General features: G+C 44.6%; 6 protein-coding genes across 18 annotated transcripts; 1 reads left to right on the top strand and 5 right to left on the bottom strand.

Annotated features, from left to right (window-relative positions):
- Positions 1–5,182: 5,182 nt before the first annotated feature.
- On the bottom strand, positions 5,183–26,378 carry Ces4a (carboxylesterase 4A). Of its 11 annotated transcripts, none has more exons than XM_039097596.2 (15): positions 23,455–23,510; positions 23,156–23,219; positions 19,925–20,126; positions 15,703–15,844; positions 15,490–15,623; positions 15,064–15,217; positions 13,223–13,327; positions 13,037–13,141; positions 12,862–12,900; positions 12,192–12,332; positions 11,709–11,789; positions 11,191–11,347; positions 10,480–10,608; positions 10,202–10,274; positions 8,559–9,304 (listed from the first exon to the last, which is right to left on the bottom strand). In XM_039097596.2, the coding sequence occupies exons 4-15, from the start codon at positions 15,808–15,810 to the stop codon at positions 9,154–9,156; spliced, it is 1,377 nt and encodes a 458-aa protein (XP_038953524.1). In that variant the 5' UTR covers positions 15,811–15,844; positions 19,925–20,126; positions 23,156–23,219; positions 23,455–23,510; the 3' UTR covers positions 8,559–9,153. The 11 variants fall into 11 exon arrangements, with proteins under 11 accessions (XP_063133971.1, XP_063133972.1, XP_038953524.1 ...); XM_039097593.2 differs by having other exon boundaries at positions 23,404–23,493; XM_039097598.2 differs by lacking the exon at positions 23,455–23,510 and adding an exon at positions 23,351–23,427.
- Positions 26,379–37,536: 11,158 nt separating this feature from the next.
- On the bottom strand, positions 37,537–45,709 carry Ces3a (carboxylesterase 3a). Its single transcript, XM_039098134.2, is given in 17 exon segments — positions 37,537–37,729; positions 37,805–37,880; positions 38,001–38,150; positions 39,141–39,288; positions 40,018–40,098; positions 41,862–41,999; positions 42,095–42,184; positions 42,595–42,697; positions 42,803–42,958; positions 43,593–43,726; positions 43,884–43,911; positions 43,913–44,008; positions 44,116–44,161; positions 44,164–44,187; positions 44,190–44,282; positions 44,285–44,317; positions 45,467–45,709. Coding segments are annotated over 17 exon segments (1,680 nt in total). The 5' UTR covers positions 45,558–45,709.
- Positions 45,710–49,256: 3,547 nt separating this feature from the next.
- Ces2h (carboxylesterase 2H) lies at positions 49,257–63,857 on the bottom strand. Of its 2 annotated transcripts, none has more exons than NM_001044258.2 (12): positions 63,745–63,857; positions 55,205–55,409; positions 53,688–53,829; positions 53,079–53,212; positions 52,739–52,997; positions 52,269–52,367; positions 51,864–52,004; positions 51,689–51,769; positions 51,315–51,459; positions 50,763–50,900; positions 49,942–50,014; positions 49,257–49,726 (listed from the first exon to the last, which is right to left on the bottom strand). In NM_001044258.2, the coding sequence occupies exons 1-12, from the start codon at positions 63,815–63,817 to the stop codon at positions 49,540–49,542; spliced, it is 1,677 nt and encodes a 558-aa protein (NP_001037723.1). In that variant the 5' UTR covers positions 63,818–63,857; the 3' UTR covers positions 49,257–49,539. The 2 variants fall into 2 exon arrangements, with proteins under 2 accessions (NP_001037723.1, NP_001177275.1); NM_001190346.1 differs by having other exon boundaries at positions 49,942–49,955; positions 50,865–50,900.
- Positions 63,858–67,908: 4,051 nt separating this feature from the next.
- LOC102548129 (acylcarnitine hydrolase-like) lies at positions 67,909–72,974 on the bottom strand. Its single transcript, XM_008772554.3, has 9 exons — positions 72,844–72,974; positions 72,496–72,754; positions 71,550–71,648; positions 71,137–71,277; positions 70,949–71,029; positions 70,583–70,727; positions 69,952–70,089; positions 68,506–68,578; positions 67,909–68,095 (listed from the first exon to the last, which is right to left on the bottom strand). The coding sequence occupies exons 1-9, from the start codon at positions 72,972–72,974 to the stop codon at positions 67,909–67,911; spliced, it is 1,254 nt and encodes a 417-aa protein (XP_008770776.1).
- A 10,012-nt stretch (positions 72,975–82,986) lies between these two features.
- Positions 82,987–91,351, bottom strand: Ces2g (carboxylesterase 2G). Of its 2 annotated transcripts, NM_001106175.1 has the most exons (12): positions 91,229–91,351; positions 90,495–90,705; positions 89,223–89,361; positions 88,480–88,613; positions 88,133–88,391; positions 87,097–87,195; positions 86,688–86,828; positions 86,486–86,566; positions 86,100–86,244; positions 85,570–85,707; positions 85,092–85,164; positions 83,760–84,696 (listed from the first exon to the last, which is right to left on the bottom strand). In NM_001106175.1, the coding sequence occupies exons 1-12, from the start codon at positions 91,302–91,304 to the stop codon at positions 84,510–84,512; spliced, it is 1,683 nt and encodes a 560-aa protein (NP_001099645.1). In that variant the 5' UTR covers positions 91,305–91,351; the 3' UTR covers positions 83,760–84,509. The 2 variants fall into 2 exon arrangements, with proteins under 2 accessions (XP_006255510.1, NP_001099645.1); XM_006255448.4 differs by lacking the exon at positions 90,495–90,705 and having other exon boundaries at positions 82,987–84,696.
- Positions 91,352–94,732: 3,381 nt separating this feature from the next.
- Positions 94,733–96,824, top strand: Slc25a36l1 (solute carrier family 25 (pyrimidine nucleotide carrier), member 36-like 1). The gene is made up of 2 exons (XM_039098089.2): positions 94,733–95,261; positions 95,422–96,824. The coding sequence occupies exons 1-2, from the start codon at positions 94,862–94,864 to the stop codon at positions 95,970–95,972; spliced, it is 951 nt and encodes a 316-aa protein (XP_038954017.1). The 5' UTR covers positions 94,733–94,861; the 3' UTR covers positions 95,973–96,824.
- Positions 96,825–105,309: the final 8,485 nt, after the last annotated feature.

The following is a 105,309-nucleotide window of genomic DNA, read 5'->3' as shown; positions in this document are numbered from 1 at the left end:
AGCCAGTGATGCCACCTAGGACCATGGTGGGGTCCTGGCCTGTGCTGTCACCAAGGGACACATCTGGGTCTGTGGTTGGTCCTGTGGCCCTGGCCTGCTGCTGCCTGAGGACATGTTGATGTTTGAGGTCTCACCCCTCACCTGCAAATTGTGGGGGAGCTGGCCCTGGGGGAACGAGAACAGAAGAGATGACACTCCCCCAACAGTCCCCCCCCCCCCGCTCCTAGCCAGCTGCAGTACTCAGGAAAACAGGCCCCCACAAATTGCTAGAGTTGCAAATAAACCAGGCCCAAGGATATGAATGTGGGAGAGCTGGCCCTTGTCTGCTTTGTGGTGACATGAGTGAGGGAGAGATGCCCCCTCTTGCCCATATGGCAGGCAGGAGAGCTGGCCCTGAGGTAAGTGAACTGCCCTGCCCCTCACCTGCTGCAGCACTTGGGAAAGCGGGCACTGTACCTTGCCTGGGCAGCAGGGTATCGCTGGCTCCAGAGAATAGGAGAGCCTGAGAGCTGACCAGCTAAGATACCTCTCAGGCCCAGATCCAGGACTTTGAATTGACCTATCCCAACATGTACACCACGGATGAACTGCCGGTGTTCATGAAGGGGCCAGTCCTACAAATCCAAAGCTACAGGATCTCCATGACAAAGGGCAACAGCAGGATATCCCAGCAAGGTTCCGGTATTGATAGAGTAGCAGAAGCCAGAGGCCTGGTACCAGGCCGAGTCATTATAATGAACATTTGCAAGCAAAGAAGTGTGGACAAAAGGGTACACTGTGGGACACAGTGAGACACACTACGGCTTCCACAACAAGATGTTTGTCCTTGGGAGGAGGTTGCAAGGGTAGAGGGTGGGTACAAAGGGAGGGGATGATGAGTGAGATTGGGGTGCATGATGTGAAATTCACAAAGAACCAATGAAAGTAAAAAAATAAAATAAGTGGTAGCAGGGTATGTGGTACATGTCTTTTCATCCCAGCACTTAGGAGGCAGAGGCAGGATTTCTGTGAGTTTGAGTCTAGTGTGGTTTACATAATTTTACACACATGGGTGTTTTGCCTTCATGTATGTCTGTGTGCCTCATGTGTGCAGTGCCTGGTGGGGGCAGAAGGGTGTCCGTCTCCAGGAACTGGAGGGATGAGAACTGAACCTGATCCTCGGCAAGAGCAACAAGCGCTCCTTCCCAAGCCATCTCTTAGCAGTGGGAATTTTTAGAAGTTCTAACTGTTAAAGAAGGTCTAGGGAAAATCTTATAAAGTGAGATCATCAGGGACAAGCAGAGCAAACCTGGGGAGTTCGTGCTTTCCTGTGACAGAGGGATGTGCCAGTGACCTCCCTTCTTCTGTAGGTAAGTTAAGAACAGCAGAAGTGTTAAAACCAGACCTTGGCCCTGGAAGGTGCTGCTTGAGGCCCTGCTGCCCCCCTCGGAAGACCTTCCTGCATCTTTCAGTGTTAAATGACCCAGTTGACCAGAGATTAACCCAGTGTGGGCTCTGGGAGGGGTGATTGCCTAATCAGAGCTTTCTCTGCAGGTTGTACATAAGGTGAGTATGCATTTGTGTTGGAAGCCCTGCTGAGGTTAGAGATAAAGGGCAGCATACGCCCAAGGTCCTGGGATGTACACAGCGAGAACAGTGCCTCCTGGAGGTGCGTACTGGAGTAGCACCTCTGTCACCCATACCTGAGGTTGGTGAGAAGAATGGATGGAACTCAGAACCGCCAGTTCTCCATGGCGACTGCCTCCTGGCTTCTCACATTAGACCCACTCACTACACATGTTTTTTTTGTGGTTTTGTTTTTCGGTACAGTTGCATGATTACTCTTCCTGATGTGCTTGGGATAGTATATTGGTCACATAAAATCCAAGTGGGTCAGGATTTTTCCAGACTGAGAGGATTGGAGAAGATCACACAGTGGGGCTTGAGATACGACTCATCAGTTAAGAGTGCATATTGCTCTATTAGAGGACCCAAGTTTGGTTCCTAGAACTCACATCATGCAACTCATGATCACCTGTGACTCTAGCCCCAGGAAATCACTATACCCTCCTATCCTACTCAGAGTCCCATGTGTGTGCTTGTACACACATACACACATGCACCCGCACCTGCACAGGCTCTCTCTCACACACATACACACAGAATTGAAAAAAAATCAGGGTAGAGGCAACAGCAATGTTACTGGGATCCTGCCCCTACCCCTTTCTGAGCAGTGTGATTTGCCATGACTTGGGAGGGGCAAATCCATATTTTTGAAAGATCCAGCAACAGAGTGTTGGAGTCCTGGGCCTGACGTCCTTGGGAAGCTCTGGAGACAGCACTAACCTTTTCCCCCAGGCCAGCAGAGCTGCTCCCTAGGCAGGAGCCATGAATCAACCATAGGCACTTCTGCCACATTGATAGATTTTCCTGCCACTAGTGCTAATTTCCTGAAAGCCCTTCTTTCCCACCTTCAGCCTCCTCATCACAAGGAACAAGATCTGTAACACATAGTAGCTACTTGGCGAGGTCACAGGCATGGTTATCTACCAGGTCTTATGACTTGAAGAGCTGGAAATGAAAACACTCTGTAATAATAGCTGGAGGGAGCTTAGGCCAGAGTCGTGTTTCACCACTGAGACGGTTCCAGTGTACAGATGAGGAGAAGCAGGCTATGGGAGGCAAGAGGCCTACCTGATGATGGAACCAAGGTCAGACCCAGACAAGGACACAGTGTTCCCAGATTTTGCTTAGGAACCACGGGGAATCCTGCTCTACAGAGTCATCTAGACTTAGCCTTAGGTTTTTTTTTTCTTTCTGAGCTCAAGTAGACCCATATCCCTTCCCTCCCACTTCTGCTCCCAACCTAATGGCTCTCCAAACAACCTTGAGTTCAAGCCTCTTGACCACAAAGCTGGTGATAAGAGATTAGTTCTCCCCAGGATAGTATGTGGCTCTGGTTGAACTCCCTTTTGGGGCTTTTTCTGAGCCTAGTGGATAGCGGATGAGGTCTCCAATCCAGTGGAAGATCATAAGAGTTTCTAAGAGACCTCTGGGCAGAGTGCCTCAGGGCTTACCCTGTACAGAGAGCTGGGGTTGGTCAGAGCTGGCCCCCTGCCCTTACCCATAACTCTTTAGGAAAATAGTGTATCTGAAAGCCTTTTTCAACCTGTTTCTCTCAAATGTTCCCAAGTTCTAGACATGAGAATGCAAGAGAAGGGGAAAGGAGAAAAGGAGAAGGGACAGGGATATTTGTCCCAGAGGACAAAGGACTGCCTCTGGTTAGAGAGAAGACAGATGTGGCACACAGGGAAGTGGTAGTTTACAAAGGTAAAAGAGGAAACCCTGTGTTAGAATGAGATGTTTAATTTTAATTGAGCATGTTAACTAGGTGAGCCACAAGGGACTTTGGATTGCTGGGTTTCAATACTTTGATAGCTGGACCTTGGAAGTTGGCCTCAGAAGGAAGAAGTAGCTAAGAAAGGGAGCAGACCTTGGGGGCTGGCTTTAGGAATGTAATCTGACAGTGTTTAGTAAGGCAGAGAGACAGAGGGAGAAGGGCAAGGCCTGACAGAGCCATGTTTGCCAGGCTGGGCTGGCCAGATGGAGTCCCTGTGCCAGTTCCAGTCTATGAAGAATAAACTCACTGTCCAATTCTGCACCACAATCTCCTTTAGTCAGCTCTCTCCTATTCCAGTTCTCCTACATACGTATGCAACCTCTAAGATCTTTCTGGAAAGTAACTATGCCTTGAACATGTATGTTTCTGTTGTAGTGCCCAGGGCTTCAGAGCAGGGTCTATGCTTCCTGCAGACTTATGGACCTGGTATACCAGCTGAGCCACACTTCTGGAAATAAACAAGCCTGACTCAAGTCCTCTGATTCCCTGCTCCCCTTGATTGACCAAGCCTCCCTCCTCTCTTGTTTGGTTTCTCTACCTTTTTTTACTAGTTCTTTTAAATGCTCCTTCTGAAAGTCCTTCTAGGCTCCCTAGCCCCACTTAAGTTAGGTGGTTTCCTCTGTGGTCCCACAACCTTCAGCCTATCCATTCTAGCATCCTCCACACCCAGACTCTTGTCAGTGGCCATCCAGGATAAGAGTCTGGTCGGCTGCTTGCTTCCTAGTGCCTTCTCTCCCAGGTTAGGTTTTCTTATTCTCTGTGCCTGTGTGTTTACCAACTTCAGTCTCTTTCCTTTACTCGACGGCTTCCTTGGTCAATCATTCTGTTGTCCTTTTATCTGCCTCTGTTTCTTTCTTCAATTCCCACCCTTTAATTTGCTCTTGCTCTGTTAAGTACCCTAGGTAGTTTCATTGCCTCTGTGTGCCTTCATTGATCAGTCTTCATTCCCAGTTTCTCACAGTCATGGATTCCTTTCAACACAGTTTATGGCACTGATACAGAGAAAGAGGTGCCTCAACTCTTTAAGTGATCCTCTTCTCCCCAAAAGTCTGTACCTGTCAGGCTTGAGAGAGATCACTTGCTGAAAGAGCAAGGTAGGTACTCACTCCTTCCCCCACTGTAGCCAATCTGAGAGGAGTGTGGGCATAGAAAAGGCTATCACAACCAGGCCTCAACCCCTACAGCCCAGGTCCTTGTAGAACATATAGTATTGGACTGCAGTCTCCCCAGCTAACCCACCTGTGACCCTTCCTCCATAATCATTTCCCACTGCTTCTTAGAGAACTTTAAGCTCCTACCATTATATGTCCTGGGCATTGGGTCTATCACTCTAGGGCTCTGGTGTGTCCAATGCAGCTGCAAAAGTCATGTTAGAAGGATCCTGATGTGTTTGGCACTCCACATCAGCTCCAGCTGCTCCTTTTCCCAGTTCCTCTTTACCTGATGCTTCCTTGGATCTCAGGACTTTTTACTAGGTTGGGGTCTAAGCTAAAACTCCTGGAACCTCTGCCCTTGCAACCTGCAAAACCCCTGATCCTTTTTGGTTTACCTAAAGGGGCATGTGTGTGTGTGTGTGTGTGTGTGTGTGTGTGTGTGTGTGTGTGTGTGTGTGCCAGTACGCGTGCCTGTGCATGTATAAATGAATTGTGTTGTTTAGGGCAAGGACCTAGGGAAGGAAGTCCATACATTTATTTATAAGTGTTGAGGACCTTGATTGAGCTCCATACTGCCTACTTTACTGCAGCAAGAGCAAGGACAAGCATGCACTGTGGGTTTCCAAAGCCTGGTCCTGCCACAGTCACCATGAGGGAACTAGTTTACTCACTGCTAACCCAGACCCAGAGAAAATGATGAGGGCCCTGGAAAAGCTAGAATTCACCAGGCACTTCAGTGGCAGTCCTAAGATTGTGTTGTATTGTCCCAACATTCTCGCTGCTGTAGAATGAATTGATGACTGGCTCCAAGGCACAAACGGTGGGAGGCTCAGGAGTCCTCCCAGCGGCGCGTCTAAATCATTTTGTTCAGCCACCAGCCTGTCGCTGCAAGTTCCAGGCCCAGGCGCCCAGATGTCCGCTCGGGCTCTGGACAGGAGCCAGCAACGGGATCCATCACTGCAGTTGGCGAGAGGCCAGATGGCTCGTCCCCGGAGCAACCAGGCAGCTGGCGCTGTGGGTGTGCGGAGAAGGCTGAGACCCGCTCTGGGTAGTCGGAGACAGCCTGGTGCTCGAGGAGTCAGTTGTGTTGCAGGGCCAGCAGTCAGCAGGAACCTTGGAAGCTCCCTGTTCCCAACACTGATTGGTCCTTTCCCAGCCTGCTTGGCTGTTAATTGCTCCTTTTCAGTGTAGAGGTGTCAGAGAAAAGGAGGGCCCTGACTTCAGAAGCCAGAAGCCAGGCTCCAGTTCCAAGTTGGGCTTCGGTGGCTTTGTACCTGTAGAGTTCGCCATCCCTGCAGGGTTGGCAAGCAAAGATAAAGAGACAGGGTCAAGAGATCGTAGGCAGGGTCTGCAGTCTGGGAAGGGACTGGTGGAAGAAGGTACCTTCTTGGATGGATGAGGAGGGTATGGAGCCAGCAGTCCACCTGGCTCCCTTCCAGGTTGCCCCTTGGTATTCTAGGCTGGAACCCCAGGGGAGGTCGAAGGTCCTAGGGTTTCCCGGAGCCATTTATTATTCTATCAGCCACAGAATAAGAGTCTGAGCTCTTTTATGTTCAGCGGTACTTCCTCTAATTTGGAGAATTAAACACTCTTCCTTAGGTCTGGGTGAACAGACCTAAAGAGGGATGTTGAAGGAGAAAATCAAAATGGGCGTGGAGACTCATGTGTGTAATCTCGCGCCTTGGAGGTAGGAGGATTGTTAAGAGTTCAAGGCCAGACCCAGGTACTTCGTCTACTACAATATGAGACCCTCCCTGAAGAACAGGACAGATAATAGGTGCTGGAGAGATGGCTCAATGATTAAGAGCACATTTTTCTCTTGCAGAGGACACAGATTCAATTCCTAGCACCCACATGGTGGCTCCAAACATCTGTAATTCCAGTTTCAGCCTTCCAATGCCCTCTTCTGAAGTCACACATGGTTGGTGCACATACATGCAGGCAAACCACTCATATACATAAAAAATTAAATACATAAACCTTTAATAATAGAATAAATAAAAAATTAAAGCTGGGAGAAGGCAGGAAGGTGTCATTTAAGGGCACTGAAATAAACATAGGACCTTTGCAATGGGATTTTGCAGTGGGGAAAGAGAAAAATTTGGCTCAAGTCCCAATATAACATAAGTAAGTGGGAATTTATACTTAACAGCAATTTGGTCAGCAGGTGGAAAAAAAATCACTAACAGGAAGTATTAAAGGTTCTGGCTGGGGCTGGGGATTTAGCTCAGTGGTAGAGCGCTTACCTAGGAAGCGCAAGGCCCTGGGTTCGGTCCCCAGCTCCGAAAAAAAGAACCAAAAAAAAAAAAAAAGGTTCTGGCTAAAAATTATAAATTTATTTTATGTGTATGAGTGTCTTGCACTGTTTGGTGTTTGCAGAGGCCAGAAGAGGATGTCAGTCAGATCCCCTAGAACTGGAGGCAAAGATGGGTGGACTAGGAAACAAACTTGGGTCCTCTGGCCGAGCAGCTAGTGCTTTTAAATGCTGAGTCATCTCTCCAGCCTGCTTATCTAACATGTTTGACCGAGGACAGGCCCAGGTGCTCAGACATCTCCCAGAGGATGTGTAGGATGGGGACCTCCATTCATTATGGAGGGTGATCAGCTATTGAGTTGGGGGTAGATCCTCTGGTTAAATTGGCTTGGCAGGGCTCTTGTTAAAATTGGACCTAGTTGAGTGTTTTTGTTTTTTGTTTTTTTGTTTGTTTTTGTTTTTTCTTTTCTTTTTTTTTCGGAGCTGGGACCGAACCCAGGGCCTTGCTCTTGCTAGAAAAGTGCTCTACCACTGAGCTAAATCCCCAACCTCAAAATCGGACCTAGTTGAAACAAACATAGAACCTTCAAAAGTCTGGCCTCCTTGAAAAAGTGCAGGGGAGTCTGAATTGACTCAATGAAAGTACTTTCTTAGAGGATGTGTCAGTCTCTTTTCTGTAACAGTGGGACTGTTGCATTAGTTACAGTAACCAAGAGGAATTCAATTCCTTTTTCCCTCTTTCTAACAACTCAAATATATAATGGATTGATATATACTATGTACACACATGGTTTTCAGCTTTGAAATGGAACAAAATTACTACATTCAACAATCAGGATGGACCTTATAGACATTGTGCTAGACATGAAAGGACAAGGATATGAGTCTCTTCTAACTATAAGGTGCCTAAAAGAGTCAAATCACAAAGACAGAAAGTAGAAGTTTGGGGAGCAGAGACATGAGCACTGACTGCTCTTCCAGAGGATTTGAGTTCAGTTCCCAACACCCCAGTCAAGTCACAACCACTTGTAACTTTAGCTCTAGGAGATCTGACATATCCTCTGGCTTCCATGGGCAGCCACACATATGTGGAACATACATAAATACAGCCACAAGGATTAAAAAAAATAAAAAAAATTAAACCAATCTTCTTCTTCTTCTTTTTTTTTTTTTAAAGAAAGTAGGTGACTGCAGAGGTAGCTCAGATAAAGGGGGCTTGTTTCTAGGACTTATGACTTTTGTTTGATTCCTGGAACCCACATGGTGGAAGGAGAGAATACTTGAAAGTTGTATTCTGACATTGACATGGGCACAGTAACACACACACACACACACACACACACACACGGGGGTGGGGATGGAAGGGTAAGACCTAATGGCTGTGAGCATGGGGTGGGTGTGGTGTTCTGATATCCGAGGGGAGAAGGATGATACACTTGAGATAGAGAAGAGACGAGTCATGCTTTTCTTTCTGTTTGTTGTTGTTTTTGAGAAGGGGTCCTATATCATCTGGGCTGGACTCAAACTCCCTATGGCTGAAGATAATCTTGAACCTGGGTTCTCCTTTCTCATGTTGCAAATGCTGAGATTACAGCATTCACTACTGCCTCTGGCACTGGCGGAATGCTTTGCAGTCCAAATTCCTTCGCTCCAGCCCCTCTAGCAAGCACAGCTCAGGTAGCAGCAAGCAGCAATGGCCCATCACTCTGAGGGCTCGAACTGAGATCATAGCCATTTCGCCCAACTATTTTACAGAGGGAGAAATCGAGGATCAAATCAACACATTGTTTTATTGAGCACAATCCCTAGGAACAGGCTTTGGGAGCACCAAGGGGGAGATGAGTGTGAGAAGGGAATACAGATTCTGAGCCATCGAAGCTTTTCTCCTTATCATAAATGGATTGTCTGGGGCCTCAAGGCCAGTGTAAGCAAGCAGGTTGAACAGAGCAGATGATCAATGACTGCAGGGTACAATGACAGGAAGTGGCACCCGTGAGAACATTCCACAAGAGAGGGCTGCAGATACATCATGAAGGATAAGAGGTCTTATAAAACAGAAAAAAGAGATTGCCTTGAGATGGGGGTGGGGCTAAGGAGGGAGCAGGTAGAGCACAGTGCGATGAAAGGCCCTGCCTGACCTGGTTTAAACAGTGAGATATAAAGTGTCATGGGACATCAGGCTAGACTGGTGGTGCTAAGCCCCAAAGATGGACAAGGGCTCCAGCTATGGCCTGAAGGCAGTCAGGAGCACCTACCGGTCCTAGATTGAGTGGGGAGGACTCTTGTCCTCAGATGTATCTAGGGCCAGTCTCCTTGAGGCAGAATAGCTTCCACTTGCTTGGTCACTCTCAGTATGGCCGGTGCTTCTAAGGTTTTTGAGGCTGGCGCAGCCGTCTCCAGAAAGTCATTTGTTTCTCCCTGAGCTTCACACCCACTCTTGTATCGAAGTCCAACTGCAGGTACTTTTCTTCCTTGTCAAAGCGAGGCCAGTAGGGCAGCTCTCTGTCATTGGGGTCCCTGATCCCCCAAGTGGAAAGAGATTCTTGTCACTCATTCGGCTCGTCCCTCTTGTCTCCCTCTCTCACTTACCTTCTCTCGAGGAGCTGAGAGCCAAGAGGGCTTTGTGGCAACGATACTTAGATCTTTATGAAAGCATAGGAGAGCTGGGTATGATGGTGAACACTCGAGAGTGCCAGCACTCAAGAGTGAAGGCAGGACAAGGCAGGAGAATTGTGAGTATGAAGCCAGCACAGGCTACATAGCAAGGCCCAGGGAAGGAGGTGGGAGAAGTGAGCTTCCAGGCATTACAAGGCTAGGTAAGATCTGGGTGATCATAAGGAGGATGGTGTGCACAAAGAATGACACTGCAAGGAATATTTTGCAGTGTTTCTCCTGACAGGGTAAGGGGATAGAACTTTACTCTGGGGGCATGATCAAGAGTTTTGAGCAAGAGAATGACTCAGCTAGATGATATTTCAGAACGGCTCCTCTAGTGTCACAGGGCGATAGAGGAGAGAAGGTGGAGCTAGGAAAATACACATGGGGTACCCAAAGCTCAGATCAAGTCCACTTCCACTTGAGGCTATCTCTGCCACTCAAATAGGACCAGACACCTCCTTGAGGCTCCCCACGGGACAGCACCCATGGTGCTTGTTTGGAATCTTGCTTTCATAGGGTGGATAGGAGGATGTAGCACATGCCTAGGGCATCCTTGAAGCCCCAGCTTCCAGACTAGGGTTGGATACGAAGGAGAACCTTGGCGAGAAGCCATTGGATGCTTGAGTGAATGAAGAATGTGCATTATGAGACAGAAGGGAGACATTTTAGGGGCAGTTAGGATCCTATGACCTAAAAAAAGACTGTGTGGTTCCTGCAGGCCTAATATTGTCTCTATGTGTAAGGGGTTAGACTCACCCAGTGTGAGCAAAGTTGGCCCAGTATTTCATCATCTGGAGGCTGAATTCCTTTTCCTCACCTCTGGATGAGCCTAGGGGCAGGAGAGGATGTGGTATTTTGGAAAGAGTAGGTGTGTGTGTGTGTGTGTGTGTGTGTGTGTGTGTGCGCGCGCGCCAACCTCCCACTCTGCATCTGGGTCTGGGAGTACACGCCACACTAGGGACTGAATCATTCCCTGTGGTCAGCCAATGGAGGTATGGATCTTCATACATGGTGGGGAGATTAGGGGTCAGGACCTTTGGAGAAAGGGCTCCCGAAGAGATAGGAAAGCTCGTCTCCGTGGTCTGCTCCATCACTTCGAGGTTTGACAATGATGCCTGGAGCATGGTGCTTGAATTCATACAGATAGACAGGCGAGCCAGCATCTGTGAGTAGGTGGAACAGGTGAGGACTGCAGAGAGTCTCTGCCTGAGTTCCCTGTCTACCCTAAGCACCGCATCCATGGACAGGCAGGGATTCAGATTTAGAATCACAGAGCAAATTAGAACCCTGCCTGCACCAGTCGTCACCAAATGACAGTGGGCAAGCCACTCAAACTCTCTGAGATGCAGTTCCTCACCTACAGAGCTAGGGACACTAAAACCTAATCGGTAAGATTGTGGTAAGGGTCATGGAAGCTGTCATCTTCCCTCTTCTGAGCGTCCTATTCGGGACATGGTATTTAAGGGCCTCCAATGGCTGTCCTCTCCAGTCTCACCTTTGACCTCTCAGACTCATTTTCCCAAGCCCAGTCACCCTGGCTTTTAAGTTGCTCTTAACCTAGGTACTGCCACCCCAGCTTTCTCCCCTAAGGGACAGCTCTTCCTCTGGTTTTTACTGACTTTTCTGTGGAGTCCTGTACTAGCTCCAAGTGTGGAGAAAGTGGGGAAAGAGCTGGTGACCCTAGTTGGAGGACCTCAGCTGAAGAGTGCAGGGGAGCTGTGTGGTTGCTCTTAGGGACCCCATACCTCGGTGATATCGCGCAGCTTGGAGTGTGGCATAGACAAAGGTGGCATCTCCGACTAGGTCTATCAGGTGGTTTCGGAACATCTTCCAGTCGTGGTGACTGATAGCATCACTCAAGTACTCTCTTGCCACCAGTGGGATTTGCTCCTCAGTGATATTCTGAGCCAGGATGCAAGACTCACCCTGAGGCCTGCTGCACCAGCTGGGCCAGGGAGGGCACCATTGGCTTGCACCCAACCCCAGCTCCCCAGGACTTTTGGGAATGGAATTTGTAGGAAGGTCTCTATCATGATTTATTCTTATCCCCACTTTTGCTAAAGGATGCCTCAGAGACCTTTCCTGTCAGCAACCATCTCATGGGTGTCAACCTCCTTTAGGATTCTCTAAGAATGATCCCATCTGTCTCAGGACGCCCTGCACAGAGCAGGTCCTACATTTTAAAGGAAGTGAGTGTATGTGTTGGGGGTGGGAGAGTATAGTTCTGTTCACACTGAACAACCCTACCCATGGGACCCCTCACCAGCAAAATGCTGCAACTCCAGAGTAGTTTGGTGATGTAGTTTTTGTTCATTATGCGCTGATTTAGCTGGAGCTTCATGAGCTGCTCAGAAGAGAAGGACCCAGGGGTCCTGGATCAGGTCTGAGGTCTTGCCTTTTTACATGCAGAATTCTCAGACAAGACACTTCCCAAGAAAGGCCCACAACCTGTTCTGCTCACTGCCTGTCATTGCTACCTGGTTCTGAACTGAACCAGACTTGGGAGGGCCCATTCTGAGCTAGAGCATTTGCCCTGACCCAAAGAGTAAAGGAGGCCACAAGGATGTATAGTTGTTTGGAGGTTCAGGGGTTCATTACCCCTCTCCTATCTCCCCTCCATCATTCTTGGACAGTTCTCCCCAACAGGGAATACAGGTGACTTTTGCATCCTCAGTGGGGCCAACACGATCTAACTCAGTACCCAAACATTGCCCAGGGGCATCCTCAGCAAACCCTATCCACTCACAAAAGGCAAGGACCACTCGAACTCCGCGCTGTTGACACCTAGAAGGTAGGGTACAGGTTTAACCTGCCCACGGGTCAGGAGCACCACAGGGTCTTCTGGGAACACCAAACCATCCACCACTGGGCTCAGGAACCACACGATCTGCAAGGCCAGAGGCGTTTTTCCAGCTACTCATCCCACATATCCTCTGAGGGTCTTTGTGACTTGGGTGCTCAGCTCAGCAGGTCTGTGTCAGGAGCTGTTTTAGCTTAAGCCTTTTTGGCAAAAGTCGAGATTGCTCATAATGATACGTAGGAAGGTGAGCATGGAGAGGGACAAGGACAGACGGGACCTGGCTACTTAGACTTCAGGTGCTTGCTCCAGCCATCCCCATAGTTAATTCTTTATCTCTTGAAAATCTTTATGATGTATCATTTCAATGAGGCACGTAAAATCCATTGCATTTAAAATTACACTCCCTTCACCATACCTGGTCCCTTCCCTTGTTGCTGTTACCTCCTAGGAAGCTGAATTATTAATTTATTTAAAGGTCTTATTGTCTCTCTCTGGTGGGGCATCAGTTTCGCCAGGGAAGAAAATTCGGCCTGAATAGTTCCTCAAGTATTCCGAGGACCTGGTACTCAGTAGGTATTTAAATAAACACTCAAATTGAAGACCAGTGCTTACTCACGTCTTTTGGATCTTTATGGGAGTTAGCACGGAAGAATGTCTGTAAAGGAGGGAAAAAGATAGGAATCAAGGGAAACTCCCCCAGTGTGCACCAGAGACGGGTTCCCCGGGGAAGCATGGATGGGTAGCTATAGCATGCAGGCTGACAGGGAAGGCAACTGGAATGTTATACCTACCATCTTCTTGGAAACAAGCATCACCTTCTCTGCCGGTAGAGCCTTCAGGCATTTTACCATAATCTTCGTACTGTTGTGGTCACAGCCAGCCAGGTGAGCAATTTTCTGTAGAAGAGAAGTAGTGGTACAGGGATGCCTTCGCCCTTCTCCCCTCTTTCTAAGCTCTGGGAGAGGAGTGATGCTCACCTTGGCTGACTTCAGTGGATCGTGAGTGATGAAGGTTTTCAGTACCGCAGTACCACTCTGGGAAATGGCTTGATGGAATAAGCCCTGGGCTAGAGGTGACATCAGCTGTAGGGATTAGAAGCAGAGTAGCCATGAGATCCATATATAGCGTCACTTGAGTTGTTTGGGGGTGCCTGCCTGACCAGTTCTGAGCAGCCTGAGAGATCTTGGAGGGAGCCGTAGGTCATGGGCTAGAGACTAGACTTAAAGCCAGCGCTTTTCAGTTTCTGGCCTATGCAGAGGTCTCTAGAGGTCTCAAGTTGATTGGGGGATATGAGAAGTATGAATAAGAGGGTCTTTCTCTGTTACAGGTTACAAATGCAGGTAGGTAGGTAGGACCCCATCACCACAGCTCCAATTACCTGTGCTGACAGCTCTCTTGAAGAAGTTAGATCTTTGGATATCTCAGAATTTATGTGTCTCAAACCTGCTCTAGTCAGTATCAAACTGGGTAGAACCCTTCTTTTGACATTATCCACCCAGCTGGGGAGGCTGTCCCTCCCCTGCTGTCTGCCACATGCAGCTATTCTAGTCTTGAACATTTGGCCCTGTGAATCACTCAGCGACCATCCTCTGTTCTCCATTCTTCCTGCCCTCATTGTCTCTTCCAGGATAAACCCTGATCCCTCACCTCCCAGCTGGTCTCCAAGTCCAACCAAGTTTCTATTTCTTCCTAATTTAGCTCTGTGCAGTAGACTGGGAGGCCTCTCTAATCTACATCCAATCTAATCATTTCCTTCCTTAGAAGCTGTCCTTGTTCTCAGGAGAATGACTGCAAGCCACACATTTGAGGCCAACCTTGTTTGTCTTCATAGCAAATTCTGGGCCAGCTTGGTCTAAATACCAAGTCTGAGGATGGCAAGGGCAGCAGAGTGAGACAGTGTTAGCAGACAACAAAAAATATCCAAGCCAAATCAAACCACACAGCAAAACCTGTCCTGGCTCGAGAGTTCACTTAAAATAGTTCTGTGCATCACTGTTTTTGTTTGTAAGATTATTCATTTATTTGGTTAATTAATTTGTTAGTTTTGGACAGGGAGGGCCTTGCTATGTAGCTCAGTCAGGTATTTCTGGTCTGCCTTTGGAATGTTACAGATCAGCCTGTTTCTTTGGCTTTTTTTGGACATAGAGTCTCATGTTGTCCATACTGGTTTCAAATTTACTATGTAGCTGAGGCTACCCTCGAATCTCTCATCTCCCCCAAGTTTTTTTTTTTTAATTTTTTGATAAATCCTTTTTTTTTTTTAAAAGAAAATGTGTATTGGCATTCTGCTTGTGTAAGGGTGTCAAATCCCTTGGAACTGGAGTTACAGACAGTTGTGAGCTGCTATGTGGGTACTAGGAATTGGACCAGGTGGGTCCTCTGGAAGAGCAATCAGTGCTCTTAACCTCTGAGCCATCTCTCCAGCCTCCCTACCTCTAAGTTTTAAGACTACAGTACGTAACTTTTTTTTTGAATTGGGGGAATTAAATAAAGCAATACACATAAGATATATAGAAGAATACCTGTCACATAGAAAGCACTCAGGTTGGAGCCTAATTTTAACTGTGGCTTTTGAGACCATGCTTGATATGATAACTCAGGTCATCAGCCTTGTCAGCAAGCACTTTTACTTACTGAGTCATCTCAACGACCTCTATGGGTGCTATTCTTGAAGAGAAAGCATCTTGACTATGAGCAGCTGTCCCCTTGGTGGACCCACATATCTATGGACATATAGGTCTGCACACATGTGTCTGTCTGTGCAGTGTAGGAACATGCTGGCCTATTTCTCTGCTGATCCAATGGAAATTGCGCTCACCAGTCCTGAGACGCTCATAGCTCCTGCCGACTGGCCAAATAGTGTTACACTGTCCGGGTCTCCACCAAAAGCTTCGATGTTCTCCTGCACCCACCGCAGAGCAGCTATCTGATCCAGTAGCCCCCAGTTCCCGCGGGCATGGCTGTTGCCCGTGCTAGGCACACGAGATTCATGGTCAGACTTCCAAACGTCGATGGTCAGGATTCAGAGAGCTGCCAATTCGTCCAACCTAAGGGTTCCTTAGACTCACACGGTTGAGATAGTATCCAGCGCCCGTTGGTTCCTTCCACAGTGTCAGGCCCGACTCATGCCACCCTCTATACTCAGTCCCGCCCACGGGTCACGCCCCTTCCGTCAGTGCCCCCCTTCTGCATCTGAGACCGCTAGGTAGAAAGGTGAAGGTTCCGTCCCTGGTACAAGGCCTACCTGAAGAAGCCCAGGATGCCCAGCCTATACTGAAGAAACACCAGCACCACTTTCCCACGGGCCGCCAACTCTGAGCCTTCATAGGTGGAAGCCGAACCGACGAGGAAGGCACCTCCAGGGAACCAAACCATCACCTAGGCAAGAGAGGTCGTCTAAGCCTGCGTTAGGCTGTAGAGTGATGGAGTACAGCAGGTAATAGAAAACAGTACTCACCGGCAGCAGAGGGTCCCCAGGTGCGAGTACTGGGGCATATACATTCAGGTAAAGGCAGTCCTCGCTGAAATGCAGCCACTCGTACTGTTTCCGCGTGTTTAAGTACATGGATGTTATCTGCCCCCAGGATTCCTGAAGGCACCTGTGGGCGCACAATGAATTTAGATTGGTGGTGAAGAGGATGATTTCGTCCCTGGGGGTCAGCAGTGAACCTAAGACAAAAGGCTGGCAGGCTCTGTGCATGTGTGCATGCCTCCTGAAGGTTTGTTGTTTTTTTTTTCTTTCTTTTTCCGCCCCTCCCCCCACATAGGGCCACTGTTTTGCCAAGACTGTCCAATCTGTGTCTGGACACACACAGCCTCAAGCTCTTCTCAGTCCTTCAAGTTGTTCTTTTTACTCTTGAGGACACTGATTAAAACGTGATTAAAAACAAAGCAAAACACAATTCAGAGGAGACCACGGTGCCGCCCTTCTTAAAACCCTCCCTGTGGGGCACAGTGGCCAACAACTGTATTTAAGGGTATTCTGGGCTGTGTAGTAGGTTCCAGGACAGTCTGAACTACAGCGAAGAGCTGCTTCCCCCAAACCCCTTTCCCTGGCTCCCCACTGCCCTCAGAGAAAAAAAAAATCCAGACACCCTCAGTCCAATTTAGCTCCTCCTTTCCATCCGGTCATCTCATCTCACCAGCCACCTTTGTTCCTGATAGGCATGGCTGCTCGCCTGCGATTTCCAAACCCCTGTGTCTCTGTGCCTTCTGCCAAATGCTTCCTTCCTTGCCCAGCTCACTCCCACGTCTGTTTCAGACCAACTCAAATGCAACCCCCCTTATGGGCACTCCCTCTGTGTCCCACAGACATTTTTCCACTCGTGACTGCAGAGCTGGTTGAAATTATCTCAATTAATTGTTTTTCTCCTGGGTGGTTCATCCACTCGTGGAAAGCAGGATGGCAGTGTGTCTAACACCCAGTAAGGGCGATATGTGGACTTTAGGGGTATTTGAAGAGTGTGGGCTATATGGCCACCTCTCCAATCCCCATTGTTGGCCTAGCCCCTGGAATGGTTGTTCTCATATGTCTGGGGCTGGCCTTACTCGATTGAGTGCAGGAATACTGGTCTGCCTGTTATCCCTGTTAGTTCTCTTGTCCAGCCTACCCTCCCTCTTTCCTGTGTCCTTCTCACAACACTTCAATCTACCTCACCCCAACCTGTTGTCTCCCACCCCCCCTTCCCCCCTGTTTGCCAGCTCTCTTCCTATAAGGAACTTGTGTGTGCTGGTGCATATGTACATACATGTGGAGGTCAGAGAAAAGGTTCTGGTGTCATTCCTCACGGAGGCCATCTGTGTGTGTGTGTGTGTGTGTGTGTGTGTGTGTGTGTGTGTGTGTGTGTGTATGTTCTGAGGCTTGAACTCAGGATCTCACATTTACTAAGCTCATCTCTCCAGCCCCCAGGATCAATTTCCAATCTATTGTCCTCCTTCTACCTCACCTGGCCTCTTCAAAGGTCACCAGCAAGCAGCTTATCTATCTATCTATCTATCTATCTATCTATCTATCTATCTATCTATCTATCTATCTATCTTGCTTCTTTCCTTCCTTCCTTCCTTCCTTCCTTCCTTCCTTCCTTCCTTCCTTCCTTCCTTCCTTCCTTCCTTCCTCTATTTCTAGACAGGGTCTTCTGTAACCCAGGATGGCCTTGAACTTACCATATAGCTGAGGTTGACCTTGAACTCTTAACCCTCCTGCCTCCACCCTCAAGTGCTGGTATAACAGGTGTGTGCCAATGTGGCTGGCTCTGTAGCTCTGTCTTTGATATTTGCTTGGCTTCCTTCTCCTTTGAAAATTTGTAGTGCCAGGATAAAATCCGGGTCCTTGGGCATGCTAGGAAGGACTCTGCTTCTAGCCAACATTTCTGTTCCTTTGCTTGACTTCTCTCTCTCTCCTTTTTCTAATTTCAAAATTACATTTATTTATTTGGTTGTGTACATGTACATGCCGAGGTACATGTATAGAAGTCAAAGGACACTTTTGGGAGTCAGTTTTCTTTTACCCTGTAGCTTCTAAGAGTGAAACTCAGGTCATCAAGCTTGGTGGGAAGAACCTTCATATGCTGCACTGTTTTGTTGGTCCTCTACTTTTTTTTGAAAAAAAAAAAAAAAACAACAAACCGTGTGTATGTGCACATATGTCTGTCTGTGTGTGTGTGTGTATGCTTGTATGCATGCTGGTGTATATATACAAGTGTGTGCATATGTTTGAATATGCATGTAGATGCCAGAGGTCAACCTTTGATGTCATCCTCAGAAGGACAATTTACCTCCTTTGAAACAGAGTATCTTACTGCCTTCATCAGTGAGGCTAGCCTGCCTGGTCAGTGAACCTCAGGGATGCTCCTGTCTCCACTTCCCCAGTACCAGGACTATTAAGTGCATACCACCACATACTTTTGTGGTTTCTGGGGATCAAACTCTGTAGCCTGTGCTTGCCTGAAAGCCAGTATGTAGAGTAGGCTGGCCCATTAAAGGAGTGAACGATCATTTCCTGGCTCTCCTTTCCTGTCCTCTCTTCTTTGGAGTTCTATCTTAAGTAGCCCAGGGTGCCCTCCAGCTTCCTGTGTAGACGGGACTGGCCTCGATCTCCGATCTAGCTGTCTCAGCCTCCAAATTACTGAGACTATCAATGTGTGCCATCATGCTTGGTAGCCAAATGAAGTTTTTATTTGCCCAAACCTACTTGCCCTTGACTTGGGAAATGACAATCTTATTCTCTTGAGCACAATGTTGTCGTCATATTAAATTATCTTTTCCATCATGAGGCTCACACCCAGTTCTCCAAAAAAATACCAGAATTCAATCACTTCCAGCTTCCCTGTAGAAGTCATCATTTCTGCATAGTCTCTTTCCTTCTATTGTTGCCTTATAGAATGGTCTAAGTAACCCACAGATTCTTACTCTTGACTCTCTAAGATTCAAACTTCCCTTGTTCTGACAGTTTGTTCTGAGTTTCAATGACTGACACCCAAATGTGTATACAATGAGCACCCTTGTTTCCAAACCTTAAATTTTAAACAATGGTTACCCCATGTTCTGATAACAGGGATTCCAAACAGTAACTAGAGAATGATCAGAATGCCTGCGACTTGAGTATATGTATATAGCACATATTATATGCATAATATAATATATAATTTATTATATGTGCAATACATAATATAATACATAATATACGACACATAACGTATACCATATTGTATATGGTATATGTTGTATGGTATATGACATATGGTATATAGTGTGTATGTATACACACACATACATTTTCAAGCCCCAGTATATATTGCTTGAATTTGAGCCTGTACCTCACCTATGGTTAGCATAGAGCAAAACCACCTTTGATACCTAGTTGATCATGTCCCAACAGTGGAACTCTTCTTAAAAATAGGCATCAAAGTGGGAGTTATAGGACGTTCTCTTCCTCTTCCTCCTCTTCCTCTTCTTCCTCCTCCTCCTCCTCTTCCTCCTCTTTCTCCTCCTCCTTCTTCTTTTTCGGAGTTGAGGACCGAACCCAGGGTCTTGCGCTTGCTAGGCAAGTGCTCTGCCACTGAGCTAAATCCCCAACCCCTCTTCTTTTTAAAATATCAGCTGACACTCAGATTCTAAACCCTGTGTTTTAATCCGCTGATGCTGAACACTGTTAATGATTGCCACACAATGTTCTGGACAGCAGATTATTCAGTAGTCTGAATAAACAGTAAATATATTTGTTTTGGCTGAACTGCCAAGCCTGGGGCTTCAAAGGGCAGTCCTTGTTCAAGTCTTGCTATATGAAGGCTGCAAGCAGCAAGAATGTCAAAGCTGAAACAATCCTTGTAGTTCTCATCTTGGAGCGCCCTCTTCAGGTAGTAACTGGTAGTGCCGCGTGGGTTTATTAACGAAGCTGGAGCCCATCCATCATCCACAGGTCTGGGATATGTGGATGAGAACTGGTGGTGGTGTCCATTTGGGAAATTCAGCTTCCCAGAAGGTCCTGGGGCACAGCCAGTCACCACATCCCCCTTGTATAGATTTCTCTCACTCTCATGCTAACCTAAACATTACAATCAGTACCTTAAATTTGGTCTAATCTCATTACAGAGATTTTGAAGATTGAGATACTCTAGGCTCTGGTCCGCTCTGCTCCTCAGGTCTGCATATCTACCAGCACACAATCCCCTGGCACTTACGAAGGTGGGTAGGTGGTGGCGTCTCTGATTCCGTTCCAGGGTAGCGGGGGCTCTGGAGGAGCAAACCTGCGTGTGCCCACAGGAGGTTGAGAGAAGGGGACTCCCAGGAAGACTCGGATGGGTGTGTCTCCCACATGCACTTGCTTTCCTTGTAGGATCCCGTGTTTGGTGATCAGGAGAGGTTCCTTGGTGTGCAAAGCACCTGGGAAGAGAAGAGGGACTGTCACTCTGTCTCATGATTCTCAGCCATGGATTCCATTGTCCCCTCTTCCTTTTCTTTCTTCTCTTCTCCAATCTCTTTCCAGAGTCTCACTGTATAACTCAGGCTGGCTTTGAACTCATCATCCTTCTAACCCAGTCTCCGAAATGCTGGAATTACAAAAATGTGCCACCAGACCCAGGGAGCTGCTGTTGCTTGCTTTATATTGGTACATACACACACACACACACACACACACACACACACACACACACACACATACACACACACATACAATACACCCATCTCCACACACATAGACAATGCACATACACAAAATATACATACATATACTCACATACATATACACATAATATACATATCACAAACCAACGATTATTTAAGTACTTCAAAATCCTACGTTTATGAGCATTTCACATGCGTGTACATCAGTGCAGAATAAGGGGTTGGGTTCTCTAGAACTGGAGTTATAGACATCTGTGAGCTGCCGTGTTGGTGCTGGGAATTGAATCTGGCTCTTTTGGAAGAGCAGCCAGTGCTCTTAACTGCTGAGCTATCTCTCCAGCCCTGAGTCAACTACTTTTTTTTTTTCTTTTTTTCGGAGCTGGAGACCAAACCCAGGGCCTTGCCCTTGCTAGGCAAGCGCTCTACCACTGAGCTAAATCCTCAACCCCAGTCAACTACTTTTTAATGCGTGTATGTTCATGTATGTAAGTGCATGTAGGTGCACAAGGGTGCTTGTGCATATAGAGATTTGAGGTGGACATCAGATGTCTTAGTTGATTGCTTTCTACCTTATGTACGGAGACAGGATCTGTCGTCCAGCCCAGGGTCTGGTTAGACATCTTGATCCAGAGATTCCCTCTTTCTGCCTCCCATGGTTTGGGGTTGCAGGCAGGCAGGTGAAACCATGCAGCCTTTTTACATTGTTTCTGGAGGTCTGAATTCTGGTCCTTATGTAGCAAGTGTTTTACCCACTAAGCCATCTCCTCAGCCTAGCTGCTGCTTCTTCTTCTTACAACAACAAAACACAAAACAACAACAACAACAACAACAACAACAACAAAATAACCTGGAGGTTTAAAAATAACAATCGTGTATCTGTTTTTTTTTTTTTTTGTGTGCTTTCTATCAGGACTTTCTTCATTATTTAAGATTTCAAAGTCATGCTGGTAGGTACATGAAAGTTTGTGTCTGCTATACTACCCATCTCTCTTTGAGTTATTTAATATCAATAAAAGGAGCATTCATCTATGTTTATTTGTGTATTTGAGGTTTTTTTGAGACAAGTTCTCTCAGTTATGTAGTTTTGGCTGTCCTTTCACTCTCTTATCTAGACCAGGCTGGCCTCAAATTCACAGAGATCCACCTGCCTCTGCCTCCCAGGTGCTGGGATTAAAGGTGTGCACACAATGCCAGGTTGAAAGGGACATTTATTTTGACTTTTGTGTGTTATTTATTTATTTTAAAAAAGATTTATTTATTTAATGGATATGAGTACATTGTCACTTTCTTCAGACACACCAGAAGAGGGCATCAGATCTCATTACAGATGGTTGTGAGCCACCATGTGGTTGCTGGGAATTGAACTCAGGACCTCTGGAAGAGCAGTTGGTGCTCCTAACCGCTAAAGCATCTCTCCAGCCCTTGACTTCTGTTTGATATGAATACGACTACACATTTTTCCTGGTTGCTAATTAGTTTTCTGATGAATCTCTTTTTCATATACTCCCCCTCCCATGTGGTGTGTATGTATATCTTTATGTTCCTGTAAGTGTGCCCGGGATGTTTGTACATATGCATGTGGAGGCTAGTGGTTGATTTCTGGTGTCTTCTTCCATTGTTCTTTTTTTTTTTTCTTTTTTTTTCCGGAGCTGGGGACCGAACCCAGGGCCTTGTGCTTGCTAGGCAAGCACTCTACCACTGAGCTAAATCCCCAACCCCTCTTCCATTGTTCTTTACCTTGTGTTTTTTTGAACCAGAGTCTCTCATTGAACCCAGAGTTTGCTAAGTGGCTACACTGACTGTCCAGTACCTGTTTCTGTCTTCTTCTTCAGCATTGGGGTTACAGTCATGCACCGCTGTGCTTGGATTTTGATCTGAGTTTGGACATCTAAACTCAGGTCTCACACTTCTTTACAAAGTACTTACCTGGCTGAGTCACCTCCTCAGCCCCTGCCTGGTTCATTTCTGGGATGGAATTGTCCATACACATTTTTACTTATATATACCATGCACCTTTGCATGTGTACACATGCAACATGAGAAACACATGAGAAATACATGAGAAACACACAAATGCATGTTCACCAGGAATATACATATACCTACAAGTGTAACTATAAATGGTTTATAATGTATTCATCCATAGTGTGTATGCACTTGTTTTAAACGCATGCACGCATGCACGCTGCAAGCATACTCAAATCATAGACAGCTTTTGGAATAGGTACGAGATAGACTAATTGAATCCACCCTTTGTCTGTGAGCACTCTCTTTCTAGGCTCTTATCTTGCCCCACTTGTACTGCCAAGGGTTGGTGAGGCCTCACCTCTTTGTTCCTTTCTAAGTGCCCTTGTCTGTTTCTCCCTCTCCTCCCTTATCAGAACAGAATTGCTCTTTGTTCCTGTTCCCTGGAGCTCATTCACTAAAGTGACAGGAAGCAAATATGACCCAAGTTATTACATATCCTAGCCATGGATCAGAATCACTTAAGGACTGATGCAAACTATAGATCCCCAAGCCAGGCAAGGTAGCACATACCTGAAATCATAGCTCTTGGGAGGCCGAGGCAGGAAGATCATGAGTTCGAGATCATCCTTGGCTACAGGAGTTCAAGGCCATTTGGACTTCATGAGGTCATGTCTCATAAACATCCAATCTAAACCAAGTTCTTAGGCCCCCTGCCTCACAAGTGAGGGGACTAAATGTGTGTATCACATCCAGGGAACGTTTGCTTTTATTTTTGATTCTGAGACAAAGTCTTGCAAAGTATTGCAGCCCAAACTGACCTCCAACTCATAATCCTTGCTGGACTTGCTGTACATCTGGCAAGCTCTAAGCTCAGTGAGAGACCTTAAAGGAAAAAGGCAGAAAAGGATAGAACAGGATATCCAACATTGTCTTCTGGCTTCTGCTCGCAGGAGCATATCTATATACATGTGTTCACACACACCACACACACATGCATGCACATGTGGAACAACCCTTGTGATCCTCCTGCCTCAGCCACATAAGCACTGGGCTTATAGATGTGTACCATCTCCCGGTGCCCCAAATTCTTCTACACATCAAAGGCTCAAAGGCTCACATCACATATAGAATGTCTCGTGACTGGTGTACACCATGGTGTTTGTTGACTCTCCGGTCTCCAGGGAGCCAGTCACAATCATGTGAAAGAGTTCTAAACTGCTGCTGAGGGGGTGGTGTGGTGAGTCAAGTGTCAGCTGTGTTACCCAGAAGGGAGAACAGAAGCACTTAGGAAAAGAATATTCTGAACCAGTTGTGGTAGCACTTGGGATGCAGCGGCAGGAGGACCACTAGTTCAAGGCCTGGAGTTCAGGGCTGGAGAGATGGTTCAGTGGATAGAAATATTTTCTGTGCGAGAGTGAGGACCTGGGTTTTATTCCTTAGAGCCCACATAGAAGCTGAATACATGGCATAAGTGTTTAATCACTCTGCTCTTACTGGGAGCCTGGAAGTGGAAACAGGAGAATCATTGGAATCTCTTGGGCCAGTTAGACTGGCATACCTAGCTGGGGATTGGAAACAACAAGGAGGCCTTGTGTCAAACAAGGGGGAAAGTGAGATTGCTTTCTGAGCTGCATTTACATACACAAGTATGCTTCCCCTCTCTCATTCTGTCTCTTACTCATGCACTTTGTCTGTCTGCCTCTGTCTGTCTGTCTTTGTCTCTCCCCTATACCCTCCCCCCACACAAACTTTATACTAGGCTATACAGTAAGACCTTGTCTGGGGGAAAAATAAAGATAAAAAACCCACAATACAAAATAAAAATCAATATTCCTGGGGCTGGAGAGATGTCTGAGTGATTAAGAGCACTGTTCTTGCAAAGAGACCTGAGTTCTGGTCCCAGAATCTGTTCTTTGAAATCAGTATTCTCTGAAATGTGAAAACAGTACATTAGCCATCGTATAAGATATGCACACAGCAAGATGCTCATACATTACCTGTACAATGCTATATGATGCTAGTTATACATATCCTTGTCTGATCAGGATCTAGAACATCCCCAGCAACTAATTAAAGCAAAAATTGATCTGAACTCCAGTGGATACTGGAGCCTCATTCGTATCTGTGAGCTAAGCAAAGTAAATAAAAACCCAAGCTATAAACTACTCTCCATAAGAATTTAAGTGGAAAAAATAAGTAGCGTATAAAACTGTAGGGCAGGGAGCTGGAGAGATGGCTCAGAGGTTAAGAGCACTGACTGCTCATCCAGAGATTGTCTGGAAGCCCCATTCCAGGTTATATGACAGCCTTACTCAGATACACATGCAGGCAAACACTTAAAAGTAAAATAAAAAAAACAAATTAACAACAACAGCAAAACAGTAGGTCCAGTAGGATGGTTCAGAGGACAATGGTGCATGTTGTAAGCCTAATGATTTGGGTTTGATCTCTGGGATCCACTTGGTTAGAGGGCAAAAATGGACTCTTGAGACTTGTTCTCCGACCTCCACACATACACACACATGTACTAGCACACACATACACAAGCACACATGCACTCATGCACACACACATACACATACACACTCAAGAAGTATAATTAAAAGATCTTAAAAATAAAATTGTGTAATGCTAATGTCACAGCTATGTGTAAATATACAAGAAGGTAATACCACAAAATGCTAAAAGCAGTTTTATCAAAGCTTCTCCAAAACAAAACAAAACAAAACAAAACAAAACAAAACAAAACAAAACAAAACACAGGCTGGAGAGATGGCTCAGCAGTTAAGAGCACTGACTGCTCTTCCAAAGGTCCTGAGTCCAATTCTCAGCAACGACATGATGGGTCACAACCATTGTAATGAGATCTGATGCACTCTTCTGGTGTGTCTGAAGACAGCTACAGTGTACTCATATAAAAATAAATAAATCTTTTAAAAAAACAATGCAAGGGCTGGAGAGATGGCTCAGCAGTTAAGAGCACCCGACTACTCTTCCAGAGGTCCTGAGTTCAATTCCCAGCAACCACATGGTGGCTCACAACCATCTGTAAGGTGATCTGATGCCCTCTTCTGGTGTATCTGAAGACAGCTACAGTGTACTTATATATAATAAATGAATACAATCTTTAAAAAAAAAAAACAAAGCAAAAGAAAAAACTCATGTAATTTTTTTTTTAGGCACAATAAATTTACAATAGAGACCAGAACATGGTTACTTTGGAGGTGTTAACTGAGGAATGGCACATAGGATACTGGCAGTATTCTAGATTTTGGTCATATATATATGTATATATATACACATATATATGTATGTATATACATACACACATCTGTGTGTGTGTATTCAGATATGTACACCTTGCTGTATGTATATCTAATACCTCAATAAACAGTTGTTAACGTGTCATGTTGTTTTCGCAGTTCAGAGGGTAACACTCATTTTAGAAAGAAGGACACTGAGAAGAAAGTATAGATAATAATGAGGCCATATAGGGCACAGGGAGGCAGAAGTGGGATTCCTGCTTAGGAGAAAAAAGGCAGGAAGGAGTGGGGAAAGGCTAGAAAGGGGGACAGGGACATGTCATATTCTCAGGTCCCTCACTGATCCCAGGAGGAAGGAGACACAGTGCTCACTTTGCAGAGCAGTCCTGGGATTCAGAAAGGACAAACGACTTCCTCAGACTTCTCGCTGGTATCACACAAGTGCTATGAAACACTGCCCTCCACTTGCCTAGACCTTGTCTAAGGCCCGCTGTTCAGAAGCGGCTGAGCTTGGACTGGCACCCCCAGCAGAGGTGAAGATCTTACCTAAGGCTGTCTGGACTACCAGCCACAGGGTGAGGCTCAAGTCCAGAGTCCACTTCATGCTCCAGCCAGCTTCTGCCATGGGCTGCGGTGATGCCTACGCTTCTGGGGTCAGAAGGGAGCTCTGAGTACGTGTGCAAGCACCAGAAAGTTCTGCCTTTATCTTCTCGATTCCCATCATTCCCAGCTGGGGCTGGAGGAGTTATGACCAGCTTCTCCCCAGCTGTGGAGCCTTGTCCCTCCTCCTTGGGGTGACAGGTCACACTATATGATTTTGACTCTTCAACCAAACTGGCTTGCCTGCAATCCCTGCCCAGTTTGCTCATTTGGCAATGGCTTACAAGTTTGGCTAGTACAAGTTAGGCTTCACCCATTGATCAGGAGAAGACCGGAGCCCTCAGGTGCGCTCCCTGTGGGTTTAAGAGCCCTGGGCCTCCCTGACTGCCCTTGCTTTGTGCAGGCTCTTGTGTGTGTTCCTCTGCCTGGGGTTTCTCAGACAGGATTGTCATAGAGGGTCAGACAGTGTCAGGAACAGAAAGTCATTGTGGAGACTATTCCCATTCTCACATTCCAGCTGGAGTAAAGACCTAAAGGCAACCATGAGGAGGCTCAATCACTGAGACCAGGGTAGCTGAGTGAGGGAAGATTCCCTGGAATAAAGGTTGACCTTTGTGGAATCAACCAGAAAAGGGAGATCGGGCCTGATGCTTGAGGTAGCAAGTGTGGGGCTGGATGGGAAGAGATGGGTTCATTTTTATTAACAGGTCAGGTGGGAGTCCTAGAGCTTGGAATACCTTTGGGAAATGGGTATCTGGGGGTTTCTGCACTGGGAGGGTAGAAGGTAAGGGCACGTCTTTCTTACTGACCTCTGGTGTCCAGCTCTGTAGGTCCAGCAAGTCATTGTCATGTACCATTTTCTCAAGGTCCTTTCATTGAGTTCTCAGAAATGTCCTTTATTGAGATCCTTACCCACACTTCCCATTCCTGTGGCTTCTCCTCTCTCCTCCGGAATATGATGTTCACTGCCTAATCATCATCGAATGTGCTCCATACTCCACTAAGGCAGGCCTCAGACAGGGTCAAGGTCAACAAGGTCAACGTGGGAACCATCTGGTATGGTTGGATATAGCCAATTTCCCTGTAGTCTGTTCTCCATCCACAATATTAGGCTACAGTGTCCCATTCGCTGGTATCAGGCTCTGGGCTGGACAAGCCCCTCCATAGTGGGCACTGTTGTTCAGTCTTATATTCCTTTAAGAATGATTCCCATGGGAAGCTGGGAGAGATGATTCAGTAGGTAAAGTACTTGCCACACAAGCATGGGTATCTGAGTTTACATTCCCAGAATCCATGTAAAGCTGGGTGTGGTAGCATGCATCTATGCTCCCAGTGCTACGACAGTAAGATGTGAGGCAGAAACAGGAGAATCCGGGTAGCTCATGAGCCAGCTCAGAAGGTGTACACAGCAGAAAAAGCCAACACGAGGAGCCCCTCTTAAACAAGGTTTAAGGTGAAGACTGACACCCGAGGATGCTCTCTGACCTCTAAATATGCACCATAGTACATACTCACACACACTCATGTAAACATGAGCATGCATGTGCACACATTACACATACAGACACACATAAGCCCATATACACAGAGTGAGGGTGGGTGGGAAGAAGAGGGATTCACAGCAAGGCACCAACTCCCAATTTCTACCCAGTACAATCTCCTCATGCCCTTTCCAGCCTCAGATGGCCAAGGGGTCTGGGAATTATGTTCACACTCCCAGACAATTTTCTAGCAAATTCCATGTGCTGATGTGTGGTTCATCTTCCATGACTTGGGTCTCAGAGGCCGTGGAAGCATCTCCTCCCTACCACACCCTCACTGTTGGCTAAGTAGGTATCCCATCTGATAGCAAGCAAGGTAATGACACAATGTCTCCTCAAGTTGTACGACATGGAGCAAGAGCCCGGAAATGGCCTATGTCCTTTGAGAAATTTGATCTGAGAGACTATCCAAAATACACAAAGACTTGTTGACAGGTTGAGTCTCATAAAGCCTTGTTGACAACAGCCTTACTCCAACGCTACTGGAAAGGAAGCAAGAAGAAACAGGACAGCTACAGCAAGGGCGTGATCCAGGGTTGGCAATAACGAGTTTCATAAGCTTCTGCAGCGTTAGCCGTCTTAGTGTGGTGGTTGTGAGCTAGGCTGCTTGGGTTTGAACCCCAGCTCTGTTGCTGTGTGACCTTGGGTAAATCACTGGAAAATCCATACAAGAAGGGCACTAAGAATCTAAGATTGCAGTAAGGATGACTAAGCGGATTATTGTTCTTTTGAAAGATGTGGTCTTTATCTTCCAGTCCCAGTTTCCTCAGTGCTAGGATTACAGGCGAGTGCTGCTTCATTTGGCCCAAGTAAAGCATACTTTCAATATTGTAAGGTCCGTTGTCTCTGCTGTCATCAAAAGTAAAACACTTCAGTGGTGTCTTTGAAGGATGGGATCCAGAAGTCCCTCCCAACTGCCAGATTCCAAAATCTTGGGATGCCCAAGTCTCTTACATGAAACAGGGAAGTATGTGCACATGACCTATATGAACCATATACTTCTTTTGCAGTACTGGGGTTGCCCTGTGACTTGTATGTGCTAGGCATATTTTCCTTCTACCACTGAGCTGTATGTGCAGTGGAAGCCTCAGCACCTTACTTTGATTTTGAGACAGGGTCTCCCTAGACTGCCTCAAACACACTGTGCAGCTCACACAGATCTTCAACTTGAGATCCTCCTGTCATGTACTTGCTGAGATTGAAGTGCGTACCATAATTTTGAGATTCAAATGTATCATTCATAGACTACTTATGAGAGTCAGCACAGTGTAAATGCTGGGAAGTGGTTAATGGCCCACATCGCTTAAGGAATAATGACAACAAAAACAGCCTGTGCCTGTGTAGAACAGACACTTTCTATTTTATTTTTAATTTTGATTTGTTGCATTTGCATTTTAGAATATATCTGATTTGCACTTGGTGGGGCCTAGGAATTCTGAACTTGCAAATATGCAAGGCAAACTGGTGCACGAGGAAAGGCCAGTGTGGCTCAATAACTCCAACAGGTAGATTTTGAAGATGTATGTTGCATGGGCCCAGTACGGCCATGCAAATAGCAGATCAAAATATTCTAGGCTCGTGGTTCAGGCCTGTAATTTAAGCTATTTAAGAGATTAAGGCAGGAGAATTAAGGAGGCTGATGTGGACCATTTAGTGAGACCTCATCTCAAAAATAAAAAAGGAACAGGGAGGGTGAGAAGGTTCAAGGTGATTGCTGCCAAGTTCGAGTACCTGAATTTGATCTCTGGGATCCACACAAATGATGCTCATAGGTTCTCTGCCCTCTATCAGCTGCCCTGTTACATATGCAGCACTGATCCCTCCCAGCCTTTTTTTTTTTTCTTCGAGGTAGGGTTTTCCTGTGTAGCCTTGGTTGTCCTGGAACTCACTCTGTAGACCAGTAGGCTGGCTTTGAATTCAGAGATCTGCCTGCTTCTGCCTCCCAAATGCCGAGATTAAAGGCCACCACCATCCGGCCAAATACATTTAAAATGCAATTATTATTATTATTATTATTATTATTATTATTATTATTATTATATTTAGGTAAAAGAAGGTTGAGTGCCTCAGTTATGGTGATACTTGTCTGTAATCTTAAACTGAGGAAGGCAGAAGAAGGAGAATTGTGGGTTCAAGCTCTGCCTGGACAATTTAGCAGGATCTTGTCTCCAAATAAAAACTGAAAGAAGTGGGAGATATAGTTTAGGGGTTAAATGCTTTCCTAGCAAATGTGGTCCCTCAGTTCAACCTCTAATATTGGGAGAGAAAACCAAAACAAAACCAAGGCTGTAATGAGCCTGCTTTCTAGCCCGGCAACTCATTCTGCTGGGCTCATTGGGGGCAGTGCTCACATCAGTAGAATGCTGGAATTCAGGTTGTAAAACCCTCTTCTGCTGCCACAAAGCCTCTTGATAAAATTAGCTTACTAATATGCATCAAGTACCTTAGTATGTCACTGAAAACATAGGCCAAGCTTGGGGTAGACAGGGGCAGGGAGTGGTGAGAAAAGGCAGGAAAGGAGGTGAGATTACCCACTAGGTCCCTAGTGGACCATCATGCATAAACTCCCTCTTTCATCCAGCTGTGTGATTCCTGGCCTGCTTTGTGTGGGCCTCTAGGACCCAACCTGACAACAGCTGGTCGTCTCTTGCTGCCTTTCCCCAGGGAAGAAATCACCTTTTACCTGGCCCATATGGAAAGCAGTTGTGTCAGGGCCAGAGACACTGATGACATATCTGGGAAACATATGGCCTCATCCAGTATGCAGAGAGCCTAGAGATGTTGATCAGGTACACAGATGGCAGCTGGCTCTAGTGCATCTTGTGTCAGAGTAAATATCAACTCTGCCTGAGCCTCTTGAGTTTCCTTTGCTTTACATATTTTGAGACAAGGTCTTGTTGTGACAGCCTGGGCTAGCCTCCAGCTTGCCACCTTCCTTTATCCACATCTGGAGTGTTGAGATAATGGACACGAACCACCATGCTGGCTTAGAGATTTGTTTGCCTTGTCTTGCCTTGTCTTCTCTTTTCTTTCTTTCTCTTTTTTTGTTTCTTTCTACAAACTTAGCTACATTCCCAACTCCTGGCACAGGGTTTTCAATGTCCTGGCTGAACAAATGTAAAGCATGCAATGATATAGAATGAACATCACCCTCTGAGTCTGACAGATGGAGTCTCCAAGCTCACTTACCTGTTCACTGTCTATTCGTTTCCAAGAGCCTTTCCGAGACCCAGTGGTCAAATGTGCAAAATAAAGTCAGCAATGGCTAATTCTGATGACTCTTGTAAAAGATTCCACAAGTCACTGTGAAGAATAGTGGTCATGACTGTCTAGGGCACATTAGAGTACACTAGAAGTCGATATATGTGTTTTCTCCATAGTTGAGGCTATTTGACTGGAGAGGAAAGTCATAGGCATTCTTTTGGCTACTTTGTGGGTTCTTTTTTGTTCCACTCTTTTCCATTTCTCTGTTTCTTCCCTTTCAACTCCCTAACACTAGGTAGGAGAGAAAAGAGGAGAGAGAGAGAGAGAGAGAGAGAGAGAGAGAGAGAGAGAGAGAGAGAGAGAGAAGAGAGGAAGAAGAAGAAGAAGAAGAAGAAGAAGAAGAAGAAGAAGAAGAAGAAGAAGAAGAAGAAGAAGAAGAAGAAGAAGAAGGAGAGGAGAGGGAGAAGACAGATATCCTCAAATAAAGTCAGGAGGTTGGAAAGGGAGTGATGATATCATTAGACTACTTCCTGCTGACTAGGGGACGCTGAGTTCCTTGGAAGACGAGTTTGAGCTTTGCCATTAGGATATCTAATTTTTTATTTTTGTCTTTTTGTACACTATGACCTGACAAACAGCAACCAACAGCATTCAACCACCAACCAGCCAACCAGCCCCTTCTATCAGGGCTCTAGCATATATATACTCTTAAAAGTCCCCAGATTTCCAAATGCCACACATTTGCAGAACCTATCTGCAGCAGGCAAAATCATGCCCCTGCTAGAGCACGAGGCAAATCATAGTCAGCTGCTGTGGACAATCTGAAGCAGCCCCATCTCCTACTCTTAGGATGACAATGAAAACACATCCTTACAATATTGCTGTGTTTTTAAAAGAAACCAAAAGTCTCACTGTAGAAAGTTGTCATCACAGAAGGAGGTATCTTAGCCAGACACGGTGTTATGCTCCTTTGATCCTTGAGAGGTTGAGTCAGGAAGATTAAGAGTTTGAGGCCAACCTGGGCTACATATCAAGACACACATTTTAAAAAATTAAAAGCTGGGACTAGGAATGGTGATTCAAGGTCTGTAATCCCAGCTTCTAAAGAGGCTGAAGCAGGAAGATCACAGATTCAGACTCACCTGAGCTACATGTTAAGTTCAGGGCCAACTTGTGAGACTTAGAGAGACTTGGAGAGACAGCGTCTCAAAATAAAAAGAAAGGGATAGGGACATAATTCCATAGTAGAGAGCTTATCTGAATTCAATCTCTAGCAATACTTGGCTAGGAAGAGTGAAGGAATTATAAAACTTGCATTATCAGGCATATAAATATACAGAAGTACGAAAGTATTTTTCAACTGAAAGCACAAAGAACAAAGCCAAGATTCATATTTGGAGTCTTTTTATTTTCTCTTTGAGTTTCAAGTCTGACCTCTTCCAGAATGTGTCTTTTGGTTTAGGGTAGCCTTTTCAGGTGCTGGAGTTGGGGTACTGGTGTCTAACTTACTTGGGATTCTAGGATTCTAAGAATCCAAGAGGGAGGGGATTTTCAAGGTGATAGCTTCGGACTGTGAGTGCACCACCTACAGAGATATGGCAGACCAACACTATTCCCTCTCAAACATATGTGGGATGCCTTTCCTCGTACTGTTAACAGCTAAACTCCTAAATATCCCCCCAAACCCAACCCATCTCCTTCCAGGGACCTTATCTGGATGGACACTTCTAGTGGACAAAGGCAGAGCTCTTAACGCCTTTTATAGGGGATGAACTTGTCCAGACTCACTGAATAGAATGGGAGTCTTACTTTTCCCTACTCTACTTACAGAGAACCCAGCCTAGAGCCTGGCTTCCAAGGACTGACCTGACTATGCACAGGAAAGGCCCCAGTACAGAACCTGGAGTCTCATGGACCTGAGCTTGAACTATCTGGTCTAATCAGGACAGACTGAGATGTTTCCACTACTCATCTCTAGTTTTCAGGTGACCTCAACCTGGGACAGTCTAGATACAGACTTCAGAGATGCCAGACACATTTCCCCCCTTTCCTCTTCCTCTTCTTCCTCTTCTTCCTCTTGCTCCTCCTCCTCCACCAACACCACCTCCTCTTCATCTTCCTTTTCCTTCTCCTTTCCCTCCTCCCCTCCTTCATTTTCTCTTCTTCTCTTTCTTTTTGAGACAGTGTCTCACTATGTAACCTTGGCTAACCTAGAACTCACTGTGTAGACTGGGCTGACCTTGAACTTACAGAGATCCACTTGCCACTGCCTCCTAAGTGCTGCAAATAAAGGCATGTGCCACCCCATCTGGCTTCCCAGACACTCTCAAGGATAATCTACTGTCCCTGACAATATTACCTTCTTCCCACAATCTGGGCACCTGTGAGTGTCAATTCATGCTTAATCCAAACCCAGGTGTGCCTGGCAAACCACAAATGGGTCAGGTACAGCCTAAAGACTGAGGCAGGGAGAGAGTCTATGAGGCTGGAAAAGACTAGTCAGGCAAATATTATGATCTGAGGGTCACAGAGGAACATGTAGACCCTGACTGGGCTATACCTAGGCATACTATGAGTTAGATCTCTCAGTCCTTGGGGAAGGGGCAACTCCTTGGAGTTTCTTCTATGGAAGGTGAACCTGAAGAAGGCTGAACACTACTCCTGTGGCCTAGACCAAGGATGGTAGGATTCTGGCCACCCATCACATGATCCATGCTGTTTTGAGCTTACTCTGGGGGCTGTCTGGTTTCCCAGTTTGAGTCAGAGGCCAGATGTTTTGCACATCCAAGAGGAATTGTGGTATACCTCAGTTTTCTCTCCTCTGGGTCCCACATTGTTTGGGAGCAGCCTGGGGCCTGAGGATCAGGATGAAGGATATCTGGATAGTAATTCTCCTTGGTTCTTTACTCTGTAGATCCCTCTGCATCTGAAAACCTAATTGATGGTGCTGAGGTTGTGGAAACAGCATTGCATGCATGCTCTATCCTGGGGCTACAGAGCAGGTCTGGAGGCCAGGGAGCACACCGGTACCAGAGTGACAGCAGTAATGGCCCTTGTCATTTCCCTATTGGCCATAAGCCACCATCTGAGGTCATTACCTTTCAAGCACCGCTCTCTGGCCATGCCTTGCTGGCCAGCTGCTTCCTCACAGATGCCCACCTAAGTCAGATTCTCCAAATGCCGACTCTAGTAGCAGGAGAGTCTACCTTAGGAGGAGTCAGAGGCCAGCAAGTCTCCAAATAAAAATCCTGCCTCTGTCCTCACTCTGTGGGGCTGTAAGAAAGTCATTTCCCATCTCTGATTCTTAGTTTATAGGGCTCTTATTAACTATGTTCTTGGGGCCCTGGGCATTGTCCTCAAGATCAAGGAAAGGTTTGATTTTCAGCCAACTTATATAGATCTTGTCTGCTAGACCTGGGATCTGAGGACCTTGATGGAATGGAGCAGGCTACAGTCTGGTGCTGTAGACAACATTACTTTAGTTTCAGTGTGGTTTATGCACAAATGTAATGAAGAAAGCAAATCCAAAGAAGATGGGGTTCAGAAAAACATGATCAGGAAAACATGTAAATAAACGCCAGGAAGCACATACTAAATATTAACAGAGCAGAGCTTTCCCAGAACTTTCTCAGGACAGACCAAATTAAAATACAATTGCCTGGCACTTACTATAGATTATAACTGGGAAAGCATGAAGGCCACATTCAGATTCAGAGCATGCAGACCAGATTGGGCTCTATAGCTATGTTTCTGGCATCCAGCAAGAATAAGCACATCTTATGAATTGAAAGTAAAGGTTTGTCCAGGAACAATCAATCCAGGGAACAAAATGCAGGTAAAAGGCCCTCTGCCTTTTATCCTGGAGCCTCTTTTAGTTCCCCAAGGCATTGTTCACCACACCTCATTCTTTTGACCATGTTCCAACAAGGGGCAGCTTAGAACCTTATGAGGGGGCAATATCACTTCAGAAGAGGCTCCAAAGGGCAAGGAAAACCCAAGTCCTATAGAGGACTGGTAGGAAGGGAGACCTGTGTGCCAGGGCAGGGAAAAGGGAGAAGATTGGTGCTATCTCTAAGAAGCAGGATTAATGTCCCTTTCAGAGGCTCTTCTTGTACTTATTGTGGTCTTAGGAACTAGATAAATTGGTCCAGGAATGAGTATAGAGATGGTAAGTGGCAGCTCAAAATGCCAAGGTGGGTGAACAAGGGGATCAGATTAGGGAAGGAGCTTGGGTGAACAAGGAAGCTACAATTAGATTAGGGAAGGAGCTTGGGTGAACAAGGAAGCTACAATTAGATTAGGGAAGGAGCTTGAACCACAGTGACTCCTGAGACCCCCGAGAAGAGCACGGACTCCCACAGAATAATCAACCAGTCATTGAGAGCATCATCACGGGCATCTTCTGGGCTGTTACAAGCTCCAAATTATTTCTTGGTAAAAGACGCCCATACTACACATGCTAAAATTGTGACAACTCTAACTGCCCCAGTTCACTAATCTTTAACTGTAAATTAGAGGTTCCTGGAATGTGTGCCCATATGGAGGCCAGGGGAAATCTTTGCTGAACTTTTGCTGGGTGCTGATCTAGGTGCTTTATGGACAGCCATCTTTCAAATGCTCGTGGAAAACAGGGCAGAAATGACATCACATTACAGATGAAATAACCGAGCAACTAAAAAGACTACAAAAGATTTGCCTAAGTATTAAGCAGAGGACTTGCTTACTTACACTGCAAAAACTCAAACAAAAACGAAAACCAGCTAGGCAGTGGTGGTGTATGCCTTTAATACCAGCACTTGGTAGGGTAGGGGTGCTGGGGGAAGAGGCAGGTGGATCTCTGAGTTAGAGGCCAGTCTGTTCTACAGAGTGAGTTCCAGGGGCAGCCAGGGCTACACAGTGAAACCCTGTCTCAAAAACAACCTCAATTCAAGGCAAAATGAAACTTGCCCAGAAATAAACATCAGTAAATGGTGCACTCATACTGAAAAACCTGTCCATGAGTGTGTGTGTCTGAGACTGAGCCAATCTGGTGCTAAACCTATTAGGATGTGTGTCTGCAGTGCAAGCATATGTCTGCTCCTTGTCTTGGGGAGCAGTCTTGCGCCTCCTGGTGTCCACATCACACAGACACATAACCCGTTCTGCCACCTTGCCACAGGAGGCTCCATAATCCAAAAGTTCCCTCATCTGAAGCTACTCCTTCTATCCGTCATTTTACAGGACAGCTGGGGCCTTGGAACAAGGACATTGGTATGCTATGACACCCTGGCCAGCAAGGGAGGGATTTTCAGAGACTCAGGGATAGTGGCCTGGGGAAAGAAAATGCAAAGGCAAGGGACATAGAATCCCAGGGAAACTTCGAGCCATAATTATTCCTCCTTGAGGTGTTGCTACACAGCATCTGAGGCCTCACTAGACACAGTTTTCTCAATTCTCTCCAGGGACCTCAGGGGTTAGCAGCATCAATGCAGGCATGGTATGCCCTCAGCACAGGGGCAAGAAACCCTCTCACATTAGACCCTCTTGTTCCCAGAGCAGCTCCTTTGTGAATGTCGTTCCCAGTCTTTCTTTCTCCTTACCTCTGGGCCTCAATAGTCACCAGGTCTGATGACTGCCAGTCAAGATCCCACTAGTAAGCTGTTGTAAGGGAATGATATACTGCTTCTTAAAAAGTATGTAAGCTACTCTGCAAATCTGGGGTCTGAGTGGGTGCTGAAGGGGCTGTGCTAGCTGTTGAACCAGTCACCAAACACTTTGTCCTGATGGGTCCCATGGGTTTTCACTACGGTATCCTGGTGAGTCCCATGGGGGCCATGCAGAGCTTTGCTGTGGTTGCTATCTGCTATTGGGAGATGAGGGAGGAGCTCCTGACTTTGGTCTATAAGCCTGGAGACCAGGCCCTGAAGGTAAAGACTGTCTGGTGAGGGTGATCTCGCTGGATTCTGTTCTGGTTTGTGCAGAAGCTAAGACCAGTCAGCAGAGAGAAGGTCCTGGCTGGAGACCTCTAGGTGGTAAGGTTTGTTCTAATCTAGGGTCCCCTGTGTCATATTTCCACCTGACCAGAACTCTGCCTCTGGAGGTCACCTTCCAGGCCAGGGTGTACACTGTGGGGGATGGAACATTATTTTGATGCCTGAAGGGTCTGGGTTCAAATCTAGACTCCACAGACCCATGAGTCATAGATTCTGCCTGTCACTTCTTGCCTCTAGGTTCTGCCTAATCTTGCTGTGGTTGTTTATTTTCATTTTTCAGGGACATTCTCTGGGAGGGACATAGACTCAGATGTGGACAGTGTGAGCTCGTGATAGATTGGGTTCTAATGGGTGCATGCAACTTAGGGAAGGCAGAGGTTTCTCAGGAGGGTAGATCCTCAGAAGAGTTTGATTAATGTGCTGGACTTTATCATACAGCAAGGGTTTAGGAAGAATCAGGAGCTTGTACAAGGACCTGGAAGTAGGAACCATGGTGGTAACATTCAGTAGTCTACCATACTGGTCTTTGGGAAGAAAAAGAAAGAAGTTGCAGTTGCCCTGCTGGGACTCTGCTATTCTTGGGTTGGCCCCAGTCAGGAAGGTCCAGGTAGGTCTGACTTCAGAGCTCCTCCAGATTCCTTCTCCTCTGCTGCCGGTGCCATTCTTGAATTTTTCTGGGCAGTGTCTCTGTCCAGAACTGTAGCCGACCCTTCTTTAGCTTCACCCCAGTCTGTGGTTCTAGACCAACCTCCAAGTATTGTTCTAACTGGTTTAATTGGGGCCAAGGAGGTAGCTCCTTGCCATTGGGGTTCCTGGAAGGAATGAAGGAGAACCAAAGGCTGATCTAGGCTCTGGGTAATGCCGATAGGCCCGTGTAACCTACTTACCCTGTGTGCGACTGGCTCCACTGGGCTATCATGGTTAGGCTCAGCTGCTTCTCTTCCTCTGTGGCCTCTGGGAAGGCTGGTGTCATGTGAGGCTTGGACCATGCCCAATGGTCCCTAAAACTGACTGGAGACCTCTGTTCCCAAAAGACCTATTGGAGCGTGGTAGCCTAGTGATGAGATGTCTGTCTGTCCTTACCCAGGAGGGAGCTCTCTTCAATGAGGAAAGGACCTCCAAAAACAAAGGAATTCTCAGATGCATGTTCAGCCTTCACCCAGGCTGACTTGAACTTCGCAAAAGAATTGGGTGTATTCTGGAACTCATACAAGAGAACAGGGCACCCAGCATCTACAGAGAAGGCAGGATTCATGTTAGGTGCCCACAGTTCAATCAAGCCATCAGCAGCACAAGTTGGTAATGGCATAAATTGTCATCATAAGAATGGTACAGACTGGAGATGCGGGGCAAGCATTGCTGAGATTGCTTGGTGGATGTTGTTGCTTTAAAGGCAAAATCTCATATAGCCGAGGCAGTCCTCGAACCTAGTATATAGCCAAAGATGGCCTTGAACTCCTGATCCAACTGTCTCTACTTCCTAGGAGCTGGGATGAAAGTCACCACACCTGGCCTGACTGAACACAGCTCTGTGTGCTGTATTGTTTGTTTCACACTCAGGATGATCTTTAGAACAGCAGTTCCCAAACTGTGGGCCAAGACACCTTTGGGTCACATATCATAGATTGTGCATATCAGATATTTACATCACAATGCATAACAATAGCAAAATTATAGTTGTGAAGTAGCAACCAAATAATTTTATGATATTTTGGGAAAAGGAGGGTCACCACACCATGAAGAGCTGTATTAAATGGTCACACAGGCTAGCAGTGGTCACACCACTGCTTTAGATTAACATTCCCTATGTTCCCACTTTATAAACGATGAACGTGAGGCCCAGGGAGGGCCTCTGCATCTTGCCTGAAGCCACAAGGTTAAGAATTTGGGCCTGTTATGATACAGTATCAGCCTCGGGGGAAGCAAGACTTCTCCCAGGAGTAGTACTGAATTGCCCACCACCAGTGGAATAAATCTCGGAGAACAAGTTAGTAATGGGCTCTACTGCTTGACCTCTTATGTCACTTTAGCTCTCTCAACTTTTGTTTCACCCACACAGTATTCTGCCCAAGGTACCACCCGCTACATTCCAAGGAAAGAAGGGCTTGAAGGTGGCTGAAGTGTGTGGGATGTAAGGCATCACAGGGACTCTGTACCTATCGGTAGCTACGTCACCCGTGATGGTACAGGGAAGGCAGGGCAGGCAGCAAAGGGCTGACCTACCTTGAAGGTATTTTGAGAAGTTCAAGATAGGAATGATGAGTGTGATATCACCCAGCAATTCCTGGAAGGCATACTTTGTAGCTGATTCATCTGAGCCATTGTCTAGGTATTGATCTATGACAGTGGGCATGATCTCAGGGGGCACTTCCTGGAGTGAGAGAGGTCAGACCACACAGCTTTGACAGACCTCCCACAGATCCCCCCTCCCTCCACTACAGATTCTTTCACATCCTGGGGTTCACGCTTGGGGGGAGGGGTAGCCATCCATCTCCCTGCCTCCCTGGATGTTTTATTAATAGGTCTTATCAAGGTAGGATAAGCTCAGAGTAGCCCCGTGGCCATTGTTTGAATTGCAGTGCAAGTCAGTGTCTGCCTCCTAGGATGTTTGGAAGCCTATGTGAAGTCTGCAGCACAGAGTGTGGTTCAGGAAGCAGGTGCTAGATGGGAATTAACCAGGAAGAAGCACTGAGTGGGGGCGCCACACAATTCCAGAGAGCAGCAATGACGTTGTATGACAGAGAGGTTCCACGGTTTCCAAAGAAGAGAGCAGACACCGGTGCTGCCTGGGTATCTGGGCAGCTCTTCGTATGCAGTGTCCTGTCTCTCTAGGAGATCTCAGGTGAGCAGGAAGCATCATCTCCACTTGATGTGGGCTCGGAGGGATTAGGGGAACTGCACAAGTGAGCAGGGCTGGGATCTGTAATTTCCCCTCCTCAGCTTCTCGAATGCTGGGATGATAATCCGGAGTCACCACTCCTGGTCTCTTTAGTTTTCATGGAATTAAGACTTGGGCCAGGAGATTTAGTGACCAGTAAGCTGTGTTGGGAGTGGATCAAAGACTGCTATCCTAGGTGCCCAGCCTCCCTCCTGGCCTTACCATAAGGGCCAAGAAAGGCCTTGAAATATCTAATAGGTCCTCCGGGCTCAAATGTTCCAACTTATCCAGGATATTCCAGATCTGTGGGGATAGTATAGCTCAGTCACTGTTCTTCACCCTCAGGCTTGAGCAGGAGGACGTTCCTAGGCCAGTGTCCACAAACCTGTGATAGAGGATAGAGCCACGGGTAGTCAAATCCACAATGGAGAGACTTCTGATTGCTGAGAATAGAGGTTGCCTAGGGCAGTGGTGTTGAAAACTGTCAGAGGCTATTAGCAGTGCCACCAAGGAGGATAATATTTATTCAATATATTTCTTCTTTTGTATCTGTGTATATATGTGTTTGTGTGCATATGTGTGTTTGTGTGCACATGTATGTGTCATGTTTTGTGCACATGTGTATATGTAGGTCAGAAGTTGATACTGGTTGTTTTTTTTCAATCTCTTGCCACATTATTTTGTGAGCTAGGTCTCTTACAGAACCTGGAGCTGGTCAGTTTGGCTAGACTGGATGAATAGTGAGCTCCAGGAGTCACTGTGATTATAGGCATCCAGCACTGCACCTGGCTTTTTTACAAATGTGCTGGGGATGGAGCTCAGGTCCCCCAGGGTTCATTTCAGAACCTCACAGGCTCTAGATAAAAGCATCACATGTTGGTTCATGTAATCCCAGCACTTAAGGTGGGAGGATGGCCTCAAGTTTGAAGCCAGTCTGGGCTACACAGTGAATTTTAAGGTAGCTAGACTACAAACAAAGACTTCAGGAAATCGATTCAAGTGTTGACTTTATATGTTACAAGTCCTTTTGTTTTTGAGATAAGAGCTCATGGGATAGTTCAGGCTGGTCTCAGACTTGAGATTTTCCTACCTCTGCTACCTGAGTGGACCACAGGAGCATTCGGTGCCTGGCTCAGGCGATGCAACTTTAATAGCACCTGATGTCTGAGTCCTTGAATTCAATGCAAGGTCTACCACTTACTGGGTTCATGAAAGTTACTTGAACTTCTTGTGCCTCAGTTTCAATGATAAACAACAATGACCTGCCCTCTAGGATTATCGTGAGACTGAGTGCATGTATGTCCAAGTCCTGGTGCAGAAAAGCTGATTCTTATGGTGGACTGATTTTAAACCGGGGAATGTGGAAACAAGAAGTTTCTTTCTTTTTGTTTTTTGTTTCTTTGTTTCTTTCTTTTGTTCTTGTTTCTTTTCTGACAGTACGACATCACTGTGAACTCGAGGGGCCCTTATGAGCAGTAGCTCAAACTACAAAGTGAAGAACCACATTGAAAACAAGTGATGGGCTCAGGGGCAGGCCTGGGGGCAGAGTACTTGGCTGGCATTCAGGAGGACCTCTGTTTGGTCTTCAGCATCGTGGGAGGGAGAGAAAAGTTTCTCTGAAGATGGGTAGATAAGTGAAAATAGTGGATGAAGCAAGGTGCCCAAGAATACAGCACAGAGGAGCCACTTTTATGGGCTCTGCGTACCCATACTGGATTAGAAGACATCGATCTCCAGGGACTTAGTGCTGCCTGAAACCTGGGCGTCTTAGCCTCTCAGGCACAGGGTCACCCTCCCCAGTTGCTTAGAGCAGTTTCTACTAACTAAGCACCACCAAGAATGAAGTACGGGTTAGCAATTCCTGGAAGACACCTTGGCAAAAGCTGGATCTTCAACACAGAAACATTGGCTTGGTGAAAATGAGGCTTAATGGCTTTGATCTTTGGCTTTCACACCTCCCAAAATGGGAATGACCAGAGTGCTCAGGCCATGGCTGCTGTGGTGATGGTAGAGAGAAGGCCACCTGGGCAGGGTCTTGAAGAGCACAGGTGCCAAAGTTCACTCACCCTGAGTATGAGCCAGCCAAACTCATGGTTGGTGACTCCCAGGAGGTAGGGCACAGTGGGGAGTTGCCGATCTGTGAGGATCTTCTCTGGCCTTTGTGGGAAGGAGTCATTAATGATATAGGAAACGTTCACATTTTTCTGCAGGAAAGAGTAAGACACAAGTCTATCGATTCCATAGGAACTAAACAGGATGGTTCTGAGCCACTGTCGTCATCCCCCAACAGGAGACATACCTGTATAAGATCCTTTTCTTCCTTCTGCAGCAAACACTGTACCAGCTCAGCTGGGGATCCAGAACTACAGGCCACAGAATTGGCAAAGTTCTGGGGACAGTCAGAAGAACATTGATTGAGCTGTGATGCCACTGTCTGGGTCCAAGACTAGCTGGAGAGACCTGCTACCAACCCAAGAGGCTTATTCCTTTCCTGTGTCCTCTTCATCTGTCTGAGAACTATGGCCTTTTCTAGTTCAGGAATAGTTTGAGGAACTTATAATACCATACATGGCCATGTCTGACAGGGAAGGGAAAGACTAGAGAAAACCCACTCAGGGGTGTCCTCCTTGAGAAAGCCATGTCTGACTGCCTTCCTCCTGGATTGCACTAGTCATTTGTCTCTGAGCTTATCAGTGACTCCCTAGTGGTTACTCCCTCCTCTCCACACCTGATCCAATGGTTAGCACAGGGTGGCATGTGGAGACCTACTTAGGATAAGAAGGTGAAGGAAAGGCAGACCCGAGCTTAAGGCTATGTGTTCATCTCTTTCATCATCCTGGTGGTGATAACCCCACTCTGGGATATGGCTCTGTGGGAGAGCCCAGCAAACATTGGAGACAGGGGAGAGCAGAGAGGACAGATGTTAGAAGGCAGAGGAGCTAGGAGGTCTGGGACCATAGATGCCCTCTCAGATATAACCATGACTGCCACTTCTCTGTAGTAACTCACCAGGGATGAGACGATAGAGCCACCAGCAGAATTACCGAAGACAGTGACACAGTTGGGTTCACCCCCAAAGGGGGCTATGTTCCCCTGGATCCAGCACAGAGCAGCCACCACATCCAGGAACCCCCTGTTGCTTGGCATGTGCTTATCCCCAGTGCTAGGGGCAGGGAGAGGCACTGATTAGCTTAAGATAGCTTCCAAGACATTCTTTTCCCCCTACACTCTGCTCTTTTGCTCTGAGTCAGTCACCAGGACATGGGACACTTTTCTGCTTCCCAGCCCTGGCTTGGCTGTGAGTCACCAGTGGCACCTGTTTGCCCAGTATGTGATGTGGGCAGATGTAGCAGGACAACCAGTCCGAGTTGGCTCCTTAGATGGTTAAGAGTTTGTTGCTCTTTGTCCCCCATCTCCTGCTAGGAGTCTAGTCCCAGCCCAGAGACTAACACCCTTTGCTCAAGTTCAATATTTAGGTTTGGTTTTTGGTTGGGCCCCATTCTATCACGGAGAGTGGGGATATACTCCCTCCCCCTCTCCTCTCCTTTCCTCCCTTCCTCCCCCTCACTCCCTCCATCCATCCTCTCCCCCTCCCTCTCTCTCTCTCTCTCTCTCTCTCTCTCTCTCTCTCTCTCTCTCTCGTGTGTGTGTGTGTGTGTGTGTGTGTGTGTGTGTGTGTGTGTGTATGGCTAGCAAACTTTACTGTCTGAGCGACTTCCCCAACTCCTCTACCCTTAGGTCCTCATGAGAAGACCTTCCTCAGGTCTGCGATGTCCTTTCCAGGCTGGCCATCTCACCTGAGGAAGCCAAAGATCCTAAGGTGATACTGGACAGTGACGACTACCACACCCCCATAGGCAGCCAGGGCTGATCCGTCCTGAGCGGTGGCGGAGCCAACTTCCAGAGATTCCCCATGGATCCATACCATGACCTATAAAAATGGCTCTGAATTCGTGGCTCCACTTCTGGCTTTACCCTTCCACCTTGTAGCCCAGGGTATTTTAAAGACTTCTGGAGTGTTTAGAAAACAGGAATGGAGAAGGTCATTTGGCATGGTAGAGTTGGATGGAGTCTTCTGGACTACATACCAGCCTTTTGGTCCCTGCAGTGATCTCAGCTGAGGATCAGGCAGTCCTCAGAAATAGGGAAGATTAGGTGCTTTTCGTTGGGGGTGAATCTGCTGCTGTTCATTCTCTCTACATCCTGCAGACACCTGCAGCCAAGGGGAAATCCTGGGTTTAGCCATCAGTTCCACACACCCTGGTATCCAGAGATTGCCACCACCCTGCCCACTTGCCCACCTCCTGCAGGGGTACTCACATTGGGAGATTGGTGCTGGCAACTCTCACACCTTCCCAGGGCTGTGTGGGAGTGGAACCGAGAACTGAAGCATCCTAGTGGTGCCTGAGCAAAGGGAATGCTCAGGAAGACATTTACCACGTGCTCTGTATTCTTCACACCTACCTGCTGGCCTTGAACATGACCCAAGGGGTATCCATTTCAGGCTGAGGGACTTTGGGTCCTGAGATCAGGAGAGAGGGGTCATTGGGTGAGTTTACAAGCCTCTACGAGGGGATGGATGCAAAGATGAACTTTTAGAATGAAGGAAGACTGGCTTCTCCAGTGTCTATTTGTGGGGTTCTATTCTGAATACTTTCTGTCCAGCATCCTGGCTGAGCTCTCCAGCAAGTGGTTACCTTCATGATTATTATTTGTTTGTTTTTGAGATAGGTTCAGTCTGGTCTTGAAAGTGCTAGGTAGAGGAGGCTGGACTTTAATTCCTGATCCTTGATCCTCCTGCCTCTACCTGCTCAGTGCTGGAATTACAAGTGTGTGACTAGCACACATCTCCTCTCTCCACAATTGTCCCTGACTTCCTCTTCCTTACCTTGTGCCACAATCTCTAGATTGAATCAAACCTGCTGCCAGTTTGAACCTCACTTACATGTTAAATGAGGTGTGATAGTCACCCTTGTTACTTTCTGTGTCAAGGTGCTTTGACATCTGAAGTCTGGTTATTTTAAATCTGCTTAGACTGCATTGCTTATTCTTGCCTACTTGTGAAAGCAAGAAGAAGAAGAAGAAGGAGAAGAAGGAGGAGGAAGAGGAGAAGGAGAAAAGGGAGGAGGAGGAAAAAAGAAGAGAAAGGAAGAAGAAGAAGAAGAAGAAGAAGAAGAAGAAGAAGAAGAAGAAGAAGAAGAAGAAGAAGAAGAAGAAGAAGTCGTCTCACCCAGTTTCCCATTATTTATATTGTCATTTCGTGGCTCCCCTGTATGGTCTCATAGGGGTGATTTGTACCCCCAGTTTTTCAGTGATCTGTAAGCAGGGTTGGTTTATGACACGCTTGTTGATTTTACTATGACTGATTAAAATAAGCCATGTGTCCAGTTAAAACAGGAAGGTAAGACTGAGGATATAACTCAGTGGTTTGTATGTTAAGGGTCTGGTTCAGTCTCTAGAAAGTAAATAAATACCCCTTCTTCCATAGATCATACAGATAGTAAGGACCCTGCTCAGTCAGGATATACTGTGTTTGCATTCTTCTATATTGGGTACCTTCTCAGAGAAGGCTGTTCACTCTTACTGCCTCACTCCTGCCCCCTTCCCCTTTTCTCAGGTTTCCTACAGAGTCAGAAGCCCCCACTTCACAGGTTCAGGAAGTATATCTTACCAGTGACTGTGGTAGGAAATACCAGGAACAGATAGATCACCCAGAGTAGGACACTGGACCCAGCTCGTACCGTTGTCCCCATATTTGTCATAACCAACTATGGAAGAAGCTGTGGAAAGCTGGAGAGGACTTGACCTTATAGTGACTCTTATCTTGTGAAAATTAACCTGGTCTGTCCCGATTGGATGGTGACCAGCTATGGAATTAAGTATGCTGTGCTCTGCCTGCTCCCAGTACAGGACCTTCTGGAGAGTCCAGTAGATTTAACACCTGCCCCTCCCCCCACCCCACCCCTGTGGATGATTCCCAGCTCTTGCCTGGTGTGGTGCTGCACTCTTACAATTGCAGTGGCTGAACTGCCTATCAGCCAGACTCTTCTCCCATGTTCCTATTCCATTCACATCTTGAATGTTGTACAGGCAGGCTCCTCCATGTTTGAGCAGAAAATTTCGAGGCACCCTTGCTCAAGGTCAAATAATCAAAATTAGCGTTAGTAAACAAGTGTGTTGTTTCTCACAGAATTCTTACAGAATTTCTTACACTATCATTCCTGTTTGCCTCATCCTAGCCTACATTTGCAATCTGTCCATGGACACCAGCCCCAAGTCCCCTTCTATCTTCCCTGGATTATCTGCACCTCCAACTTCTACTGTCCTTTCCCACCAGCTGCAAACCCTCATCTAAGCAGCATCCTGTTCAGATCTGGGGCTATAGCTCAGTGGTAACAGGCTTGTCTCACATGGGTGAGGCCTCGGGGTCAATCCCTAGCACCAACAAAACTATGCCATACTTCCCAAACTGTTCTTTGCCCCATCTTCTCTTTTCTCTTCAGCAAAACTAAGATCATCTGCTACTGTGGTTTCTTCCTCTTCTTATACTTTCTTCTAGAAGTTTCCCTCCACCTAATCAGCAAGATCAGATGAGGTCAAGAAAGGAAGCTCCTGCAGGAGCGTGGAGGAGAGCAATCCTGCCTCCGACAGTAAAGAAGTTCAAGGTCATGCTGGGCTACAAAATGAGTTCAAGGTTACTTGGAGCAGAAAAGTTGGTCTTACCTGTGGTCCCGCGGCTCAAGTTGCTCGTTGGGGGCTGCTTTTGAGCTCTAGGTGAGGGCAGCAACCAGGAGGGTCTGCACCGCCTTTTGCCGGAGTCCCCGTGCACCAGGGTCCCAGATGGCGTTAGGTATTTTCCTCTGGAGTCAGAAATGTGGGCAGAGTGTAGTCTCTTCTGGCTTCTCAGGCGTGTCTGCCTCTCTGAAGGTTTAGCTCTCCCTCCCACAGGATTTGGGTGCAGAGAACTGTTGACCAATTCCCTTCAGGTCTGGGCGGTGTCTGGACTGGGGGGGGGCGGGTCTGCCATTCCAGCGCCCCTATCTTCCGGTTCCCAGAGGCCGTATACAGTTTCCTCTTGGGCCAGGGATGTGGGCAGGGGTGGGCAGTATTGGTGGTCTCTCCTGGTCTGCAGTCTCAGGAGTGCCCACCTGTCCGGGCGGCGAACTCTCTCTCCCAAGGGGTTTTGGAGCAGTGAGCTGTGGGCCGGGATCAGCGAGACTGCCCCTCTCCTCCTTTATACCATCTGTGTTCTCTTTTCCCCCTTGGCATCTTCCCACATGGTCCCCTACTACTTCCCAGTTTAATGTGACTGCTCTAATTTAAATGTGTCTAAAGATTCAAAGCTAGCCAAGTAAGAGGTGACATGTAATTTATCTGTCTTTGAGTTATCTCTCTCAAATTAATTATTTCTAGCTCTATACATTTACTTGAGAATTTTATAATTTCATTTTTCCTTCAGCCGAATTGTATTTCTCTAAGTACGCAAGCCACATGTTCATGATCCATTCATCACCTGGGGAAAATGTAGTCTGTTTCCACTTTCGGGGTACTGTGAGCAGAGCAGCAGTGAGCGTGCATCTCTGTAGTCAGACATAGAATTCTTTGGGAATGTGCACATGAGTGGTATAGCTGGATCATGTCATGATGTATCCTTGACTGGTCTGAGGCTTGACCTCACAGAGATCCGCCTGCTTCTTCTGCCCAAGTGAGTGCTAAGATTAAAAGTGTGTGCCACACGGCCTGCTCTTAGATTTAAAACTATTTTTTTTTTTTCGGAGCTGGGGACCGAACCCAGGGCCTTGCGCTTCCTAGGTAAGCGCTCTACCACTGAGCTAAATCCCCAGCCCCAAAACTATTTTAAACATTAGATTTAAATTTGATTTTATGTGTATGGGTGTTTTGCCAGCTCTCATGCTTGTGGTGCCTACAGAGGCTAGATGAGGGTATTGGATCTTCTGGAAATGGAGTTACCATGTGGGTGCTGGGAATTGAACCTAGGTCCTCTAGGACAGAAGCCAGAGCTCTTAATATATGAGCCATATTTCTATTCCTTATTTCTAGCTTTTAAAAATTAATTAATTAAAACCGTATTAGTGTGTGTGTGTGTGTGTGTGTGTGTGTGTGTGTGTTCTATCTTTATGTCTGCGTACCACATGCATGCAGTACCTCTGGAAGCCAGAAGAGGGCATTGTGTATCCATTGGGACTGGTCTTGCTGCTATGTGGGTATACTGGGTTAAAAGCAGCCTGCTTTTAACTGCTGAGCCATCTCTCTAGTCTCTATTTTTAACATTCTGAGAAATTTCTACACTGGTTTTCATAGTGGGAGAAAACCACTGTGTTTGCACTCCCATGTGTACTGTATTCTCTCTCTCTCTCTCTCTCTCTCTCTCTCTCTCTCTCTCTCTCTCTCTCTCTCTCTCTCCAGAAGCAGCCACTTAAAAAAATTTAGGGAAACATTCACAACCAGCAGCCCATATCCCTCCAATGCAATAATATTTCAGACTCGCTAATTTAAGTATTGGTGAGGACACAAAGCAACTGACATCTTCGACACATGGTTGGTGTGAGACGGTCATTTGGAGGTGATTCAACATTTTCTCTTTTCCCCCTTATTTGCTAACCCCTTTATGAGTTTCTAGTTCTGGACCTAAGGTCTTACACGTGCTAGTCCAGTGCTCCACCGTGAGTTCTAATTTCAACGCCTTTCTCTCTTTTGTCTGTTTTATTTTGACACCGGGTCTCACTAAGTATTTCAGATGGTTTCTTGTTTGCTCAGGCAGGTCTTCAGTCTCAACCTTTTTGCCTCGGACTTCTGAGTAGTTAGGATTATAGGCCTAAGTTGGCTTTAGATTTCTTTTTGCTGGGGCTGGGATTGAATCCAGGACTTGTACATACTAGGCAAGCTCTGAACCGTCGAGCTGACCTCTAGCCCTGCAATTTCTGTAAAGGTTCAACAAGTTTTCCGCATGACTCAGTGCTTCAGCTCTAGGTCTGAACTCTAAAATTGAAATCATGTGATTATGTAAAGTCACATGTGAAAATATCTATAAAACTTGATTAAAACGTAGCTGAACTTGTTAGTTCGTCTGCAGGCAAAATATTCATATATGTAAATTAAGTCTTACAAAGGAGGCAAGGGGGTAGAGTAAGGCTTGATGAACAAGTATGGGTATCTGGTATCCATTGTACCCACGTAAAAGCCAGGCATAAGTGAGGAATGGTGGTGGGAACATGCTACCTCAGTGTGGAGAAGCAGGCAGAGCCTGGTGCTGATATGATAGCCTGCTAATGTGTGAGACCAAGGTTCAGTCCGAGATCCTGTCTCAAAAAGTACTCTGTACCTGTTACAGAGGTAACAGAAGTGACCCATGTCAGGCTTAGCAAGGAACATACATTCTGTAGGGGAAACTTCATAATTGTTGAGTGTATGAACCTATGTAAAAGTGTGGATCCCATGTCTCTCTCTTTTTTAAAAAGATTTGTTTATTTATAAGATTTAATTATTTATAAGTACATTGTAGCTGTCTTCAGACACATCAGAAGAGGATATCAGATCTCATTATAGATAGTTATGAGCCAACATGTGGTGGCTGGGATTTGAACTCAGGATCTCTGGAAGAGCAGTCAGTGCTTTTAACCCTTGAGCCATCTCTCCAGCCCCCCGTGTCTCTTTTTAAGGTGTTTAGAAAGTTCAGAATAGGCCCACCTGCACTCATGACAAACTACAATGCAATGCAGGGTGCTACAACTCTGTATGTCTGTCCTCAGTATCTTTTAACTCCCGTATCTTTTCAGGAAGAGTCTTGGTCCAGAACTGCAGCCTTTTGGCCTTCAGGGCTCGTCCCACAGCAGGCTGGGTGTCCAGCTGCAGGTACTGCTCATCATGGTCAAACACAGGCCAGTAGGGTAGACCCTCACTGTTGGGATTCCTGTGGACACATCCTCCCAAGAGGGAGAGCAAAGTTACTTTAGGCCCTGCTGAACTTGGATCATATGGACTAAGCAGTTAGGGGATTATGGAAACTAGAGGCAGATGTACTGATGTAGGTAAACAAAAAGATCTTATTATATTGTCTTGTTCCCACAAGGCAAGCCCTGGATGTCAATCAACTCCTTAGAGGTTAAGGGAAGGGCGTGTTCTCACCCCTGTCGTGCAAAGTTGGCCCAGTACTTCATCATCCTCCTGCTCAGCAGCTCCTCCTCCTCAGTGAGGTCAACTGCAGAGAGGAAGAAATTAAGGGTCCAGACTCCTGTTTCTCATGCAGCTGTTCACTCCACCATCCCAGTGGCCTAGGCCTGGTCCCTTCCCTTCTCTTCTCCTCCCTTCCCCTCCCCTTCCCTCAATTCTCCTCCCCTCTCTTATCTTCCCTCCCCTTCCCTTCCCCTCCCTTCCCTTTCCCTTTCTTTCCTTTCCTTCCCCTCCCTTCCCCTTTCCCTCCCACTACCCAGAATCCACTCTCTGCACCTGCACATTCTGTCTTACTCATCTCAGCCTCCAATTTCTATTCCTTCTGACTCATTCATGCCCTCCTTCCCTCTAACAACAGGAAGTTATATAAGGAAGAACCAGGCCTTTAGAATACCCTTGTAATACTGACAGTCATAGTGCTTGTCTCTAATGTCAGCACTCAGAAGACTGTGACAGGAGAACTCCATTCAATTCATTATGGGTTACACAGGGTGAACTTGTCTCAAAAAGTCAAAACAAGTGAATAAACAAGTACTGTAAAACAACCCATCATACCATGCCTGATTCCATGGCTCTCACAGGAAGGGATAGCTGGAGGAAACAGTCAAGAGTGGGAAGGACATGAGTTCTAATCCCATGTCAGTCTTTTGTGATACATCATGATGCACAAGCCATAATGTCTTTACTCTCTGGACCTCAGTTTCCCCATCAGAGCATGCCTGAGGGGTCTAGATCCTGGGGAATAAGGATCTAGAGTACCTTGAGTGAGTGAGTACCTTGGGTGCCTCCCCAAAATGATCTGAAGATAAAGAGAATCTCATCACCATGGTCAGCCTTCACATGGGGTGGCTTGGAGTCCTTGAAGAAACTGGGCCGATGTTGGAACTCATAGAAGTAGACAGGGGCATTGGAACCTGGAGGTGAAGACAGGATGCAAACGAAGACTCTTGCCTGGGGATATCCTGCCTCAACCCAGATGACAAGACAGCTAGCTGCATTTGGGGCCAAAGCTGGATAGAATCTGTGTAGTGAAAGGTGAAAACTCTAGGCTGGAGCATGGGTCAAGGGAGGGACTTGGTTAAATCACGGTCTTGGAAATATTTGCTATATGGTCTTAAGATGTTATTGTCACCCACTTTCTGTATCAGTAAAGTTTTGAAGCTTCCCACTTCTTAGACAAGTCTCAACAATTTACTTAGATGAGGGACATTAAGTGCCTGCTATTGGAGGCCCAGTAGAGAGACATGGGTGGGGCTATGGACACCCCAGACTTCAACAGGGCACCACAGTTCTGAGCTGTCCCTAGGCCTCAGCTCAGATATACTCACGTTGAAAATGTGCTACTTGCAGTGCAGGGATCACAAAAGTGAAGTCTTCCATCATCTCCTTGAACTGCACTTGGAGAAACTGAGGGTCCTCACTGTCCCCCATGTACTCCTCTAGCAGCAGGTCACTAAATTCAGGAGGCCACATCTAGCCCAGAGGGGTCAGAGAGAGCCATATTAGATAGGCTCTGGGGACAGCGAAGCTACAGCCTCAGGATGAAGAGTAGAACCTGGCACGGGACAAGTTAAACCAAGAGAGGGTGGGGATCTCAACCCACTCAACCCACAAGCACCATCACAGTTCAGCCTCTGTTCCTGCAGTTCATTGCAGGATACAACGGAGATGCCCTCCGTGTCCAGTACCCTGGAAGCCTCACCATCTGGGCTACCCTCTTCTGCAGGATAGCTTGCACCATCTGTCTGTCCATTTTCTTCTTGGAGTCAGTGGTGGTCATGCTCTAGGTGGTAAGAGAACAGTGTGTTGTGGTCAAGATCACATGGAACAAGAGGATAGGTTTCCCGGAGACCAAAGGCCTTGAACTCGGGCCTCACCGAGGGAATGATCCAGCCATACTCATCATTGTTGACACCAATAATGCTGGGAATGGGGTGAAAGTCAGCAGAGGCCAACAGCTCCTTGGGATGTCTGGGAAGGAAGATACCATCCACTATGCCAGAGATGATCCTGAAGGCCTAAAGGGACATTGACTGTTAGGGAGGAAGGTCAGGTCCTTGGCAATTCTGACGTCAGACCACACTTTCTCACTCCTGACTGTCTTATCTCAAGATTGTCATACCCACTCTGTGAGATCCCACAGCTGGTTTACCATGTCCTGGTCTTCAGATCTACCTGATTTATGAAGGTTGGAATGGAATCAGTGTCCAGGGGAGTTGAAGGCTACCTAGGGCAGGCTACCTTATACCCTATTGCCCCTCTATCCTCCCATCCAGACCAACCTTGTTAATAGACATAATCTCTTCCTCGCTCTTGCCTCGTAGACAGTTCACCAGAGCCTTGGAGTCCACCTGCTCACATCCAGAAAGGTTGGCCACTGTCTATAAAAGCATCAGGCAGGGATGACTCATCCTTCAGCCAGGGAAAGGTTTGTTCTAAGGTCCCCACTTGGGTTCAGATTATCCCTCAAATGTAAATTATGGCTGGTGTGAAATTGTTTCCATTTCCTTCAATCACACCCGATGATAGACCTTTGCTTATAATGTCACAAATCAGTCATACAACTTTATGGGATACACAGTCATTATGAGGCAGAGAGGGGGTAGATTTTAACCTTTAGTCCTTTAGAAATTTCTGTACAGGAGGCAGTTGCCTATTTACCTCGGCAGTCCTTGTACACATTGTTCAGATGGAGAACCAGAGTTTCTGAGGGGGAGAGCTGAGGTGGCAGCTCAGGGTTGAGGACACTCACTCTATAGACAACGTCAGAAGATACTGAGATGAGGCTCGACATCAGGGCCACCCCACTCTCCATGATGGCACCATGGAAGAGCCCACGGGACATGGGGGACACAACGTGTGAAGACACACTTGTGCCACCTGCTGACTCGCCAAAAATGGTGACCCGGTCAGGGTTGCCTCCAAAGTGGGCGATGTTCTGCTGGACCCAGTGTAGGGCGGCCACTTGGTCCAGGTATCCCCAGTTCCCCCTGGCGTGCTGGTCTCCTGTGCTGAGAAATGGCAGGGACAGGAATCACAAGCCTCTCCTTATTCTGCTCGGGCCCCATTGCCAAGCATAGCTCTGGACTTACCTGAAGAAACCCAGAACACCTAGGCGGTATTGGATAGTGACCACCACTACATTCTCCATGGCTGCCAGCATGGAGCCATCATACAATGAAGCCATGCCTATAACCAGTGCACCTCCATGGATCCACACCATCACCTGGAGAAGTCAAGACATGTATCATGTGTCTCCCATACAGCCTATATATGGGCTTCCCTTCAGAGTCAGTACAACTTGAGCAACTGCCTGAACAGACAAATGCTATGAGTGAGGCACTCAAGTGCAGTCATGGATACAACACTGCTTAGAGTCCACTCCAATATCAAAGCCTGACCTTATTATTCCCAGAAACATTTGAGAGGAAAATAATAGGGGTGCTTTCTTCATTATGTCATATGAAAATCAATAAAAAATGTTATTAAGTCTCATCGATTAAATGAAAAAATAATGGCTAGGTCTTTGGTGACTTCAAAGTGCAGCCATTGTGCACCTGATGGATCTTCTAGACACCATTTAGTATGTACATTGGATTTCAGGAAAAGACTTCTCATTAGGGTTCATGGCGTCTGATCTTCTAGTATTTCTCTAGAAGAAATGCCCTCTTAACCCTGAATAAGCATGGCTTGGCACTCACAGGTAGGTTGGAACCCTCGTGGGCATGATTTGGTGTATAAATGTTAAGGTATAGGCAGTCTTCAGACATAGGGATGAGAGGCAAGGTCAGCTTCAACAGTTTAAAAGCCTGCATATTCATTGCAGTGATGTCCTGCAGACACCTGGTGATCAACCATGAAGTCAGTCAGTCCAGGGAGATAGGGTGCCCAGCAACAGACCCTCAGGCTAAATATGCTTTCAAATATACACTCTGTCTTTCTCTAAGTTCCTGACCATCAAGGTACAGACTAGGGGCTGTGCAGAAGCTGAGGTGGAGCCCAGATTTCCACTAAAGCCTCAAGGTTATTGAGGGGCTTGGATCCTACACCTCCTGAAAGCAGGGGAATAATGATCTTTAGGAATCCTTTGGACAACCTTTGATTGCAGGTGTTGACAATTACCATGTCTCCTTTTAGCTAACCAGTTCTGCAATAGGACAGCTGTGTCACATTGGAGTTCATGAATGAGTGGAGGCTTGTTTCCTACAGGGCACTGAGAGCCACCCTAACTCCAAGTCCAGACTCTTGGGATCCTCATCTCTTCCATAATCTCTGGTTTGAAGCATATTTTGACATCTTGATGTCAACTTGATAAGATTTAGACTCACTATGGAAAACAATGTCTAGACTTGTTTGTAAGTGGGTTTCTAGGTTACATTACTTGAGATTGGAAGACCTAGCCTCGAAGTAGACAGTAGTATTCCATTGGCTGGGCCCTGAACTAAACAGAAAGAGATAGTAAGTTGAGTATCAGCAGTTCTCTCTCTCTCTCTCTCTCTCTCTCTCTCTCTCTCTCTCTCTCTCTCTCTCTATTTCTATCTCTATCTCTATCTTTATCTCTCTTTCTCTCTGTTTCCATGTGGATTAGGCCACAATGTGACAAGCCACCACAAATACCTGCTTCCATGATTTTCTCTCCATAATGGGGATTACCATTAAATTATATACCAAAATAAACTCTTCCTTATTAAATTGCTTCTGCCATGAATTTTGTCCCAGCAATAAGGAAAGTACCTGACATACATAAATACTCATTTCTTGTCCAATGACATCTAGCCCTGTAGGGCACAGTGGCAGTGGAATGTGATGTTTGCATGGAGTTGTTCTCTTCAAGGGTCTCATTTCTAATGCTGTTAGTTGGGGGGATCTTACAGGTTCCGGGAGTCCACCGAAACTTTTTCTAGAAACCCTCTTTTGATGTTAGAGAACACTAGAAAAAGCTTGATCAATGCCAAATCCTAAACTAAGAGACTATCAGAGTCCTTATATTCTCTTAATATTATTAAGTATAATTAATATAATTAACCAATATATTTAATGTAAATAATGTTTAATTTAATAGAAATAACATTTAATTAATATAATTAAGTTCTTTTAAAATACTCTCAGGAATCCCCCTGCACTGTGGAAAAGTGCCTTGAGGCTGAGATGAGGAACCATGGAAGTCTGTCTCGGAGTTCACCACACTCATCCATCCCAGGGACTCAGGAGAACTTACATGGCCGGATGTGAGGTCCCATCTCTCACACCACTCCATGGCTCAGGGGCCTCAGGGGGAGCAAAGCGCAGTGGCCCTATAGGAGGCTTGGCAAAGGGAATTCCCAGGAAGCTGTGGACACCCACATCAAGGCCCTTCATATGGATGAGGCTGCCCAGTATCTGGCCTGTGTGTGTGGTCCTGATGGGACTGAGTGAGTCCTGGCCTGTGGATGGAGAGGTGACATCAGGTTTGCATAATTAGATGCCACCACAGTAGGGTTTTTTTTTTTATTTTTTATTTTTATTCTTTTTTTCGGAGCTGGGGACCGAACCCAGGGCCTTGCGCTTCCTAGGTAAGCGCTCTACCACTGAGCTAAATCCCCAGCCCCCCACAGTAGGGTTTTTTGTTACCTTCAGCTCAGCCTTTCCCGAAGAGCAAGGTCGGCAAATGTTTCATACACTTCTTGTCTATCACAGAGGCCTCACCTCACTCCTGTTGACTCTATCGATTTGAATTTGAAACATGAAAGAGGGGCTCTTGAACACTGAGTGCTTAGATTTGGGGATGCATCAGGAGAACTCTGCAGACTGAAAACCACTGAAGTGAACCTTAAATGAATAGTTATGGTACTTTAACTATATCTCAAAAGCTGTGATACAATGATGACCTGTTAGTACAATAGCAGCGTAACAGTTGTTGGAGTAACCAACCACTATCCAATCGGATTTAAGGTCCACTCCATGAGATGGAACTAATGCCAGAAACTGCTTGGGTGGTTTAGAACCAGAGACTACCTCGCTTAAGTACCTTGGGGAAAAAACCAAACACTGTTCTTCAGGAATGTAGCAATAAAATGACTCTTAATGACATTCTGCTATACTCATAGACTAAGTCTTGATCAGCCATCATCAGAGAAGCTTCCTCCAAATACAGAGGCCCACATCTGGACAGTGTGCAGTGAGGGAGAGACCTTTGAGCATTCAGTTCTGAATGATGTATCTCCATTAAGTCCCTCCCCTCAGGGCTCAGGAAACTGCAGGTCACGAGGTGAAAGATTGTAAGAGCCCGTGGTGATAAAAGACACCAAGGAAACATGGCCTTCTAGACACAACAGGGATGACACAAATGAACTCATAGAGATGGGGGCAGCATGCGCAGGGCACAGGTCAATGACAGATGGGGTCCCTCACCCAGAAGCTATGTCCAGTTGACAGGCACTCACAAAAGAAAAGTCAGTTTTCTCTAATAAAGTATCACTGGGCATACAAACCACATTTAAGGGCAGGCGCCATGCCCAGAAGTAGATGGTCAGTGCAAAATGAATGCAATGGTATTTTTGGAGTCCCCCCTCAAAATTTGTGGTGTGTGTGTGTGTGTGCGTGTGTGTGTTAATTGTATAGATCTTTTGCTTACATATTATAGTTTTCAGTTTTACGCTATTATGGAATTTCTATGTGTTTGAATACTTGTGTATCTGTGTCTATATGTGTTGTGTGTTATGTATTTCTTTGGTTTTTTCCTCCAAAAAAGTTAGTTAGTTTTGTCCTATTCAGATTTATCATCATCTTCATCATCATCTTCATCTTCATCATCATCATCATCATCATCATCTATCTGCTTGTTTTCTGAGATAGAGCAAAAGAGTATGGATTTGGGAGGATAGGGAGGCTCTTGAAGGAGTTAGGGGAAGAAAACCATAATCAGAATATACTCATGAAAAAAATTTATTTTTAATAAAAGAATTTGAAAAGGGAAAAATTAGAATAAAAAACACCAGATATATATATCTACTATTTTATAAAGTATTGATCTTTCTAAAACTTTAATTAAAACAATTTGTATTAATATCATTTTGGAATACTGTATATTAACAACATGTGACTAAGCTGTGTATGGAGGCACAGCCTGTGATATCAGCAGTTCTCATTTGCTGAGGGAAGAGGATAAAGATTTTGAGGTTACCTGGGCTATACCCCAAGACTCTGTATTGGTCTTCCCCAATCTTGAAGACCCCCCCAAAGTGATGGAAGTGTAGTTTAATTTCCCAGTGCTTTCCTGGAATACCAGAGGTCTTGGTTTTAATTTCTAGTACCCTGGAAAGAACAAACAAAAAAAGAGACCCACGCAGATACGCCTTGGCTAGGTGAGATGGCACTTGCCTATAATTCCAACACTCTGAGGGCTGAACCAGGAGGATGCTAAGTGTAAGGCTGTTCTTGGCTATAGATGAGATCAAGGTAAGCCTCGGTTACATAGAGAGACCTTGTCTCAAAACATAAAACTAATCAATAACAACAAAAAGCCCAAAGGAATCACAAGCACACATATAAGACAAGATATTTGAAAAGAGAATTGATTACTGTGAGAATCCTCTGTTGCCAAAGCATCTGAATCTATGTATCTATGTACGTATGTTTGCATGCATGTATGTATGTATGTTTGCATGTATGTATGTACCTATGTATTTATGTATGTATGTATGTATGTATGTACCTGTGTATATATGTTCCTATGTATCAATGTATGTATGTACCTATGTATGTATCTACTATCTATCCATCCATCATCTATCCATCTACCCATATACCCATGTATTCATCTATCCATCTATTCAATCAATCTATCTATCTATCTATCTATCTATCTATCTATCTATCTATCTATCATCTATCTATCCATCCATCTATCAACCATCTACATTGACTACCAAATGTGAGAACTGAGGTTTGCATCAAATAATGACACAAGAAACAGGTTGCATGCAGTCTAAGTACCTCTAGGCTGTGCTGGATCCGAAATTGATTTTTGGGCCTGCTTGCTGCATTAACTATTCCTTCTGGTTCTAGGGAATCTCATTCCGTCATGCTGTACAGGCCTCGGGCAGCCCCAGCACCCTCTGTGCTCCAGGGCAGGAGGATGTACTTAGCAAGGGAGCCTCCCTTGCTATTGTCTTCTCCTAAATCTCTCACTTCTCTTGCACCTTCTGTCTAGTTTCCTGCTTCATCTGTATAGAATTGGCTGATCTGAGCCAGGCTTTATAGGGGAAACAAAGAACTCAGGGAGGTATTGCTGTATCACCCATCATGGTTCCACATGGACTAACCAGTTTTCTGCCACCTGCTACAGGAAAGGTCAGACTTGGTAAGCCACTCGCGGAGGTCAGAGAGGACAAGCTATTATTGTCTCTCTGCTGTTTGTCAAAGTTTGTCAAAAGTGGCAGTGCTGAGGTGGTAGATCTGTGGAGAGGTAGGAGAGTGGATGGTGAATGGTTCATGGCTGACCATGAAAAGGCTTTATCCTGGTCTTTTGGACTTGATTTAATCTCACAGGAGTGGGCTACTTTCTTTGAGATTGGCAGCAGTTGTAATCACAGAGAAAGTGTGGCCCCTCTTCACTCTCTTGCTTGATCCATGTCCGTATTGTCCATCTACGAAATGTTATTTGCATGTTTTGACAGGGCTCCAAGACCCTCACCAGAGGCTCACCAGAGAACGCTGCTCATAGTGGATTTTTCAGCCTTCATTGCTATGAATTAAAGAAGCGGTGTTCTTTACACATTATCCAGTGTTGGTTATTTTGTCACAGCATTACAAAGCAAACTCAGAAAATTGGTACCAAGCATGTGGTTGCTTCATAACAATACCTGAAGATGTAGAAATGGGATTGGAACACAACAGTGGCCAAAGACTGGAAGGGTTTTGAGGAACGATATATAAGTGTCCTACTTTGCTGTAAGGAGGACATTATAAGTTGTTATGGTGAAGGCTCTGATGACAAGAGACTAGGAAGGACCTTACACTTCATAGATGGTTTACATGGCCATGTTCAGAATGCTCATAGCAGTGCTGACAGTAAAGACATATTAAGAAAGTCCCAGAAGAAAGTGAAACCATCCATTGTAAACTAGAATGAATGCTACCTGTGTCCACTTATTACAAAGAAGTTGGCTACATTGTACCCATACTATAAAGCGCATAGAAAGTCAACTTCAAGAGTGATGCCCACAAGTGTTTGGAGAAAGACCTTTCTAAGTAAACCATAAAGGGAACTATGTGAGCCTTCAGGTCCATATTCAGTGAAATTCACAGTAATCCCTGGGAAGGTAGGCAGAGCTTAGAAATCTGAAAATTCACATCATGTCTCTGTTAAAAGCAAAAAGGGTTCTCTGTAAGAATGTGAAAGTATGCTGGGTGATGGTGGCAGCACACACCTTCAATCCCAGCACCCAGGAGGCAGAGGCAGGTGGATCTCTGAGTTCAAGCCCAGCCTGATCTACAGAATGAGTTCCGGGACAGCCAGGGCTACACAGAGAAACCTTGTCTCAAAAAAAAAAAAAACCCAAGGGGAAAAAAGATGTTGGGGGCCGGAGAGATGACTCAGTGGTTAGGAGTACTGGCTGCTTTCTCAGAGGACCAGGGTTCAAGTCCCATCACACACATGGAAGCTCACACCTGCCTGTAACTCCAGTTTCAGGAGATCGACACCCTCACTAAGACATAGATGCAGGCAAAACACCAATGCACATAATATAACAATAGATGAGTCATTAATTAAAAAAGAACATGAAGGTACAGAAGAATATACTATGGGTAGAAGGAAGCCAGGCTCAGAGGAATGCCCCGGAACAATGGAAAAGGCACTCTGAAGACATCATGGAAACCTTTCATTTTGCCAACATCTTCTCCCTCTAACTTCCTATCACAATCAAGGAGGTTTGGAGGGTTCAGAAAATAGAGCTTTCTACATGCTCACTGTTCAGGGTAGCTTTAGGATTCTGATTCTTAGATTCTGGTATAAAGATATATATGTGCTCTAGCCATGGCTGAGCCAGTCTAGGGATGGCTCTTGATATTGACCCAAAAAGATCAAGCAGCAGATCTCATGGGTGTTTACCTGGACACAGGTAATTTGTCAGACACAGAATTCTGGGGTTATTAGGTCATAGCAGGTTCCACTGGGATTTCTAAGAATACCCGGGAGGCCCTACCCCCAGCAGCACTGCCAAAGTTTCCCACCAGAATGTCTTGTGAGCTGTGAGAGTCAGACTATGTCTCTTGAGAGTTCAGAACTGTAAAAAATCAGGCAATTGGCAGCTGCAGCCTATGAAAGCCACGGTACACACCTTGAGAGAGCAGCCAGGTAGGCTGCAGCCAGTGTGGCGGTTTGAATAAGAATGCTATCTGTAGGTTCAGATGTTTGAATATTTGATCCCCAGTTGGTGGTGCTGTTCCAGTATGTTTGGAAGGGGTGACTTTGCCGGAGGAAGTCACTAGGTATGGCTTTTGAGGTTTCAAAAACTATGCACTATTTTCAGTTTCAGTCTCTCAGAGTTTGAGATGTGAGTTTCTAACTGTCATGCTATCCTTGCCATTCTGGACTTGTATTTTTCTGGAACCATAAGCCCAAATAAATCCTTCCTTGTATAAGTTGCCTTGGTCATGTGTCAGAAATAAAAATGTAACTAATATAGCAAGTAATGTCACATATTTGGGGACACTTGAGTCTCTGGGGTCCAGTGTCTGCTCCCATGAGCACAGCATACTGGACTTGCAGTTTTGAGAGACTTATCTCTCCTTCCTGTTTGTTTTTTATTTTTCTTGGGCCCTGACACCCATTCTATCTTCCTATTCATTCTTTTGCAATGAGAAATGTCTAAGTCAGATACACACACACACACACACACACACACACACACACACACCAAAGAAGAAGTAAGAAAACAGAACAACCCCATCATGACTGAAGGCAACTTAGAGGAGGAAAGAGTTCATTTTATCTTACGGCTTACAGTCCTGAAGGGAAGACAGGGCAGGAACTCAAGGCAGGCACTGAAGAAGAGACCATGGAGCAGTAGTTCTCAACTGTGAATATCCTGCCTATCAGATACATACATTGCAATGACAACAGTAGTGAAATTAAAGTTAGAAGCAGCAAGAAGATAATTTTATGGTTGGGGGTCACCACAACATGAGGAACTGTATTAAAGGGTGCCAGCATTAGGAAGGTTGAGAACCACTTCCCTGAAGGAATGTTATCCACTGGTTTATTCTCTAAGGTTGCTTAGCCTGCTTTCTTTTTTCTTTTTTTTTTATTAACTTGAGTATTTCTTATATACATTTCGAGTGTTATTCCCTTTCCCGGTTTCTGGGCAAACATCCCCCTCCCCCCTCCCCTTTCTTACTGGTGTTCCCCTCCCCATCCTCCCCCCATTGCCGCCCTCCCCCATAGTCTAGTTCACTGGGGGTTCAGTCTTAGCAGGACCCAGGGCTTCCCCTTCCACTGGTGCTCTTACTAGGATATTCATTGCTACCTATGAGGTCAGAGTCCAGGGTCAGTCCATGTATAGTCTTTAGGTAGTTTAGCCTGCTTTCTTACATATAATAAAGGACCACATGCCCCGGGGAGGCAGTTCTCATAATGAGCTGAACTCTCCCCAGATGTCTCTAGGATTGTGTCAGGCTGACAAAAGCCAACTGGCACAAAGAATGCTTACTCTGTGCCTGTTTCAACATTATTTTTTTTTCTTTTTTTCGGAGCTGGGGACTGAACCCAGGGCCTTGCGCTTGCTAGGCAAGCGCTCTACCATTGAGCTAAATCCCCAACCCCTCAACATTAATTTTTAAGCTATCAAACTTGCTTTTTAAAAGACTCCCAGCTAGAAGGACTTTTCCTTGAATTTCAGATGGGACTTGAGACTATGGAGTCACACCCAAAGGAGTTAAGGGACTAGAAGCATGGCATGGGCATACTTTGCACTGTGAACCTGGGGGCTGGGACAGAATGCTCTGATGTGGGTCTATTTTGTCCCACAAGGGTTCATATACTGGATGCTTTCCATAGGGTGCTGCTGTGGAGGTAATGGAGCCTTTAAGAAATAGTGTCTAGTGTGAGGTGCCTGAGTCATGGGTCATATAGGGATTACTGCTGGAGTTTTGAAGCAGGTTAGGTCTTGCAGCGAGAGTGAGAGAGTGAGAGAGATAGCCATCAGACAAGAATGACTATGGCATTTCTCAGGGTGTATTGTTTCTTTCCTCATGTGCTCTCTCTCCTACACACCCCTATTGTGAAATGCCATTAGCATGTTTTGACACGGAAGACCTCAACATAGCTTCACTAGAGTGAGCCATTTGATAGTGGATTTTTCAAACTGAACTGCAAGCTAAATAAAATGACTTCCTTGGCCGTTAAGGGGCTTCAGATATTTTTGGCGCAGGTACCTAACCTGCTGAGATTTCCATGTGAAAAGGCACACTCCCCTTTCCTGTCACATGTTGCCCACACCGGGCTTCATGTGGAATGAGATCTCTACCCATGAGGTTTAACTCCATTTACCAGCCATGGAGGCCTCATGCTCTGTTTGTTACAGCAATAGACAAGAATATGCTATAATATCCATGACCTTAGACTCGTCACATTAACTGATTATTTTTGAAGTGAAGCCTTTTGTTGAGGAGTAATTGGGAACTCATAGTATTGTGTGTGAGGTGATTTCTAGGTTAGGCAGTGTTAAATTGTGGTGACAGAAATGGAGGGAAACTATAAATTATTTTGGTTGTAAGTAAGGGCCAGAGACTTCATCCATTCTAAGATAAACTTCTGAGCCCTGTGTGTAAGACCCAGGGACCTTGATATTTTCTGTGGCAGAATCAGGAACAGATGAGACAGAAGAGGGCAGGATCTACATTCGTGCTCTCTTAAGACTTGCTAGTGATGCTTTCTGATATGGGTTCAAGCCAAGAACCATTTAAAGGGGGAGCCGTTAGAGAGGCTGAGCTCTTGCCTGGAGGGTCCTGGTGACTTTTGAGAGTGGTATCAAATCATATGAGGGAAAAGGCTGCTGGAGGTAAGGCATGAAGGACAGTCAAGTGGCCTTCCTCCAGCACGGAGTGGGAATGGGTGGCAAGAATTAGGGCCTTCAGGAGGGGGCCCTTGAGGGGAGGGACATGCTCAGACATTCTGCTTACTTAACTCTCAATAAGGTGGAAGCTGCTTGGCAGGCACAGAGTGCTATTCCCTTTTCCCTTTGAGCTGAGTCATGCCACTACCTCAGTCAAGCCATTATGTTATGTAAAAGGCAATCTGTGACCAGTCAGCTCCCATTTCAGCTGCAGGACTGGGTTCCTTTATTCCCCAAGAGTAACTATTACTTGAGTACCTCCGAGAAAGCCATGCTAACGCTCTGACCAGGGAGATGATACGCCAGAGTCAAATGGCCATGGAGGGTACTGTCATGTTGTTTAGTACCTGTGTATAGCTCCAGCTCTAGGGAATGTCCTGACTCGACATCTTGAGACTGCTTGCTGTCTGGCCTTGTTCATCTGCCATTCCTCAAAACCTCCTTCTTTTTCAGCTCCACCCTTTAAAGCAGGCGTCCTTAGGAAGCTACTATGCCCTTAGTTTCAGGCAGCCCACCTTGACACTTGTGGAGCGTCATACAAGTGAGCAACGAGCTCCACCATTTCAGCCCTTCCTTGCCCAGTTCCCCCTTACTCTTCCTTAGTCTTTGCGCAGTTTGGCAGCTCTGACAAGATTCCCTGTCACTCCCATGAGAGCCTCACCCTGGACCTGGAGGAGAAGCAGGAGCCCACAGGCCGCGGTGGTTAGCCGAGCGTGAATTTGTTTCAGTCCCATGGTTGGTACACAGGCGTGTGTCTGAACTTCTGTAGGGCAGGTCAGGCTCTAATAGAAGGCATCTGAGGACTAGAGCTGGAGTTTGGACCCTGCAGAATGTGGGCAGGGCTCTGGGCGGGGCCTGGCAGGGTGGGTACTGCAGGAGAATGACTTTGAGCCGACTGGGCTTGTGAAAGCCAAAATCAGAAGATGGGAACTATGGACACCACACTTCCTGTGTTTCTTTTGGCTTCCTCTGAAGGTGCTATGTGGCATCTGCAGCCCCTTAAAGACAGGGACCTGCACCTGAAACCTGCAGCTACTAAGTGTATGGGTATGACAGTCGCAGGTCCAAAGAAGGTGTCAGGGATGAGAAGACAGAGCAGAGAGCTGAAACTGGAGAAGACAGAGGGCTTTTCTGAAAAGACACACCCTCAGTGACCCACATTAGAGAATGACCACACCTGTTGCAGGTTAAAGGAACTGGGAGGGCAAATACACGAAGCTACAACTGTTCCCTTAATCCTGAAAACTCCGCCTTAGTTTCTGGACTTGTGATTTACTTGTTTCCCTGCCGTGGTCCCGTAATCACCGCAGTCATGCTGTGAAAATCTTCATGGATCCTTCCTTGGTCTCAGGGACATTTCTGTTTGTACGTATGCACACACACACACACACACACACACACACGCATGGGGGGAGGGAGGGTGAAGGAGGGAGGAGAGAGAGAGAGAGAGAGAGAGAGAGAGAGAGAGAGAGAGAGAGAGAGAGAGAGAGAGAGAATGTGAATAAATAAAAGGAGTCCAAGGAGAGCAGAAATGTTGACTAATAAAAATAGTCCCAGAACTTGGGAAGTCGAGGCAGGTGGATCCCGGGTTTGGTTACATCATGGTTATACAGGAAGACCGTGTGTCAACAGACAAAATCCAAATAAGCAAAATCATAGTAATAGCAATAACAATAAAAGCAACAATACAAATAAAATGAAAGTCCAGGTGAATATCTGCAACCTGATATTGGTGCACATCCCCTCCTAGTAATTCTACCTAGGCTCTACCTCCTAAAGGATCCAGCCTTCAAAATATTCCCTTAGCTATGGGCCAAGCACCCAAAAGAAACTTATTTGAAGTACTACCATTTTTTTAGACTATTTAATCATAGGGAAAAACTAAATTCAAGATACCAGGCTCTAGGGGAGCTGGGGGACTTCCCAATAGCTAAACAGCTTCTTTTGTAAACAGTTGTTTAAGTACAGCCATCTTTTTTTCCCTTTTATTGGATACCTTTTTTATTTACATTTCATTTCAAATGTTATTCCCCTTCCTGGTTTCCTGGACATAAGCCCCCTATCCCATTCCTCTCCTTTTCTTCTATAAGGCTGTTCCCCTCCCCTAAGTACAGCCATCTAAAGGCAACTTCTCCATCTTGCTGGCAGCGTGAAACAAATTCATGTTCCAGTCATAGGAATGACCCATTCTGTTGTCTTCTTATCACTTTGAGCTCTGGACCTAATAGCTGGGAGAATGAATTAAGAGTCTTGAAGCCAAGTGCCTTGGATACAACCCAGTCTCTTCTTGCTTTATGTTCCCATACTATCAAATTTGCACAATCTTCCTTCGAGGACACAGTTCAGATCCTGTACTGGCTGCCTGCCTCACTGAGCACTCAGAAAATAAAGCTTCCATTTTAAGCTTCTCCATCTGTAAAGTGAGTTTTCTTGGCTTCCACCCTAAATTCAACAGCATGAGCCTGTATGAATTATAAATTCAAACTATAGCAACTATCGAAAGTCTAAAAAGTGCTCTGAGACTGCTGTAGGTGAAATGTCTTGTGTACTCAGAGAAAGGAAAGACACACAGCAGCGGGTTTACAGCAGTAAGACCCAGTGATCCCCTTCAGTGCAACGGAGTCTCTGTCAAAACATGCTGGAGGCTTGGTCTTGGTGCCAAGGTGCGGAACCATCAAGCTCCCCACACAAGAGGCCAATGCTGGTACCTGCCTCACAGAATTAAACCCCACAGACCCTGAGTGAGGGTGAGAGTTAAAGTTTATCATCAGGGAGAGGAGAGCACCAGACAGTGAGGGCAGTGCACAGGGACAGTGACACTGTGGGGTAAGGCCAACGGTCATCTGGGCTCTCACCTGACAGGAAGGAACTGTATACTCGTGTACCATGTCCTGATTTGCTTAAGGTATAAAAGTGCTTTGCGAAGAGGAGAGGGACACAGGAGAAGCAGTGTGAGCTGCTGGTTGTCTGCCTTTGATTTTTTTTTTCTCTAGGAACTAGGAAAGTCTTCAGCTGCATTGGGTGGGTGGTTGTCAGCCAATGCCAAGTTCTCGGCAGTGAAAGCCTTCAGGGTTGAAGCTCCAATCTGACTGCCTGGTGGGTTCCAGCCAACCACTGGTCTCACCAGGAACTCAACAATAGTTTAAGGCTCCAGTGAGAGTATCCCTCTGCACCGCTTCTTAAGGCTTAACATTAACCTCATCTATTCCCTGGTGTCCTGGGCAGTCAATGCAGAACTGTTCGTGGTACACTGGTAGGCAATGCAGTGGTTGGGAAAGGGGAACTTTGCCTTGGGGTAACTGGTCTAAATAGGACAAGTTGGTGAAAAGTAGAGGGATGGACTAATCACAGGGTTTATAGGACATAAGACACTAGCTCTTAGTGACAGAGAAAGTGCTTTGGGGGAGCAAAAGTGCAGACAGACTAAGCAGAATTTGGCACCTTTGTAAAATGACAGAGTCAAAGAGACTTTATACTACCAGAGTCGGCACATTTAAGGAAATCAAATCACACAGGCTATCAAGATTAGGGGATGGTGATTTCAGAGTCACAAAGGGCAGGAAGACACTTCCATACAAGGAGAAGCTTGCTTAGGGTGCTAGAGACAGGAATCTCTATTGATACCTATGGATGTACACTCCCCATTTCCAGGACACCCCATAGACAAACATCTTCACAGAGGTGGCAGACTCCTGCAAGAGCAGGCTCCACACTGTCTGCAGAACTGCTGATATGAAAAGCAAACCTCAGGAAACTGAATACTGAGAAGTCCCTCTGGTCAACTCCCTGACTCCTGACCCAGCTTGACCACCTCATAAGCATGCCTAGTCTTTCTTCTGCAGGCATTTATAAAAGAAACAAAATTTCACATGCAGAGACAATATGTAGGGATTTTGTTTTAATCAGTTGGCATCCTTAGTAGTGGACTTCAGAGATCTCTATGAGCTATAATCTGAAAGCCATAAGATCAGATTTACTTGCTGAAATCTAATTTCTATTAAGAGTTGCGAGAATCTGGGAAGGTCAAGAGTAGAATTTTTGCTCATTTTAGCCAGTGAAGATGCATTGTGAACTCTTTTGAGTCAGAGACCTAACTCTTACCACCCAGAAATCTGATGGCATTTGAACTTGGATTTCTTGGTTTATAGAACTGTCTATGATTTTCTGCTATTTGTATGTTATTAGCTTATGATTTTAAAAAGAGATGTTAGTCTTACTATGTTGCTTAGGCTGACCAGAAACTACTAGGCTCATGTACTTCTCTTGTCTCAGTTTCTGAATAGAAGGGGCCACAGATACTTACTCAGAGCTCAATTTGCAATTTGTGAACTTTTAGAACAACAAGTTGAACATGTGAAGACAATAGAACTTTGGATCATTAGGTTCCTTTATTGGCTACCTGCAATGAGTCTTGCTGAGAGAGAATATGGGATTTTCACTTAGACCACTCCCAATGTAGTTAATATTTCAAAAGCATCTGTTTTATTTGAAGAGGATCTGGGGCTTGGAGATCACAAGAGGATGAGAAATGAGGAGAGGAAGAAGGGAGCCTGGTCCCAGTGGAATGTGAAAGAAGACTGGGACACTTAAGAGATCACGCATCTATACAATCATGGGACATTTATTGAGTAGGTCTCATAAAAAAGGGCCCCAACATGTTGAGTAATGAATGACACACAAACAGTTTATAGTACATGTTGGTCAAATGGACAACTTAGAGGTTGGGGATGATTATGTTATTGTTAAAGTCTAACAAAGATTCTCAATGGGCTTTAGGCTGACCCCATGTATCCTCAATCCTACACAACATTTCTCTCACAGGACACTATAGCTCTTTGTGGTTTTCCTGGGACCCCTTCAGCTCCTGGATCTTCTGAGGCAGAGTCTTGGTCCAGAAAAGATGCCTTCTAGCCTTCAGCGCTCGGCCCACAGCAGGCTGGGTGTCCAGCTGCAGATACTGCTCATCATGGTCCAACACAGGCCAGTAGGGTAAACCCCTGCTGTTGGGGTTCCTGTGGATATGCCACCCATCAAAGAAGGATGAGGTCACTTCGGTGCAAAGCCTGATACATTGATCAGGGCAGTGAATTGATTCAGGGCAGTGAATCAATTAGGCCAAGTGTTGAGGGGTCTGATGGGGCATGTGTCACCTACTAGTGCCTGTTTCATGTGGGGCAAGACTACCTGACCAGTTTTGTGTCTTCGTCTCAGAAGGAAAATCTAAAGAATAGTACCATAGCACCTGCCAGGTCACTGTATTCTGACCAATATCCAGTGTTTACAATATATCTAAGTGTGCCCTGGGGTGAGGAGGACTCTATCATGTGATTAATTTTCCATGCATGTTAATGAGGTCATTGATCAAATGGAGCCATAGAAGGGACCCAACACTGAGAAGGCTGGGGGAGGGGAGTGCTCTCACCCCTGTCGTGCAAAGTTGGTCCAGTACTTCATCATTCTCCTGCTCAGCAGCTTTTCCTCTGCAGTGAGGTCAACTGGAACCAATGGGAAGACAAAAGTCCAGGTCCCAGCCACCTGATGCAGCTGTATGCTTAATGCTCCACAATCTCCATTCTTTTTTTTTTAAATTTTTTTCTTTATTAACTTGAGTATTTCTTTTTTACATTTCGATTGTTATTCCCTTTCCCAGTTTCTGGGCCAACATCCCCCTAACCCCTCCCCCCTTCTATATGGGTGTTCCCCTCCCCAGCCTCCCCCCATTACCGCCCTCCCCCCAACAATCATGTTCACTGGGGGTTCAGTCTTAGCAGGACCCAGGGCTTCCCCTTCCACTGGTGCTCTTACTAGGCTATTCATTGCTACCTATGAGGTCAGAATCCAGGGTCAGTCCATGTATAGTCTTTAGGTAGTGGCTTAGTCCCTGGAAGCTCTGGTTGCTTGGCATTGTTGTTCATATGGGGTCTCGAGCCCCTTCAAGCTCTTCCAGTTCTTTCTCTGATCCCTTCAATGGGGGTCCTGTTCTCAGTTCAGTGGTTTGCTGCTGGCATTCGCCTATGTATTTGCTGTATTCTGGGTGTGTTTCTCAGGAGAGATCTACATCCGGATCCTGTCGGCCTGCATTTCTTTGCTTCATCCATCTTATCTACACAATCTCCATTCTTACTGCAGCCTGACTCTGAATTCTAGGTCTCTTTCCCTTCCCCCTTTACCACCCAGGATTCAAGAGTCACTCACACTTCTAATTGAATGTTCATCCATGTTAATTTCTGTGACAGTGTGTTCTCATTCCCTCTAGCATAAGTATGGTGCCCTGAATGTTTTGATCTCCACAGGCACACATATACATATTTTTATGCTTGGTCCCAGTTAGTGGAACTGTTTGGGAAGAATTAGAAGGTGTGGCCTTACTGAAAGAGGTGAGTCATTGGAAGTTGGCTTTGAGGTTTAAAAAGTCCACTTTATTCCAGTTCTCTCTCTCTCTCTCTCTCTCTCTCTCTCTCTCTCTCTCTTTCTGCTTTGTGCTTATAGATCAGGATGTAAGCTTTTAGCCATTGCCCCAGTGTCCTACCTGCCTGTATGCTGCCATTACTCTATCCATGATAACCATGAAATCTAACTATCCATTTGAAACTGAAAGTTCCAATACATTCTTTTTTCTATAAGTTGCCTTTGTAATAGTGTCTCATCACAGCAATAGAGAAGCAACTAATGTAATAATAGATTATACAATAGCAATAGATTGGAAAGGTTCAGATTCAAATCTGGGTGTGGCTTTTTAAGCTGGGAATCATACACTCTTGATCATGTTTTATCCAAGAGCTTGATTTTTTCAACTGGACTGGAAGCTCGGATACACTTAGGTACACCTGGAACCCTATTCAGCTAATAGAAAATAAGAATAACTCACATTTCATGCCCCAGAAGGAGTTCCCAAAGACAAAGGGAACCTCATCTCCATGGTCAGCTTTCACATGGGGTGGTCTGACATTTTTGAGGTAGTTGGCTTCAAGATGGAACTCATAAAAGTAGACAGAGGCATGGGCGCCTAGAGGTGAGGACACATGGTGACATGACATTCTCTTACCAGGAGCTTTCCTGCTTAATCCTTAGTGACAAAGTACTTTGGTATAAAGCTATTTAGTGTCACAATTGTCAAATGGGTGGTTATAGGCTGGAGCACTAGTTATGAGAAAGTGTTTGGCTAAACAGTGATCATGACCTTCCCAGCTGAGTAGTTTTGGCAAATCAATAGAGTAACAGAAACATGTTTGCTTATCTCTACCTGGATAAGATGTTGCTCTCATGGTTGGGGATTTAGCTCAGTGGTAGAGCACTTGCCTAGCAAGCGCAAGGCCCTGGGTTCGGTCCCCAGCTCTGAAAAAGAAAAAGATGTCGCTCTCTTACATTAGAAGGAAGAGCTACTGATGTATTTCTTGGTCCTTGGATGTCTGGTACCAGAACCATGACCCAGACATGGGACAGGACCTGGACACTACAGAGTTCTTCTAGGACCCATGGCCCTGAGCTCCCCATTACACTCTGAAAATGTGCTACTTGGAGTGCAGGGATAATGAACATGAAGTCTCCCATCATCTCTCTGAACTGTGCTTGGAGGGTCTGGGCATCCTCAATGTCCCCAATGTACTCTTCCATCAGCAGGTCACTACACTCAGGAGGCAGCATCTACACCAAGATCAGGAAGAATGAGGTTAGACAGGTTCTTGTTTTCACAGGCAGCAGCCTTAGTGTCAAGAATGTGTTTGGGGATGAGATAGGATATGGGGGGAAAGGTGTAAGTTCTTGCGGGAGCCCATCCATAACCACACATACACAAACCTTTGTTTCTAGGCATGCTATCTATATAGAGGTCCTTTCTTTTGGAGGTAGTACTCAAGGTGTCTCACCATCTGTGTTGTTATATTATTCAGAACAGCCTGCAGGTTCTCTCTGGTTATTTCCTTTATAGTCTGATCAGAGCCCACAATCTGGGCGACAGAGGGCAGTTTTAGTGTAAGGTATGAGGGCTATGGATCAATCTTCCACTGCCCAACATGAGTCTTGGAACTTCTAGAGAATTGGAACTGTGCCTCACCATGGGGAAAAGCCAACCGTATTCATCATTGTTGACACCAATGATGCTGGGGACGGGGTGAAAGTCCACAGGAGTCAACAACTGTTGGGGATGATTGGGTAGGAACTCTCCATCCACCACAGCAGGGATCATCGTGAAGACCTGAGGAACATCCAAGGTCAGTGATGAAGGTCAAATTTATATATAGTCTGTTATCTACTGAGAAAACTTAATCATTACCCCTTTTCTTTGTCTGAGGATGCTTCTCCACCCCAGGCAGAAAATCTACATATATTAGGATATCTTGGTGTTCATCATACACACAAGATTAAAAGGGTATCAAACCATGGAGCAGAGGTAATTTATTTAGAGTAGTAGGGACTGACTCCCATGTCCTGTAGACCAGGACCTTCAAGACACATAATTCCTCCAACCTTATTAATAGCCAGAATTTCCTCTTCACTTTTGTTTCTTAGACATTGCACCAGGGTCTCTGAGTCCATAGCCTCACAACCAGATAAGGTGGCCACTGTCTGTAAAGGGACCAGGCAGGAGTTGATTCATCTTAGTAGGCAAGGAGAAGAGTTTTCCTAATTCCAATTAGATGCCACTGTGTCCAAGTATCTTTGGGCTGTGAAGATTGGAGTAAGTATGAAATTCCCATTTTCTTGTTCCTCAGATGTGACAGCCAGAGGGGTCATTCTACCTAAGCATGTTTAAAAATAAGCTCTCTCTCTCTCTCTCTCTCTCTCTCTCTCTCTCTTTTTCTCTCCCTCTCCCCCTACCTTCTCCCCTCTCTCTCTGTGTGTGTCCACAAGTGTGTGTGTATTCATGTGTGACTTTGGAAGTACCTGTACCATGGTTTGTGAACAAAGATTAGAGGACACCATTTGGTTGCTACTTCTCACCTTCTACATTGTTTGATAAATGGTTCTTTATTAGTTCTCTCCTGCCTACAAGAATCTAACTTGCTTATGACCTTCCAGGGATTTTTCAGGTCTCTGCCTCCTATCTTACCATTGGAAGACTAGGATTACAACTTGTTACCACATGCAGCTTTGTGAGTTTTCTGGGGGATCTGAGCCCAGATCCTTATGCTTGTACACAAGGCAAGTGCTTTTATCTATTGAGCCATATCTTTAGCTCATGCATGCTTGTTTTTGACGGATAGTGGAAGCCACAAGGTACTTATAGACGCTTCTTACACTCATCCTGTATAAATCAGAGAGAAATGGATTCTAACCCTTGAGTCTCCCAGAAAGTACTAGAAAGAAGCTATTTCCCATGTTCTTTGTTTCTCCCACTGAGTAGTCTTCCAGAGTATCAGAGGGTAAGAGCTGAAACTGTAGGGTCATTGATTGGATGACTGAGGTAACTCACTATGTAGACCACCTCAGGGGTGTTGGAGATAAGGCCAGGCAGCAGGGCCACCCCACTCTCCATGATGGCACCATGGAAGAGTCCCTGGGACATGGGAGACACAATGTGTGAAGACACACTTGTGCCACCTGCTGACCCGCCAAAAATGGTGACACGGTCAGGGTTGCCTCCAAAGTTGGCAATGTTCTGCTGGACCCAGTGTAGGACAGCCACTTGGACCAGGTATCCCCAGTTGCCTCTGGCTTGCTCATCTCCAGAGCTGAGAAATGGCAGGGAAATAAAGAATTATAGGGCATTCTTATTTCTGTTCATCCACTACTGTACAGCACAGGCCAGCCCCAGGCTCACCTGAAGAAGCCAAGGATACCCAGGTGGTACTGGATATTGATCACCACCACATCTTCAATGGCTGCCAACATGGATCCATCACGAATGGAAGCCATGCTCATAACCAGTGCACCACCATGGATCCATGTCATCACCTGTGGAAATCATGACAAAAGCTAGGAGGTTCCTAACCAGCTCTAGCTCCACCTGGAGTGCCTCCTACTTTACCTAATGTGTTGTCTCCATGTCCCTAGGCACACAGATAAAACTTCCTTAGGATGTCCTCACCTGGGCCACAGACAGAGCCCTAGCACCATTGGTATACTTTCTAGTCTCTGCTCTCTCAGAACCCAAGCCTTCATTAATGGCTCTAAATCTGGAGCAATGACAACACTGCTCTCAGAATCCTCTGAAATGAAATAAATAGGGATGTTTTCATCAGCATTTCTTCTGATTATTAATAAAAAAATCATTGGCACATAGCTGGTTATGTGATGTATGTCTTTAATACCAGAACCCTGGGACCAGGCAGCCTGCCTATGCACTTTCTCCACTTCTCTACCCCAGATCCAATTTTCAGGGTTGCCTCTAGAGCTGCAACAGAACATTAACTGCAGTTTCTTCTCCTCTGTCTTCATCTCCTATGGGTTTCTCAGACCATCCCCCATGGCCTTCCCTCCCCACCTCATACCCAGGTCCCATTCCCCAAATCAGGGGCAACCACCCCCAGCTCAACCACCAGCAAAGCCTACCAGATGACCAGGTAGGCTGCCCATAGACTTTTGTTTTCTCTGTTCCCCTAGACCTAATTCTCAGAGTCACCCCTAGTAGTGCAACAGGTCATCTCCCCTGGCCTCCCCTTCACCAAGCCACCAGCAAGAATTCCCTGTGAACACACCAGCCAAGCATGTCAGTAAAACAGTAAGCACCCAGACACACACTCTCTGAAAATCCAGGGGCAAGGGCAGAAACCAAGGAAAATAAAGCCCAACAAACAAAAACAAATCCAGAAATCAGTACCTAGACCTATAATCACTCCAAAACCAGATGCCTAGACATCAGCATAACAACACAATATGGGCCATACAATATAGGGCAATATGTCTCCAGTAGAGCCCAGCTATCCTTCCACAGCAGGTCCTGAATATTCCAACATAGCTGAAACACATAAAAGACCTTGAAACCAACTTATGAAGAAGATAGAGGTTCTTAAAGAGTAAATGGATAAGTTTCCTTAATGAAATCCAGGAAAACAGAAACAAACAATTGGAGGAGATGAGTAAATCTTTAAGAAAGCCAAGAAGAAACAAACAGTTGCAGGAAAGAAAAGAAAATGTTTAAGACCTGACAATGGAAATAGATGCAATAAAGAAAACACAAACTGGGAGAATCCTGGAAAGGAAAAATGTAGGAATGCAAACAAGAACTATAGAGGTAAGGTTCAACAACAGAATATAAGAAATGGAAGAGAGAATCTCAGGAGTTAAAGGCACAGTGAAAGAAATGGATACAACAGTCAAGGAAAATGTTAAATCTAAAAAAAATTAATGACAGGAAACATTCAGGAAATCTGGGACACTGTGAAAAGACCAAATTTAAGAACAATAGAAGGCAAGATTCCCAGTGCAAAGACCCAGAAATATTTTCGACAAACAGATAAAAAAGTTTCCTAATTTAAAGAAGAAGAAGATGCTTCTAAAAGTACAGGTAGCATACAGAACATCAAATAGATTAGACCAGAAAAGAAAGTCTGCTTGCCACATTCTTCATACAGAACACAAAGGAAACATACAGAACAAAGAAGCGATATAAAAAGCAGCAAGGAAAAGATGCCAAACAACATATAAAGTGAGAAGTATTAGCATTACACCTGACTTTTCATTGGAGACTTTAAAAACCAGAAGTGTCTGGACAGATGTTCACCAGACTCTAAGAGACCACAGATGCCAGCCCATATTACTATACCCAGCAAAACTTTCAATCACCAGAGATAAAGAAAGAAAGATATTCCATGATAAAGTAAAATTTAAACAATATCTTTCTAAAATTCAGCCCTACAGAAGATACTAGAAGAAAAAAATTCCAACCCAAGGATGTTAACTTGCATCCATGAAAACACAGGACATAATTTCATAGCAGCAAAACCAGAGGAAGAGGCCCCGCCCGGACCTGAAGGGACCGATCAACAGCTCTCTGCACCCAAATCCCTTGGAAGGGAGAGCTAAAACTTCAGAGGGGCAGACACACCTGGGAGGCCAGAGAGACTACACTCTGCCCACATTTCTGACTCCAGAGGAAAACACCTAGCACCATCTGGGACCCCGATGCATGGGGGATCCGGGAAAAGGCAGCACAGGCCCTCCTGGTTGCTGCCCTCATGGAGAGCTCAAAAGCAGCCCCAGCACAAGCAACTTGAGCCGCAGGACCACAGGTAAGACCAATTTTTCTGCTCCAAGCGACCTGCCTGGTGGACTCAGGGCACAGTCCCACAGGAATAGCTGAAGACCAGTAGGCAGGAAAGACTACACGTCCGAAAGCAGAACACTCTGTTCTCACAACTGGCTGAAAGAAAACAGGAAAACATGTCTACAGCACTCCTGACACATAGGCCTATAGGAAGGTCTAGCCACTGTCAGAAATAGCAGAACAAGGTAACACCAGAGACAACCTGATGGCGAGGCAAGTGCAGGAATCCAAGCAACAGAAACCAAGACTACATGGCATCATCGGAGCCCAATTCTGCCACCAAAGCAAACACTGAATATCCAAACAAACCAGAAAAGCAAGATCTAGATTTAAAATCACATTTGATCATGGTGCTGGAGGACTTCAAGAAAGACATGAAAAACTCCCTTAGAGAATCGCAGGAAAACATAAATAAACAAGTAGAAGCCTATAGAGAGGAATCACAAAAATCCCTGAAATAATTCCAGGAAAACACAATCAAACAGGTGAAGGAATTAAAAATGGAAATAGAAGCAATAAAAAAAGCACAAAGGAAGACAACCCTGGATATAGAAAACCAAAGGAAGAGACAAGGAGCCGTAGATACAAGCATCACCAACAGAATACAAGAGATAGAAGAGAGAATCTCAGGAGCAGAAGATTCCATAGAAATCATTGACACAACGGTCAAAGATAATGTAAAATGGAAAAAGCTACTGGTCCAAAGCATACAGGAAATCCAGGACTCAATGAGAAGATCAAACCTAAGGATAATAGGTATAGAAGAGATTGAAGACTCACAGCTCAAAGGACCAGTAAATATCTTCAACAAAATCATAGAAGAAAACTTCCCTAACCTAAAGAAAGAGATGTCCATAAACATACCAGAAGCCTACAGAACTCCACATAGATTGGACCAGGAAAGAAACTCCTCCCGTCACATAATAGTCAAAACACCAAATGCACAAAATAAAGAAAGAATATTAAAAGCAGTAAGGGAAAAAGGTCAAGTAACATATAAAGGCAGACCTATCAGAATCACACCAGACTTCTCACTAGAGACTATGAAAGCCAGAAGATCCTGGACAGATGTCATACAGACCCTAAGAGAACACAAATGCCAGCCCAGATTACTGTATCCAGCAAAACTCTCAATTAACATAGATGGAAAAACCAAGATATTCCATGACAAAACCAAGCTTACACAATATCTTTCTACAAATCCAGCCCTACAAAGGATAATAAATGGTAAAGCCCAACATAAGGAGGCAAGCTACACCCTAGAAAAAGGAAGAAACTAATCGTCTTGCAAGAAAACAAAGAGAAGAAAAGCACACAAACATAATCTCACATACAAACACGAATATAACAGGAAGCAACAATCACTATTCCTTAATATCTCTCAACATCAATGGACTCAACTACCCAATAAAAAGACATAGATTAGCAAACTGGATACGCAACGAGGACCCTGCATTCTGCTGCCTACAGGAAACACACCTCAGAGACAAAGACAGACACTACCTCAGAATGAAAGGCTGGAAAACAACTTTCCAAGCAAATGGTCTGAAGAATCAAGGTGGAGTAGCCATTCTGATATCGAATAAAATTGATTTTCCACCCAAAGTCATCAAAAAAGATAAGGAAGGACACTTCATATTCATCAAAGGAAAAATCCAAAAAGGTGAACTCTCAATCATAAATATCTATGCTCCAAATACAAGGGCACCTACATACATAAAAGAAACCTTACTAAAGCTCAAAACACACATTGCACCTCACACAATAATAGTAGGAGATTTCAACACCCCACTCTCATCAATGGACAGATCATGGAAACAGAAATTAAACAGAGGCATAGACAGACTAAGAGACGTCATGAACCAAATGGACTCAACTGATACTTATAGAACATTCTATCCTAAAACAAAAGGATAAACAGATACAGAAAGATAGAAATAATCCCATGTGTCCTATCAGACCACAACGGGCTAAAACTGGTGTTCAATAACAATAAGGGAAGAATGCCCACATATACATGGAAGTTGAACAATGTTCTACTCAATGATAACCTGGTCAAGGAAGAAATAAAGAAAGAAATTAAAGACTTCTTAGAATTTAATGAAAATGAAGGTACAACATACCCAAACTTAAGGGACACAATGAAAGTTGTGCTAAGAGGAAAACTCATAGCTCTGAGTGCCTGCAGAAAGAAACAGGAGAGAGCATATATCAGCAGCTTGACAGCATACCTAAAAGCTCTAGAACAAAAAGAAGCAAATACACCCAGGAGGAGTAGAAGGCAGGAAATAATCAAACTCAGAGCTGAAATCAACCAAGTAGAAACAAAAAGGACCATAGAAAGAATCAACAGAACCAAAAGTTGGTTCTTTGAGTAAATCAACAAGATAGACCCTTAGCCAGACTAACGAGAGGACACAGAGAGTGTGTCCAAATTAACAAAATCAGAAACGAAAAGGAAGACATAACTATAGAATCAGAGGAAATTCAAAAAATCATCAGATCCTACTACAAAAGACTATATTCAACAAAACTTGAAAATCTGTAGGAAATGGACAATTACCACGACAGATACCAGGTACCGAAGTTAAATCAGGAACAGATAAACCATTTAAACAACCCCATAACTCCTAACGAAATAGAAGCAGTCATTAAAAGTATCTCAACGAAAAAGAGCACAGGTCCAGATGGGTTCAGTGCAGAATTCTATCAGACCTTCACAGAAGACCTCATACCAATACTATCCAAACTATTCCACAAAATTGAAACAGATGGAGCACTAGTGAATTCCTTCTATGAAGCCACAATTACTCTTATACCTAACCCACACGAAGACCCAACAAAGAAAGAGAACTTCAGATCAATTTTCCTTATGAATATCGATGCAAAAATACTCAATAAAATTCTAGCAAACCGAATCCAAGAGCACATCAAAACAATCATCCACCATGATCAAGTAGGCTTCATCCCAGGCATGCAGGGATGGTTTAATATACGGAAAACCATCAACATAATCCATTATATAAACAAACCGAAAGAACAAAACCACATGATCATTTCATTAGATGCTGAGAAAGCATTGGTCAAAATTCAACACCCCTTCATGATAAAAGTCCTGGAAAGAATAGGAATTTAAGGCCCATACCTAAACATAATAAAAGCCATATACAGCAAACCAGTAGCTAACATTAAACTAAATGGAGAGAAACTTGAAGCAATCCCACTAAAATCAGGGACTAGACAAGGCTGCTCACTCTCTCCCTACTTATTCAATATAGTTCTTGAAGTTCTAGCCAGAACAATCAGACAACAAAAGGAGATCAAAAGGATAAAGATAGGAAAAGAAGAAGTCAAAACATCACTATTTGCAGATGATATGATAGTATATTTAAGTGATCCCAAAAGTTCTACCAGAGAACTACTAAACCTGATAAACACCTTCAGCAAAGTGGCTGGGTATAAAATTAACTCAAATAGCCTCCGTCTACACAAAAGAGAAACAAGCAGAAAGAAATTAGGGAAACGACACCCTTCATAATAGTCCCAAATAATAAAAAATCCTTCAGTGTGAATTTAACCAAGCAAGTGAAAGATCTGTATGATAAGAACTTCAAGCCTCTGAAGAAAGAAATTAAAGAAGACTTCAGAAGATGGAAAGATCTCCCATGCTCATGGATTGGCAGGATTAATATAGTAAAAATGGCCATTTTACCAAAAGTGACCTACAGATTCAATGCAATCCCCATCAAAATACTAATCCAATTCTTCAAAGAGTTAGACAGAACAATTTGCAAATTCATCTGGAATAACAAAAAACCCAGGATAGCTAAAACTATCCTAAAAAATAAAGGGACTTCTGGGGGAATCACTATCCCTGAACTCAAGCAGTATTACAGAGCAATAGTGATAAAAACTCTGTGGAATTGGTACAGAGACAGACAGATAGACCAGTGGAATAGAATTGAAGACCTAGAAATGAACCCACACACCCATGGTCAATTGTTTTTTGACAAACGAGCCAAAACCATCCAATGGAAAAAAGATAGCATTTTCAGCAAATGTTGCTGGTTCAATTGGAGGTCAGTATGTAGAAGAATGCATATCGATCCATGCTTATCACCCTGTACAAAGCTTAAGTCCAAGTGGATCAAGGACCTCCACATCAAACCAGATACACTCAAACTAATAGAAGAGCAAGTGGGGAAGCATCTTAAACACATGGGCACTGGAGAAAATTTCCCTAACATAACACCAATGGCTTATGCTCTAAGATCAAGAATCAACAATTGGGATCTCATAAAACTGCAAAGCTTCTGTAAGGCAACAGACACTGTTGTTTGGACAAAACCACAACCAACAGATTGGGAAAAGATCTTTACCAATCCTACAACAGATAGAGGGCTTATATACAAAATATACAAAGAACTCAAGAAGTTAGACTGCAGGGAGACAAATAACCCTATTAAAAATGGGGTTCAGAGCTAAACGAAGAATTCACAGCTGAGGGATGCTGAATGGCTGAGAAACATCTAAAGAAATGTTCAACATCTTTATTCATAAGGGAAATGCAAATCAAAACAACCCTGAGATTTCACCTCACACCAGTGAGAATGGCTAAGATCAAAAACTTAGGTGACAGCAGATGCTGGCGAGGATGTGGAGAAAGAGGAACACTCCTCTATTGTTGGTAGGATTGCAAACTGGTACAACCATTCTGGAAATCAGTCTGGAGATTTCTCAGGAGATTGGACATTGAACTACTTGAGGACGAAGCTATACCTCTCTTGGGCATATACACAAAAGATACCCCAACATATAACAAGGACACATGCTCCCCTATGTTCTTAGCAGCCTTATTTATAATAGCCAGAAGCTGGAAAGAGCCCACATGCCCTTCAACAGAGGAACGGATACAGAAAATTTTGTCTATCTACACAATCGAATACTACTCAGCTAACCAAAATAATGACTTTATGAAATCATAGGCAAATGGATGGTCCTGGAAAATATCATCCTAAGTGAGGTAATCCAATCACAGAAAAAGACACATGGTATGCACACACTGATAAGTGGATATTAGCCCAAATGCTCGAATTACCCTAAATGCACAGAACAGATGAAACTCAAGAAGGATGACCAAAATGGGAATGCTTCACTCCTTCTTTAAAAGGGGAACAAGAATACCCTTGGGAGGGAATAGGGAGGCAAAGTTTAGAACAGAGGCAGAAGGAACACCCATTCAGAGCCTGCCCCACATGTGGCCCATACATATACAGTCACCAAACTAGATAAGATGGATGAAGCAAAGAAGTGCAGGCTAACAGGAACTGGATGTAGATCTCTCCTGAGAGACACAGCCAGAATATGGCAAATACATAGTCGAATGCCAGCAGCAAACCACTGAACTAAGAATGGGACCCCCGTTGAAGGATCAGAGAAAGGACTGAAAGAGCTTAAAGAGGCTTGAGACCCCATGTGACCCACAATGCCAAGCAACCAGAGCTTCCAGGGACTAAGCCACTACCCATGGGCTCCAATTGCATAGGTAGCAATGAATAGCCTAGTAAGAGCACCAGTGGAAGGGGAAGCCCTTGGTCCTGCCAAGACTGAACCCCCAGTGAACATGATTGTTGGGGGGAGGGCAGTAATGGGGACATATGGGTAGGGGAACACCCATATAGAAGGTGAAGGGGATGGGTTAGGGGCATGTTGGCATGGAAACTGGGAAAAGAAATAACATTTGAAATGTAAATAAGAAATACCCAATTTAATAAAGATGAAAACAATAAAGGTATAATTATCTTCATATTCACAGGCAAATGTTCGTTTTGTGTTGGAGAGCCTGGAGCAGAGTGTTGTAATTGTAGATTCTGATTTCTCTAAGTTGTGTGTGTTGAGGAGCCCAGAGATGGAGAAGGGTCAGACACTGACTTCTTAGTTTAGGCATTAGAGCTTAGTCTGCTCCAAGTGTGTCTTCTAGGGCTTGGCTTGTTGTCTTTCCTCTTCATGTGATTCTACACACTTCTCAATTTCCTTCTTGATTTCATCAATAATGCATGCACAATGTCTAATCCCTGAAAGGTTGTATGTGTTCTATAGTTTCTTTTACTGTGGAATTAAAGTTTTATTCTATTGTGATCAAATAAATTTAATTACTTCAGTTTTCCTTAAAACTTGTTTTTAACCCTAATACATAATCTATTTTATAAAGAATTCTCATGGACTTCCAAGAAGAATGTGTTTCTTATTGCATTTACAAAAATGCATTTTGCTTTTCTTTATTTATGTGATATTTCAATAATTTGTTTTTTCTGTTTTATTATTTCATTTATTTACAACCAAATGCTGCCCTCCCTCCTGGTCCCCCTTGAAGAGTTCTTCCCTCCTCCCCCTTCCTCTCTCTCCTTCCCTCCACCTCTGTGGGATGTTCTCTGGGTATCTATTAACTCCACTAGGTCTATGATATCTTTTAATTTGTACTCAGTAACCATGGGCCTTTCTATGCCCACCCCAGTTCATGTCTATTTACAATGCTTTTTGACCTTAGCTTAAGTTTGCTCCCAAACTGGTTCTTAACCTTTATTAACTTGCTTACACTATTCATGTCTGCTACATGACTGGTCAGTTACCCCTCCTCAGTTTCATACACTCGACTTCCTCTGAGTCTGGATGGTGAATCTTCTGAGGCTCTCTCTTTCCCAGAGTTCCTTCCTTTCTCTGCTGGATAGCCCACCTTACTATGCCACCTTTTGCTACAGGCCATAAGCTTTTTATTTCAACCAGTCAGAGGGTACCTTAAATAAACAAGGAAGGACACAACTTCACATAGTGTACAAAGCCATCACTCCAACAGTGCTCTGTTTGTTTTTGTGTGGCACCTCTTAAGTGCCCTTCCTCTATTCATCTCTCCTCTATGCTGTGGCTAGTGTTGTGGCAAACTCTTACTGAGAACAAGTTCAGAGTATTTATCCACCTGACAAACATTTTTAGATGCTGCTGGTTTCAACACTGGAACTCTCTGAACTCTCAGAGCTTATGATAAAGTGGAAATATTGGACCATGAAGAGGAATTTCAGCATCCCAGAGAACCCTGTCAAGATTTACCAAAGAGTACAGGGTCAGGAGCTCCGACTTAACTAAGCCAGGCTTCATGGAAGAAATTGCATGAATGTCCATTTCACAGAGCCATCAGTTCCACCTGGAAACCAGTGTCCTTCTCTCCAGCCCACAGTAATCTAGAGTACCCACGGCAGGCACGGCAGGCACGGCAGGCACGGCAGGCACGGCAGACATTCCTCCACACTGCTTTTATGAATGTTTTCACTGGTATGGTGCCATCATGGCTGTGCCTGACCCCCCACTCAGCAAAGTATGGCATCAAGTGTCCCCCTTTCAAAGTCTCTGTGGTCGTAGTCCTGGACTAGGCAGATGTTTTCTCTCCCCTCAACTTCCCCACTGAAAGAAACACTGGAGTCTGTGAGGTGGAATGTCACAGGTCTTCTAAGCTCCAGGGCATGGAACTAGATTCTTTGGGTTACCTGAGCGGCCCCATGTGTCTTAATTGTTGGTAGCAGGAGCCCAATAATGAGCTGAGGCCCCATTGAGAGAATTTGGCACCCACCCTCCTGGAGGTTATCCTTCTCTGGAGTCCAGAATGGACAATCAATAATCCTCACTGCGACTCCAAAGGCTATGCTGTCTTGTGGTTCCGCACACTGGATTTTAATAGAGAGACTTTGCTAACCTTGTAGGGCAAGGTAATCAGAGGTAAGGGGCTATGGCATGTAGGGTCTCTAGCATGAAGGCTCTGGGATCTTTATGACAGATAAGAGAACATATTTTGGGGGGGATTCAGGTGGTTTGAGCACAACTTGTCACCTTTGTATAGTGACATAAAGTAAAAGAGAGGGTATTTGTTAGAAAGACCAGAAATGTCTTGCAACAGTAAGGAGATAAGAATGAAAACCATGCATATGGACCATAAAGGCAGTGGGGATTATCACAGGGACCGGAAGTTTGCAGTGGAACTGTGGAAGTCAGGAGTACACCCATATATGTGATCAGATGCAGACTGGGGACAACAATTTCTATTGTACATGTATAGACCTTCTGATCCCCTCACCTTGTTACTAGGACTCACCCCATAGTCAGACATCTTCACAGATGTGTTGTGATCATGCAAGTATGGGCCTTACCATGTACATAGAACCCTTGGAAGTAGGGATAAACCTCAGCACATACGAAGTAGCAACCTAGTTTTTCTTGGTTCTCTCTCTCGCTGTCTCTCTCTCTCTGCCTCTCTCTCTCTCTCTCTGTCTCTCTCTCTGTCTCTCTCTCTCTCTCAGGATAATAGATACTTAAATTATGCCACTGAATATTTTGGTATAGAACTATATGAATGAATGAGGTTGGATGATAGGAAGTGGAAGAAAAAAAGAAATCAATATTAACAAATGACAAACGGACAGATTATCTTCAAATAAATTGTAGGCAAAGTTTACAAACACAGTAGATAGAGACACTTTTAGATGTTTTCAAATCTAGTGATCAAGTTGGGAACCTCTACATGCTATGTTTTGAAAATATCTATGAATCATATTTCTATATTGAAACCTAAACTCCAATGTGATGATATTAAGAGATAGGCCTATTGGAGGATTGTTAACTGTCCAATCTACTCAGTGAGAACACAGGTACCATCTTTGGGCTAGAGAGCATGTATAGCAAACCTGTTAGTATCTTAACCTTGGAATTCATGGTCTCCAAAAGTATGAAGCTGATGAGAGAGAGCATGTGATTTTTGACACAGCCCACCCCTGTGATATGGGCTGTTTGGAGAATCATATCAATGTTTCCCCAAAGCTTTTGCTCTACTTAAAAACTATTTTGGTCATAGATAGAGAAGAGGACAGTGAGGATGAGAGGTGAAGTAAGGAAAGAAGAAAGGAAAGGCCTTAGTCCCAGTGGAGTGTGAAAGGAGATGGGGTATTATGGGGTTCACAAATCCACTGGGAGGGGAACACTTATTGAATGGGTCTAAGAAAAGATGACCCAGCAGGATAAAGAGTCACTTGCAGAGGATATGTGATAATTGGAGAAGAACAGACAAGCACAGAGGTTATGTGAATGTTAGAAACAAGTCAGGTTCCTCAATGTGTTCTGGGAACCTGAAGCTGACTCCATCAGCAGCCAACATAACATACCATTCCTCACACAGGGCACTATAGTTCTTTGTGCATGTTTTGAGATCTCTTTAACTCCTCGATCTTCTGGGGAAGAGTCTTGGTCCAGAACTGCAGCTTTCTGGCCTTCTGGATTCGTCCCACAGCAGGCTGGGTGTTCAGTTGCAGATACTGTTCATCATAGTCAAACACAGGCCAGTAGGGTAGACTGTTGCTGTTGGGGTTTCTGTGGATATACCACCAAGCAAAGAAGAATGAGGTCACTCTGGTGCAAAGCCTAATACTGGGTCAGGGCAGTGGTTAGGCCAGTGGTTAAGGGGTCTGATGGGATAGGCATCCTGATATGTGCATACAAGTGTCACTCACTAGTTTCTGCTTCATGTGGGGAAAGATTACCTGACCTGTTTTATATCTCCCCCTAAGAGGTGAGGTCTAAGGAACAGTACCATAGCACTATAGCCCACCAGCTAGGTCACTGTGAGAGGACCAGTATGTGAAACTTATAATGTACTGTAGTGTAGAGAAGACTCTATCATGTGATGGAAGATCCATGCATGCTTAAAGGCCACCATCTAAAAGGGAACCCTAGAAGGACCCACACATGCAAGGTTGATTTCTCACCCATATCTTGCAAAGTTTGCCCAGTACTTCATCATTCTCCTGTTTAGCAGCTTTTCCCCCTCAGTGAGGTTAACTGGAGTTATGAGAAACACAAAAATCCAAGTATATGCCACCTCACACAACTGCCAATTCATTCTTCACATTCACCATTCCACCTGTTGTCTGACCTCAAATTGTTGGCTTTACTACCACCCTTCTTCACTATGTAGAATATCAAGATTCATGCAAGCCTCTAATTGAATTCCTGCCCCAATGTGCTGTTATCTTCTCTATTACAAGCTAGATTGGGGAAGGTCCAGATTCTAAACTAGGTCTCTCTCTCTCTCTCTCTCTCTCTCTCTCTCTCTCTCTCTCTCTCTCTCTCTCTCTCTCTCTCTCATCTATCTATCTATTTGAGCTATAGGTTTCCTCAAATGGACTGACAGCTAAGGAGCCATCTGGGATCTCATTCAGCTCAAGAAAAATTAGTAAGACTCACGTTTCATGCCCCAGAAGAAGGAACCAAAAACAAAAGGAACCTCATCTCCATGGTCAGCCTTCACGTGGGGTGGCCTGATATCCTTGAGAAAGCTGGATTGATGTTGGAACTCATAGAAGTAGACAGGGGCATGGGAACCTGGAGGTGGAACAAAGAGTGACTTAGTTGCCTCTCACCTGTAGCTTCCCCCCTACCCCGCCTACCTCATGGAGCTTTTTTGATATGCATTTGGTGACAAGATATAGTGATATAGTGTTACCTGGAATTAGACGAGTTAAATTGGAGGGGGAGCTCCAGGCTGGTTCACTAGCAGTTGAAAATGTCTTTGGCTAAATGGTATTCATGATCTTCCTAGCAGAGTGGTTTTATTAGGTTAGTAGAATATCAGCAATCCATTTTCTCCTCTGTACCCAGATTTCATTCTCTTAAACTAGACATGAGGAGACCTAGATACTACACTGCTCCACAGTGCTCATCCATGACCCCCATCTCTGAGCTACTGTTGTAAGCCTTGTCACAGTGGTACTCACGCTGAAAACGCGCTACTTGGAGAGAAGGGATCACAAACATGAAGTCTTCCATCATCTCTGTGAACTGTGCTTGGAGGGTCTGGGGGTCCTCAATGTCCCCCATGTACTCTTCCATCAACAGATCACTACACTCAGGAGGCAACATCTATATCAGAGACATCAGAAAGATTGAGGTTAGGTATGTTATTGGTTAAGTAGGTAGTACACTTGGGTGTGGGGAGAATGGGACTTGGGATGACATATAGTATAGGCAAAAATTGTCCTTGCTTTGAGGTGACTCCACACAGCGGATATATATATATATATATATATATATATATATATATATATACATATATATATGTATATATATATTATATATATGGAGAGGACTAGAGGTACCTCACCATTTGTGGTGCTGTATCCTTCAGAAAAGCCTGCAGGTTCTCTCTGGTTATTCCTTTTATTGTCTGAGCAGAGCCTATGACCTGGGAGGCAGAAGACAGTCTTAAGTATGGAGTCTAAAGGACTTGGATTAAAGATATATTGAGTTTCCACTGCTTAGCATGTGAGTATCCAGGTTCCCAGAGGATTAGAAGTGAGCCTCACTTTGGGGACGATCCAACCATACTCATCATTGTTGAAACCAATTATGCTGGGGACAGGGTGAAAATCAGCAGAGGCCAACAGCTCCTGAGGATGGTTGGGTAGGAATTCTCCATCCACCACAGCAGGGATCATCTGGAACTCCTGATGGGTATCAAAAAAAAATCAATGCTGAAGGTTAATAAAATAAATACTCTGGTGTCCTCTGAGTCACCTCCACCTTTTTCCTCATTTCTCACTAGTTTCAGGGTGATTCGCTCACCCTGGAGGAGAATCTACACTTAGATTAGCCTATCTTGATATTCATTTTGCACATGGAACTGAAAGAACATAAAGATATAAAGATGAGGTATTTGGTTGAGAATCCCACATCATGTAGACCAGGTTCTCCCAGACACGCAATTCTCCCAACCTTGCTAATGACCGTAATCTGCTCTTCACTCTTGCCTCTCAAACAGTGCACCAGGGACTCTGGGTCCATGGCCTCACATCCAGAGAGCTTGACCACCATCTGCAAAGGGAATGAGCAGGGAGATTTCTCAATTCCAAGTCAATGATTTTGCATCTAATTCCCACACTATAGTGTGTGTTGTGTGGATTGGAACAAGTGTAAACTGTTCCCGTTTTCCTATTGCTCAAAGGTGACAGCCAGGAAGCAGGACCCTTTCTACCTGCATACCTGTTCTTTTTGTTTAGGGGAGTATAGGTAGGTAGGGTAGGTAACCTTTGCCTGTTTCATGTATGAGGGAAGGAGTAAGTATGTCAAGCTGGTGTATGAAGGTTATAGAACAAAGTCTCAGTCTTCACCAACCCCCTCATTTGAGTGTTCTATCCCCCTTTTTTCTGCATACGTTAGCTGAACTGGTTTGTGAACTCCAGGGATTCTCACATCTCTGGCTCCCACCTAACCACAGGAACTTTGGAATTACAGATAAATGTTACCTTTACAGTGTTTTATGAATTCTGGGAATTTGAACATAGATTCTCAGGCTTGTACGCCAAGCACTTTAAAAAGCAAGCTCCAAGCCCATAGATACTAATTTTTGCCAGTGATGGACTTTTTTAAAAAAATTTATTTAATGTATGTGAGTACACTGTAGCTGTCTTCAGACACACCAGAAGAGGGCATCGGATCTCATTACAGATGGTTGTGAGCCACCATGTGGTTGCTGGGATTTGAACTCAGGACCTCTGGAAGAGCGGTCAGTGCTCTTAACCGCTGAGCCATCTCTCCAGCCCGCAATGGACCTTTTAAAGGGCAGCTTTGCTGTCTAAATAACACATTCATCCTGTATAAAGGAGACCTGTGGATTCTAACCCTTGAGCCCTCACAAATTAATAAACAGATGTTGTTTCCTTAGCTCTTCATTTTTAACACTGAGTACCATAGTTGTCAGAGGATAGTGCTGGGGCAGCAGATATAGGATTGAAGTGGTTCGGGCACTTACTTGGTAAACCATCTCAGAGAAGTTAAATATGGTTCCAGGCATCAGAGCTACTCCACTCTCCATGATGGCTCTGTGAAAGAGTCCTTTGGACATGGGGGACACAACATGAGAAGACACACTCAAGCCTCCTGCTGACTCGCCAAAAATAGTGACACAGTCAGGGTTGCCTCCAAAGTGGGCAATGTTCTGCTGGACCCAGCGTAGGGCAGCCACTTGGTCCAGGTATCCCCAGTTTCCCCTGGCATGGTGATCTCCAGTGCTGAGAAGTGGAAGGGACATGAATCAAAGGGGCATCTAGATTCTGATCAGCTACCTTCCCCCCTGCCCCCGATCAGCCCCAGTCTCACCTGAAGAAGCCAAGGACACCCAGGCGGTACTGGATAGTGACCACCACCACATCCTCAGTGGCTGCCAGCATGGAGCCATCATACATGGAAGCCATGCCTACAGTGAGTGCACCGCCATGGATCCATACCATCACCTGGAGAAGTTAAGAGAAAGGCCAGGAAGCTCCCAGTGAACCCAAGTTCAGGTTGTCTGCTAATTAGAAATCAATTGCTGTGTTCTGCGTAACTGCAGAAACATATAAAAATCCTTAGGACTTCAGGGCCTTGGCGACAGCTTCTAGTCCCCATTCCCACCACGTGTTGCACTTTGAATTAATGCCTGCATGTATAGAGTGATGTCATCCTTACTCAGGCTCTCCACAGTAGAACAAAGACGAGTGTCTGTGGCTATCTCTCCAAATTGAAAATGGAAAGGATCATCAACTCTCATGGTCACAACAGATAATCCAAAAGTATAAGTTTGGGTGGCCTCGATGTTGAGGTCTTGAGCCCCTAAGTAGTTCTGCAGAGCACAAGTTGTAGAATGAATTCTGGTTTTATCAAAGAGCATTTGATGGCTCAGTACTCTGTGACCCATACCCAGGTTTCAGCTGCAGTGTGTAGCTGAGACGGCCTTCTTTGACCCAAGTAAGCTAAGACTTTCATTAAGGTCCACCATGCAATGGAACTCAGGTTGCTTTTGTCCCTTCTTATCGTCTTGACAAAATGCCCTCTCCCCAAGCTGACCACAACCTGATACTCACAGGCAGGTGAGAGCCCTCATGGGCATGGGCTGGTGCATAGATATTGAGATACAGGCAGTCCTCAGACATGGAGACAGGTGGCAGGGTCAGCTTCATCTCCTTCAGACCCTCCATATTCATCCTAACGTTTTGTGGACAACTGTTAAAAATGGGAGGCAGTTATTCCAAGAGATGGATGGCAAGTATGACCAAATATGAGTCTGAATTTTATTTCCTTAGCCACCTTTTGCTGCTGCTAATCACAAGATGTGCTATTTACATGTACATCCTTTCTAAACCCCTTCCAACCAAGGTAAAAGCCACAGGCTCAGTGAAAACTGGGGTGGGGCCAGATTTCTAGGGAGGCTGCTGGTTAGGTGGGGCCTGAATTTTAATCTTTCTAAGTCTGAGAGGGAGAGACAAGTCTCCATGGGAATGATTGGCTGTCTATAGTGACATTTGTGGAATTGTATAAGAATGGAAAATTGAGCCAAGCCTTAGCAGGCATGCAAGCATTTTTTAGTCTGTTCCTGGACACAGCTGTGATGTGAGCAGCTCCTGTAGTTTTGTCTATCTGTGGGTTCCCCACAATGATGGATTGTAATCTGGAGCTTCTTATAGTAGCTTTCTCCCCTAAGTTGCATTTGTCAGTACTTTAACAGCAACAGAAAACAAACTAAGATCCCCATATTGGAGTGTTGGGCTCCCAGAGCTACCAAAAGATTCAATGGACAATGCTGCCCTAAAGGGTAGTGAGTAGTCCTTCATCATGTGTGCAGACTCTCAGGGAACTTCTCTTGCTTGAAGTGTCTCCACAGGGAATTAATTACATATATTTGTTCCCTGGTCAATGGCACTTGGCCCTATAGGTTTCACAGTGACTGTGAAGGTGGGATTTGTAAGTGTCCATCATTGCTGCACTCCTCAGTGATCTGAAGTATATTCTCCTGATTTCAGGGGCAACTGCTGCCCAATAGGTCACATTAGCTCATACTCAGAGATCCCTCCCATTGTGGCAGAGAACACTGGGCACAATCTGAATCTGTGAACAATGTTATCTCTGCTCATCTCAATAGTGCCTGATGCTAACGTCCTATGAGTGCCAAGTTCTGACCCAGGAGCCTGGCAGTTTTTCTAGGCAACCTTAGCACATCATCAGAAAAACCCATGGGGCACTCATCCCCAAAGAGAAAAGACGGCTGGATACTGAGATGGAGGAGACACTTCAGTGTGGCCTGGAGTTCAGAGCACAGTTTCTTTCAGTGCCTGAAACCCTCTGGGTCCAGAACTTACATGTTTGATTGTGAGGTCCCATCTCTCACACCACTCCATGGCTCAGGGGCCTCAGGAGGTGCAAATCGCAGTGGTCCTACAGGGGCCTTGGCAAAGGGAATTCCCAGGAAGGTGTGGACACCAGATTTAAAGTCCTTGCTGTGGGTGAGCTTGCCTTGGACCTGGCCCGTGTGTGTGTTTCTGATGGGGCTGGACTCTGGTGAGTGCTGTCCTGGTGGAGAGATGCCTCAGGGTTAGTTTTCTATAATCGGCTGCCACCAGGTTGTGGGAGTTCCCACCTCACTGCTATCAGGGCACAGGAGGAGGGAACCCAGGACCCCCTCCCCTAGTTCAGCTGTGGGATTTGAGTGTGGAAGCTTCCTTATCCCTCAGTCCTTATCCTATTCCCATTTTGAAGAGCACCACAGCGTTTCTTTAGGCCAAAGGGGTCACACACTCAGAGCCATTTGGCTATATGAATTTATGATTCTTATTCAAAGGTAAGAAAAATGACATGTCATTTTCACTTGAATTGTTTAGTGCTTCCTCTGGAGCTCCTGTGTGCTAGTGGGCTCATAAAATCTGAGGGCTTTGGTTGGAGACTCAGTAGGCACAGGTTTCCCACACTTTTAGCGATCGCTTGTAAGCTCCACCCCCTGCCCTGTGCCTTCCCTCCCACAAGCCCGGCTTCTGACATGCACAACTTGGCAGCTCTGACTCCAATCATTCCCCATTGCCAGTTTAGTGAGACTCACCCTGCACATGGATGAGAAGAAGCAGGAGCCCAAAGAGCACAGCATTCAGCCAGCTATGCAGTTTGTTCTGTGGCATGGCCAGTTCTCAGGCCTGAGTCTGTGCAGCTAGGACAATCACGTTTCACCAACAGGAAGAAGAATCTGTGAACCTTGCCCAGGCAGGAATTTAAGCCAAAAAGATATAGGTGGAGCAAGTTCTTATTGTAGGAGAGCTGTTTAGTCAGAAGTGACTAGAGCCAATGGCCTGGAGGCAGGGCAAAGTCACAGTATTTATCAGGGTTTTCCAGAGTAGCAGGGCTTATACAATGAATCTCTACATAAATATATGGAAACAGGATTTATTAGGACAACTTTCAGGCAATAGTACTACTAATCGAACAGTGGCTAGCTATGAATGGAAAGTTTAAGAATCCAGAAGTTGCTCAGTCCAGAAGGCTGAATGGCTCATTTGGTCTTTAGTAGTTGCTGGAATCCTGGAGAAGTAGGCTCTAATGCATTGAAGGACTGGATTCGCTAGCAAGGCAGGAGCAATCAGGCAAAGAGCCAAATCTTCTGTCTTTCTTGTTCTTATATAGGCTTCCAGCAGGTGTGGCCCAGATTAAAGGTATATCTTCCTGTCTTAAGATCTGGATAAAAGGCATGTGCCTTCTTACCTCAAATGTCCAGACTAACAGTAAATTTTCCCACTTCAAACCAAGCAAGTCACCCCTCACAGGTGTACTCTCCATTTCTGGATTCTAGATGTAGTTAAGTTGAGAGCAAGAGCAGCCATCAGGGTTGCCTCTGCTGTTTCTGTTCCCTTTCTAGCCTCCTGGAAAGGCATAGCATGGATTCTAGAGATCATCTGGGATACCAGAAACCCTGTCCCCTCATCTGGGCAGGAAGCTGTAACAGGAGAAGCCAGACTGTGAGAAGGTCACAGTCGAGATGTCACATGAGAAATAGGGCAAATGCAGGAGCTCTGAGTATGACATGTATACTCAAGAGTCCCTTGACCTTTGAAGACTCAGTTTTCTGAGTCTGCTTCCAAGGGTCCCTGATTCCTATCATGATCTTAGGGTATACATGGACCCCTCCCTGTTAGGTTACATTTCTTTCATCAAAAACACACTGCAATTCTGGTACTTTGAAGTCCACAGCCCCTATTCATTTCGCCAATATGATATGCGCCCTCTACTGGCCAAGATCAGCTTCACAGTCATTTATTCACTTAATTTTTTTTTCAAATATTTTTTAAGATTTATTTATTTTATCTATATGAGTACACTGTTGCTGTGTTCAGACACACCAGAAGAGGGCATTAGATCCAATTAACATATGGTTGCGAGCCACCATGTGGTTGCTGGGATTTGATCTCAGCACCTATAGAAAAGAGATCAGCTCTCTTAAGTGCTGAGTCATTTCTCCAGCCCTCACTAAATATTTTTAATGTTTGCATTTATTTATTTATGTATTGTGCTCATGTACATATTTGAAGGTGCTCACATGCCATGGCTCACACACGGAGATGGAAGGAGAATTTGTGTAAATTCATATTCTCATACTGTGGGGATCGCAAAGTGACACTTGGGTCATCAGGATTGGAGGAACGTTTTCTTACCACATCCTAACCAATCTCATTCTTAACCATATGGCCAGTATTTAACTGGGTCTTAATAGCTCCCATATTGGGTTCAATCTATGACAAAGCTGAGATACAAATGTATAAAAAGATGTTTCAGAATTACAAAGAACCCTGGCAGGATAAATTAAAGAATGCAGGATCAGGAGCCCCTACTGACTGACTCTCTGGAGGAACTTTAGTGGGGATCAGTGTCAAGTAGCCTTTACTGCACGTGAGAATTGTCCTTGGCTCCAAATTATGATTACCATTCTATTATCCAATTAATAACAATCCAGAACCTACAGTGTGGCACTACAGAATTTCTTCCTTGTGTCTTTCTGGCTGCTTCTCTGGCATAACATAGCACTGTTTTTTTCTGCCTCTAATATTACAACAGGGCTCCTTTGATTCAATTTCACCCCTCCAATGCACTCTTGCCTTTCCTGGTAGTGTTCTCTCTACACCATGTTCCCTGACCAAAGAATTGCTAGACCATGAGGGGTGAGAAATTCCCAGTTCATCCAATCTTGGGATGGAGAAACCAGATCCCAATGGGTGTTGGGCATCCCTGTGCTTCTTAATCTCAGACATTTCTGTAGCTCAGCTTGGGAAGTCTCTGCATGTGCTCTGCTACTCTCTGTAGGTTCTGACAAAGACAGACACTACCTCAGAGTGAAAGGCTGGAAAACAACTTTCCAAGCAAATGGTCGGAAGAAGCTGGAGTAGCCAATCTAATATCAAATAAAATCAATTTTCAACTAAAATTCATCAAAAAAGATAAGGAAGGACACTTCATATTCATGAAAGGAAAAATCCACCAAGATGAACTCTCAATCCTAAATATCTATGCCCCAAATACAAGGGCACCTACATACGTAAAAGAAACCTTACTAAAGCTCAAAACACACATTGCACCTCACACAATAATAGTAGGAGATTTCAACACCCCACTCTCATCAATGGACAGATCATGGAAACAGAAATTAAACAGAGACGTAGACAGACTAAGAGAAGTCATGAGCCAAATGGACTTAACGGATATTTATAGAACATTCTATCCTAAAGCAAAAGGATATACCTTCTTCTCAGCTCCTCATGGTACTTTCTCCAAAATTGACCATATAATTGGTCAAAAAACGGGCCTCAACAGGTACAGAAAGATAGAAATAATCCCATGCGTGCTATCAGACCACCACGGCCTAAAACTGGTCTTCAATAACAATAAGGGAAGAATGCCCACATATACGTGGAAATTGAACAATGCTCTACTCAATGATAACCTGGTCAAGGAAGAAATAAAGAAAGAAATTAAAGACTTTTTAGAATTTAATGAAAATGAAGGTACAACATACCCAAACTTATGGGACACAATGAAAGCTGTGCTAAGAGGAAAACTCATAGCGCTGAGTGCCTGCAGAAACAGGAAAGAGCATATGTCAGCAGCTTGAAAGCACCCCTAAAAGCTCTAGAACAAAAAGAAGCAAATACACCCAGGAGGAGTAGAAGGCAGGAAATAATCAAACTCAGAGCTGAAATCAACCAAGTAGAAACAAAAAGGACCATAGAAAGAATCAACAGAACCAAAAGTTGGTTCTTTGAGAAAATCAACAAGATAGATAAACCCTTAGCCAGACTAAGGAGAGGACACAGAGAGTGTGTCCAAATTAACAAAATCAGAAATGAAAAGGGAGACATAACTACAGATTCAGAGGAAATTCAAAAAATCATCAGATCTTACTATTAAAAGCTATATTCAACAAAACTTGAAAATCTGCAGGAAATGGACAATTTCCTAGACAGATACCAGGTACTGGTTAAATCAGGAACAGATAAACCAGTTAAACAACCCCATAACTCCTAAGGAAATAGAAGCAGTCATTAAAGGTCTCCCAACCAACCCAGCGGGGTGGGTTTGCGGGTGGCCATCCGCCGCGGCGGCTCCGCTCACTCCCCGACGTCCCTCTTCTTGGCCCTCGCCGCTGGCCGTGGAGGCCTGCTGGGTCCGCGTCCCGCCTCTGCTCCCTGAGGACATGCAGAAGAGAGAAATGAGCCAGAGGGACACGCTGGTGCATCTGTTTGCCGGGGGATGTGGTGGTACAGTGGGAGCTATTCTGACATGTCCACTGGAAGTTGTCAAAACACGACTGCAGTCATCTTCTGTGACACTATATATTTCTGAAGTTCAGCTGAACACCATGGCTGAAGCCAGTGTCAACCGAGTAGTGTCCCCTGGACCTCTTCATTGTCTAAAGGTTATCCTGGAAAAAGAGGGCCCTCGCTCATTATTTAGAGGATTAGGCCCCAATTTGGTGGGAGTGGCTCCCTCCAGAGCAATATACTTTGCTGCCTATTCAAACTGCAAGGAAAAGTTGAACGGTGTTTTTGATCCTGACTCTACCCAAGTACACATGATTTCAGCTGCAATGGCAGATTCTCCCTTGACAAGGTTAGCATTTTTTCTTTAAGACAAAATTGATCATCTTTTAGGCATTTACTGTACATTTCTCCCGAGAAAAGAGTGAGATCGTGTCATCTCATGCTCCCCATCCGCAGGTCACTTCCTGTAGAAATATGGACTAACTTAAACCTCGTTTTACTGCGATCACTGCAACAAACCCCATTTGGCTTATAAAGACTCGGCTGCAGCTTGATGCAAGGAATCGTGGGGAGAAACGAATGGGTGCTTTTGAATGTGTTCGTAAAGTATATCAGACAGATGGACTGAGAGGATTTTATAGGGGCATGTCTGCCTCATATGCTGGCATATCAGAGACAGTTATCCATTTTGTTATTTATGAAAGTATAAAGCAAAAGCTACTGGAGTGTAAGACTGCTTCTATGATGGAGACTGATGAGGAGTCTGTGAAGGAAGCATCGGATTTTGTGAGAATGATGCTAGCTGCTGCCACATCAAAAACCTGTGCCACAACCATCGCATATCCACACGAAGTTGTAAGAACAAGACTACGTGAAGAAGGGACAAAATACAGATCTTTTTTTCAGACACTGTCTTTGATTGTTCAAGAAGAAGGCTATGGGTCTCTTTACCGTGGCCTAACAACTCATCTGGTGAGACAGATTCCAAACACAGCCATTATGATGGCCACCTACGAACTGGTGGTCTACCTACTCAATGGATAGCAGCAGGGGCTGCCGTGCTGCAGAGCAGGAAAACCAAACGATCACAGTGGACCATGGAATATTGAAGCCAGCATGGTGGTCAGAAGACAGTAGTGGGGAAACATGTAACTACTGTGGCTGAGTGGAAGTTTGGTTTTAGGAAGTAAGGTACTACCACACCACATTGATCTTTCAGTGAGGACACCCTGGGCTGCCTCTTAGAGAATGCTTTGAAAAGCATTCCTATCTCAAAATTGCCATTTTCTCTACTATTCACCAGCTCCAGATTTGTTTTACTGGTTTATGACAGTCAGAATATAGTGTTAATTCCATGAGCATTTTTGGTTGTTTAGACAAAATCATTCCTCAGTATATACTGTACTGTAATTTTCCAAAAATGACAGTGACAATTACAGATGACTAACCGGACTTCTCCTGCAGTACTGTAAAAGAACAAGTAGATCTCGATATCCCAGTTCCCTAGAAGGGCCTGCCTGTTACAGTGTTTTAAGTTATTTGACACCAGTAATCACTGTGTTTTGACAACCAGTGAAATAGTGTCTAAATACTTCACATTTTCAACATTAAAATGTTTTGGTCACAGATAAAAGGTATTCATCATAATGTGGACTTTAACACATCAGATACACGGAGTTAATGGTTTTGGACTGTAAAATAAGCTATTGGATACTGACTGACTCAGTGACGTAGAGCACATCCTCATACCTTCTCCAATTATGTGATGCAGGAATGGGTGCAATTTTGATTCATAATGTGATTATCACAGTCTCATACCTACATACTATTTACTCTAAATATAGAAAACTAATGACTTGAATTTTTTCTGCTTACTTTCACATTAAGAATTTCGTCCTTTGACACTGTGGTTAGGACAAAACGACAACCAACAGATTGGGAAAAGATCTTTACCAATCCTATAACAGATAGAGGCCTTATATCCAAAATATACAAAGAACTCAAGAAGTTAGACCGCAGGGAAACAAATAACCCTATTAAAAAATGGGGTTCAGAGCTGAACAAAGAATTCACAGCTGAGGAATGCCAAATGGCTGAGAAACACCTAAAGAAATGTTCAACATCTTTAGTCATAAGGGAAATGCAAATCAAAACAACCCTGAGATTTCACCTCACACCAGTGAGAATGGCTAAGATCAAAAACTCAGGTGACAGCAGATGCTGGCGAGGATGTGGAGAAAGAGGAACACTCCTCCATTGTTGGTGGGATTGCAGACTGGTAAAACCATTCTGGAAATCAGTCTGGAGGTTCCTCAGAAAATTGGACATTGAACTGCCTGAGGATCCAGCCATACCTCTCTTGGGCATATACCCAAAAGATGCCTCAACATATAAAAGAGACACGTGCTCCACTATGTTCATCGCAGCCTTATTTATAATAGCCAGAAACTGGAAAGAACCCAGATGCCCTTCAACAGAGGAATGGATACAGAAAATGTGGTACATCTACACAATGGAATATTACTGAGCTATCAAAAACAACGAGTTTATGAAATTCGTAGGCAAATGGTTGGAACTGGAAAATATCATCCTGAGTGAGCTAACCCACTCACAGAAAGACATACATGGTATGCACTCATTGATAAGTGGCTATTAGCCCAAATGCTTGAATTACCCTAGATCCCTAGAACAAAGGAAACTCAAGACGGATGATCAAAATGTGAATGCTTCACTCCTTCTTTAAATGAGGAAAAAGAATACCCTTGGCAGGGAAGGGAGAGGCAAAGATTAAAACAGAGACTGAAGGAACACCCATTCAGAGCCTGCCCCACAGGTGGCCCATACATATACAGCCACCCAATTAGACAAGATGGATGAAGCAAAGAAGTGCAGACCGACAGGAGCCGGATGTAGATCGCTCCTGAGAGACACAGCCAGAATACAGCAAATACAGAGGCGAATGCCAGCAGCAAACCACTGAACTGAGAATAGGTCCCCCGTTGAAGGAATCAGAGAAAGAACTGGAAGAGCTTGAAGGTGCTCGAGACCCCAAAAGTACAACAATGTCAAGCAACCAGAGCTTCCAGGGACTAAGCCACTACCTAAAGACTATACATGGACTGACCCTGGACTCTGTCCCCATAGGTAGCAATGAATATCCTAGTAAGAGCACCAGTGGAAGGGGAAGCCCTGGGTCCTGCTAAGACTGAACCCCCAGTGAACTAGACTATGCGGGGAGGGTGGCAATGGGGGGAGGTTTGGGAGGGGAACACCCACAAGGAAGGGGAGGGGGGAGGGTGATGTCTGTCCGGAAACCGGGAAAGGGAATAACACTTGAAATGTATATAAGAAATACTCAAGATAATAAATAAAATAAAATAAAATAAAATAAAAAAAAGAAAAAAAAAAAGAATTTCGTCCTTTGAATTGTTTCCACATCTGTATAGGTTATTCTTGGTTGGTAGAGGAAATGGTAATTTTCAATTTTGCCCTTTACAGGCTCCTTGAAGTGCTACTAATATTTAGGAACATATAAATCTTACAAAAAGACACCCTCAGCCATCAGATACAACGAATCTTAGTTGGCAGAGAGCCTATAGGTGCGTGTGCTGCACTGGGCAAGCGCTCTGCCCGAGCTCCCTAACTGCTCTCTCAGAGCCAGGTTAGTTTTAGTTCCTTGTAAACAAGATAGTTTTTAAATGTTACTATTGAGTCAGCAACATCTTTGAATACTTTAATATACATGTGGCCATTATAAAGGTGTTTGCTGCAATACTGTAGATTTTCCTATGGATGTTGCTATACTGGTATATAGAACTTCTACAATTAAACTCTACTGTGGTACTCATCAGTGTACCTTACTTAACTTTACATTTTGTGCAATGGCTTTCTCTTCAGAATGACTTTGGAAATGCACTTTATGGCCTTTTGAAAGGGTAAGAATAGAATTCATATTACTTTAACATTGCTATGTATTAGGCAGAAGAAGTGTTCATATTTTTCTGGACTTTAGGTATGTTTTGGAGATCTTACAGTATTGTACATGTGCTGTGTGACACCACAGTATTATGGAAAAGCCGCATGCCACTGAGCGCTTTCTCTGCTGTCACCAATGAAGTTTAATTCCCTCTTAAATGTCTCACCTTGACTTCCTTGTAATCAGTAACTGGATGTTTTTGAGGTGCTCAATTGGAATTAAGAATATTCCAATCTATTTGGAGACCAAAGGCAGGTATGCATCGTTACCTTTGGAATTATTGCAGCTTTGATATCTGTTACATGGAACATACCAAAAGATTAATCCCTACCTGGGGGTTTAGCTTAAATCTGTAGAGAAGGTCTCAGGCTATAGTGTTTCCTCTTCAGGTGCCATTGATACTGCCTAATGCAGTGCCATTTGCTCTGTGAAGATTCATAACACTCTATTGTGTTGAATGTAGGACATGTTCTCTGGGTCACACAGATCTCAGATGATGAAGAGTGAAGTGAAAACCAGCAGCCAAGGGACAGCTTATGTCGTCGTCACAGTAAATCCATGATAAGTGTCCTTCAGGGATGAGCATGTCTTAGGCTGGTTTTGGCAAGTAAAACCTACATTAATGTCTAGTGCATTGCACTCAGCTTTTGCAGTTAGCCTGTGACCTGCAGGAAGGGGGTTTTAGAGGCTCAAGTGTTTACTTGAAAAGCAACCGCTGGCAGGGAGCAGTGAGGCCGGCCTTGTGTTTTCCCTGAGCATTGGTCTACCATGGCTTACTGTATGACAGACAATCCAGAACAGAAAGTCATTTATGTGTCACACAATTTGTCTATGAAGTATTTCTTTGAAGATTTTAATTGTAATTTTTTTTTAAAAAATACATACTCAGAGCATTGTTTTTTTTTTTTTAAAAAAACTTGTTTTAATCATATAATCTTTTTTTAAATGTAAAGAGCTCGGGTGGACCTTGCTGTATACTTTTGTTGCAGTCTTTCTTCTCAGAAAATTGAACTTCCTCAGCCGGGCTGGAGTAGTAGCTTCTAGAAGCAGCCCTCACAGCAGCAGACTGCTGTGCTCAAGTGCTTGAACTCGGACACCACTCCAGCTGGGGAATCGCAAGCTTTAGTAGGTACCATACAGTGCTTTTAAGTTACCAGGGAGCGGCCTCCCCGAGACCTCTGTCCTGGCATTGGTTTGCCTTTTTCTTCAAATTTTGTTTTGTTTTTGTGGTGATAGGGGCTCTTGTTACCTAAGAAGACCTTGTCTCCTGGTTCTCTGCCTTTGCCTCCTAAGTGCTGGTGTTACAGGCCTGCCCCTCCATGCTCACAAACTCTGTTCCGGCTCTCACTGTACAACTATGTAGAACCAACTTGATTGATTAAAGCGGTTCAAGCAGGCTTGTAATTCTGATACCATGACAGCACTGTTAGGTCACACAACACAGCCTGGCCTTTTTGTCACATAAACCTGGATGTCTCCTTGCAGTAGCCTTGTTAGGATAAGCACATCTGTGGTGTTCAGAAGAATAACTGTTCATTTACTAAAGTCTAAAAATTTTTGGCTTTTAAAAATCACCGTGAAATAATGATTTCATTTGAAGGATGTAAGTGGTAGAAATTGGTCTCCCCCTATCTCTGAGGACTTTCTTCCTACTTCTCAGTTCACAGGCTCTCCTGTCCAAACTGCCCTTACAGTAGGGACCCCTGAGGGCTGATACACAGCCCGTGATCCTCCTTTACCATGACTTTCAACATTCCTAAGATCCATACGTCTGCGTAAATAGGACAGAATCTTACCATATGAAATAAAGAGTGCTTTCTGCCCCTCACATATCTTCTCCCCTATAACCTTGTTTCTCCATAATTATACCTGGATTCTTATGCTATCTATTTAGAAACTAAAGGACTAGTTGTGATGAGTCATGCAAAGCTCTCTGAATGTACCCCAGTGGATGTGAAGTACATTACACCAATGAGTCAGTCTAGGCAGCCTGAGAGCTAACGAGCTTTGCCGGGCCATGCGAGTGTTGCTCTTGTTGCACTTTTGTACATGGCTGCAAATTATGTGCATTTATGTTCTGTTTATGTTAACTAGCTGACTTGTACTTGAATTAAAATTTTAAAAAATTAAAATAAAAAAAAAAAGGTCTCCCAACCAAAAAGAGCCCAGGTCCAGACGGGTTTGGTGCAGAATTCTATCAGACCTGCATAGAAGACCTCATACCAATATTATCCAAACTATTCCACAAAATTGAAACAGATGGAGCACTACCGAATTCCTTCTATGAAGCCACAATTACTCTTATACCTAAACCACACAAAGACCCAACAAAGAAAGAGAACTTCAGACCAATTTCCCTTATGAATATCGACGCAAAAATACTCAATAAAATTTGTGAAAATTGCGGCCTATTGGGAACTAACCGAATTCACCAAGTTACTTAGATTTGGTTCGAGAAATTTTGATAAATCTTTAAAAGTACACATATTACTATAGCCTGCTAATGGGAACTACCTGAATTAACAAAGAAACTGTGTTTCATTTCATTAAAATTTTGCTGTATCTTGAATTCACCATGATACTTAGATACGATTTGTGGACTTTTCGGGATATAGAAAAATTTTCACGAATGGAATCAAAATTTCTAGGTGTATTCAGTGAGTTTCCAATGGGACAAGCTTGTATAAGTGTACTCTTCAAGATATAGCATCATTTTAATGAACGTAATGTAAGTATCATGGTGATTTCACTAGGTTCTCAATAGGATTCGCATTTAATAAGGGTACTATTCAAGATACAGCAAAATTTTAACGAACTGAAACACAGTTTCTTTGTTAATTCAGGTAGTTCCCAATAGCAGGCTCTAGTAATATGTGTAGTTTTAAAGATTTATCAAATTTCGCCAGCCGAATCTAAGTAACTTGGTGAATTACGTTAGTTCCCAATAGGCCGCAATAGTAATAAGTAGACTTTTCGGGATATAGAAAAAATTTCACGAATGGAATCAAAATTTCTAGGTGAATATAGTGAGTTCCCAATGGGACATATTTGTATAAGTGTACTCTTCAAGATATAGCAAAATTTTCACGAATCGAATCTAAGTATCACGGTGAATCACTTGTTGCCCAATAGGATTCGCATGTAATAAGGGTACTATTCAAGATACAGCAAAATTTTAATGAACTGAAACACAGTTTCTTTGTTAATTCAGGTAGTTCCCATTAGCAGGCTCTAGTAATATGTATACTGTTAAAGATTTATCAAAATTTCGCGAGCCGAATCTAAGTAACGTGGTGAATTGAGTTAGTTCCCAATAGGCCGCAATAGTAATAAGTGGACTTTTCGGGATATAGAAAAATTTTCCCTAGTAAGAGCACCAGTGGAAGGGGAAGCCCTGGGTCCTGCTAAGACTGAACCCCAGTGAACTAGACTGTTGGGGGGAGGGCGGCAATGTGGGGAGGGTTGGGAGGGGAACACGCAGAAGGAAGAGGAGTGGGGAGGGGGATGTTTGCCCGGAAACCGGGAAAGGGAATAACACTAGAAATGTTTATAAGAAATACTCAAGTTAATAAAAAAAAAAGAGTCAAAAATTTTTTTTCACGATTGGAATCAAAATTTCTAGGTGAATATAGTGAGTTCCCAATGGGACATGCTTGTATAAGTGTACTTTTCAAGATATAGCATCATTTTAACGAACAAAATCTAAGTATCATGGTGAATTCAGTAGGTTCCCAATAGGATTCTTATGGAATAATGATACTATTCAAGATACAGCAAAATTTTAACGAACTGAAACACAGTTTCTTTGTTAATTCAGGTAGTTCCCAATAGCAGGCTCTAGTAATATGTGTACTTTTAAAGATTTATCAAAATTTCGCGAGCCAATTCTAAGTAACTTGGTGAATTACGATAGTTCCCAATAGGCCGCAATAGTAATAAGTGGATTTTTCGGGATATAGAAAAATTTTCACGAATGGAATCAAAATTTCTAGGTGAATTCAGTGAGTTCCCAATGGGACATGCTTGTATAAGTGTACTCTTCAAGATATAGCAACATTTTCACGAATCGAATCCAAGTATCATGGTGAATTCAGTAGGTTCCCAATAGGATTCACATTTAATAAGGGTACTATTCAAGATACAGCAAATTTTAATGAACTGAAACACAGTTTCTTTGTTAATTCAGGTAGTTCCCATTAGCAGGCTCTAGTAATATGTGTACTTTTAAAGATATCTCCAAATTTCGCGAGCCGAATTTAAGTAACTCGGTGAATTACATTAGTTCCCAATAGGCCGCAGTAGTAATAAGTGGACTTTTTGGGATATAGAAAAAATTTCATGAATGGGTCAAAATTTCGAGATGAATATAGTGAATTCTCATTGGGACATGCTTGTACAACTGTACTTTTCAAGATATAGCATCATTTTAACGAACGGAATCTAAGTATCATGGTGAATTCAGTAGGTTCCCAATAGGATTCGCATGTAATACAGGTACTATTCAAGATACAGCAAAATTTGAAGGAACTGAAACACAGTTTCTTTGTTAATTCAGGTAGTTCCCATTAGCAGGCTCTAGTAATATGTGTACTTTTAAAGATTTATGAAAATTTCGGGAGCCGAATCTAAGTAACTCGGTGAATTACGTTAGTTCCCAATAGGCCGAAATAGTAATAAGTGGACTTTTCGGGATATAGAAAAATTTTCACGAATGGAATCAAAATTTCTGGGTGAATAGAGTGAATTCCCAATGGGACATGCTTGTATAAGTGTACTCTTCAAGATATAGCAACATTTTCACGAATCGAATCTAAGTATCATGGTGAATCAGTTTTTTTCCCAATAGGATTAGCGTGTAATAAGGGTACTATTCAAGATAGAGCCAAAATTTAATGAACTGAAACACAGTTTCTTTGTTAATTCATGTAGTTCTCAATAGGAGGCTCTAGTAATATGTGTACTTTTAAAGATTTATCAAAATTTCGTGAGCCGAATCTAAGCAACTTCGTGGATTCAGTTAGTTCCCAATAGGCCGCAACAGTAAAAAGTGGACTTTTCGGTATAAAAAAAATTTTCACGAATGGAATCAAAATTTCTAGGTGAATATAGTGAGTTCCCAAAGGGAAATGCTTGTATAACTGTACTCTTCAAGATATAGCAACATTTTCACGAACGGAATCTAAGTATCATGGTGAATTCAGTAGGTTCCCAATAGGATTCGCATGTAATAAGGGTACTAATCAAGATACAGCAAAATTTTAACGAATTGAAACAGAGTTGCTTTGTTAATTCCGGTAGTTACCATTAGCAGGCTCTAGTAATATGTATACTTTTAAAGATTTATCAAAATTTCGCGAGCCGAATCTAAGTAATTTGGTGAATTATGTTAGTTCCCAATAGGCCGCAATAGTAATAAGTGGACTTTTCGGGATATAGAAAAATTTTCACGAATGGAATCAAAATTTCTAGGTGAATTCAGTGAGTTCCCAATGGGACATGCTTGTATAAGTGTACTCTTCAAGATATAGCAACATTTTCACGAATTGAATCCAAGTATCATGGTGAATTCAGTAGGTTCCAAGTAGGATTCGCATGTAATAAGGGTACTAATCAAGATACAGCAAAAATTTAAGGAACTGAAACACAGTTTCTTTGTTAATTCAGATAGTTTCCATTAGCAGGCTCTAGTAATATGTGTACTTTTAACGATTTATCAAAATTTCGCGAGCTGAATCTAAGTTACTCGGTGAATTACGTTAGTTCCCAATAGGCCGCAATAGTAATAAGTGGACTTTTCGGGATATAGAAAAATTTTCACGAATGAAATCAAAATTTCTAGGTGAATATAGTGAGTTCCCAATGGGACATGCTTGTGTAAGTGTACTTTTCAAGATATAGCATCATTTTGATGCTATCTGGTGCTGGATAGAGGAGCCTTATTTTTTATTATGGCAGCTTGCTATTTTTGTAATATGGTGATTTGGTTGAACACATTAAAGTACAGTAGTAACTGATCTCCCCCTCTTCCTGGATGAGTGAGGAGATGATTAAATGTTGATGTCAGCATCCATGAGCATATTCAGATGAGCTTCTGCTTCTGTTGAAAAGGATGCTGTGTTTGATTGTGGTCCGAAGCTTTGAAGCACTACTTGGCATCTCCTTCCTTGGAGGTCTCACTGTTTAAACATAATAGATTTGATAGCTTGTTGGTAAGGTGAGGTCCAGCTTGTCTCCACTAGGTCATCTTCATGTGAATCCGGTGGTTATACGGTTTTGTTCTAGGGATATTTCATTTTTTTAATAACGGTTTTAGCTGACATTCATGGAGAGAATGAATCCTTAGAAGTGTGCCACTAGTGAAAGGAAATCCTGTCTATAGTATGTTTCTTTACAAAGCTGTGTCAC

Source organism: Rattus norvegicus, chromosome 19, assembly GCF_036323735.1.
Source record: "Rattus norvegicus strain BN/NHsdMcwi chromosome 19, GRCr8, whole genome shotgun sequence".
NCBI lineage: Eukaryota > Metazoa > Chordata > Mammalia > Rodentia > Muridae > Rattus > Rattus norvegicus.
This window is presented reverse-complemented; position numbering and strand designations above follow the sequence as displayed.

Excerpts from the sequence above, each read along its gene's own strand:
- Ces4a (NM_001106176.1), bottom strand. The coding sequence starts at position 26,225 with ATGGCAGAAGCTGGCTGGAGCATGAAGTGGACTCTGGACTTGAGCCTC. Across the intron at positions 15,624-15,702 it reads CTGGGGACCCTCTGCTGCCG|GTGATGGTTTGGTTCCCTGG; the intron begins GTGAGTACTGTT and ends TCTCTTGCCTAG. Across the intron at positions 15,218-15,489 it reads GGCATCCTGGGCTTCTTCAG|CACGGGCAACAGCCATGCCC; the intron begins GTAGGCCTTGTA and ends TCGTGTGCCTAG.
- Ces2h (NM_001044258.2), bottom strand. The coding sequence starts at position 63,817 with ATGGGACTGAAACAAATTCACGCTCGGCTAACCACCGCGGCCTGTGGG. Across the intron at positions 50,015-50,762 it reads ATTTTGGGGAGGCACCCAAG|TTGACCTCACTGAGGAGGAG; the intron begins GTACTCACTCAC and ends TCCTCTCTGCAG. Across the intron at positions 49,727-49,941 it reads GCCAACTTTGCACGACAGGG|GAATCCCAACAGTGAGGGTC; the intron begins GTGAGAACACGC and ends ATGTGTCCACAG.
- LOC102548129 (XM_008772554.3), bottom strand. The coding sequence starts at position 72,974 with ATGACATGGATCCATGGTGGTGCACTGGTTATGAGCATGGCTTCCATT. Across the intron at positions 68,579-69,951 it reads CTCCTTCTGGGGCATGAAAT|TTGACCTCACTGCAGAGGAA; the intron begins GTGAGTTATTCT and ends CATTGGTTCCAG. Across the intron at positions 68,096-68,505 it reads ACCAACTTTGCACGACAGGG|GAACCCCAACAGCAGGGGTT; the intron begins GTGAGAGCACTC and ends GCATATCCACAG.
- Ces2g (NM_001106175.1), bottom strand. The coding sequence starts at position 91,304 with ATGCCACAGAACAAACTGCATAGCTGGCTGAATGCTGTGCTCTTTGGG. Across the intron at positions 88,392-88,479 it reads GGTGTCCTTGGCTTCTTCAG|CACTGGAGATCACCATGCCA; the intron begins GTGAGACTGGGG and ends TCCACTTCTCAG. Across the intron at positions 84,697-85,091 it reads GCAAACTTTGCAAGATATGG|AAACCCCAACAGCAACAGTC; the intron begins GTGAGAAATCAA and ends GTATATCCACAG.
- Slc25a36l1 (XM_039098089.2), top strand. The coding sequence starts at position 94,862 with ATGCAGAAGAGAGAAATGAGCCAGAGGGACACGCTGGTGCATCTGTTT. Across the intron at positions 95,262-95,421 it reads GATTTCAGCTGCAATGGCAG|GTTTTACTGCGATCACTGCA; the intron begins ATTCTCCCTTGA and ends AACTTAAACCTC.